Source organism: Vigna unguiculata, chromosome 6 (genome assembly GCF_004118075.2).
Source record: "Vigna unguiculata cultivar IT97K-499-35 chromosome 6, ASM411807v1, whole genome shotgun sequence".
Lineage (NCBI taxonomy): Eukaryota > Viridiplantae > Streptophyta > Magnoliopsida > Fabales > Fabaceae > Vigna > Vigna unguiculata.
Window position 1 is genome coordinate 12915476 of NC_040284.1, and position 130611 is coordinate 13046086.

Consider the following 130611-nt stretch of genomic DNA (forward strand, 5'->3'; position numbering starts at 1 on the left):
AGATAATTATCTCCATCGACATATGTACAAAGATTTTAATTTGATACATCATTGCTTGTTAAATAACTTGGATAAAGTAATACAGTAAAAAAGGAAAATTTAGAAAAGTTCAGTAAAAGAAACTGGGATTGAATTTCATCTATCTCCCTTGTCTGTAATCTGGATGAATATAATACATAACATCTGAAAATACCAATATTGATACAACACCCAAAAATCATTTATATCAATTCCTCGCGTATAAAATTCATAAGATTAGTTCCTTGAGTATGGATTCCTCACATATTCATCAAGCTATCCAACATTACGGTCGAGTGTTATAAGCAATTGATATATTGAGATCTATTCCTAGCATCAAAATATATCAAGTATCGTTGTTCAAATTAGATTTTCAGAAATACTTTCCAAACAGATCCAAAAATCAAAATCAGAACATATATTGATCAGATAGAATTAAGCATTAAGAACAGAACAATAATACCAATATTGAGTAGAAACAAAAATGTTATATATAAATATCAGCATATGACATCCAAGTTCAAGTCGATTACATTCAATCCCAAGAAAGGAGATTAGCCACTCATGGTAGCCATCAAAATCCTAAGAAGTACAATAGAAGAAGAAGAAGGAAATGAGAGTTTTGTGCTCTGCCTCATGGTCACTAAGCTTATATATGTCTAACCCCATTTCCTTCTAAACTCCAGGAATATATATTGCACGAGGTCTCACTTAAGCTAGCTTAATCTCACTTGGGCGAGATAGAGTACTTCATGCTGAAGAAAGAGTCTCGCTTGGGCGACCATATTCTCGCTTGGGCGAGAATTGCAAAACTGCTTGAGCTTCTTCACGAACTCTTGCTTAGGCAAGATCAAGTTCACTTGAGCGAGAATGGTGGAAAAAGATGATCTCCTCTGCACGAACTCTCGCTTATGCGAGATCCTTCTTCGTTTAAGCGAGATGGCTGCCTAAGTTCTCGCTTGGGTGAGATTTTTTTTGTTTTGAGCGAGCTTAGACGTAAGCCTTCTCTATTTTCTCTGTTTCTTGATTTCTCCACTCTTCTTAAGTTCTTTCCTCCTATTATAATTTACCTGAAAAATATACAAAATAGGGATCAAATGATTTCCTATAGGTAGAAACTTGGAAGCATGTAATTGAAGCTCATTTTTCCTAGATCAAGGAAGATCAACATGATATAAACACAAATTACAAACAGAAGTGCCAACATTCCATATGAAAATGATTGATTTTTGGTACTTATCAAGTGATTAGCAAGGGTAGCATCTTGGATGGCCACTACATTTTTCAAAATACCTTCAATAAACTTTGTAACAATATTTTTCCTTCTTCTATTAATATTGTTGACAATATGAATACTCATATAAATACTCTTAAATGGCAATATAGATTAGGCCATTTATCCGATGAAATTCTTAGATTGATTCATGTTGATAACAATCTACATTTGCTTAGTAATTTCTCTTGTAAAACTTATATTATATGTCCCTTAGCTAAGTAAAACTCCTTCCTTTTACATGTCATAATCACTTCTCTGATGCTTGGGGACCCTTTCATATTCCTACTTATGGCAACAATCATTTTTCTCTTTCAATAGTTGATTATCACATCCGATTCACTTGAATATTTTTATTGTAGTCTAAACAACAAGCCTCTATTTGTATTTTTCTTTTTCAAATTGTTAAAAATCAGCTTCACAAATCCTTCAAACGTAAGAAGTGATATTGGAAAGGAATTTTTCCTCACTAATTTTCTTGCTTTTGAAGGAACCTTGCATTAATTCTCATTACCTTGTACATCAAAATAAAATTTTGTTGTAGAAAGGAAACATCAACATTTATTAAATGTGGCTAGATCCTTATTATTTCAATCTAATGTTACCATTGTTTTTTGGGGTGATTGTATTTTAACAGCTACATGTATCATACATAGGATACCATATCGTATTTTAAATAATTGCATTCCTTATCAAATTCTTTACAATATTGCTCTTGACTATTCCAACTTTAAGATATTTGGCTCTTTATGTTATGGTGTTACTCAAAAACATGACAAACACAAGTTTAGTCCTAAGGCTGGACCCACTATTTTTATTGGTTATCCCACTGGGGTTAAGGGTTATATGTTGTATGGCCTTGAATCTGGAAAAACTATTATGTCCTTAAATGTAGTTTTTCATGAAATTATTATGCCTTTTACCATGCAGCATCATAACTCTACACCATAGTTAAATCAGATTGATGATCCATTTGTCCATATTGTTATCCATCGATCTGCTAATGATTTTTCCCCCACCACAAATATTTTTCAACCACCCATCACTGAAAAAAAATCCTCTTCCTCATAATGAACATAATCATAATGACTATAATGATTTGACTAATCAACCTACTATATCTCCTCCTAATATTCCTAGAAGATATTTTCGACACAATAATCATCCTCTTTATCCAAATGAATATGATATGTCACTCACATTCATATGTCATTCACATTCATATGATAAGCTTTCTACTTCATACCTTAATTTTGTTATGCAAATCACTAACATTTATGAACCAACAAATTATCATCAAGTTGTTTGATTCCTTGAATAGTGGGTTGCTATGGACAAAGAGCTTGAAGCAATGGACACCAACCACCCATGGGATATTGTTTCTCTACCTAAAGAGAAGAAGGCCATCAATAGAAAGTGGATTTATAAGGTAAAATATAGTGTTAAGGGTACCTTATCAAAAAGAAAGTTGGACTTGTAGCACGTGGGTTTACAAAAGAGACGAGTATTGATTTCCTTGACACTTTCTCTTCTGTTGCTACTATTACCATTGTACGTGACCAATTTGGCTCTCATTAAAAAAAGATTTTTTTTTCCAGCTAGATGTACCAAATGCTTTTCTAAATGGCTATCTACATGAAGAGGTCTACATGAACTTACCAAAAGGTTGCAAGACCCAACAAAATGATAATAGTAATCTTGTTTGTCAGTTGACTAGATCTTTATATGGCTTAAAACAAGCCTTCAGGCAATGGTTTAAACATTTCTCTACATCATTAAAATCTCATGGTTTTCTAGACAACAAAATATCCACTACGATTTTTTGTATCTTCAAGGGTTATTCTCTCTTTACCTAGAAATTAGAAAAAGAACCAACCGTTTCCAGATCTTCAACAAAAGTGGAGTACAGGGCTATTGCATCTATAACTTCAAAGTTACTTTGGCTCAAACAACTCCTGTGGTTCTTCGACCACCAACTGTTAATGGTTCTTCTATTGTGTGATAACGTTTCTACTATCCATCTGTCTCTAATCATGTTTCAAATCAAAGGTCTAAAGTTCTTTTTGTTAGAGAACACCTTGAATTTGCTTTCTTAAGACTTATCCACGTTAAATCACATTAGCAAGTTGCAATTCTCTTCACTAAAGTCTCACCACATCAAAAGTTTACAAAACTCAACAAGTTAGATCTCAAAACATTTTTGATCCAACTTGAGGAGGGCTTTTACCATTTATATCTATTTTGTTATTTAGTATTATTGAGTATTTAAACTAACCTTGTAACCTTGTAAAATACACTTTTGTTTCTTTATTTCTTTGTTTTAATAGTTGTTACAGGAATTATGGTATCTTCAAAAAAAATTTCTTACTTTCTAGTTAGAGTAAAATGGATCTAGATCTAAAAAATGAATCATTCAACTTAGAGAGTAAAATTAGTAAACTTAATAATTGATAGTGCATACATATACATACATTTCTCATCTGTGATTGAGATGATTTATTTTATTTTAATCATTGTAGATGAATCAAATTTTAGTAAAATATTTTGATACACTAAAATTGATGTAGTAATAAGTGGAATTGATTATCATACTATTAATATGAGTTGTCACCAATATGTTGTATACATTATAACTTTTGTGAGATTTATGCAAAAATCCTTTTCATGTTATTGTTGATAGTTGACAAATGCATGAATTATCCTTGATTCACGGAAAACTTTGTCAAGGATAAATATTCTTTAACAAGGGTAAGTGAAAAAAATTGCATGCTCTTTTTCTTCTGAAAGATAAAACTATTGTAATATTGAAACAGTAATAAGATAACACATAGACCAAAAAAAAGTAAATAAATAATAGGAGAGGAATATATGCATTATAGATAATATAATGTGATAAAAATAAAATATAAAAAGTGATATTATTAGTTAAATATTTAAAAATAATGAGAGTATCTAAAAAATAAAAAATGTTCTTTTTTCTCTTGAGCAAATTTATTGATGTAGAAAATAGTTTGAGAGTAGAAATGATTTTGTAGATGAAACTTTTATTTTTGTAGTATTAAAAAGTTAAGCTATCAATATATTTTTCTCTTACTTGAGTTTTCTTATATAAAACCATCATTTGTCCAAAACATTTACTCTAAATCTTTCTTTGCATTCTTTGTAAAATTTCGACCTCGTCCTTTATCCCTTTGAAGATTTGCACCCACCTATAGACTCCTAGTGTAGAGGGCAACACATTTGTCAATTCAAAAGTGTTATTATAGTCATTTTCTCCTCTTTTTCTTGAGTCAGTTATGTTCTATTTGCATGTGGCCTCTATAAGGTTTTCATGTGACCCCCAATACCCTAAACTAAATCTCTATTTTTTTATGGTCATAAGGGTATGTTCAGATCATTTATGTGTGTTTTCTTTGCATAGTTAAAGTTACTTGTGAGAGTTGTGTTATGTGGAGCATTAGTAGTGTTAGGAATTTACTAACAAGGTAATGAAAGCTAATATATTATAATAATACTTAAATTTTTAATTAAGGCATTGAGGCTGTAATTTGTTGTATTAAGTAAAATAGAGTAGCTTTGATAATTTAATTTGTATAATATGACTATTATAAATGTTGAAATTCATGTGAAGTTTTGGTTTATAATATGGTATTTGTGAGTTTGATATATCAATTAGATCAAGTGGTGTCATTTTAGGTGTTTTTGAACTAAAACGTAGGTATTTTAACATAAGGAATGGATAAAATTCTTGAATAGCCTCTTTGTGATCCAATATATGAGCTCTTCATCTACTGATTATGCAGACTCTCTCGGTGAGTGCTTTTGTCATTGGATAAAACTTGTTTTTTCAAAATATAAAGAGCAAGGGTGATCTTTGTTGGTGCAAGGTGGCTCTAGAAAGGGTGATGAATAGAGCATGTAAACATTTTACAATTATTTTGCGTAGACATAATAAAGGTGAACCAAAATTTTAAGGCAAAGAAGAATGCACTTTAGGATTTATACTGGTTTACCTCGCACGTTGAGGCTACGTTCAGTCTTTTAAGCAACTTGCTTAAGAAGTTCCACTAATCAAATCCCTTAACTTGCACGAGTATCAACCTCTTCAAATATTACTAGTATAAACCTCTCTAGGTTACAATGAGTTTAACCTCTCCAAGTATCTTTCTTAATCTCTCATTGAGATCAAGAACTTTCATTTACAATAAACAATAATGATATCTCATGCAGAAGAATACACTCACGCTCATAGGGTAACATTCAACCCAATATTACTCCACAAAATACACAATGCTAATAGTAATCTTACTTTGATTTCTCTTGAATATTTAACAATTTTACTCGTTCTTTATTTCATAATTCTTTCAGTATATTTGTCGCTTTTTTTTTCTTCTTTATCTTGGTCTTAATATTTATAATTAGTGTCATTTGACCGTTGATGCATATTCAATTGAGTATATGCTTTGTGTGTCACTTGGTGATTTATTTAACTTTTCGCGCCATTTGATCATCTGAACTTGATTTGTCTAATAGTTATGATACTTGTTTAAGACATACGTTAAATTCACTCGTCTAGTTAATCTTCCATTTGAGTCATCTAATGGAAGTAATTGTGTTAAGTGTCATATTAGACAAATTTTTTTTTTTCTTTTAGAGCACTTTTTTTGGGAGTTTTGTCTTCTTTGTTTTCTGTTTTTAGGGTGTTTTAGTATTTTCTAGTTTTATAGTGTTTTATTGTCTTTTTAGTATTTATAATTAGTGTCATTTGACCGTTGATGCATATTCAATTGAGTATATGCTTTGTATCTTCAAATATTTTGCTCCATATGAAAGTTCTTGATATATCAATCAAAGTGTATTGCTACTTGTGAATTATCAATTCTTTCCTTTTCATCCATTCATCAACTTGAATTTTAAACTTCATACCGTTATGGCTTTAATTTTATTGATATTCTCTTGCATTCTTTGATCTATAGAGTATTTTATTTGCTCATGATTGCTTTTTAATCATATGATAGTATTCATAATATTCAATCAAAGAGGTTTTCCTTTATATTTATATTCAATCAAATACTCAATCACCTTGATATTCTTTAGATATATCTTCAATCATAATATATTGAATCAACATTGAGCCTTGAGTGCTTGCTTGACAATATTAATCAAATAATTTGATATTCTCTTAATTGACCCGTTATCAATTTCAACCTTTGACTTAATCTTTATGTCACTTAGTGATTTTTTTAACTTTTCGCGCCATTTGATCATCTGAACTTGATTTGTCTAATAGTTATGATACTTGTCTAAGACATACTTTGACGTCATTCGTCTAGTTAATCTTCCATTTGAGTCATTTAATGGAAGTAATTGTGTTAAGTGTCATATTAGACACATTTTTTGTCTTTTAGAGCACTATTTTTGGGAGTTTTGTCTTCTTTATTTTCTATTTTTAGAGTGTTTTAGTATTTTCTGAAAGGGTTATAGGAGAAAGGGAAGAAGAGATGAAGCAAGGGTTAATGAGAGAAGAGAAAAAATATTATTGTATATTAGAAAACAAGAGTTACCGAGTTTATATAGGAATACATGCATAACAATCATGCATAACTATTTTTCACGTAATATTTTCTTCTAAAAATCTTAGTTTTAACAAAATGTAGTCAAAAGGCTGTTTTTAGAGTGATATTCTAGTTTAGTATGTTTTTGAGTTCCTAAGACTAGTCTAGCATAGTGTTTCCTTAATTCTAACTTTGATTAAATTCTCTTAAACTTGAATAACATGAATTTTAATTATGTTTTCCAAAAGGCTTTAGATTTAAATTTGAAGATTTGATGAGATCTACAAGTTGGTCGAACCATAAAGAAAAGTTGTCAAAGAAATCTCTTGTGAAAAGTCAACATCACCCATCCTAGGTGGAAACTAACTTAGAGAAGCATCTAAACAGCTAGACAAATTCATTGGATGTGCAAAGGGAAGTTAGAGGAGTTAAGAAGATTGGTCAAAGAGGAGCTGAATAGTTATACAATGTACAATGTGACCATTTAATTCAATATTTCACATTGGAGATATTGAAACAAAGATTAAGATCTATTCACCCAACATTTTTGGGTTTAAACCCATTTTTTCAGAGAGAGATTGTAATATCCTAGCCAGATATTACTAATTTAAGTAAAATAGAAATAATAATAGTAATAATATCACATTGAATAAAAACTCTCCCAAAACGCGAGAAAATTTCAACTTTATTAAAACCGCTAAAATCCAAAATTTGTACTTTAACTCAAAGTTTACATATCCAAAAATTGGTTATAAATCATGTACAAAAAATAGTAGATATAATCAATAAAACAAAACTGCCATGTTGCCCCTCTCTGATGCTATACCTCACTAGTTCCACCTATAACATCATCTACTCCCATGTAACGAATTACACGATAATCGCCAAACACAAGCAGATAGGGTGAGCTAACAACATAAATACATACATAACCAAAATAAAGTGCACACACACACACACACTTGGCCGGGAATCCTCCATACCCCGATTCCATAAAACATGATCACTACCATGTTCATCCACGCTCTACATCCTCAGATGGTGACCTTAAGATAATCCTTGCTACCACAAGCCACAACTCGTGGTTCCACCTCTACAAGTCACAACTTGTAGATACATTACGGGACTATCCTGTTACGGACCACCATCTGTAACGCTAGGTTGAGTTCCCAATATGAACCACAATTTGTATTTTCAACACAAGATTTACAACCTCACTAGCCACAACCCATTATTTTCCTAATCAAGTGGAACCCATCCATATGGGCCACAACTCGCATACTCAAACTGGTTTTCCAATATCACTAGGACACAACTCGAGATCACCGCGTGTTTACCCTCCATTTTGAGCCACAACTCAAGGAATGCCTTAGTAAGCTTCATCCTTAAGGTGTCATGTAAAGCATTGTAGAACACGCACCAATCCATTGGAACAACCCGTTGTCCCCTGCCTAAGCGCCGCCAAGCGAAGTTTGGTTGCAGACCGCTTAGCATAAGGCTTTCGCCGCCAGGCGCCACACGCTCTAAAAATCTTTGGATTTCCAGGTATCGCCTGAAAATCCTACACTTTAACGTGATGCATATTGCTCTTATGCCTATACATTTATAATGCACGCATACCATTCCCATTTGAAACCATATCCACCTTCAAACCCAATCACAAGTTAAACCTAAATTTATGAACTCCAATTCTAGTAACCAATAATGCATATCTCAACCACAATCAAGTCTTACTCACTGAATAACTACAATCACCCTTCCAACAACCCTCTTGCAATCCGATCATGAAACCTCAACACTTAGCCATGTAATTCCATCATACACAACATGTAGTGCCACTTTTCCCTGTGTTGGTGCTTGGCGGAAAGCCAGGTCCGCTAGGCGGTGCATACAATTCTAGGTAAAACCCAAAAATTTCTTTGCACCTATGACAACCCTCAATTCCCCATGTCTAGTTTCACAATCCAACAACTAATCATGCCTACAGTTGTACAAATACTCAACCTACATCATATCCACTAGCTTTTCAGTGCAATTCATACCGCAATTGATCCCCGAACATCAAAATCCCACTTTTCCCAAAATCCTAAAATGCACTTATGATCATACTCACAATGATTCAACCTATTCCTCGAACCACAACACAATTCAATAATTCTTAACAGTTCGCAATGTATCCAGTTGCTAAGAACCTTTTTCCCTCAATCTGAATAACCCAAAAACCACAAAACAATAAAAATGAGGCAATCTTGCTTGCGTCGCTTGGCGGGTATTCATCGCTGCCAAGCGCTTCATGTAAAAACCTAAAAAACTGGGTTACTCTAGTTGTGTCGCTTGGCGGCTAGTTCATGCCGCCAGGCAATTTCTGGCAGAAACCCAGAAACTAACAACAATACACATGGCTCGCCTGGCAGACCTTCAAGGCAGCAAAGTGGTTTTTGAAAATTTCTAGAAACACGAAAAGAATCCAGAAAATGGCAAGGACCAAAGATTCACATACAATACATACAACATCCAATCAATTAACAACAGATTAACGCCTAAAATTCCTTAGCCCATTTTTTCCTTAGCCCTTGTTTCCTTTCAAAAGTTGATTGCAACCCTCAATACTCTCTTTACTAGGTGCCCAAACTCTTTTTTCTCAATGCCAAATTCATTCCTCTAGTTAACTCTCTGAAGGCCTCTCCTTTCCTCCCATTTTCCACCCTAATTTAATTTAATTAATAATAAAAACAAAAATTATTATTATGAGGCGTTAATGGCAATGGCCATCAAATGCCATTAACAGGAGGTCCTCTTAGCCCTTCCATCCCTATGATGGCTAGGGTTTCTGAACATTTCCCTTCATGACCAAAAAGATTTTTCGCAAAAAGAAACCTATTTTTGCATAAGTTAAGGTTTGAACACACAATCACACACTTGCTAAGTGAATGCACAACCAACCAACCAATTCATGTTTCAAGATAATTCTTATACAACTAAGATTATATTATCATGCACCATGGTCAAGCCTATTTAAAACAATAAAACAATTAAATTAACACACAAATGACATCCACAAGACTCAAACCCAAGTCCTCTCTTAATAGCCAAGTACTCTCAACCACTTGAGCTAGTATTGTTCCCTATCACAACTCCCCACATTAAATTTCATAAAGATTCCATTATGGAAATTTATATTAAATAATTATTTATTTAATTATTTAATTTTCTCGGGTGTTACAAAGATGAGATCTTAATTCCTTAACCTTATATACTTCCTCAATTTGGCTAAGTACTTGTTTATTTGCAGTTGGAATGATGACTCTACTTCCTACTCCTAATAAATCATAATATTTTATCACTTTTTCTAGTTCTTCTGAGGTACCCGCATCATCCACCAAAACTTTCTTTTGCATTAAAGCTTTATAAAGATGGTTAGAGAAGTTCCTATGAGTGTCTACACCTCGAAATCTTAGAAAATGTCATATCTTTGTCTTTTAGACGAGTTAGAGGAATACACAACATCACTTATCATTTGTTGCTCAACCATTGTGCATTTCATGTGTTGAACCTACAAACTGCAATTATTATAATATAGAAAAGGTTTTATGTTTAAATGTTTTCTTCACATTTGTCCTTAACATTACGATTTGGGTGTCTAGAATGAGATAGTCAAAACTAATATGATTAACGTGTTGTGATCTTAGGAAATTTTACCTTTGAAAAGTTGTTTGTGCATTTGAACACAAAATATAGATCAGTAAATGATTAGAAATAAAAAGTCTAATAAACTTTAGATTACACTATGGCAGTGTGAAAGCATCAAAGGTTTACCAAAAGGAAACATAAACTAGACTAGCTTCAACTTTTTTGTTCCAAGATTAAAGACACTTCTCTCTAAATACTTGTCTGGCATAGATTTTTTTCGTTGTAGAAAGATTTTGCACATCCTCATATCCAATATGATTGTAAGTTTTAATGTTTCTGGATTTTAATCAATGAACAAAATTTACCTAATAAAATATAGAAACTACAAAAAAAAGTAACAAATAAAAACTCAATGTGAATACTATAATAAATTAACCTTCAACCTTAAAGACTGTGGGAAAACCTGAACTACATAAATAACACAACACTTAAGATCATAGATAAATATGAATAAACCTAAATTTCACAAACAAAACAAAACTTATGAATGGAATGTAGGGATCGCAAAAACTTAGGCCTCCTCTGCCACAAATTTTGACGTAGGCTCCACCACTTGGGCAGCCCTTAGAGCAACACACTTCCTAAGTGCAATGGATGTCACTGTCCTAAACAATGGCCCTTCTTGATCACCCATTAATCTCGTCCAAGTAAGTATGTTCCATAACCATCCATACTTTTCTTTTGTACCACAACCTCCACACTTCTCACTACTTTTTCAGTGATGTACTGAGTAAAACATATAGACAAAAGAACAAAAGGCTAAATAAACAATAAGAGAAGAATATATCTATTGTAGATAATATAATGTTATAAAAAAAATTAAAAGTGATATCATTAGTTAAATATTTAAAAATAATGAATATATCCCAAAAATATATTAATGTTCTTTTTGCTCTTGTATATATCGTTAAACAAATTCATATGACTATTTCAGTAACTAACTTAAAAGTTAAGTGTACATTTATTCAACCTGAACCTAAATTTTAATGATGTTGTCTATATTGATTACTTACATACAATAAATTCAAAACTGAGACGTCAACATAAATCTATATATAAAATCAGTAATAAATGAATCAAATGTTATTAAAAGACAATGACTTAGTAGTAAATTAATAATACATTTATTCCAATGCATATTTTTATTTCACTCAAATAGATTAGAAGATAGGACATTTATTTGAAATTCACACACCATATTTTATTTTCTCTATACATTGTGGCCAAAGTTCTTTTGAAATAGATAATATATAATATCTAGACATTATAATGTAAATTAAAGTGCATAGTAATATCACTTGCTTTAGCTTCTGTAGAAAATGTTGAGCTACAATAAAGGAGTTGCGCAAACACAAACTCCATTACCACAAATTATGGTGTAGGCTCTACCATTTTGGCATACCTTAAGGTAGCATACCCCAAGAGTGCAATGAAAGTCACTACCTTAGGCCACGAGCCTTCATGATCAACCATAGACCCCATCTAGGTAAGTATGTTGGACCTACACACACTTCTTTTTTATATCTCTTGATTTTCATTAATTAATATACCCTAAACAATATGGGACTTTACACTCTTGTATACTCTCCACCTGTACCAACTTGACCATTTTCTTATACATATGCTACTTTGCACAAGTACAAAGCACCTTCGATTTTTATAAAGAATTACAATTACAACAAAAATACATCAAGAAATTGTTATGGCCAAACAAATAATGAATGTTAGGTTGGTGAGAAATAACAAGTGCATACTACGTTATTCATAAGATAGGACGAAACAAGGTTATATAGTTACACACTTGTATACTCTCCGCCTATACCAACTTGACCATTTTCTTATACATATGTTACTTTGCACGAGTACAAAGCTCCTTTGATTTTTATAAAGAATTACAATTACAACCAAAATACATGGAGAAATTTTTATTGCCAAAAAAATAATCAATGTTGAGTTTGTGAGAAATAATAAGTGAATACTACATTATTAATAAGATGTAGGAGGAAAAAAGGTTATATAATTTCAAAATTTTGATATTGTAAGCTATTAAAATTGTCTCGCAACCAGATGGTAATCGGGTAGTGCATGTGAAAATTGATGCTTGCATGGTTTCACATATTTTTGAAAATCATAAGATTTTGAGAGGCTAAAAGCAAGGTACTAGTAGTGACTAGTTTCATAGACCTAAAGTTCTTATGACAAGAATTGTGGTATCTTCATAAATTTTACTTGCTTTCTACCTGTAGTAAAATAGATCTAGATCCTCTAAAATGAGTCATTCAACTTAGAGAGTAAAATCAATAATCTTAATAGTTGATATTGCATTCATATTCATATACATAAATTTTTCATTAGTGATTGAAATGGCTTATATCATTTTACTCACTCTAGATGAATCAAATCCTAGTAAAATAATTTGATACATTGAAACTAATGTATTAATAATTGGAATTCATTCTCATGCTAGTCCTATGGATTGTCTCCAATATGTTGTGTACATTATTATTTTTGTTGGATTTTTCAAATGCATGCATTATCCTTATTCATGAAAAACTTTGCCATGGATTAATATTCTTTAACAAGGGTAAGGGAAAAAACCGCATTTTCTTTTTCTTTTCTAAGCACTTATTTCACATCAATTTATTTTGGTTCAATTACTCTTTCGGTCCTTCTATTTGTCAAGTAATGTTAGTTTGGTCGTCATTTTCTAAAAAATGATTCAATTTAGTCATTACCGTTAGTTTGACTAGATGAAGTTAAAGTCAACATCAAGTGTCAATTTCTTGTTTTTTTGAATTTTTTTTTATTTTTTACACATGTCACTTCACGGTTGTGCCACGTGTCAAAATGATTCAATCTAGTCCCTATATATGTTTTTAGTATCAATTTAGTCCCAATTTTTGTAAAAATGAAACAATATTGCCCCTCCTTAAATTGACACTAAATTTACTTTTTTATAAATGTTATGGTGATATTCCTAATAAAATTAACGTTTTTATTAAATCTTTCTAGAAATATTTTAAATTAACTTTAAATTCTATATAAATCATTAAATTTTAGTTTTGTTTTGAACTTGAAATTTAGTTCCTAAACTTATGTGTGACAATAGTTATTTAATTTTTAATCTTCACTAAGTTTGTATAATATGATACTTTTATGATAAAATTGTTAATTGTTGAAATTAAGTTTGGGATTTAACTTTTTTTAATAATAAAACTAAAAAAACTTGTTTAAAAATATTTCTACAAATATTTAATAAAAATGTAAATTTTAGTAAGAATATCATCATAAGATTTATACAAAAAGTAAAATGAGTTTCAATTTAAAGAGAGACAATATTGCTTCATTTTTAAAAAAATTGGGACTAAATTAAAGCTAAAAACAAATATAGGTACCAAATTGAATCATTTTGACATGTGGCACAATTGTGAAGTGACACGTGTAAAAATAAAAAAAATTCAAAAATTCAAAAAATTGAAAAATTCAAAAAAACCAGAAATTGACATGTGGCGTTGACTTTAACACCGTTTGGTCAAAATTAACGGCAAGGATCAAATTGAATCATTTTTACAAAAACAAGGACCAAATTGAGACAATGAAAAGTTGGAGGACTGGTGTGACACTAAAGAAATACAAGGACTAAAAGAGTAATTTAACCATTTATTTTAGACAGATATTAGTTTTGCACATTTTGAAAATCATGTCAGAAAAAATGGAATTGTTTGGCAGATCGTTTCCTACTCATGGAACTTCAGTGAGGTGCACAAACTAATTCATAAGAAGGTATATAATAAAGGTGTTGTTTGTTGCCCCATAGAAGGCTAAAAAGATTATGGATTAAAGGATTTTTTTGTATTTATTGATGGTAAATTGCCACCATTGAATCTCAAATATAATTCCTAGTCCTTATGATAATCATATGTTACTTACCCTTTTATTTAGAAGTAATGCATCCATTAATAAAGCTATTAGCTTTTTTTTCCAATACAAAACTAAGAGACAAGATAAAATTAAGGTGATTTTTATTTTTTATTTACATTAAATATTTTTCTTTACATTTTGTATTATTGGTATATGTAAATCACAAGCATGGCTTTAGGTAAATTTTATATTTTATTTACTTTTAAACATAATAAAATAATTTGCACTTACTTTATTAAGGAAGAAAATGAAGAGATTATGAATAAATTAGATCATGTGATATTAAATGGAAATGTTTCTCACAATGGTGCAATTTAAATGAGATATTATCCAGATGGGCAAGTGTTGAAAAAATTATGTACATGACTAAGTCCTACTTGCATGGCAAACACATTGAGAAAGACATCTTTTGAAAAAAGAATGGAGTTGTCACCATAATTTATCAAGAAAAACTACAAAAAAAAAACCTACATAGGAAGTGGTATGCGAAACTAGATTTAGGTTTGTTCTAAGATGGTTCCTTTTAATTAAACTTGCAAAATTAATTTAGTTGTTAAAATATATTTTTTTCTCCAAAAATCAACAAAATTTTTTTATATTTTTTCAAACAAATATTTATGTGGATCCGATAATGATTGACTTTGCTCAACGTAATCTCATTACAATAAGAAATCAGGATTATGTAATTCTTTATTAAAAAAGTTATTTAATGGTTGTTGATATTTTTCAAATTTGAAGTTTTTCTATTTTTTGATATTTCAATATCTTTTTTATAATTGACGCTATTTAGAGTATAATGTAGTGTGAGCGACTATGCTTGATACTTTTACGAAATGCACAATATGAGATGATAATGTAAACTATATATCAATACTAGTGCATTAATTTTATTTCAGAGTAAAAGACTTATTTTATAAAATTATAAATGTAATTCCAATTTTAATAGAATCATTGTACTATATTAATGTTTTTGAAATTTTATATATAAGCAAAACAACTACATAGTATATGAATTGTGTATTATCATACTCCTCACAAGTTACACAATAAAGTTTTACACACAAAAAAAACATAAAAGTATTCTAAATTAGAGGAAATATGCAAAACATAAAAAAAAAAACTATACATATGCAACCCCTTTCTGTCTATATCACTCTTGAGCTATCTCATTGTTGAGGATCTTTACATGCACTATCATATGCTTACGTACAACATATGATCATTGCAAGTGGATAACCTATAACCCAACACAGGAAACAGGGTAAGTTAATAGTATTTTATATGGCCATCACGTAATATAAACTATTTTACATAACCAGAATTACTAGGCTTGAACATTTCACAATATATCATACATGATCAATTCATCAACTTTATAATTTTGACATAAACTATTCAACACTCAATTCTAGATTTATGCATTGAATGGGATACTCATGAAGTCCTACACTGTCATGTAATCATGAATTAAATTGTCACAACCGGCCCAAATTTACCATCTCTCAATCATACAACCGGCCTAAATAACAAAATAATTTGCACTTACTTTATTAAGGAAGAAAATGAAGAGATTATGAATAAATTAGACTAGGTGGAAGTAAATGGGATAAGTTTGTCATAGTGGTACAATTTTAATGGGATATTATCCAAATGGGCAAGTTTTGAAAACATTATGTACATGAGTAAGTCGTCGTTGAAATATAATCCAACTTATTTTCATTCACAATCAGAAATTAGGATTATGTAGTTATTTATTAAAGAAAAGCTATTTGTATGTTGATATTTTTAAAATTTGAAGTCCTTTTTATTTTTAAGATTTTAATATTTTTTTTATAATTCATGCCATTTAGAATATAATGTTGTGTGAGCGACTAGATGGATAGTTTTACAAAAAGCACAATATGAGATGATAATGTAAACATATATCAATACTATTGGGTTAATTTTATTTTCTAAGAAAAACACTTGTTTTATACAATTAGTATTTATTAAAGTAATTTTGAAATAAAAAGAGAAGATTATCAATACAAAAAACATTGATATTTGTGAAGGTTAAAATTACAAATTTTAGCGGTTAAAAATCGTTAAAAATGAAATTTCCGATGGTTAAAAAAAAAGTATCCATCACAATTACAAAAGTAAAAAATAGTTTGTGACAAAAATATTCTAACTACAGTTATTGTTGTCAGAAAAGAAAAAAAAATAACAACGATTAAAAATCAGTACAAAATGTAATCTAATTGATTATATTTTATCATGTTTTAATAGTTAAAAACGACCACAAAATATATCATATTTTAAAGGTTAAAAATTGACAAAAAATATATCATATTTTGACGGTAAAAAACCACCACAAATATATCATATTTTTACGGTTAAAAACCTACATATAATATGTCATATTTTTATAGTTAAAAACCGCCACAAAATATATCATATTTTCATACTTAAAAACCGCCAAAATTTATTTGAAATGTTTTTAAAATTTTTAAAATTCTAAAATATATTTATTAATTATTAGACTAACTCCATAATTATTTTTTTCTTTTCTATTACATTATTAGAAAAAATCAAGTTTTAATTAGTTATCTCATACATTTGGGCCTCTAATATACCATAATTGTAGAATTATATAAATAAATCATAAATAATCCAATTATGATATAATGACAAATTTTAACATGTCTCTCACATCCACCTTTGTGTTTCAAGAAATAACTAAAAAGGTAAGAAATTTTTTTATGCCAGATGTTTTATACATGAGTGTAATATATATATATATATATATATAATCAACTTAATTAACCTCCTTACTCAAACCCTAACTACAAACACAATTTAAATAACTAACCAACCTATTTGAGCACTAGGTTATTGTCATGCTAGATTACACCCAGGTATCCAAGAAAGACTAAACCTTGGAGATGGCTCTCCCTAGCTAACCAAATGCTTTCTTCAAGGCACCAACTCCAAGCCAACAAGTCTCCAAGGCTCCAAGAATCAATCACAAACAGCTGCAAGACTATGTAGTTCAAAAAGAACAAGTTTTCGAAAAGATTCACACATATTTCGCGCTCAAATTATGAAGTGTTACTGATCTCCCTTAAAAACTAGACTTTATAGTTTGTTTGTTTGTTAGCATATTCAACATGTTGATTTATCTGTTGAATCTGTTGATTTCGCTTGACTTAAGTGAAATCAACTAAGTAAATGATAATTTAGCTAATTAAATATCTTAATAACAAAACAATAACAATCAGTCAATTACCATGTTAAAAAACCTTTTAATAGACTAAAAGACACAAGTCAGTTATTCCATGTCAAAACGTCTTTAGGTTAAACTTAAATCTTCAAGTTTCAAGATCATCACATAATAGCAAAATAAAGCACACTTCATGCTTGATCAACACACCATTTCTTGAAGTCTTCATCATGTTATTGAGTCTTCATCAATATCCATCAATCCTTCATAACCTTATCAAGTCTTTATGCAATATCTTCATCAAATCTCTACACATCAAATTCATTTGTGCTAAAAGATTTTAGAGCCATTAGTTTTTGAACAATCACAACAAGTACAAAGATGACTCAAAAATTGTGTTCTCTTGTTTTTGAATAAAGATTGTGTTTTTAAGGTTGCATGTTGGCTTCGTAAATGGAGAACTGACTTGAAGTATATATATCATCCTTGAGTGTGCTTAAAATTCATGTTTTGATTCTTGATCATGTTATTTCTAAAAGTTTGGGGAATTAAAAGAGCATGGAAGTCGCATTTTATGAAACTATGAAGAAAATAGTGGATTGATTGTCGTGTATAAGGTGTGGATGTTCATAATTGTGATTCTTTTGTAGATGGCACCAAAGAGACAGACAACTTATGAGGTTCCTACCTCCAAGAAAGGGAAAGCTATTGCAGCTCCACCCAAAAAGAGAAGGGCACCCAACCTTATGGTTGTGGAAACTATAGAGGACTCCTCTTTCTCAACTCAAACGCCTTTTCCACGTTGTTGCATCAACGGGTAGGACAACCACAACTACAACTCCCACCTCAGCATCTTTTCTACCGCTTAGTCGCATCAGCCACAATTTTCTTCATTTTACATGCAAAAAACCATAAACATATCAATTTTAACTTTTTATAACTTCTTTACTCTTGATTCTATCATTAAAGGTAAAATGGGTTATTTTACTAAGATTTATGTTAAAATCATGCAAGATAAGTGTCTAAATGATATGCAATTTTACTAAAACTAGACATTTATCACGTACCCCAACTTTAGCTCTTTGCTTGTCCCAAGAAAAGCCTAAACACTTCTATAGAATGGTTTCCAAAAATTTGATCATGCTTGGCTTAAGAACTATAATTTTGACACTTTTTAATTTAACACAAAATGCTAAAATGAATGCAATCACAATATAGAGTCTCTCAATGGATTTTCAATTTTAAAGTGCAGAATTGTATCCTCTCAGGTGTTCAAAGTGTCTGCTCTGGCAACTTTGCAACTGTCCACTTAGCTTTGTATTTCATTTTTAACTACCATATACACACATTTGAAAAGATCACTAACGTCTTTTGGGCTTGTAACGTGGTTAGGCTATCAAAAGTTATTTGTTTTTCAAGATGTTCAAGACTCACTCCTAAAAAAGAAAACAAACAACATGCAAGTGCCATGAGTCTAAGTTTGTTCCAACCTTATTATTCTCTTGCATCTCATTTTCTTTTTCAATGACATTTCCTTTGAGCACACCTTTCATTGTATTGATTTAGTACATTCTTTTTCTGGTTGAGATGTCTCAATTTCAATTTGCTTTGATTACAATATGCATTTTTGGGTTTGGTTTTACATACCCCAACTTTGTTCCTTTTCATCCACTTTACAACTTACCATTTCCTTTCATGGCACACACACATTTGTTGAATATTTATCATCAGTAAGAAGGGTTAGATTACCTACATTTTAGACTTAGGGTGTATGTTTTAGGCCAACGTTCGAAAAGGGTATTTTTTATATTCAAAATCATGTTGGGCGGTTGTTTGGCTTTGGTTTATACAAAATATTTACAATAAAATTTTTCCTAGATCATTTCTATGTTGAACATGCTTAATGAACATAAAAAATTCAACACAAAACTAATGGCTCAATTACTTAGTTGTTTCTCTCAATCTCCCATGAACTATTTGGCTCACTCATCTCACAAGGCATGTTCACTTTTCTATGCTAACTCCTAGCCATTAATTGTCTTACAATGTGTCATATTCTCATTAAGCACTAATGGTTTTTCAATCTTTCCTTCCTTACACTCCCTAATTTTTCAAAATGGATTACAAAGAGTGTATTTAGTTTTGTGTTTTCTTAGTTCCTAGTCCAACCATGTTCCAAAAGTAACTCCTAAAAACATGTAGACTATGTATAAAAAAACTATTCTAAAAAAAGAATTTAAAATGTAGAAAATTTGAAAAGGAACTCTGTTTTTGGCTCATTCTTGCTCTCCATCAGATTCTTCCATTGCTTAACTACTAGAGTGAATATCTTTGTCAAAGAACTCTTCATCTTAAAATTTAGAGGCTTCAACATCCTCTTCTTCTAGTACGACTTTAGTTCTTTGACTATTTGTCCAGCTTCAATATTGGCCAATTATGTTTCTTTAACTACATGGCCAACTTCAGTACTAGTAAATTGTGTTTCTAGTTTAGATCCTTGACTTGGTTTGCCAACTTTAGTACTGGCTAATTGCGTCCTTTAAGTGCTAGTCAAGGATTCAAAATCCCCTTATTCCAATTCCCTTTGTTTGCGCAAACTTCATAAAATGTTTCAAGGTTAGCTAAGGGATATTCATGATCTTTACCTGAAAATAAATATGAAGAATTAGGTTAAGAAATGCAAGTTTAGTTTCTACTTTTCTTGTAGCAGGTGGAATGACAAATCTAGAAAATTTTCTAAGAGTTAGGTGCATGACACAATCACTTTAAAGTGTAAGGCCCTGCAACATAGCCCCAAATGATGATTTTGCCATCTCCTCTATCTGTTTGATCATCCATCTCACTTGTTGAAGAAGATATTTTATCTTTCTTCGCTCCATTCTTAGTTTTCCATTCTAGATTATTCAAAGATAAAATCTTTCGCACAATAAAACACATTAGAGAGAAAAATGTTTTCTTTTTAAAAGAAGTTCAAAACAAAATGATACACAAATATCAAGAACTCAAAAACCAAGAAAAAGGAAAACAGAAATAAGATTAATGAAACATTGGACTACATCCTAAGAGCGTTTGATTAATATCTTTAGCTCGACACCTATTACAATTATATCACAATCCCCATTCTCAGCCAAACCATCAACAATCCTTGAAGTTTTTGAATTGATTGATTGGCAAAATTCTTTGGCTTTGGTTTGTGTGTTTGGTAGAGAATTTGCTTCTCAACTGATTTGCAATTTGTTTAGCCAACTGTGCAACTTGTGATTTCAATTTTTTTATTGATGCTTCAGTGTTACTCTAGTCAGATATTGAGAATTGTATGAATTTGTCCAAAGTATCCTCCAGTTTGTTAGTTCTTTCATGTAATGAAGGATATTGTTTCCCTTGCTTTCATCCATATTCTTCTCTTTTATTTTTACAATCCTGTGAAAAATTGTAAGTATTTAATGGAGACGCTCTGTCACGGAATTCACCAAATGTCCACTCCAATCGGCGTTCCTCCGATCAATTCACGCAGAACACCTTCAAAACGCAGCAGAAGGCTCAACTCTCTTGTGTGGGGGAACCTCTCAGATTCTCACTAGTTTTGGAACCCTAGGAAGTAAAACCTCTACTAGGAATGGATACTAGGAATGGGAGCTATGAAAATATGGGTATAAACCTCTCAATTAATCAAAGCTGAAAATTACAAACAAATGGTTTGCCCTTTTTATCGATGAAAGGCAGCCAAGAAAGTAAACTAAAAGAAAAACATGAACAAGGTCTAAACATTATCCTAGTATCTAAGGGTGAGTAGCACGTGTAAACAAAAGCAAAACCCTAGCCAAGAAAGTGAGATCTGGAACCCTAAGTATGTGCGTTAAGGAAGAGACAAAATCCTAGCAGTTGGTGTGAAGGTGCGTGACGAGAGGAACCCTAGTAGAGGAGATTCATTCTTTGGGAAGCCCTCGTGAATGTGATACATACGCTGGAGTGTATTGGGCTACTGGTTTTAGGCCAAATATGAATTATGAAGCCTTTTGTGCGTTGCAGGTTGCATACGTTGGCTACGCGTAAAGAGGTTGCAGAGCTGTTAATTGGGCTATTGGAAAGCCCTCGGCCCAAACACTCATGAAGCTTGATGTGTCACAATGCAGGCCTAGTCCACTCATACACTTTCATATCAAGGTTGTTGTCTTGAAAATATTTCTGGTCCACTTAAAAAATAAACAAAACAATTAAAGATAGCACAAAATTATGGCCCAAGAAAAGTATAAGGCCAAAAACAAGTATTTATTTAATTCATACGGATAAAGAAAATGGGCTTAATCTATGGCCCAACCTATAATCCTCGGGGTGGATTCATCAGTATTGCTATAAGGTTTAGAAAAATTTAGCTTGCCTACACTAATTACTAAATTGTAGGACTAGTTTTGCTGAACCAAAGCTTTGACAGGTCATCAAAACTGCACCAACAAGTATCCTTGATCAGTTATGATTTTAACTTGCCAAGTTGAACTTTTAGTTGCCTACAACAAGTCTTTTATTTTCTATCCAACTTTCATTCAATTTTTTCCTTTAAGTTCAATGCTCAGAATTGGACTTAAATCACAACATCTAGTACCATAAGTTAAAAATCTTAAATCCACTTCAAACACAAATCAACACCTATGCAATTTGTTTGTTTGTTTCTTTTCAAAACCGCATCTTCCACAAATGTATAAAAGATATGTAATTATATTCAAATTAAAGATAATTGAATCAATAATGTAACACAAAAAGAATCAGCTCAATTGGATAAATGTGGAGAAAGTTATGCATCAAACAAGCACTATAGGTCAAAGTTATCCTATGCAATCTATCTGCTAATTTTGAAATTAATTTGCATCTTTCACAAAACTCCAAAAAATATGTTCTTATATTCAAATTAAAGATCATTGAGTAAAGAATATAATGAGAAAAAGGACTAGCTCAACTGGATAATTGTGGAGAAAGTTATGCATCAAATAAACAACAAAGGTCAAAGCTGCCATATTTCAATTTTACACTAAAAAACATATTTTTTGTAAAACAAAAAAGTCCCTTCAATAGCAGCAAATAGCCAAAATTTTCAAATAGTAATACAAATATGTATCATTTGAACTTACCTCTTGTTTGATATTTTTTGGAGAGTAAAATAGAAACATGAAAAAAGACACTTTAGAAAAGAAAAAAAATAAAACTGTGTAGATTTTACAAGTTTATTTTTAGAAGATATGAACAGATTTTCAAAGGAAATGTTAGTGAACTTTACAAGTATGCACATATTTACAAAAGTTTACAACAAACTCAAACTGATTACAAATTACTAGTTATATCAGCACAAATCCCCTAACAACGGCACCAAACACTTGTTGACTGCTGGTTAAAGGGCTAACTTATCCAGCAAGTGATTTGATTTGATTGTAGCATAACAAGGCCATATCCATAGGGATTTAGTTTGATAAATTAGTAATTTATAATCTATTCAATTTTGCAATAACAAAATGACAAATGTTTGATTGTTCGAAATAAAAGTTTGAATAGTAATAAAGATAGGTGATAAGTGATATGTGATAACTGATAAGTGATGTTCATTAAGATCTTGGGATTGAACTTGATTTCACTCACACGACTGCACTACCCTTGATCTATAAGTTATGTTTTTTGTCTTAGTAGTCATGGAAATACTCTTAAAAGTCATTATAACCTCATGTTTGTAGTATTAGAACCGAAGGGTGCCATACGCATGATGATTCCCATCCAAGTGGAGGAACCCATGCTTTAAGAACAAGACTCTTTAAACCAACTAAAATTGCATATCCATCTCTAGTATATCCCAAGCATTAGAAGATTTAATTGGATCTAAACATTAAACCAGTTCTCACTATTATCTAGTGTTGATGAAGTATGATGATTGGCCAAGTCATCAAAGCAATAAAAGCAAATCAAATAACCAACACATAAAACAAGAACATAATATATTGAATCAAGTGTAGTACAAAGAGTTTAGAGAACTACCTTTGTGGCGCTTAACACCATTTCTACCTCTCAGCCACACCAACCATAATTTCCTTCATTTTACATGCAAAAATCACACAAACATATTAATTTCAACTTTTTATAACTTCTCTACTCCTTATTCAGTAATTAAAGGTAAATGGGGTTGTTTTACTAAGATTTATATTAAAATCATGCAGGATAAATGTCTAAATGATATGTAAATTTACTAAAACTTGACACTTATCAAAGGTGCATTATGGTCGGTAGACTATAAGGAAGTATTTGTCGATTAATATGCTCATGGAAGATGAGAAAATAATTGAGTTCCATTGCACGATGAGAGATATAATTGTACAACAAATAATAGAGTTATAATGTGTGGCTGAATGCTCATTTGAGTTTGGAGAAGAATGGTCAACCCTAAAGGCGGAACAACGAAAATATGAAGACTATCACTCAGATTTGGGGTGACCTTTGTGTTTACCAGCATTCTTCCAAGTTCGCATGTGTCTGGCATAACTTTTGACAAAGCACAATTGCTTTATTGCATCATGAGAGGCTATATGGTGGACATTGTAGATATAATCACTGAAGAGATTTTCAAAATAGCCCTTTCACAACCCACAATTAGAAGAACAACAAGGCCATTAAGCTTCCCATGCTTAATCATGAGATTATGAAAGATGTAAGGAGTTTTTATATCAGATCACCCAAGAAAGAAATTAAGGCTCTCAATCCCTACAGTTTAATTAAGTGGTTATGTACTAAATTGTAAATATTAAGTGGTGATTATAATTTTGATTTAATAGGAGAATGCTCATTAAGTGAATATAAGGTAAGTGAGTCCAATGTTAAGAGGATTACAAGTGTAATGTATTTTTTTTCTCATTATTATTTGAACTCTGAAGGTTGTATCAATTTTAATGAATGAGGACAAAGAATTGGAACTTTTGAATATGGGAATGATTCTAGGCTCTATTCATTTGATGATGGGATGATCAAAATTTTTGTTGTGTATTCTAGAGACTTGGTTGTATTGAAACATGTTCATTTTAATATGCCAAAATGTTGTTTTCCGTATTCTGGCAAGTGTGTATTTTTCTAGTCTGCACAGTTTTGGTAAAATTGATTTTTTCGATCGGTAACACGTTGTTCTTTCATTTGACCGTTGTGATAGTGGATAGATATAAGAGAATGACATATTATATTGATAGTACTTGGTGGTAATATAATTTGATTGATATTACTTGGTGGTAATATGACTTGGTTAAATTTATGTAACACATTTGTGATCATGAGGTGAGTTGCATTGCATTGTTGTGTTTGTGCGATAATCATATAATATGAGTGTTATATAGGAGAAAATGTTGTCATAGATGTTGGTGCAAATGCATAGGTGTGAGGAGACATGCTGAGGAGAACTTTGGGAGTTTTTGAAAGCTTTTGAAAAAACATTTGGATTTCTTTTATGTTGGATTTTCCTTTGAATTTTCGTGGTTTAAAATAATTGTAATAGGAACCTTTTTAGATGTTTTTCGTATTTATGAGGTTTTATTTGAATGAACTTGGACAAGTATTTACGAAGTTCCTATTTATAGGATGGTATCATAGTATTTTTGTTGGTTTGAAAGGAGAAAAAAATTTACACGTGACAACTCGAAAGAGGTGTTACAACGCGAATTATAAAAAAGTATTAAAATTTCAAAAAATAGAAAAGACTTCAAATTTTAAAAATATCAACAACCACAAAATATTTGTTTTTTTAATAAAGAACTACATAACTCTTATTTCTTATTGTGAACAAGACTAAGTTGGAGCAAATTCAATCCTTGTCAGATCCATATAAATATTTTTTTAATAAAAAATATAAAAATTGTTTGTTTGATTTTTGCAGAAAAAAATATTTTAACAACTAAATTAATTTTTCAAGTTTAATTAAAAGGGACCATCTTAGAACAAACCTAAATCTATTTTCAGATACCATTTTTTATGTAGTTTTTCTTGATAAATTATGGTGACAACTCCATTCTTGTTTTCAAAAGATGTCTTTCTCAATGTTTTGTTGTGAACACGATGACAACACAATGGAGTTATGTTTGACTAAACATAAGTTCAATTTGAGGAGTCATCAGTCATGTCATGTAAGCAAGACTCAGTCATGCACATATTTTTTTTTCAAAACATGCCAATTTGGATAATATCTCACTTAAATTGCACCATTGTGACAAACTTATCCCATTTAATATCACGTGATCTAATTTATTCATAATATGTTCATTTTCTTCCTTAAAAAAGTGCAAATTAATTTGTTATGTTTAAAAGTAAATAAAATATAAAATTTACAAGCCCAATTGTCAATATTGAAGGATAATTTGGCTGAGTGGTTTACGGCACTAGATTTAGGTTCTAGTTTGAAAGGGTGTGGGTTCAAATCCCATAGCTGTCATGTTTTTTTTTTTCTTTTTGGGTAGGGAAAATTATTTTATTTTGAAAAATATTGGAAAAAGGATAATAGCTTCATTAATGGATGCATTACTTCTAAATAAAAGGGTAAGTAACATGATTATCATAAGGACTAGGAATTATATTTGAGATTCAACGGTGGCAATTTATCATCATTCAATAAAAAAAAATCCTATTAGTCCATAATCTTTTTAGCCTTCTATGGGGCAACAAACAACACATTTGTTATATACCTTCTTATCAATTAGTTTTTATACCTCACTGAAGTTCCATCAGTAGGAAACGATCTTCCTAACAATTCCATTTTTTCTGAGATGATTTTCAAAATGCACAAAACTAACATCTGTCTAAAATAAATTGAGGTGAAATAAGTGCTTAGAAAAGAAAAAGAAAATGCATTTTTTTCTCTTACTCTTGTTAAGAATATTTATCCTTGGTAGAGTTTTTCATGAATAAGGATAATGCATGCATTTGAAAAATCCAACAAAAATAATAATGTATACAACACATTGCAGACAACCCACATGACTAGCATAAGAATGAATTCCACTTATTACCACATTATTTTTAGTGTATCAAAATATTTTACTAGGATCTAATTTATCTAAAGTGAGTAAAATGATAAAAGCCATTTCAATCACTAATGAGAAATTTATGTATAAATGCAGTATCAATTATTAACGTTATTGATTTTACTCTCTAAGTTGAATGGATCATTTTAGAGGATCTACATCCATTTTACTACAAGTAGAAAGCACATGCAAGAACTTTATGTCTATGAAACTAGTCACTACTAGTACCTTGGTTTTAGCCTCTCAAAAACTTATGATTCTCAAAAATATGTGAAACCATGCAAGCATCAAAATACCTTGTTTCCTCCTACATCTTGTGAATAATGGAGTATTCAATTGTTATTTCTCACCAACTCATCATTCATTATTTTTTTGATAATAACAATTTCTTGATGTATTTTGGTTGTATTTGTAATTATTTATAAAAATCAAAGGAGCTTTGTACTCGTGCAAAGTAACATATGTATAAGAAAATGGTCAACTTGGTACAGGTGGAGAGTATACAAGTGTGTAATTATATAACCTTGTTTCCTCCTACATCTTATGAATAACGTAGTATTCACTTGTTATTTCTCATCAACTCATCATTCATTATTTTTTTGGCAATAACAATTTCTTGATGTATGTTGGTTTTATAATTCTTTATAAAAATCGAATGAGCTTTGTACTCGTGCAAAGTAACATATGTATAAGAAAATGGTGAAGTTGGTACAAGTGGAGAGTATACAAGTGTGTAAAGTCTCACATTGTTTAGGGTATATTAAGTAATGAAAATCAAGAGATATAAAAAAAGAAGTGTGTATGTAGGTCCAACATACTTACCTAGACTAAGGTAGTGACTTTCATTGCACTTTGAGGTATATTGCCTTAAGGTCTTCCAAAATGGTAGAACCTACATCATAATTTGTGGTAGTAGACTTTGCATTTGCGCAACTCCTTCATTATTGCTCAACATTTTCTACAAAAGCAAGTGACATTACTATGCATTTTAATTTACTAATTTATTATCTTTTAATACATTTTAATTCATTTATTACTGATTTTATATATAGATTTTTGTTGACCTCTCAGTTTCGAATTTATTTTATGCAAGTAATCAATATAGACAACATCATTAAAATTTAGGTTCAGGTTGAATAAAGGTCCACTTAACTTTTAAGTTAGTTACTAAAATTGTCGTTTGAATTTGTTTAATGGTATATAGAAGAGCAAAAAGAACATTAATATATTTTTGGGATATATTCATTATTTTTAAATATCTAACTAATGATATCACTTTTTTTATCACATTATATTATCTACAATAGATATATTTTTCTTTTATTGTTTATTTAGCCTTTTGCTTTTGTTCCTATATGTAATACTCGGTACATGTTCTTTCTGGTTTGATTGGTGGAGTACTAAACATTTTATATAGGACACTTATAAGTTTTGCAACAAAATGTCAAATCATAAGTTGAAATTCACAAGTTATGAAGATTTAAAAGCTTTATATTTATGTGTTTTCATTATTTAGCTTTTAGCTTTGAAATAGTTCTGATTCTTCAAAATTACTCTAGTTTATAGACAATGATTGCATTTAACGTGGAAAAAGTGTTTTCTTTATCTCATGTAGCACATGGAAAAAAATTAATCAAATCTGAAATAGTTATTTTGAATTTAATTAAAAAAATTAACCTTCAAAAACAGGAAAAAGAAGAAAGACATGCACTTGTTTTGTTGTCTATGTTGGATTCATATTCTCATTTCATAGATTGCCATGTTAAGTAATTAATTGTTTTACAACAAATTCAATCATTTCTCTTTGAAATATTTAATTTTGTAATCCCACCATAAGATTGCACTTTGCAGTTGATGTATCCTAAATGAAGAATCATTTAATCATTCTATGGTACAAGTGCAAGGTCAATTTTATCTATACTTTGTTGTTACAAGTTGGTATTTTCAAATAGTTTATTATCCTAACCAGGAAGCAAGGTATGTTAATGTATTTGGTGGCAGAGGTGATGAAGTTAATGAGAGGTTTGTTTTCAAAGATATTTGGAGTCCCACATCACTAAAAGAGTAGTGAGAAGTGCGGAGCTTGTGATACAAAAGAAAAGTGTGGTTGGTTATGCAACATACTTACCTGGACAGGGTCAATGGGTGATCAAGAAGGTCCATGGTCTAGGACAGTGACTTCCATTGCACTTGGGAAGGTTGTTGCTCTAAGGTCTGCCCAAATGGCAGAGCCTACGTCATAATTTGTGGTAGAGGGGGTCTGCGTTCGCGCGACCCCTACATTTCAGTCATAAGTTTTGTTTTTGAAATTTAGGTTTATTCAGATTTATCTATGATCCTAAGTGTTATGTTGTCTATGTAGTTCACATTTTCCAACAGTCTTTAAGTTCTTCTCTATTTTAGTATAAATCTCCGTTTGTGTTGGTTCAGTCTGTGTATATTGTTTTTTATTTTGTTTTTGATTGCTTATATGCTCTTCTAAGCGGGATTCTTATGTTTTGTAGTCACCAATTATGTCATTTGATAGTACTATCCAATTTAACTATTCATATTAAAGGTTGAAGGTTAATTTATTGTAGTATTCACATTGAGTTATTATTTTTTATTTTTTTTATAGTTTCTATATTTTATTAGGTAAATTTTGTTCAATTATTAAAATCCAAAAACATTAAACCTTACAATCAGAATGGATATGAGGAAATGCAAAATCTTTCTACAACAAAAAAAAATCTATGCCAGTTTAAGGAGAAGCTATTCTAGTTTATGTTTCGATTGCTAAACCGGTAAGGCCAGTCTAGTTTATGTTTTGTTTTGGTACAACACGAAAGTACTCAAACTGATACTAGAAAAATGAAAATATATAAGATTACAAGTAGTACACATTAAAAGAACTAATGTTTTGCTTGATGGTTACTTTCTTATAGCTGATTTACTTTTAATGCTCAAATACTGTATCAAAAACTCATTTTACTTTCGATTGCAAAAAATGAAAAAATAAATTTTACTTTTGATTTGATTTTGTTTAAGAGTTTAATGCTCACCATAGTGTACAATTATTCCACAGGTATATGAATGTACCACAAGTAATATAATTTTCTTTTTTCAGGTAATTGGCCATGCCGCTCCAAATAAGAGGGACTTTTGGACCTGGTATATCAACTAAGCAGCGAACCTCAATGCTGCTGATACGATAAAATAAGATAGGGGAAGGATAAACTTGAATAACATGCCCATGAGAGTTGACAATTCTCCAGAACTAAACCCACGAAAGAGGAGGGTACTTCAACCTGGCAAGTGGCTAATACCATATTAGGGGAGCCAAAACTTGTGCAAAACTGATGAATCAAATCCTCCAGATTTCATAACATCTACAAACTGTGTCTGAATTGATCATAAGCACGATATATGGTGTCACTAAAAGGAAAGTATTGTCACTCAACTATTTTGAAGACATTTCAACCTTGGGGTGGCAAAGAGACCGACGCGGATTTGAGAAACAGCCATCGCAAATAACTGTGAGGGGAGCATATGCTTTAAGTTGTTCACCACCTTTAGTTCTGTACTGGACCCCCACAACAGTTTTGTTATCCTGTTCAAGAAGAGATGTCACAGTGCCCTACTCCATTCGTACACTGAATAGTAAACAAACCAGACAATATTATCAGGCAAAAAAGAACACTTCAAACAATAATTTCAATTAAAAATTAGTAATTTTTTAGGCTTATTTTCTTGCCCTGTAAATAATTTTAATAATTAAATTCACAATCAAAATATATTAAGGACTACAATTGCAGAGCAACAACTTTTTCTCTCATCATCTGTATAAAACGTCCATCATGGAAGCTCCTGCCAGCCACTTCAGCATGAAACTTCTCCAAAGGATAAGGCAGCTTAGTTTTTTTCCCATCCATGAAAAGAACATATCCTAGCACCCTTTGTGTATCAATTTGATCAACACTGTTTGACAAAGGATATACACAGCACGTGGAAATATGAGAATTGTATCTCAACAAACTTAAATCCAAAACCTCTAAGCATGGCAACCTCACCATTCAATCCAAAAACGCAACTTTTCCCGTTATTCTCTCATCACACTATCATGCATACTTCCAACCAATCTATATTTGTACCACATTAATGCTAAAGCTACTTAGAAGTTTTAAACAAGTCAAGAAACTTTCAAAGTTCGTAATTAAATTTCTAAAGTTATAATCCTTTTAATTAGAATTTTACTAGTATTCCATAAATAAATGCACTTCACTACAAAATTCAACTATTTAGCAAATCACTCGGCAATATCGTTTATTCATTGAGTTAAAACTTTTTAGATAAATAATGATAAAAAGTAAAAATTGAAATAAATTAAATTAAATTTTTATATAAATTAGTTATGACATCCCATTTTAGAAAGATATTACTACTAAATAAAACGTCACAAGATCACAATAACGAGAAGCACTCAGAGAAATATAAAACGTAGGAAAGATAACTATTACAGTCATCCAGAATTACTTAAAAGGAAACTTAGGCATAGCACATAGTCCTAAGCAAAAGGAAATTTAAAAGGGTGCAACAGTTTTGCAAAAAGGTTGCCACTAAGGCAACTAATACAAAAGGCCTCATGGCCATGAAACTACTCCTAAGACATCCAGACAAGGAAATCTAGGCCGCACCGCTGCGTCTCCCGGATCCATCTCGTACCTCCCTCTCATCTGCTCCCACCCGAAGGTGATCATCGCAAAAGAGAAAACATAATAGAAACAACACAAAATGCAAGGGTAAGCTAGTGCAATATAAGACTTATCATGGTATAAAGGAAGAAGTGCATAAACATTCCCAGACATACAACACAGAGGCACATAATTCATGTTATGACAAGCAAGCAAAACACTATGACTCGATTATCCGGATACATAATTAAGATCGGATTCACTGGACGCTTGCACTTGTGGTGGCCTCTACTGCTCTGCAGAGCCATTGCCAATGGGTTTCACCCTACCACGCATAAGGTTAGCCTTTAAACGTCTAAGGCCATTATCCTGCCATAGACTAGGGCCTCCCGCTACTCTCACCACTTGGGTCAGTTTGCTCTACTTGAGACTCACTGACCCTTTCAGAGTTTCGGGATGCGGTCCTTACTTGAATCCTTATCTTAATATATACACTACACACCACCATGAAGTCTCCCCATGGGACTCATGGAATTACGCCTATCTCACATTCAGAATCATGTTTCTCATACAATTCCCAGCTCATTTTGGTCATTTATCCAATTCTCATGTCAAGTTACTACAAACCCACAATCCATGATAAACCACATACCAATCATGCCAATTAAACTCACAAAATTCAAACACCCAAGCATATTTATGTACATCTTATTTAGGAAGGATAACCTAACCAAGGCATGCAACAGACCATCCAAACAGCTAGGAAAACAGAGCACGCCTTCGCGAACTCGCTCAGGCGAGAAGCTGTCCTCACAGAAACAGCGAATTCTCGCCCAGGCGAGACGCGCGACAGTGGAGGTTTCACGAGATCTCGCTCAGGCGAGGCCTTTTCGCCTGAGCGAGACTAGGCGTCGGTCAAAAACGAAAATGGCCGCCTAGGCGAGTTCTCGAAGCAGAACCTTAAGCAAAAGCCCTGTTATTCTCGCCTAGGCGAGACGAGCTCGCTTGGGTGAGATTAACAGGTCTCACCACTGTCAGCACACATGCAGTAGCGAAAACAGCCCAGATCAACGCCCAAATACACATGCAACTTCATTTCATCCAATAAAGCATACTAGGCACGCACATAAATATAAAATCGACCTAAGCAGCCAAGAATACTTAGGACCGATGAGTCTAACTTCCCTTACCTGTTCTGGAGAACAACCAAAGCAACAAATTCGAAACTAAGGGCACCACAGCTCCCGGAGTTAGGAAAGAGCTGGAACCTGGGAAAAGGAAGGGTTTTGGTAGCTCGGAGACGTGCGGCTGGTGTGCCCTAGCAGAGAGCAGAGGTGTGGAGTTGCTGTTTCTGAAAAAATTAAAAACTGAGGAATGAGGAGAATGGAGGGGTTTGTAGCAAGGTAGGGTGTCCTTCAGAAGGGCTGCCCTTGGGCCTACGAAGGGCCAGGCCCACACCTCTGGGACAACAAAGGAAAGAAAAAAAAAAGGCTTACATTAGTTACCATAATCTTTATCTATCAACTCCTTCAAATATAATTTTTAACCTATGCATGGTGAGCATTTGGTGACATGTTCAAGTCTTGAAGTTTGTTTAGAACCATCCTCTCAAACTGGGAATATACAGGTCTAGTGTTCTTAGGAGGTTGATAGATCTCAATGGCCATGGATTGTGGATCAGAGACATCATCTTCTCCTAGGTTTGCTCCACCAGTTTCAGCCTCATGATCATTGGCTCCAACTTCAATGTTTGCAGCTTCTTCTCCTTCAACCAGCCATGTGTTACATATTTTTGTGAAACCCATCTTGTGCATATTGATTGTGGAAACATGGTTCAACAGGCCAGTGGACTCCTCAATCTTTTCTTCCACATCAACACCAAAATGCTCAATGAACTTGGAGATGAGAACCACATATGGTAGCTTGAAATCAGTGAGTCTCTTTGCTTTAAACATGTGACCATAGATGGTGTATATCCAATCAACCACCACACCATTTTGGATGCAATACATCACCACCAAGTCACCTTCATTCAAGGTTGAATGATTGCTCCCCCTAGGCATGATAATTTTAGTCAACACCATGGCTAGCAACCTTTCCTCCAAACAAACCCTTCCCACATGAAAATTGCGAGTTTGATTACTTTGATTTCGCACACATTAGTTGAAATATTGGACTTTATTGAATTCATCCATAATAGTTATTTCACCCTTGTGAATTTGCACACCCATTTGCCTTAGGCAAGCAACATCTTTCCATGTTTTCCTAGTGATCTGCATGTCAACACCTTTAACCCTTGATTTGAGGATGCCATTGCTGAACTTGGGGTTGTCATAGAAGACCTTCGCCAAGTCCAGATAGATCTAGCCCAAAAGTTCAACAAAAGCCTTAAATATTTTAGACTTGAAGTGTTGTTCTATAGTCCCAAAGTTCTTTGCCCTCAACCATGATAGACACAACACCTTAGGAATGATCATGTGCTTCCTAGTGATCTTAATCAAGAAGGTTTGGATCCTATCTTCATGGCCTTCGAACCAAACTTCAAGCTTTCCATGATTCAAGGCAACGGGAAAGGATAGAGTAGGTAGGATGGAGTTTTCTTCATTTGACGGGGTTGTTCTTTGTCTACGAGACATGGTAAATCTAGGTTTGGCTCTTACTAGCAGATATGAGTGCAAATGCATAATGTTTTTGCATGTATTTATAGAATCAACATGTTGATAATAAAATCAGTCAATTAATTTGCACAAATATTGTGGATTCAATGTAGTACAGGGAATCATAACCAATTAAATGTTCTGGAATCAGTATTAAAGCATAAAGTAAGATGTTTCCCAAGCATTTTTTATGCTATCAACTCAAAACAGTTCATAACAAATGCATACACATTGGGAATCATATAATTAAAGTGCTTTATGGTCAATGCAATATGCAAAATTGGTTTTTAGTTGATGCACTAGTTGTTATTGTTGCTACTACAGTCTAATCAATGTCATATGATGAGTAATTTGACTGGGTCTATCAATTGAATGCAATTCGAGCAAATCCACATCAGCATAAATGAAATCAACATATAAAAATTCAGAGTCAGTCAATTAAAAATGCACCAGGTCACATAATTTGAGTGTAGTGACAATTTGAAGTGAAATTTATGTGTTGTTTTTGCAAATTTAATAGACTAAAAGTTTCTGATCACATGAAATTCATGTTGCGACAGTTTACGTGAAATGTAACATCCTAAGGAATATTACGAATATTTAATAAATAATTCCAAATTAAAATTAAAGTCCACATTTAAGAAAACTATTTCCCCAAAACACGGGAAATTTACAACTTTAATATAACTGTGGTACACCAGGACTCCATAATAATAAAATGGAATTAAAATTCAATGGCTCCCGAAATGGTTACATAATTATCTCAAAACTAAAATAATAAATATATGTACAAAAATCCCAAGCTAGCCCACGCTCCGAGTCTAAGCGTCTCCTGGCTCACTTGCCAAATCGTCTGCTCCCGGATAACAAGGTATCCGATCATCGCCACACACACACAGATAGGGTGAGCTATGCACAATAAAGTATAAACAAATATATGAAATAAACATGTTTCCCCACCCAAAACAACATAAGTACAAAACTCATAATTTCCAAATCACCCAACCATGACCTCATAGTCCTTCATGAGTCATATGCATGAACTAGGTCTTGGGACTTCCCTGTGCTCCCACGAAACTAACTCATTCGTGGTCCAACCTTATGAGCCTATCCCGCTCATAGTCCTGCCCTACAGACTCCTCGTTTGTAGTAAAACATCCAAGTCTCATACTTGGACCCTGGCACGCACGCAATCACCATACTATGGACTCCTCGCCCAGTAGTAGCCGACGGGAACATATCAATTCCTTGCCCATCGTGCGCCCGACACATGCAATCACCATACTAAGGACTCCTAGCCCATTAGTAGCCGACGGGAACTCAACCAGTTCCATGCCCATCATGTGTCCAACCTCCGAGCACATCCCAGACTCCTAATGGACTTAGTCCTTCAAGCCCAAACACCACACCACATGCATATACAACCTAACCTTAGTATAAACAGCCAAAAGACATTCACAAGCACATAAAAACATAGTAAATCACATAAACTCGCTTAAGCTAGGGACCCTCGCCCAAGCTCTGCTTCGCTTAGGCTAGTTCGCCTCGCTTGGGCGAGCTTAGAACAACCACAATCTCACATTATCTCGCTTAGGCGAGATTCCCTCGCCTGGGCGAGCTGCACCATCGCTCAAAGTAACATCCACCCCTCGCCTAAACGAGGAACCTAAACAACGTCATTTCTCATCGCGACCTCGCTCAGGCGAATGTCTCTCGCCTGAGCGAGACAGAGTCGCTCAAAACACCAATACTTCTCGCCTAGGCGAGATATCGCGCTCAAAAAGCGTCTAAGTTTCCTCGCGACCTCGCTTAGGCGAGCTGTCCCTCGCCTGAGTGAGACTAAGTCGCTCAACACCAAACAAAGGTCGCCTGGGCGACAGCGCAACCCAAACCAGACGTGAGGTTTTGCAACTCTCGCCTAGACGAGATAAACTCGCTTGGGCGAGACTTGCAGAGTTCCCTCACTGTCACACACGCATTTTACCTAAAACCATGTTAAATCATACCCAAAAATTGTACCACAACCATTCAATCGATACCAATGTAATTATAATGACAAATGCCATTCAGAATCATCCATTCCAACCCAATATATCATCCAAATTAATGCGAAATTGCCACCATTCAGAATTTAATCAAGAAGCAATAATCCAATCACGGCACATAGAATGCGAAATTGCCACCATTCAGAATTTAATCAAGAAGCAATAATCCAACCCCCTTGATTATTTGGTAATTTTCCAACCCCCTTGACTACCCCATTCTGCTAGGCTTTTCTTTACCCCTTCACATTCATACCTCAACTATTAGTTAGCAAAAATAAAGTTTTTTCTTTGCCCACAAAGGTTTGAACCCATGACCTTCCACTCATAAGGCCAAAGCACAACCACTATGCCAATTCACATTTGATGATACACACAAATCACATAAGTTTACAATACTAATCACATACTCTTACATATCTTTTAAAATCAATAATAAAATATCTATACATAATTGGCATACATAAGACTCGAACCCAAGTCCTCTCACACAAACAAAGTACTCTCAACCACTTGAGCTAGTACTTTTCCACGTCACATTAAACAATAGTTAATGCCATAAAGGCGCTTTCTACCCACATTTATTAATTAATTAAATATTTAATTAATTAATTTTCACGGGTCTTACATGACATCTATGTGTTGTTTTGTGAAAAATAATAGATTAAAAACATGTCAGATCACACATTGTAAGACTAGAAAAAAATTAAATAGTTAATTAAATAATTATTTAATAAATGCGGGTAATAGAAGCCTTTAAGGCATTTAATGCGGAGTGCTATGATGTGGAGAAGTACTAACTCAAGTGGTTGAGAGTACTATGTGTTTTGTGTATATATATATATATATATATATATATATATATATATATATATATATATATGAATGTGAGACGTGATAATATAATCCTAAAATTATAGGAATTATAACAAATATGAATTTGTTGAATTGGTTATGAACTTGACTTAATAATTGATGGGTTGTGGGTTCTTGTTGGGGAAAAGGGACTAGAACTTTATATTTTGCTAATTTTTATTTTGGCATGGGAATGAAGAGGCATGAAAACCCTAGCGACTTATCCCCTACTGCCAAGCGGCACATCAGACATTGGCAATGTTCTTGATTTTGGCTTGAATTGCCTGGCGGCGATGAATTTCTGCCAAGCGGCGCAACACTGTTCATGTTCATTTTGGTGATTTCAATGTTGTTCGTACAGGAATCAATATGGTTTCTGGAATTGATGTGTGTAGCTTCTATTGGACACTTTGTTGGTCTAAAATCGATTAAAATTGGGGTTATGGCAAAGCTTGAGATATACTCGTGCATGAATTGAATTGGGTTTACTCAAGAGAATAAAGATAGAGATACCTTTATGAAATGAATTAAGAGTAGAAAGTTAGTCCATTATATATGTATTGTCGCGTCTTGGTGACTGTAAGTGGTAGGGATGAATACTGGAAAATGGGCTTAATCTGTCACAGGTATGAAGACGTCTGGTTTATGTGGGGTACTGACACACCGCCTGGCGACGCTTTGCTTGCCGCCAGGCGATGGCGAGGCCAGGTACTGTTTGCGATTTTAGGTAGTGAAAAATGAGGAGGAACCTTGGCGAGTGAGTGGTTTCAGAATTAAATGGGTAACATTGGAAGGGCAATATATTGTGGTAATTAAGTATGTGAATGGTAATGGGTTGAAAGTATGACTAGGGTATGTCGTGTTGGTAGGAATGTTAAGTAAAGAAAGGGAGAAGAGTAATTTTATTTAAAAGTTCAGGTTCTGGAAGCATAGTCTTTGCATATGTGTGATTGGATAATTGTTGATCATGACTTATTAGCTTTAGGTATCACTCGTGACTTAAATGCATTGATGGGCGATATTGGATTATGTAACATTGCATAGAAATACCAATTATATGTAGTGGAGGTGCTGGATGGAGCAATAATGGTGTTAAGTTAAAACAAATCTTTGGAGAGTGTGACATTATGTTTGCTAAAGGCCAAGTTATGACTAGAGTAACCTTGGAAGTGGATCATAGGTAATGGACCATGTGTAGTGTGACAATATTACACCAATTCGAGGTTGAAGAATAAACACACATGAGTATCTTGGTGTTGTTTAGTGGTATAAGTCCATGTACTCAGACCTGTGGGAGAAAATCAGACATTATGTAGGCCACTAGTGTAGAGCCTAGCGGCACGGGTGTGTGCGCAAGGCGATAGGACTAGCGTAAGAGGTCCCTGCACCGCGTGGTGCCTAGCGGCAGGGTGTGCTCCGTTAGGTAGTGTCTGTGAAACAATGGGTTTGGGAGCGCCCTGGCGACTAGTAGTAGGAAGGTACCGCCAGGCGGTCTAGACCTGTTTCGCCTGGCGGCACTTGGGGCTGCGTTGGGCAGAAATCCTGCAGACTTTGACTTGTTTATGTGTTGTGTGTTAAACAATGATGCTATACTTGGATCGGGAGATGTTGTGCCATGAATGGGTAGGTTCATGGATGGTGGTGAACATGTGATGATATGAGTGGGGAGGTTCATATCCAGTTACTCTTGCATGGGGATACGAGCGAGGTAGGTTCGTATATTCCGTTCTCACGCTTGAGAGATGTTGCATGCGTGGAGGTACGTGGCTGGTGGATCACATGTGTTGGACTACGGGCGGGTAGGTCCGTAGAGCAGGACTACGAGCGGGGAGGTTCGTAGAGGTAGGACCATGAGCGGGCAGGTTCGTGTGAGCATCATATACTCGAGTCAAAGGCTAACCATTTGTGTGATTTGAAGGCTAAAAAGCCTTGTGGTTAAGGTCCCTGCCAGGAACTGAGTAGGTTGAATAAGATGGGTGTATGATTTATCTTGCATATTATATATATGTGATTTTTATTTTCTCAGCTCACCCTTTCTATTTTGTGTATGGCGATGATCGTGTGATTCATTACACGGGAGCAAATGTTGATACAGGTGATGCTGAGGATGCTCAGGCGACGGAGTGAGGGATAGCTGGGATTAGAGCTAGGGATTTTATTTTGTTTTCATGACTTTCATTGGAACATTGGAACTTGTAATGATTTTGATTTAATTTCTTTTGGATTTTTGGCGCGATGTTTAAATATTTTAAAGTTTCCCGCATTTGGAAATAATGATATCGTGATGTTTTATTTTCCTTTCTTTCTTTATTTATTTAATTAAGTAATATTCCTTAGGTATGTTACATTTGGTATCAGAGTAAACATTTTGAATTTTTGGGGAACTTGGGAAGTGAGCTGACCGCGTATTGTTGTGAAATTGTGTGATGTGTGGTTGTTTGTTTGCAACTAATAATGTTTGTTTTAATTTAGGTGTTTAATGTTAACAGCTGAACTATGTGGCGTGCACAAGCAATGGCAAACTGGAGACGCAGGAACACCGTAGGTGCTGATGAGATTGCGAACGTGATCCACAGGATGGTGGATGCGATGCAGCCTGTGGCAGTGCAACCGAGAGCCATGATCCCACCTGTCAGGCCTGTGACGATGGAGAATTTCATGTGCCATAAACTAGCTAAGTTCACTGGAAAAGCCACCCCAGACGAGGCAGACACATGGATGCGAGAGTGCGAGAAAATCTTTTGAGTGATAGAGTGCACCGAGGCGTAGAAGCTCACCTTCGCCACCTTCCTGTTGGTGACCGAGGCAGAGTATTGATGGCTGGGGATGCAGAAGTAGATGCAGACCCGGGATGTGCAGGTGACTTGGACCATCTTCAGGAGGAGGTTCTTGGAGAATTTTTCCTTAATAGCGCTAAACATGAGCGTGAGGTTGAGTTCCTAAGTTTATGGCGAATTACAACTGCTGAGTTCAGCATCCAAGTTTTGCATCATCATTAAAATCCCTATCTCTTCCTCGTCGTCTTCCTTTGTTAGAAGATTTTTCTCCATTTCTTCAGTTCGACAAAACTTTACTATATGACCAGCCTTGCAATAGTTGTAACAGCTTGTCGACCTGCATTCTCTTGCGTAGTGGTCATGCTTGCCACACATGAAGCATTTCACTTTTGACTTGGACCGACCTCCTCGGCCCTTTTCTTGACCATGGCCACGTCAATTATGCAACTTGGTTTGATCCGTGTTATCTTTAACATCACCTTAATCACGTCCACCTCGTCCTTGGCTACCTCGTCCTCTACCTCAAGGAACTGAACCCTGAGTGTTACGAGTTCCATCTAAATCAAGGTGCACGTCATGTCTCGAAGCCTGACTCGTCCACCGTTAGAATTGTCAATTTGTAGCCCATGGACTAACCCTGAACAACTCTTCATTAAGCCCCATTTTAGAAGGCCCCCAAATGAGGGGCCAAACAAAAGCCCCAGCCCCCAAAGCCCCCTCTCTAGTGGGTTAGCACCATGGCTAAGGTGGGTTAGGCTCCCCTAAAAATACTACATTAGGCTAGAGTCAAAGATCAAGTCGAGTGACCCGGACAAGTCCAAAGACCAAGATAGGCCCAACGAGCCGGATGGACCCAAACAAGTTCGAAGAACTAGACGAGCCTAATGACCTGGACGAGTCTGACGACCTAGACAGATCAAACGATCCAGACAAGTTCGACGACCCGAGTAGCCCGACGTCTTGAATGACCTAACAACCCGAACAGACTCGAAGATCTGGATGGATCCAAAGACCCAAACTGGTCTGACGACTAGGACGAGGCCGATGATTAGGATGGGCCCGAAGACCTAGACCAACCTGAAAACTTGGACAAGGCTGACGAACCGAACGAGCCCGACTATTCGGAAGATCCAAATGTGCATGACGACCCGAAAAGGCCTGACGTGTTGGTCAGTGAGCCCAACCTGGTATTCGGGCTCGTCCTGGTCGTCGGGTTTGTCTGAGTCGTCGGGACTGCTCGACTCGTCGGGCTCGTCTCGATCTTTGGGACCATCTTGGTCATCAGGCTCGTCTTGGTTGTCGAAATTGTTTGAGTCATTGGGCCCATCCGAATTGTCAAGCCTATTCTGGTCATCAAGATCATCCGAGTCGTTAGGCCCGTCTGGGTCGTTGAACCCGTTCAGGTCGTTGGGCTTGTCTAAGTCGTTAGGCCCATTCAGGACGTCGAGCTCGTCTGGGTCGTTGAGTCCATCTGACACGTCAACTTGTTTGGGTCATTGGGCGCGTTCTAGTCGTTGGGCCCTAGCTCATCAGGGCCGCCCGACCCGTCCATGTTGTTGCGTTTTCTTGGCCAATCCGGGTCGTCGGGCATGTCTAGGTCGCCAGAAAGTTTAGTAATATATGTTAGAAAATAAGAGATTTTTCATGTTGAATAAGAAAGCCCATGGGTTAGCGTTGACTCACAGGGCTTTTGTGGAGTTTTTGGCCTTGTTGGGTTCTTTGAAGTGGTTTTTTTTTTCAATGTTGGCTTTTTTGGCCCTAGCCCACATGGGCTAGGGCTAAACTCTATGGCCTGGGCCAAATTGACACCTCTATACAGCGCATTGTACAAGAAGTACTAGGTCGATTTATCTTTCACTCATGTCTTTTTCAATGTGGTAATTTAGGCCACTGTCTGATTTGCGTCCTCCGCGGGTTCTTGGTACCCGCTCTCTACTATATCCCATATGTCTTGGATCTCAAAAGAGTCTTCATTTGTAAACACCAATTATGATAATTAGTTTTCTTCGACAATTGTTGTACAATCATAACATTAATGACTTTTGCTATCTCCTTTCCTTTTTAAAAAGCACTCAAGCGCACACTCTTTTTTTCACACTGTTTCACTCTCTCTTTTTCTCTCACTCGGCACTCAGAGCTTAAGAGCTCTGATACCATTTTGTTGAAGTAAACCTTTACGCACACTAGAAAAATAATAAGACGAGACATGACGTGTAACGCACAAAATAAAAGGCAATAATCTACTGTATAAAACAAATCTGGTAAAAATAATCTACTAATTAAAGATTTTCTAACAATAATCATATTAGTTTTGAACTCTTTAATATTAGACACACAAATAATAATGTTAAGGGCAAGTGTGAAGAAGACATTGAAACATAAAACCTTTTCTACGTTATAGTTATTGCAGTTTGGAGGTGCAACAATAATTGGAATGCGTAATGGTTGAGCAATGAATGATAAGTGATGTTACTTCTTCCTCTAACTCATCTAAAAGACATGACATTTTTCTAAGCTTTTGAGGTGAAGACACTTGTAGGAACTTCTCTAGCCATCGTTACGAAGTTTTGATGAAAAAGAAAGTTGAAACTACATTGATGAACATCTTGAAAAGGAAGATGAAATAATCTCACCAGCACTCATCAAAAGCATTGAAGATTCTCATGTTTCTATTGTTGTCTTCTTAGAAAAATATGCTTCCTCAAAGTGGTGGTTGCGAGAACTCATTAAGATTATGGAATGCAAGAAAGACAGAAGGCAGATTGAGTCATTGTTACAACTAGAAATAAGTATTTCTTACCTTCCAAAATCTAACCTGTTTGGTTTCATTTACTGTATCATTCTTTATATAGGATTATATCTTTTTGACAATGAAGTTTCATTTTATGTCTATCTAGATGGTATAAAGGTGGCTAAATTGAAAAATATAGGACCTAGGACACGACATGTATATACATATTATTTTCAAACTTTCAACTAACACATTGTCAACTAATATATAAATGAATCTAATTTATTTATCTAATATAAAAAAAATGAAAATTAGTGATCATATAATACTTTTTCCTTATTTTTATAATCATAATAGAAACTTATGTGATAAATTTACAAGTTTATGGATTTTTTATAAAATCATTGAATTTGTAGTTATTAATATTGTATGGAGTCATTTCAAAATCATCTTAAAGACAAAAAAAATGTCTTTCAAATTGGACATTTTACTGATACGTGTCGTACGAGTGTCATACGAGTGTCGGTGTCCGATACGTGTCGGACACGGACACACCCATTGATGAGGCGTGTTCGAGTTTCAAGAAGATAATTTTCACAAATTGAATTTAAGATCATGCGTTATTTTGGCATCATGACATCAGAAAATTTGACAACAATAAATGAATAGTATGATGATTTCAAGAACATAACATTTGTGTCTAAACATGAATTTGGCACTAAAGGATGATAAAAGAGTGTGAGGTGTTTCCAAATATGCCACAACAACAGGGTTGAAGCTGATTAGTAGCAATAGCAAAGAAATTATTGAATGGGAATGTAGAGAAATCAGAGTTGGAGGCTCTAATAATGAAAATGAAAGATGGGGAACAACTTCTCTCTACAACCAAAGAGATGAGAACTTCACCATAAGTGATAACCTTGTGAACCGCATGATTGAACCAAAACTTGCATCAACAACCACATTTTCAATACTCCAAGTGGAAAAATCAAATATTCTATAGGGCATGTAATACAATATTATCATGGTTAGGAACTGCTTTCATGCACAGTTTTTTACCACAAATACGGTCTTCTGTTGATGGTTGTATTGTCACAATATCACGGTATATGAAAACATACTCCAATCCAATACTCAAGAGTGTATTTTAGAATGACTTGCTTTTATTCTGCAGCCCCCTTTTCTTAAATAGGCACTATAGAATATATGTACATTAATATTCAATAAAGGGGTAGGAATTATAGGAGATTTTCTATTTACATGGAGTAATTGAGAATCACTAAGAGCTATGTATTAAAAGTATAAAAAGTATAGAATAATCTATTAAATACAGAATAAATTACATTTATACACACTAACATGTACAACTTTAACACACAACACACTATATGGGTATATCTTTCATGTTTTCACTACATGGGTATATTAATTGATTAATTGACAACAACTTCAGTCATTTTTCTTTTAGATATTTAAGTTTTTGAGTTTGTAATCCTACTATAGGACTGCACTTTGGTGATGATGTGTCTTGAATTAACAATCATTGTGTGCAAGCCATTATAGTAGTTAATTTTCTCTGTATGTTGCTATTATAAGTTGATATTTTCAAATAATTTATTATTCTGAGCTGAAAGCATTGTATGTTAATGTAACTGGTGGCAGAGGTGATTAAGTTATTGATGTTTGTTTTCAAAGATATTTCAAGTTCCACATGGGTGAAAGAGTAGTGAGTAGTGTGGAAGTTGTGCTACAAAACAAAAGTGTGTATGAATATGTAACATACTTACGTGGACAAGATCAATGGATAATCAAGAAGGCCCATGATCTAGGACAGTGGGGCCTACGCTCGCGTCCTACATTCCGGTCGTAAGTTGTTTGTCTGTATAGTTCTTGTTCAAGTGTAACTCTTCTAGTATTGTTATATTGTATAATTTAAGTTTGATTGCAGCCCATAATTGCACAGTCCTGTTTTCTTTGTGTAAGTTTAAGGTTTTATATGATGTTTCCATTCTATTTTTTATGATGTTTATTTTTTATTGTTCTATGCTCTTGTATTTGGAATTCTCATGTTTCTTTTATTGTGACTTTACATTAAGTGTTTTTATAGTATTTATTTAGTTTCTATAATTTATTTGGTAAAATTTATTCAATTATTAAAATCCAAAACTTATTAAACCTTACAATAATGTTGGAAGTGAGGATTGCAAAAAATTTCTACAAGGGAAAGAAATTGATGCCAGACAGTATTTTAGGAAGAAAATACAAATGTGTTGAATGTCTTGGAAGGGAAAAGTTGAAGCTCGTCTACTTTGTTACATACATTAAAAGTAATACTTGTGTAAAATTAATTATTATTTAAGAAGGGGTTTCTCAGCGCTAATAACAAGTTAGAGCTGTATAATAAAATTAAAAGGAGTTTATTATAGTAGATTGAATATTTGTACTGTTGTATAATATTTGTTAAAAAAAAATCAATATTTAATTGTTACATTAGATAATTTTATGTGATTAAATAAATAAAAATAATTTAGATAAAATATTAGTACATTATTTGTTAGAATTAATGTATTATCTTCTATTTCTTTATATAATTTAGATATAAAATAACCCTACATATAAACAATCCTAAATTTTAGAATTAGATATTGTCAAAATATTTGTCTGGCATCATTTTTGTTCGTTGTAGAAAGATTTTGCACAGTTAAATTAGAAAATACTGTCAAAAGTCATAATTGGCAACTACAGGAACAATAAGCAACTAAGAAGTAACAATAAAAACAAAAAACAAAACAAAACATCTAAACATGATGTAAGACTGTAATACATACAATAAACTACACTAGAACTTAAGACTGTAATACAGGGACAACATCTAAACATGAATTTCACATTTCACAGACAAAACAAAACTCAAGACTGAAATATAAGGGCTGCGTTCTGTACTAGACCATAGGACCTCATGACTTGACATTTTGTTTAAAACTTGTACGTGCCCTATATAAAGTCTTTGGTTCTCCACCCAATCAAACCAGAAATAAATTGTACCAATTAACATAGAGTAAAAGAAAGACTCTTCACAACTCTTGCTTACCATAGACTAAACACCTTCCTTAAACAAACCCCAATTAATGAGATCCTCACTACAGACTACATTGGTCTAACTAGTAAACATGTCTATGTTGTCGTAGGGGTGGTAAAGCAGGACGGGTTAGGTGGGCAGACCACAAGCCTATAGGGAGAAGCATTGGATGGGTTTAGATTTTGAGCTTGCAAACACGCCAAAGCTGCGCTCATAACCCTACTGATCACCCTTGTCAAACACCTTTGGGCCAATCATCGTGACCGATCACCTTGGCCGAACACACTTGGGGCATCACCTTGGTTGATCACCCTAGTTGAACACCCTTGGATCGATCATCCTGATCGATCACCCTAGTTGAACATCCTTAGGCTGATCACCCTGACTGAACTGAACACCATGACCGATCACCCTAGTTGAACATCCTTGGGCTGATCACCTTGACCGAACACCATGACCAATCACTCTGGCCGAACACCCTTGGGCCAATCATGAGTTTTAAAGAAAATGTCAAATCCAGAAGTTACGAAGATATTAAAGTATTATATTTATGTGTTTTCATTATTTAGCTTTGAGCTTTGAAATACTTCTTATTCTTCAAAATTAGTCTAGTTTAACGTGGAAAAAGTGTTTTGTTTATCTCATGTAGCTCATGGAAATCTAATTTTTTTGAACCAAATCTGAATTAGTTATTCTGAATTTAATTAAAAATTTAACCTTCGGATACAGGAAAAAGAAGAAAGACATTGCACTTTGTTTGTTGTCTATGTTGGTTTCATATTCTCATTTCACATAGTGTTGTGTTAAGTAATTAATTGTTTTACAACAAAGTGAGGGATTTCTCTTTCAAATATTGAAGTTTTTAAGTGTGTAATCCCACGATAAGATTTCACTTTGCACCTGATGTATCCTAAATGAATAATCATTCTATGTTACCAAGTGCAAGGTTAATTTTTTCTATATTTATTATTCCGATTAGAAAGCAACTTATGTTAATGTATTTGGTGGCAGAGGTTAAGTTATCAGAGACGTCTGTTTTCAAAGATATATAAGCCCCACATCTTTAAAAGAGTAGTTAGAAATGTGGAAGTTGTGGTACAAAATAAAAGTGTGACAGTTATAAAACATACTTACCTGAACAGGATCACTAGATGATCAAGAAGGCTTATGGTTTAGGACAGTGACTTTCATTGCACTTGAGGAGGTGCTGTTCTGAGGTCTGCCCAAGTGGCAGAGCCTACGTCATAATTTGTGGCAGAGGAAGCTGCGTTTGCGCGGCCCTTGCATTTCAGTCCTAAGTTTTGCTTTTGTCAGTCATTTGGGCTTTGTAGCCTATGCGTTTTTCCATTTATTTGAGATTATTTAGGTTTAGCAGAAGTTTCTGTTTAGGTACTTGTGATGTTAATTTATCTGGTTGGCAATTTTATTTTGCTGTATGCTTTTCCAATAGGGATGTTTTTGTAGTTGCCACTTTAAATTCATACCATAATTTGTTGAGATTAATATTGTAAAAGAATCGATTTTTACGAAAAAACATATCCAACGGGATAAAAAAAAGCATATACCCTAACCTTTTGCATGGTGAAAAGTTCAACAAGCATAATTACATGAAACTTGGATCACACTATCTAGGAAAACGTGTGAATTTCTGAAGACAAAAAACAGGAACACTACAATGGTTGTATAACTATTCTGTTTTGTGAAGTAAAGAATCATTGTCTTCCTTTGTTTCCCTTTTAATATGGTAGGACCGATCCTGAATTGCTTAGGGACATAACATTTGTGTTTGAACATGAATGCACTTTTGGCACCGAAAGGATGATAAAAGAGGGTGGGTGTGTTTCCACTATATTATGCCACAACACAACAACAACATGGTTGAAGGTGATTAATAGTAGTAGCAAAGAAATTGTTGAATGGGAATGTAAAGAAATCAGAGGCTCTGAAAGAGAGAGGGAACAACTTCTTTCTGCAACCAAAGAGATGAGAACTTCACCATAAGTGATAATGTTGTCGTGAACCTCGTGATTAAACCAAGATTTGCATCAAGAAGAACATTTTTTATGCTCCAAGTGTAGAAACAAATAGTGTAGTGCATGTAATACAATTTTATTGATGGTTAGGAACTGCTTTTCATGCACATTGTTTTAGTGCAACTACTGTCTTTTTTTTACGGTTGTACAACTCTACATAAAGCATAGTTATTGTTGGCTTTCTTGTACGAAGCAAACGGAAGAGATAAAGATAATGAAAAACAAGTATTTTATAATTTTAGTTCAATTTGTTCATGATTCTAAGATTATCATAAATTGAATAATAAGGAAATAAATCAATATTAATTGATTTCATTTGTTAATGTTACCTTGTATTATCAATGCAAAACATTTTACCGACTAAGAAGGCGTTTCACAGCGTTAATAACAAGTTTGAGCTCTATAATAAAATTAAGAGGAGTTTATTAGAGTAGAATGAATGAATTAAGAAAAATATTTACTGTTGTATAATTTTTGTTAAAAAAGTTAACATTTAATTATTACATTAGATATTTAATGTGATTAAATAAATAAATAAATAATTTAGATAAAATATTACTATACTATTTGTTAGAATAAATGTATCATCTTGTATTTTTTATATATAATTTAGATATAAATAGCTCTTCGTATAAACAGTCCTAAATTTTATTCACAGCAGGAATATTGCATACTCAAGCTTGTGCTGGTCAAAAGTGAAGAGACATGAAACACTTTCTCAAAGCAATGTTGAACCAATGGACCCCACTTGGAACCCTTTTACGGTACTTCTTAGAAATTTGCATCACATGGACATTTTATTTACATTCATTTTTCTAGTTCTTTAATTGTTGTAAAAGAGTCTAGTTATTCTCTCTTGCATCTCAGAATTTCTTGTGCTCAGGTAAATAATCTTTGTTTCATTCTCTCCCATAAGAACTGTGATCTGTTTTCAATTTTACCTCTGAATAGAAATAATGGATATGGTTAATTTGGTATCTTCTGGTTTTCTCTTCTATCTATGCTCATGTTGAGGAGAAGTGTCAAGAACAAAGGGAAATATAAAAACATTTTCTATCTCTTCAATTGTAGTGTTATACTCATTGCAGGTGCAAGATGGTTGAGCAGAGAATTATGAGTGTTGTTTCTTCTTCCTCTAACTCTTGTACAAAAAAATATGATGTTTTTATAAGCTATCGAGGTAAAGACAAACGCAGGAACTTCAGCACCCATCTTTATGAGGCTTTGGTGCAAAAGAAAGTGGAAACCTATGTAGATGAAGATATTGAAAAGGGTGATGAAATCTCAGCAGCACTGATGAAAGCCATTGAAGATTCTCGTGTATCTATTGTTGTGTTTTCAGAGAATTTTGCTTCCTCAAAGTGGTGCTTGAATGAACTCATAAAGATTATGGATTACAAGAAAGAGTTGGGACAAATTGTAATACCAGTGTTCTACAACACAGATCCATCCCATGTCAGGAACCAAACTGGGAGGTTTATGGAGAGCTTTGTAAAACATGAAGGAGAACCCAACTGCATAAAATGGAAAACTGCTCTCACTCAAGCAGCCAACTTAGCTGGATGGAGCTCTCAAAATTATAGGTAACAAAATGAATTGAGAGTGTGCAAATTAGTCGGACATTATTTTGTGTTGGATTATGTTTACCTAATTCCTTTCTAGATTAAGCATATTGTTGTGGTGCAACACCTTTCATGATAGTTGTGTAGTTATGTTTTCATGATGTAATTCTTTGTTTTCCTTTTTCATATGCTAGGACTGACTCTGAATTACTTAAGGACATTGTTAAAGATGTTTTGGAAAAATTGCCTCCTAGATGCAGAAACCAATGTAAAGGATGGGTAAGAATCGAGGAACACCATAAACAGATTGATGAAATCTCGTGTTCATTTATTTGTAGTGAGGCTGGTGAATTTTTTGTCTCCCTTCAGGTGGAAAACCTTACACGGAAAGCCCAACTTCAAGCAATTGCAATTGAAGAAAGTGCTAAATGCAAAGCAGTAGAGAAAGTGATCAAGTCACTTACTTCTCAGGTAGAAACTATATTCCTACAAGAGCTACAATCTCTCACGTACACAGATAGAGGATTGGTAACATTTATTTTTTTTTTTCATTTAAAATAACCTAACTATATCTAGTGAAAACCCTTATTCAAGTACATTTTATCCCTAGTGATGCTTTCTTTAGTTATTTCTTGAGTATATAGTGTGGATGTATGAGAACTGGTCTGGCTAATCTTACATGTCTTTGTTTCTTGCACTGAATAGTTGAAGGATATGGCCATGAGGTTACATGTTCTTGGTTCCGATGAGACTGAATGGATTGAGCAAGATGAACCTGGTGTACATATTTATCTGACCTCCCTAGTAGGTCTAATCTATCTTAAAAGACTATGCTTAAGGTATAGAATGCTCTATTATATTTTTACATTTTTTTTAGCAGGGGAATGCTAGGAATGCACTTTCCAATGCCTCTTTTCCATCAGATTCTCTATTTTAGTTGGAATTAATGGGGTCTCACCATTGTAGAAATAGAACTACTAGTAGAAATAGTTTGTAGTTGTTCAAACTTTGTTCTTGGTAGCACTTTCATAAATATTTCTGCAACTTGATCTTCTGTTGTGCAATACTAGAGTTGAATTTGTTGAGTTGCCTCTTCATCTCGAATGAAGGGATATTTAATGGTTATGTGTTTGTTTTTTGAAAATGGACTGAATTTTTAGCTATTGCTATTGTCATTTGTTGTTGCAATAGATAATAGTCGGTCCATCTTGTGGTTCACCCATTTCTTCAAGTATTCTTCGTAACCATATTGCTTGACTCGTGGTTTCAGTAGCTATTACATACTTACTCTGCTTCTGTTGTTGGTTGTGCCACAATTACTTGCTTCTTTGATGCTCGATATTGGCGTAGCCGATCATTCTTGAGTTAGTCATAGTTTTGTATCATATACCAAACTACTTTGTGCCTTACAGATATCTTAAACTTCTATTTCCTACTCCTAATGAATCTGACTTGGCTTTTGCATGAATCTTGACAGAGTTGTAGCATACATAATTTTTGGCCATATGGCTGAGATATAGGAGACTTCCAATTAAACTCATGTAGTGTGATGCATCTGCTTCTTGTGCTGCATCATCTTTGTGTAGCTTTTCATTTACTATCAATGGAGTAGTGTCAGGTTTACACAATCATACATCTTGAACTTTTTCAATAGAGCTTCAATATATTTCTTTTGAGAGATAAATATATCTTCTTTTTGTTGCTTCACCTCTATACTGAGGAAATAGTTTATCATGCTAAGGTCAGTCATCTCAAATGTCTTCACCATGTCTTCTTTAAACTCGTTCATCATTTCCTTTGTTGATGAAGCCTTGTGGTCGTTCAACATAAATCTCTTCTTCGAGCACTCCATTTAGAAAGACTGATTTGACATCCAGTTCATGTTCATCCTTTTTGTGTTATAAGAGCTATTAAAACTCTAATTGTATCTAAGTGAGAAATTAAAGAAAATGTCTCATTGTAGTCGATTTTTGGTTGTTATAAGTAGCCTTTAACGATTAATCTTTCCTTGTTCTTTTGTATAGGTCCATCAAGATTGAACATTTTTTTTCATATATCCATTTCACTCCAATAATGTCTTTTCCATGAGGACAATTTACGAACTCCTAAGTGTTATTCTTCTCAATTATTTTAATCTCTTATTCCATATCCTTAACCCATACATCTTGCTTTGATGCTAATTCACAACAGTTAGGTTTAATCATTACTATATTGCAAGTTTCGTATATGTCTACCAAAGATCTTAGAAGTCTTGGAGTGGACTCTAGTGAAGAATCTTGTTGTTGTTGTTGTTATGGAGGTGGAGAAAGTGTACCTAAATATTTAGTCTCTTCTTGAGTTTTTTTTTCTTAAGATTGTTGTACTCAAACTAAAATGTTGCTTTTAACAATTTTTTCTTCTTCCAATTCCAAGAAGAATTTTCATGAACCTCAACATCTCGACTAACCTTTTGACTGTGTACTATATCCCAAGAACATTCTTCATATAGTCTTAATTGTCTTCAAGCTTGTGGCTTCTTTAATTAGGAACATGTATGTAGCAAATTTTCTCCATCAGTTAGCCAATGCTAAGAGATTTTCTTTAAGCTTGGGTACTAGTATGACATCATTGATGAGTCTCGTTCCTTCCTTAGTCTCCACCATGATAGTGCCTTTGCCTTTTGACTCCACCATTGTGCCATTCCCCAATCATACGTGAACTCTGATAGAGTTATTAATTTCTTTATAGATGCCTGGATCATTAATCATGTGATTACTGCACCCACTATTCAAGAACCATCTCCCTTTTGATTGTTAGAGTATCGTGCATAAAAAAGATATTGCTAATTATCTTCTTATTTAGAAAAAATTGCTTGTTGATTTTTGTTGCAACAAATTTTCTCCATGTGTCCAAATTTCTTGTAGTGTTGACATTGAGGTGTCGACCATTTTTCCAAGTGACTTTTCTTTTGACAAATGCCACGTGGAGGATATTTTCCTTGACGGGTCATAGATAAGCTTCTAGAATTTTCTTTATTTCTAGAAATTTCTCCTCTAATTTTATTTCCTTCATATTTTTTTTCCGAGACGATAATTTTAGTTTTGATTGAAGGCATTTTCGGCTAAGTCTTCTTCGCAAATTTTCAATCTTTGTTCATAAGTTTCAAGATAGCCCATAAGTTGTGTTACTAACAGTGTAGCCAAATCTTCGTTTTGTTCAATTGCGGTTGCGGTTGCATTATATTTCTAGGAAATAGAAATTAAAATTTTCTTACCGATCTTTTTGTCAAGAATATTTTCTCCATAGGCTCTTATCTAACTACCTAGAATAGTAGTCTTTAATGGTCTAATATTCTTTCATTGCTATTAATTAAAAATCTTCTCTTATGAAGTTTAACATTATATATCTCATCACTATCTTGAAACTCCTCTTGTAGTGTATTCGAAGCTTATTTTGCAACATAACTTCAACAAACCCAACTTGGAGATTTGTGTAGTCAAAGATGGTGTGATATTCCACCAGGAAAACATCCCCAAGAATCTTGCATACACATACACACTACAAGCTTGTTTAAAAATATTTCTACAAATATTTAATAAAAATGTCAATTTTAGTAAGAATGTCATCATAAGATTTATACAAAAAGTAAATTGAGTGTCAATTTATGGAGAGACAATATTGCTTCATTTTTACAAAAATTGGAACTAAATTGAAACTAAAAACAAATATAGGGACCAAATTGAATCATTTTGACATGTGACACAATTGTGAAGTGACACGTGTAAAAACTAAAAAAATTAAAAAAAAATCAAAAAATTAAAAAGAAACAGAAATTGACATTTGGCATTGACTTTAACACCGTTTGGTCAAAATTAACGGCAACAACCAAATTGAATCATTTTTACAACAAAAGGACTAAATTGAGACAATAAAAAATTGAAGGACCAATTTGACATTACTTGACAAATACAAGGACTAAAAGAGTAATTTTACCATTTATTTTAGACAGGTGTTAGTTTTGCACATTTTGAAAATCATGCCAGAAAAAATGGAATTGTTTGGAAGATCGTTTCCTGCTTATGGAACTTCAGTGAGGTGTACAAACTAATTAATAAGAAGGTATATAATAAAGGTGTTGTTTGTTGCCCCATAGAAGGCTAAAAAGATTATGGACTAATGGATTTTTTTTTTTTTGTATTTAATGATGGTAAATTGCCACCATTGAATCTCAAATATAATTTCTAGTCCTTATGGTAATCATATGTTACTTACCCTTTTATCTAGAAGTAATGCATCCATTAATGAAGCTATTAGCTTTTTTCCAATACAAAACTAAGAGACAAGATAAAATTAAGGAGATTTTTATTTTTTATTTACATATTTTTCTTTAAATTTTGTATTCTTGGTAGATGTAAATCATAAGCATGACTTTAGGTAAATTTTATATTTTATTTTCTTTTAAACATAATAAAATAATTTGCACTTACTTTATTAAGGAAGAAAATGAAAAGATTATGAATAAATTAGACCACGTGATACTAAATGGAACAAGTTTGTCACAATGGTGCAATTTAAATGAGATATTATCCAAATGGGCAAGTGTTGAAAAAATTATGTACATGACTTAGTCCTGCTTGCATGGCAAGACTTATGACTCCCCAAAGTGAAGTTGTGTTTAGTCAAACACAACTCCCATATGTTGTCACCGTGTTCACGACAACACATTGAGAAAGACATCTTTTAAAAAAAGAATGGAGTTGTGACAATAATTTATCAAGAAAAACTACCAAAAAAACTACATAGGAAGTGGTATGCGAAATTAGATTTAGGTTTGTTCTAAGATGGTCCCTTTTAATTAAACTTGCAAAATTAATTTAGTTGTTAAAATATTTTTTTCTCCAAAAATCAACAAATTTTTTTTATATTTTTTGTTAAAAAAATATTTATGTGGATCCAACAATGATTGACCTTGCTCCAACGTAATCTCATTAACAATAAGAAATTAGGATTATGTAATTCTTTATTAAAAAAACTATTTGATGGTTGTTGATATTTTTCAAATTTGAAGTCTTTTCTATTTTTTGAGATTTCAATATCTTTTTTATAATTGACGCCATTTAGAGTATAACGTAGTGTGAACGACTATGCTTGAAACTTTTACGAAATTCACAATATGAGATGATAATGTAAACAATATATCAATACTAGTGCATTAATTTTATTTCAGTGTAAAAGAATTATTTTATAAAATTATAAAATCTTAAAACCATAAATGTAACACCCAGTTGAATAGAATCACTGTATTATATTAAAGTTTTTGAAATTTTATATATAAGCGAAACAACTACATAGTATATGAATTGTGTATTATCGTTCTCCTCACAAGTTACACAATAAAGTTTTATAGAGAAAAAAACATAAGAGTACTCTAAATTGGAGGAAATATGCAAAACATAAAAGTATTTTATATGGTCATCACGCAATATAAACTATTTTACATGACCAAAATTACTAGACTGGCACATTTCACAATATATCAGACATGATCAATTCATCAACTTTACAATTTTGACATAAACTATTCTACACTCAATTCTAGATTTATGCATTGAATTGGATACTCATGAAGTCTTGCATTGTCATGTAATCATGAATTAAATTGTCACAACCGGCCCAAATTTACCATCTCTCAATCATACAATCGGTCTAAATAACAAAATAATTTACACTTACTTTATTAAGGCAGAAAGCAAAGAGATTATGAATAAATTAGACTAGGTGATAGTAAATGGGATAAGTTTGTCATAGTGGTACAATTTTAATGGGATATTATCCAAATGGACCAGTTTTGAAAACATTATGTACATGAGTAAGTCGTTGTTGCATGACACGACTTATGACTCCCTAAGGTGAAGTTGTGTTTAGTCAACACAACTCCAGTGTGTCATCATTGTGTTCATGACACGACACTAAGAAATACAACTTTTGAAAAAAAAAGAATAAAGGAATTGTCATCATATTTTATCAAGAAAAGTTATGAAAAAACTAAATAAGAAATGTTCTATGAAACTAGATTTAGTTTTGTTTTAATATGACCCCTTTAATTAAACCTGCAAGATTAATTTAATTTTAAAAATATTTAATTTTCTTTAAAATTCAAACAAGCAATATAATTCAATGTGTTTTCATTCAATCGGAAATTAGGATTATGTAGTTATTTATTAAAAAAAAAGGTTATTTGTATGTAGATATTTTTAAAATTTGAAGTCCTTTTTATTTTTTAAGATTTTAGTATTTTTTTTTATAACTCATGCCATTTAGAATATAACGATGTGCGAGTGATTAGATGGATAGTTTTACAAAATGCACAATATGAGATGATAATGTAAACATATATCAATATTATTGCGTTAATTTAATTTTCTGAGAAAAACATTTGTTTTATACATCTTATCATATATAAAATTAGTATTTATTAAAATAATTTTGAAATAACAATAGAAGACTATCAATACAAAAAACAAATGAAATTTTTTATGGTCAAAATAAAAGTTATCCATCACAGTTACAAAAATAAAAAATAGTTTATGACAAAAATATTCTAACTACGGGTATTGTTGTCAGAAAAGGAAAAAAAAATAACAGCGGTTAAAAATTGCTACAAAATGTAGTCTAATTTGAATATATTTTATCATATTTTAACGGTTAAAAACCGCCACAAAATATATCATATTTTAAAGGTTAAAAATCGACAAAAAATATATCATATTTTGATAATAAAAAGCCACCACAAAATATGTCATATTTTTACGGTTAAAATCCTACATATAAAATGTCATATTTTTACTGTTAAAAATGGCCACAAAATATATCATATTTTCATAATCAAAAACCGCCAAAAATTATTTGAAATGTTATTTTAAATTTTTAAAATTCTAAAAAATATTTATTAATTATTCGACTAACTCCAGAATTCACTTTTTTCTTTTCTATAACATTATTAGAAAAAAATCAAGTTTTAAATAGTTATCTCCTACATTTGCACCTCTAATATACCATAATTGTAGGATTATATAAATAAATCATAAATAAGCCAATTATGATATAATGACAAATTTAACATGTCTCTCACATCCACCCTTGTGTTTCAAGAAATAACTAAAAAGGTAAGAATTCTTTATGCCACATGTTTATACATGAGTGTAATATATATATAATGCTTGTCTGGCATAGTTTTTTTTGTTGTAGAAAGATTATGCACTTCCTCGTATGCAGTATGATTGTAAGGTTTAATGATTTTGGATTTTAATAATTGAACAAAACTTACCTAATAAAATATAGAAACTATAAAAAAATAAAAAATAATAACTCAATGTGAATACTACAATAAATTAACCTTCAACCTTTAATATGAATAGTTAAATCGGATAGTACTATCAAATGAAATAATTGGCGACTACAGGAACATAAGAATCCCACTTAGAAGAGCATATAAGCAACAAAAAATGAGATAAAAAACAACATACATAGAGTGAACCAACACAAACAGAGATTTATGCTAAAATAGAGAAGAACTTAAAGACCGTGGGAAAACGTGAACTACACAAACAACGCAACACTTAAGATCATAGATAAACTGCAATAAACCTAAATTTCACAAACAAAACAAAACTTATGACTGGAATGTAGGGATCGCGCGAACGCAGACCCCCTCTACCACAAATTATGACGTAGGCTCTGCCATTTGAGCAGACCTTAGAGCAGCACCCTTCCCAAGTGCAATGGAAGTTACTGTCCTAGACCATGGGCCTTCTTGATCACCCATTGATCTCGTCCAGGTAAGTATGTTGTATAACCATTCACACTTTTCTTTTGTACCACAAGTTCCACACTTCTCACTACTCTTTCAGTGATGTAGGACTCCAAATATCTTTGAAAACAAACCTCTCATTAACTTAATCACCTCTGCCACCAAATACATTAACATACCTTACTTCCTGCTCATGATAATAAACTATTTGAAAACACCAACTTGTAACAACAAAATATAGAGAAAATTGACCTTGCACTTGTACCATAGAATGATTAAATGATTCTTCATTTATGATACATCAGCTGCAAAGTTCAATCTTATCGTGGGATTACAAACTTAAATATTTCAAAGAGAAATGACTGAATTTGTTGTAAAATAATTAATTACTTAACATGGCACTCTATGAAATGAGAATTTGAAACCAACATAGACAACAAACAAAGTGCATGTCTTTCTTCTTTTCCTGCTTTTGAAGGTTATTTTTTTAATTAAATTCATAATAACGATTTTAGATTTGATTAAAAAAAAGATTTTCATGATCTACATGAGAAAAAGAAAACACATTTTCCACGTTAAATGCAATCATTGTGTATAAACTAGACTAATTTTGAAGAATAAGAAATATTTCAGAGCTAAAAGCTAAATAATGAAAACACATAAATATACAAATTTTAAATCTTTATAACCTGTGGATTTCAACTCATGATTTGACATTTTGTTGCTAAACTTATAAGTGTCCTATATAAAATTTTCGGTATTCCACCAATCAAACCAGAAACAACATGTACCGAGTATAACATATAGACACAAGATCAAAAGGCTAAATAAACAATAAGAGAAGAATATATCAATTGTAGATAATATAATGTGATAAAAAAAAGTGATATCATGAGTTAGATATGTAAAAATAATGAATATATCCCAAAAATATATTAATGTTCTTTTTGCTCTTCTACGTACCATTAAACAAATTCATAGGACTACTTCGATAACTAACTTCAAAAAGTTAAGTGTACCTTTATTCAACCTGAACCTAAATTCTAATGATGTTATCTATATTGATTACTTGCATAAAATAAACTCGAAACTGAGAGGTCAACAAAAATTTATATATAAAATCAGTAATAAATGAATAAAAATCTATGTTATTAAAAGATAATCACTTAGTAGTATATTAATTATACATTTATTCCAATTTATACTTCCATTTCACTCTAATAGATTAGAAGATAAAACATTTATTTGAAATTCACACACTATATTTTATTTTATGTATTCATTGTGGCCAAAGTTCTTTTGAAATAGATAATACATAATATTTAGACATTATAATGTCAATTAAAGTGCATAGTAATCTCACTTGCTTTTGCTTTTGTAGAAAATGTTGAGCTACAATGAAGGAGTTGCGCAAATGCAAACTCCACTTCCACAAATTATGATGTAGGTTCTACCATTTTAGAAGACCTTAAGGGAATATACCTTAAGAGTGCAATGAAAGTCACTACCTTAGTCCAAGTAAGTATGTTGGACCTATGTACACACTTCTGTTTTTATATCTCTTGATTTTCATTACTTTATATACCTTAAACAATGTGGGACTTTACACACTTGTATACTCTCCACTTGTACCAACTTGACCATTTTTTTATACATATGTTACTTTGCACGAGTATAAAGCTCCTTCGATTTTTATAAATAATTACAATTACAACCAAAATACATCAAGAAATTGTTATTGCCAAAAAAATAATGAATGTTGAGTTGATGAGAAATAATAAGTGAATATTACATTATTCATAAGATGTAGGAGGAAACAAGGTATTTTGATGCCTGCATGGTTTCACATATTTTTAAAAATCATAACTTTTTGAGAGGTTAAAACCAAGGTACTAGTAGTGACTAGTTTCATAGTCGTAAAGTTCTTTTGACAAGAATTGTGGTATCTTCAAAACTTTTACTCGCTTTCTACTTGTAGAAAAATGGATCTAGATACTCTAAAATGATTCGTTCAACTTAGAGAGAAAAATCAATAATGTTAATAGTTGATACTGCATTCATATTCATATACATAAATTTCTCATTAGTGATTGAAATGGCTTATACCATTTTACTCACTTTAGATGAATTAGATCCTAGTAAAATATTTTGATACACTAAAACTAATGTAGTAATAAGTGGAATTCATTCTCATTCTAGTCCCATGGGTTGTCTCCAATGTGTTGTATACATTATTATTTTTGTTGGATTTGTCAAATGCATGCATTATCCTTATTCATGAAAAACTCTGCCAAGGATAAATATTCTTAACAAGGGGAAGGGAAAAAAACACATTTTCTTTTTCTTTTCTAAGCACTTATTTCACATCAATATATTTTAGAATGATATTAGTTTTGTGCAATTTGAAAATGATGTCAGAAAAAATGGAATTGTTTGGAAGATCGTTTCCTACTCATGGAACTTCAGTTAGGTGTAAAAACTAATTAATAGTATATAACAAAGGTGTTGTTTGTTGCCCCATAGAAGGCTAAAAAGATTATGGACTAATGGATTTTTTATTTCTTTAATGATGATAAATTGCCACCCTTGAATGTCAAATATAATTCCTAGTCCTTATGATAATCATGTTACTTACCCTTTTATTTAGAAGTAATGCATCCATTAATGAAGCTATTATACTTTTTCCAATACAAAACTAAGAGACAAGATAAATTAAGGTGATTTTTATTTATATTAAATATTTTTCTTTGCATTTTGTATTATTGGTAGATGTAAAAGAGAGAAAAAAAAGAGAACATAATATATATATATATATATATATGGAGGTGCATATAGGGTAATCAAAGAAAAAACAACCATGACAGTTGTGGGATTTGAACCCACGCCCTTTCGGACTAGAGCCTAAATCTAGCGCCTTAGACCACTCGGCCAAACTGTCCTTTGATATTGAAAATTGGGCTTGTAAATTTTATATTTTATTTACTTTTAAACATAACAAAATAATTTGCACTTACTTTATTAAGGAAGAAAATAAAGAGACTATGAATAAATTAGATTACATGATTTAGCTTTGTTCTAAGATGGGCCCTTTTAGTTGTTAAAATATTTTTTTCTCCAAAAATCAAACAATTTTTTTTTATATTTTTTATTAAAAAAAATATTTATGTGGATCTGACAAGGATTGAATTTGCTCCAACTTAGTCTTGTTCACAATAAGAAATAGGAGTTATGTAGTTCTTTATTAAAAAACAACTATTTTATGGTTATTGATATTTTTAAAATTTGAAGTCTTTTCTATTTTTTGAAATTTTAATATTTTTTTATAATTCGCGTTGTAATACCCCTTTCGAGTTGTCACGTGTAGAGATGGCAAATAAACCCGTCCCCGTGGGTATTGTCCGAACCAGTCCCCGTTTTGACGGGAAATCCTTGCACTGACTGGGTATGGGTATGGGTATAGGTATGGGGAATCCCCGACTTTTTAATTGGGTATGGGGATGGGTATGGGGATGTATATATCCCCGCCATAATACCCGTCCCCGCCATATCTCCGTCTCCGTTTAAATTATTAAAATATTCATAATTAATTAAGTAACCATATATATATATATATATATATATATATATACTTTCTATTTTTTATTTTTCTAATTATTTGGTTTGTCATGAAACTCATTCGCATCTCCCATACATTTTTCGTTATTGCTCAAACATTAAGTATGTATGTTGATATTTGAAAACTTTTCTTAGATCTCTAAGGTATTTTTTTTATCTTACCATACCCTTAATTGTACATTCATTTTCTTTTTTGTGATTTCTTTCAATAGTCTCTCAAATTATTTCTAAGACACACATTTGATATTTTTTTAATATTTTTATTTGTTGTTTATTTTCATCATCTACAATATCATTTCAATATATTTTATCTAATTATTTTTTATTTTTTAACTCATTATCAATCATACTGTAATTTTTCACTATAATTGTATAAATAACTTTTATCTACTACAATATAAAAATTTAATGTAATTGTCATGAATATTATTTTATCACCATCCAACATACATTGAAGTTCAAAAGATACAAGATCTATGTCAAAATTTTATTATTATGTTTATTATTTGTTCTTTGCATCATTTTGATCAAGATATGTATTATAACTTTTATTAGTGTATAAAAAATAGATTCATTAGAATTTTTATCAATTGAAGTAAACAAAAATTTAAAATATATTTTAATTTAAATATCTGTTTTCCTTTTATATTTTTAAATTTTATCAACTTTGTTTCATTAATGTTTGTAGTTTGCAAATTTAATAAATGTTTTGATCCTCATGAAATTTTATTTGATACTCTAATATAAAATGTAAACAATTATAATTTATTTAAAAGTATTTGATATTGAAGAAACAATCATCCTCTAATATTGAATATTTGATAATATTATTTTTCCATTACCATAATTTTTTATTATTTTATAAAAATTAATTAAAATTAATATTGGAGTAGCAAGAAAACGGGTACGGGTATGGGTACGAGATTATACCCGGTACCCGGTGGGGATGGGGATGGGACAAAAGTTTGATACCCGTTGGGTTTGGGGATTGGGATGGATATGAATGTTTTCTACGGGGATGGGTATGAGATAGCGAAACTCGTCCCTGCCCCGCCCTGTTGTCATCCCTAGTCAAGTGTAAATTATTTTCTGCTTTCAAACCAACGAAAATACTATGATACCATTCTATAAATAGGAACTTCATAAATACTTGTCCAAGTTCATTCAAATAAAACCTCACAAATACCAAAAAAGTCTATAAAGGTTCCTATTACAATTCTTTTAAAACACAAAAATTCAAAGGAAAATTCAACATAAAAGAAATCCAATTTTTTTTCAAAAGCTTTCAGAAAATCCCAAAGTTCTCCTCAACACGTCTCCTCACACCTATGCATTTGCACCAACATCTATGACAACATTTTCTCCCGTATAACACTCACATTATACGATCATCGCACAAACACAACAATGTAATGCAACTCACGTCATGATCACAAACGTGTTACATAAATTTAACCAAGTCATATTACTACCAAGTAATATCAATCAAATCATATTACCACCCACTAGTATCAATCTAGTATGTCATTCTCTTATATCTATCCACTATCGCAACGGTGGATTTTTGATGGATTTCTTATGAGGCATATTGTTTAAAAGTTTCACTTAGTAAAAAGTTAATACTTTCACAATTTTCTCAAAAAGAAACAACACGCATCAAATTGGTTCAGAAACATCTTCCTGTTTTTCGCGGAGCCATTGCGATCCAGTGCAACGCACAACGTTGGCCACCATAAACACCACCTACACGGAGAGCACAACAGTTCCACACCATTCCTACAACCTCACGGACCAACAATCACCATTGCAGTAGCAGCGCCTCCACACATCTGCATTTCAAAACTCCTTTCGCGTTCACAACACACCAACTAGCCGTAGCAGCCATTGCAGCAGCGAATGCATTATCTTTTCCATCGTAGCAACCATGGATGCAATTTCGTTAAACACCAGTGCAACACTCCAAAATGTAAATTGTAACATCCCAGTCGGATATTACTAATTTAAGTAATAAAAATTAAGAAATACGATGAAAACATAATTTATTATACTTCGCTTCCCAAAAACGCGGGAAATTTTAAAACATTTATTAATCGGATGTTATCCAAAAATCCATAATTTATGAAACTCCAATACAGTATCCAAATTCACAAATCAGTAAGACACTATTTACAAATTTCATAAAAATAATAACGGTAAAACTCCAGTAAAAGCTTTTCCCAGTTAACCCTCTCTCCGATGCTATGCCTCATCAGCACCACCTGCAACATCATCTGCTCCCGTGTAACGCATTACACGATCATCGCCAAACACAAGCAGATAGGGTGAGCTCATAAATAATTAACATATAAGTTAATAAAAAAAGTCAAGATACACCCATCTATTTTATTCTAGTTAATTCTTGGCCCAGACCTTAATCCCCAAGGCTTTTCAACCTTCACAACACATAAATAATTAGCCTCGAATTCAGGGTTTATGATGCTCACACGAACCTACCCGCTCGTGGTCCTACCTCTACGAACCTCCCCGCTCGCAGTGCTACTCTACGGACCTACCCGCCCGTAGTCCAACACACGTGATCCACTAGCTACGTACCTCCCCGCACGCAGCATCTCTCAAGTGTGAGCACGGAACATACGAACCTACCTTGCTCGTATCCCCACACGAGAGTAACATGATATGAACCTCCCCGCTCATATCATCACGTGTTCACCACCATCCATGAACCTAACCGCTCATGGCACAGCATCCCCTGATCCAAGTTTCACAACACGATAAAGAAAACAAGCAAAGCACACCACCCTACACAAGGTATATACTCAAGCTGGTCTTAGGGATTCCAATGCTTCCACGAACCTGCCCGCTCGTGGTCCAACTCTACGAACCTGTTCATCACCAGTCATGAACCTACCTGCTCATGACAACATCAAGCATATCCCAGACCAGGACCCACACCACAAACCATGCAAAACATATCACAATGCACCCTACCACTACACCATCGCCTAGCGTAGCCTAAGCACCGCTAGGCAAAATGGCAGTACAGACCGCCTGGCGATTCCACATCACCGTCGGGCGCCACAACTTATAAGACATTCCTGTTTCATACTATCGCCTGGCGGTTCAGTCTACACCGCTAGGCGCTACACCAGTAATGTGACACTACTGGTTTTAGGTACTCTAATTCATTTCCTAGAATTCAACCATTTAATTCTCAAACATCTAGAAATCAACATACACATTCATATATTCCAAATTACAACATCACAACATATATGCATCTTTCAAGTATAAGCACACATTCCTCTCTTTTATAATTCATATATACTTACCTCTTAAACCAATTCCAACACACACTTTATTTTCCCCTTCTCATTTTTCCCAACCCTTTGCATGCTTACAATTCCATTACATTTAAAGTATGATTATCATGTTCCCAAACTTTTCCAAAACCCGTCATGATCATGCAACACTCGGTCATAGTGATATCATCAATTGTGGCCTTATTCCCACACTTATAACATCTTACATTCGAGCTAACATATATAGGTTCATATATTCAACATGTCTCAACAAGCACTACCAAAAACATACTCATCAATCATGCATCAATATATTTATATATATATATATATATATATATATATATATATATATATATACATTCACCAATCAAGGCCATACCAGCACTTGATCACACTTAATCATCCATTAGTAATCATATTATTAGGGAATTCAACAACCAATCATGAGTGACATATATCTCCCTCTTCAGGCATACAATTTGAATCTCCACCGTTCAAAGTGAAGAACAACATGTTGTGAAACACCTTACAAAATTTCACCCAAATCGGACGGTTAACGAAGCGGGAAAGGCAATTTTACAAAAACTGCGCAGACCAGAAAAATCGGTGGCGCCTGGCGGCATGAACTAGCGCCGGGCGGTTCCTGCTCCACGAAAAGTACGGAAAACAGCGTTTTTCATGAATCAGACACCACGCTTCACTGATATGGCGCCTGGCGGTAACCAACGTGCCGCCAGGCGGTTCCTGCTGTTCCAGGAACCCCAACATTTTTCTTTGCACCTGCGAATCTCAACCCTTTCAGAACAACTCTGAGTTCAACCAATTTATGACTCTATAGGATACGATTCCATCTTTTAGGATTACAATTCATTCTCTAACACTTCCCATACCCGAATTCATTCACCCTTTCCATTTAGATTAGTGTCGTTTTTGAAATCCCCAATTCATCAACCCTAAGATAACCTTCATGCAATCTTCTTCTCAATTAAACCCCAATTCCACGAATTTCCAATGAAATACTATGTTTAATCATTCATAAATATTAGAAAGCAATTTCTCCTTGATTACAAACCTCCCAGAACCTGTGAAACATCAAAATCGAGCCAAAAGTGGCTTGCGTCGCCTAGCGGGTATTCGTCACCGCTAGGCCCTTCATAAAACCCAAAAAACTGGGTACTCTAACATGCACCGCCTGGCGATTAAGCCCGTGCCGTCAGGCGGTTTCGTCTCCAGAACCCCCAATTACCTAGAAATAAGATGAGTCGCCTGGCGGTGATTCATCACCCGCCAGGCGATTTCTGGAAAATTGCAGAAAATACGAAAATACATGAAATAGCAGAGTACATACATTCAAATTCTCATACATTTCATACAAATAAAAACAAGAAATAAAGGATTCGGTTCCAGCTCCCCTAACCTCTGATCCTCGCTCCAAACACGGATTGCACGTGACTTTTAATTCAAACTCACCCTTGCTCTTGCCTCACTCTTCCACAATGGTTTCCCACTCCAATTCTCCTCTATAATTCGTGCCAATCGCCCAGAAGTCTGTGATTCCGTATGCACTCCCCTGTCTCAGACCCTTAATCCCTTAATTATCCTCTCTCACTCTAATTTATTCCACCCTTAATTTCACTTAACCTTTTAAAACGAAAATTACAATAAAAGTGTGTGTTAATGTCTACTCAATATCCCTCACAGTGTATTTTTCCAGCACTCACGACTGCCTTCTTGGCTACTAGGTTTTCCAAACCTTTTCACATTCATGCCAAAGGAAAAATTGGCAAAAAGAAATTATTTAGTTCTCAACAAGGTTTGAACCCACACCCATGCACATACCAAACTAAGGCCAAACCATTCAACCAATCCAGATTTCATTATAACTCCTACAATTCTAGGAATTTATCATCACCCCATGCATTCAATATATAAACACACAAAAACGCATAATTTAAATAACACCCAAGTGGCACACATAGGACTCGAACCCAAGTCCTCACACACAATAAAGTACTCTCAACCACTTGAGCTAATACTTTTCCATGTCATAGTTCCTCACATTAATTACTTAAATGTTTCTAATACCCGCCATAATTAAATAATTATTTAAATAACTATTTAATTTTCTCGGCTCTTACATAAATCCAGTTTCGGGAACAACGACCATGATAGCCGTCGTCGACCTCCATTGATGAACCTTCGATAAAAACCCTAACTAACGAAATTGCATCTGCAGAAATTGCAACAGTCTATGAGCCGACCACCATAGGATATGCAACAGCTAGCAACACTGCTCTCTACTCCACCATCACAACCATGCACACCTTTGTTGGAGCAGAAAACGCGAAACCTGCATGAGCGCCTAGACCAGCACGCGAACACGAGATTAACACACGGAAATCGCACTGCAATAAACTGTGTAGTCCAAATTAGATCTGGAAAACGTGAACCAAGCTTCACGCACCTGCACCAGCGTTTTTGCATCGTTCCTCCAGTGCCTCCAAGCATGAACAATAACGATCATAATTCATTCTGCGGTAGAAACCCTAAGGGAGAAGAGAGAAAGAGAGGAATGCCACATGTCAGCTTCTCAATGGACAGTCAAAGAGTTAAATATGGTCAAACAGTCAACTTTGGGCAAATTCTGGTCAAAGTTCATCAAACAAGAGGGGTTTAACTACAAATGTTGATATTTTTGGATGTCTCTACAAATTTGGACTATCAGATCTCAAAATGGCTGATTTAGAAAACTAATACAAATATTAGTTGGTGATAATTTATCATATATCTTTAAGCAATTAATTTATTTAATTATATTAGATATTAATATCATCAACCAACTATATTTGTAAAATAGTCTATATCTCTCCATATATCTTTGAATATTTATCTTTATCTTTATTTTAAAATATATTTGAGAGATTTTAGCAACAGAAAAGCCTAGTCCAAGTCCTACATAAAGAGACCAAGGGGGAAGCAGAGAAAAAAAGCTCGGGACTTCGGAGTTTAGGAACCCTTAGGGGGGCCTAATTTCGTTTCCTTTCTCTCTTTTTCTCTCCATTCTTCTTCTATTTTTATTTTACTTTTGCATTCCATGGAATGCTAAACTTCTTGGGTTGATTCCATTGTAATTTCTTAATTGGATTCTGAGGTTAGATCAATTAATTTGTTTGTTCTTTTGATTCTTGTTGAGATTTATTTTCATCTATGTCTTTTGGTTCTTAATTTAGTAAAAGTAATGAATTTTACATTGTAGCAAGTTAGCATGGTGTTAAATCTACATAACATAACAATCGTATGAGTACAAGGGTTTTTAAATTTTAATTGAGAAGTTACTTTTATTAAAGGTGAAAACTTAGATTAGATATAAGAGGTAAAAGAATGGACATGATTAGGATTAGTAATATTTAATTGAGAAGTTACTTTGGTTAAATTTACTAAGATTAATCTACAAAGTTCTTGCTTTTGATTGAGAAGTTACTTTTGTTGAAAGTAAGGACGCCAACAAATTAATTGAGAAGTTACATTGATTAATGTGAAGTTTTCAACAAGAAATTAATAACAATAATCTTTAAGAAACCAGTGATGAATCCTATTTTGAAAAAGTAGTGGAATCAACCTATTTTTCTTTTCTATTATTTTCATCTTATTTTATCTTTTTATCTTTATCTCTCATATTTTTATTATTTTATTTGACTAACTCTTTTGTATAGTTTTATAAGAATTGATTTGTTAAAACTCAATTCTGTGTTCGTTGGGAGACGACTTTGGGTTACTTTACCCTTTCTATTTTGTTGACTACTTTCTTAACAATACTAAAGTTGTTATAGATAAGTAGTATTAATTTGATCGTTTGACGACTGCGTTATCAGTTGGGTGCATATTGGGTTCAGTTACAACATGAATGGTTCGTATTAAACCAAGTATTGGCAGGATATAAATGCATGAATCCTTGTGTAAAAGTATATGTGCTTGATTCTTATGACTTGTAGAATGTGCATGGAGTTTTGGTATATGTATCAACATGTTGTTGGTGTTCTAGATTGCGTGTAAGGTGAGTAGGTTCATTAGAACCTATTCTGAAGTGCCAAGAACCAATAACATTGACACTATTGGTGTGGCACCTGGCGGCACAGGGTAAGCCGCTAGGCGATAGTGGGTGCAAGTAAGCTTTGGGAGAAACATAATGCCCGAGTGATGTGCCAAGCAGTTTTGGGTGGAGAGTTGGATTGTGAGGAGGATTCTACACAAATTTAAATGGAGGTCTTGATGCGATGCTTTGTTGGGGGCCTAGTTACGAGTGCAACTTCTATTGGGGTAACATGTGGCCACTCGAGGTTGTAGCCTGGTGGTTTTGGAAGTCCAATGGAGTGTGCGAGATTGTGGCTTGTACGGATGGGTTTCGGAAGATTGCCCTCCTTAGTGTTAGCTGACGAGTTGGTAGTCATGGGACAAATACAAATTGTGGTTCGTATTGGGGAACTCCACTTCGTGTCGTGGATCGTGGTCGTGGTAAATTTATTCCCGCGTGTGGACTATTAGGTGGTGGTTTGTAGTCAGAGGGACGAGTAGACACTCGTGGTAGCAAAGATCGATCAATGTAATCATCAAAGGGTGTAGAATCAAGATGCGTCCGGGGGAAGTTTTTGAAGTTGAGGATTAAGGATTGTGGCTTGTGAGTCTTAGGAAAAGCAACACTCTTACCAGGTTTTGTGTGAACAGGGAAAGGTTATGCTCTTGCTGGGTTTTGGTGACAGGCAAGGGCGGTTGCTTGTAAGTCCTAAGGAAAGTAATACTTTTACTAGGGTTTTGGTGAACAGGTAAGGGTTGTTGCTTGTTTTTCCACGACGCGTTGGTTCGCAATGGGAGAAATTCTCTTCCAAGAGGTGTTAGGGCGTAGGAAAGGAAACTAGTTGGTTCTGAGGGAATGGTGTATTATGTTGTGAGACTTGGGAGTATTAGATGTATTTGGAATAGTGAATGATTATTTATTATATTGTGTAGTGTACTTTTATTCTGTTAAGCTCATCTTGTCTGCTTGTGTTTGGTGATGATCGTGTAATGTGTTAGACGGGAGTAGATGATGTTGCAGGTGTTGCTAGTGAAGCATAGATTCAAAGAGGGGCTAGCTTGGGGAAAAGCCTTTATGATGTTTTCTTGTTTTATGGATTTTAAACATTTTGTAAACCTTTATCTTACCAGACTTGGAATTTGTAATCAACAATTATAGTTTGTTAATTTTGGTTTATTGCGGTATAATAAATGTTTTAAACTTTCCCGCATTTTGGGAAAATGAGTTACCATAAATGCGATTTTATACTTATTTCCTATTTTAATTATTTAAATTAGTATATCCGACCGAGATGTTACTGTGGATGCAATGTATGTTTTCTATTGTTGTTCTTATTGGCTGATCGAAATGTTGATATTCTAAAGTGGTGGTGATGAACACTTTTTTTGTGGACTATTGTTGGGTGTAATGGAAGGAAATTTTGTGACGTGGTTTTGCACAGTTGGGTTTTGGGAAAAATAATGATAATGGGATTGTGAAATGGAATTTTAGTGAATGATGAGTTGTATTATTGGATAACGATTCTCAAGGGACGCTCAATGGTTGTGACGTTGGTTATATGGATTTTGCAATTTTTCTATTCATGATAAATACAGGAAATTATAATGCAAGATTAAATTTTGAGTTTTTGGATTAATGGTCAGTTTGGGTTTGGAGTTAATAATTATGAGTGGAATATCCAATGGAAATATAATTTTAGGTACTAAATTGTGACTATATGTTAATTATTGATGTTTTTTTATATGATCAATGGAATGATGTTATAAGGGTATAAGAAGTGGTTTCGGGTTGCTATTCTCTATGGAAAATTTATAGTTTTGTTGTTTAGGTTAAATAATTACGTGCTGAATTGTTAATATTAAGTGGTGAGTATAATTTTGATTTAATAGAAGAATGCTTATTAAGTGAATATAAGGTAAGTGAGTCCAATGTTAAGAGGATTACAAGTGCAGTGTATTTTTTTCTCCTTATTATTTGAACTCTGAAGGTTGTATCAATTTTAATGAATAAGCACATAGAATTGGAACTTTTGAATATGGGAATGATTTTATGCTCAATTAATTTGATGGTGGGATGATCAAAATTTTTGTTGTGTATTCTAGAGAATTGGTTGTATTGAAACATGTTCATTTTAATATGCCAAAACGTTGTTTTTTGTATTCGACGAGTGTTTATTTTTCTGGTCTGCTCAATTTTGGTAAAATTGAGTTTTTCGGATCGTTAACCATTGGATTGAGCTAAATTTGCGACATTTGATCGATAACACGTTGTTCTTTCGTTTGACCGTTGTGATAGTGGTAAGATATAAGAAAATGACATACTAAATCAATATTACTTGGTGCTAATATGATTTGATTGATATTACTTGGTGGTAATATGACTTGGTTAAATTTATGTAACACATTTGTGATCATGAGGTGAGTTGCATTACATTGTTGTGTTTGTGCGATGATCATATAATGTGAGTGTTATACGGGAGCAAATGTTGTCATAGATGTTGGTGCAAATGCATAGGTGTGAGGAGATGTGCTAAGGAGAACTTTGGGATTTTTGGAAAGCTTTTGAAAAAAAAAATGGTTTCTTTTATGTTGAATTTTTCTTTGAATGTTTGTGGTTTAAAAGAATTGTAATAGGAACCTTTATAGATGTTTTTGGTATTTGTGAGGTTTTATTTGAATGAACTTGGACAAGTATTTATGAAGTTCCTATTTATAGAATGGTATCATAGTATTTTCGTTGGTTAGAAAGGAGGAAAAAATTTACATGTGACAACACGAAAGGGGTATTACAGGGCGAATTATAAAAAGATATTAAAATTTCAAAAATAGTTGTTTTTTAATAAAGAACTACATAACTCCTATTTCTTATTGTGAACAACACTAAGTTGGAGCAAATTCAATCCTTGTCAGATCCACATAAATATTTTTTTTAATAAAAAATATAAAAAAATGTGTTTGATTTTTGGAGAAAAAATATTTTAACAACTAAAAGGGACCATCTTAGAACAAACCTAAATCTATTGTCGGATTCCACTTTTTATGTAGTTTTTTCGTAGTTTTTCTTGATAAATTATGGTGACAACTCCATTCTTGTTTTCAAAAGATGTATTTCTTAGTGTCTTGTCGTGAACACGATGACAACACACGGGAGTTATGTTTGACTAAACACAACTTCAATTTGAGGAGTTATAAGTCATGCCATGCAAGTAGGACTCAGTCATGTACATAATTTTTTTCAAAACTTGCCAATTTGGATAATATCTCACTTAAATTGCACCATTGCGAAAAACATGTCCCATTTAATATCATGTAATCTAATTTATTCATAGTCTCTTTATTTTCTTCCTTAATAAAGTAAGTGCAAATTATTTTGTTATGTTTAAAACTAAATAAAATATAAAATTTACAAGCCCAATTATTAATAACAAAGGACAGTTTGGTCGAGTGGTCTAAGGCGCTAGATTTAGGCTCTAGTCCGAAAGGGCGTGGGTTCAAATCCCACAGCTGTCATGGTTTTTTTTTTCTTTGATTACCCTATATGCACCTCCATTTCATATATTGTGGGTAGGGAAAATTATATTATTTTGAAAAATATTTAATATAAATAAAAAATAAAAATCACCTTAATTTATCTTGTCTCTTAGTTTTGTATTGGAAAAAGTATAATAGCTTCATTAATGGATGCATTACTTCTAAATAAAAGGGTAAGTAACATGATTATCATAAGGACTAGGAATTATATTTGAGATTCAAGGGTGGCAATTTATCATCATTAAATATAAAAAAAAATCCATTAGTCCATAATCTTTTTAGCCTTCTATGGGGCAACAAACAACACTTTTGTTATATACCTTCTTATTAATTAGTTTTTACACCTAACTGAAGTTCCATGAGTAGGAAACGATCTTCCAAAAACTTTTTCATGAATAAGGATAATGCATGCATTTGACAAATCTAACAAAAATAATAATGTATACAACACATTGGAGATAACCCATGGGACTAGAATGAGAATGAATTCCACTTATTACTACATTAGTTTCAATGTATCGAAATATTTTACTAGGATCTAATTCATCTAAAGTGAGTAAAATGGTATAAGCCATTTCAATCACTAATGAGAAATTTATGTATATGAATATGAATGCAGTATCAACTATTAACATTATTGATTTTACTCTCTAAGTTGAATGGATCATTTTAGAGGATCTAGATCCATTTTTCTACAAGTAGAAAGCAAAAGTTCTGAAGATACCACAATTCTTGTCACAAGAACTTTACGTCTATGAAACTAGTCACTACTAGTACCTTGGTTTTAGCCTCCCAAAACCTTATGATTTTCAAAAATTTGTGAAACCATGCAAGCATCAAAATACCTTGTTTCCTCCTACATCTTATGAATAATGTAGTATTCACTTGTTATTTTCACCAACTCGGCATTCATTTTTTTTTTGGCAATAACAATGTCTTGATGTATTTTTGTTGTAATTGTAATTATTTATAAAAATCAAAGGAGCTTTGTATTCATGCAAAGTAACATATGTATAAGAAAATTGTCAACTTGGTACAGGAGGAGAGTATACAAGTGTGTAATTATATAACCTTGTTTCCTCCTACATCTTATGAATAACGTAGTATTCACTTGTTATTTCTCACCAACTCAACATTTATTAGTTTTTTGGCAATAACAATTTCTTGATGTATTTTGGCTGTAATTGTAATTCTTTATAAAAATCGAAGGAGCTTTATACTCGTGCAAAGTAACATATGTATAAGACAATGGTCAAGTTGGTACAAGTGGAGAGTATACATGTTTGTAAAGGAATTATGTTATCTTCAAAAAAATTTCTTGCTTTCTAGTTAGAGTAAAATGGATCTAGATCTAAAAAATTAATCATTCAACTTAGAGAGTAAAATTAGTAAACTTAATAATTGATAGGGCATACATATGCATACATTTCTCATCTGTGATTGAGATGATTTATTTTATTTTACTCATTGTAGATGAATCAAATTCTAGTAAAATATTTTGATACACTAAAATTGATGTAGTAATAAGTGGAATTGATTATCATGATATTAATACGAGTTGTCTCCAATATGTTGTATACATTATAACTTTTGTGAGATATGTGCAAAAGTCCTTTTGATGTTATTGTTGATAGTTGACAAATGCATGAATTATCCTTGATTCACGGAAAACTTTGTCAAGGATAAATATTCTTTAACAAGGGTAAGTGAAAAAAATTGCATGCTCCTTTTCTTCTTAAAGATAAAACTATTGTAATATTGAAACAGTAATAAGATAACATATAGACCAAAAAAAAAGTAAATGAATAATAGGAGAGGAATATATGTATTATAGATAATATAATGTGATAAAAATAAAAGATAAAAAGTGATATTATTAGTTAAATATTTAAAAATAATGAGAGTATCTAAAAAATAAAAAATGTTCTTTTTTCTCTTGAGCAAATTTATTAATGTAGAAAATAGTTTAAGAGTAGAAATGATTTTGTAGATGAAACTTTTATTTTTGTAGTATTAAAAAGTTAAGCTATCAATATAATTTTTTATTAATCGAGTTTTCTTATATAAAACCATCATTTGTCTAAAACATTTACTCTAAATCTTTCTTTGCAATCTTTGTAAAATTTCGACCTCGTCTTTCATCCCTTTGAAGATTTGCACCCACCTATAGACTCCTAGTGTAGAGGGCAACACATTTGTTAATTCAAAAGTGTGATTACAGTCATTTTCTCCTTTTTTTTCTTGAGTCAGTTATGTTCTATTTGCATGTGGCCTCTATAAGGTTTTCATGTGACCCCCAATACCCTAAACTAAATCTCTATTTTTTTATGGTCATAAGGGTATGTTCAGATCATTTATGTGTGTTTTCTTTGCATAGTTAAAGTTACTTGTGAGAGTTGTGTTATGTGGAGCATTAATAGTGTTAGGAATTTACTAACAAGGTAATGAAAGCTAATATATTATAATAATACTTAAATTTTTAATTAAGGCATTGAGGCTGTAATTTGTTGTATTAATTAGAGTAGAGTAGCTTTGATAATTTAATTGGTATAATATGACTATTATAAATGTTGAAATTCATGTGAAGTTTTGGTTTGTAATATGGTATTTGTGAGTTTGATATATCAATTAGATAAGTGGTGTCATTTTAGGTGTTTTTGAACTAAAAGGTAGGTATTTTAACATGAGGAATGGATAAAATTCTTGAATAGCCTCTTTGTGATCCAATATATGAGCTCTTCATCTACTGATTATGCAGACTCTCTCGGTGAGTGCTCTGGTCATTGGATAAAACTTGTTTTTTCAAAATATAAAGAGCAAGGGTGATGTTTGTTAGTGCAAGGTGGCTCTAGAAAAGGGTGATGAATAAAGCATGTAAACATTTTACAATTATTTTGCGCAGACATAATATAAGTGAACCAAAATTTTAAGGATTTATACTGGTTTACCTCCCACATTGAGGCTACGTCTAGTCTTTTAAGCAACTTGCTTAAAAAGTTCCACTAATCAAATCCCTTAACTTTCACGAGTATCATCCTCTTCAAGTATTACTAGTATAAACCTCTCTAGGTTACAATGGGTTTAACCTCTCCAAGTATCTTTCTCAATCTCTCATTGAGATCAAGAACTTTCATTTACAATAAACAATAATGATATCTCATGCAGAAGAATACAATCACGCTCATAGGGTAAACTTCACAATGTGAAGGATATTACAATGTTTAACACTAAACCCAATATCACTCCACAATGGGAAGTTAGAAAAGTTAAGAAGATTGGTCAAAGAGGAGTTGAATTAGTTATACAATGTACAATGTGACCATTTAATTCAATATTTCAGATTAAAGGTATTGAAACAAAGATTAAGACCTATTCACCCAACACTTTTGGGTTTAAACCCATTTTTTCAGAGAGAGATTGTAATATCCTGGCCAGATATTACTAATTTAAGTAAAATAGAAATAATAATAGTAATAATATCACATTGAATAAAAACTCTTTCCCAAAACGCGAGAAAATTTCAATTTTATTAAAACCGCTAAAATCCAAAATTTGTACTTTAACTCAAAGTTTACATATCCAAATATTGGTTATAAATCCTGTTCAAAAAATAGTAGATATAATCAATAAAACAAAACTCTCATGTTGCCCCTCTTTGATGCTATACCTCACCAGCTCCACCTGTAACATCATCTACTCCCATGTAACGAATTACACGATCATCGCCAAACACAAGCAAATAGGGTGAGCTAACAACATAAATACATACATAACCAAAATAAAGTGCACACACACACACACTCGGTCGGGAATCCTCCATACCCCGATTCCATAAAACATGGTCACTACCATGTTCATCCACGCTCTACATCCTCAGATGGTGACCTTAAGATAATCCTTGCTACCACAAGCCACAACTCGTGGTTCCACCTCTACAAGTCAAAACTAGTAGATAGACTACGGGACTATCCTGTTACGGACCACCATCCGTAACGCTAGGTTGAGTTCCCAATATGAACCATAATTTGTATTCTCAACACAAGATTTACAACCCCACTGGCCACAACCCGTGATTTTCCTAATCAAGTGGAGCCCATCCATATGAGCCACAACTCGCATACTCACACCGGTTTTCCAATATCACTAGGACACAACTCGGGATCACTAGGTGTTTACCCTCCATTTTAAGCCACAACTCAAGGAATGCCTTAGTAAGCTTCATCCTTAAGGTGTCATCCAAAGCATTGTAGAACACGCACCAATCCATTAGAACAACCTGTTGTCCCCTGCCTAAGCGCTGCCAACCGAAGTTTGGTTGTAGACCGCTTAGCATAAGCCTTTTGCCACCAGGCGCCACACGCTCCAAAAATCTCTAGATTTCCAGGTATCGCCCGAAAATCCTACACTTTAACGTGATCCATATTTCTCTTATGCCTATGCATTTATAATGCACGTATACCATTCCCATTTGAAACCATATCCACCTTCAAACCCAATCACAAGTTAAACCTAAATTTATGAACTCCAAGTCTTACTCACTGAATAACTACAATCACCCTTCCAACAACCCTCTTATAATTCCATCATCAAACCTCGACACTTAGCCATGTAATTCCATCAAACACAACACGTAGTGCCACTTTTCCCTCCGCTGGTGCTTGGCGGCAAGCCAGGTCCACTAGGCGATGCATAGAATTCTAGGTAAAACCCAAAATTTCTTTGCACCTATGACAACCCTCAATTCCCATGTCCAGTTTCACAACCCAACAGCTAATCATGCCTACAATTGTACAAATACTCAACCTACATCATATCTAACAACTTTTTAGTGCAATTCATACTACAATTAATCCCCGAACATCAAAATCCCAATTTTCCCAAAACCCTAAAATGCACTTATGATCATACTCACAATGATTCAACCTATTGCTCGAACCACAACACAATTCAATAATTCTTGACAGTTCGCAATGTATCCAGTTGCTAAGAACCTTTTTCCCTCGATCTGAATAACCCAAAAACCACAAAACACTAAAAACGAGCCAATCTTGCTTGCGCCGCTTGGTGGGTATTCATCGCTGCTAGGCGCTTCATGTAAAAACCTAAGAAACTGGGTTACTCTAGTTGTGTCGCTTGGCGGCTAGTTCATAGCGCCAGGCAGTTTCTGGCAGAAACCCAAAAACTAACAACAATACACATGGCTTGCTTGGCAGACCTTCAAGGCAGCAAGGTGGTTTTTAAAATTTCTAGAAACACGAAAAGAATCTAGAAAATGGCAAGGACCAACGATTCACATACAATACATACAACATCCAATCAATTAACAACATATTAAAGCACGACAGATTAACGCCTAAAATTTCTTAGCCCATTTTTTCCTTAGCCCTTGTTTCCTCTCCAAAGTTGATTCCAGCCCTCAATACTCTCACTACTAGGTGCCCAAACTCTCTTTTCTCAATGCCAAATTCATTCCTCTAGTTAAATCTCTCAAGGCCTCTCTTTTCCTCCCATCTTCCACCATAATTTAATTTAATTAATAATAAAAACGAAAATTATTATTATGAGGCATTAATGGCAATGGCCATCAAATGCCATTAACAGGAGGTCTTCTTAGCCCTTCCACCTCCCTATGACGGCAAGGGTTTCTGAACATTTCCCTTCATGACCAAAAAGAGTTTTTGCAAAAAGAAACCTATTTTTGCATAAGTTAAGGTTTGAACACACAATCACACACTTGCCAAGCAAATGCACAACCAACCAACCAAATCATGTTTCAAGATAATTCTTATACAACTAAGGTTATATTATCACGCACTAGGGTCAAGCCTATTTAAAATAATAAAACAATCAAATTAACACACAAATGACATCCACATGACTCAAACCCAAGTCTTCTCCTAATAGCCAAGTACTCTCAACCACTTGAGCTAGTATTGTTCCCTATCACAACTCCCCACATTAAATTTCATAAAGATTCCATTACCGAAATTTATATTAAATAATTATTTATTTAATTATTTAATTTTCTCGGGTCTTACAGAGATGAGATCTTAATTCTTTAACCTTATATACTTCATCAATTTGGCTAAGTACTTGTTTATTTGTAGTTGGAACGATGACTCTACTTCCTACTCCTAATAAATCATAATATTTTATCACTTTTTCTAGTTCTTCTGAGGTACCCGCATCATCTAACAAAACTTTCTTTTGCATTAAAGATTTATAAAGATGGCTAGAGAAGTTCCTATGAGTGTCTTCACCTCGAAATCTTAGAAAACGTCATATCTTTGTCTTTTAGACGAGTTAGAGGAAGACACAACATCACTTATCATTTGTTGCTCAACCATTGTGCATTTCATGTGTTGAACCCACAAACTGCAATTATTATAATGTAAAAAAGGTTTTATGTTGAAATGTTTTCTTCACACTTGTCCTTAACATTATGATTTGGTGTCTAAAATGAGAGAGTCAAAACTAATATGATTAACGTGTTGTGATCTTAGGAAATTTTACCTTTGAAAAGTTGTTTGTGCATTTTAACATAAAATAGAGCTCAATAAATGATTAGAAATAAAAAGTCTGATAAACTTTAGATTACACTATGGCAGTGTGAAAGCATCAAAGGTTTACCGAAAGGAAACATAAACTAGACTAGCTTCAACTTTTTTGTTCCATGATTAAAGACATTTCTCTCTAAATACTTGTCTGGCATAGATTTTTTTCGTTGTAGAAAGATTTTGCACATCCTCATATCCAATATGATTGTAAGTTTTAATGTTTATGGATTTTAATAAATGAACAAAATTTACCTAACAAAATATAGAAACTACAAAAAAGTGAAAAATAAAAACTCAATGTGAATACTATAATAAATTAACCTTCAACCTTAAATATGAACAGTTAAATTTGATATTACTACCAAATGACATAATTGGCAACTACAGAAACATAAGAATCCCAATTAGAAGAGCATATAACCAACCAAAAACAAGATAAAAACAATGTACACAGACTGAACCAACACAAACAAAGATTTCTACTAAAACAAAGAAGAACTTAAAGACTGTGGGAAAACCTGAACTACAAAAACAACACAACACTTAAGATCATAGATAAATATGAATAAACCTAAATTTCACAAACAAAACAAAACTTATGAATGAAATGTAGGGGTCGTGCAAACTTATGAATATATCCCAAAAATATATTAATGTTCTTTTTGCTCTTGTATATACCGTTAAACAAATTGATATGACTATTTCAGTAACTAACTTAAAAGTTAAGTGTACATTTATTCAACTTGAACCTAAATTTTAATGATGTTGTCTATATTGATTACTTACATACAATAAACTTGAAACTAAGACGTCAACAAAAATCTATATATAAAAGCAGTAATAAATGAATCAAATGTTATTAAAAGACAATGACTTAGTAGTAAATTAATTATACATTTATTCCAATGCATATTTTTATTTCACTCTAATAGATTAGAAGATAGAACATTTATTTGAAATTCACACACCATATTTTATTTTCTCTATACATTGTGGCCAAAGTTCTTTTGAAATAGATAATAGATAATATCTAGACATTATAATGTAAATTAAAGTTCATAGTAATATCACTTGCTTTAGCTTTTGTAGAAAATGTAGAGCTACAATAAAGGAGTTGCGCGAACACAAACTCCACTACCACAAATTATGGTGTAGCCTCTACCATTTTGGCAGACCTTAAGGTAGCATACCTCAAGAGTGCAATGAAAGTCTACCTTAGGCCACAGGCCTTCATGATCAACCATAGACCCTATCTAGGTAAGTATGTTGGACCCCATCGGGTAGTGCATGTGAAAATTGATGCTTGCATGGTTTCACATATTTTTAAAAATCATAAGATTTTGAGAGGCTAAAAGCAAGGTACTAGTAGTGACTAGTTTCATAGACGTAAAGTTCTTATGACAAGATTTGTGGTATCTTCATAAATTTTTCTTGCTTTCTACCTGTAGTAAAATGGATCTAGATCCTCTAAAATGAGTCATTCAACTTAGAGAGTAAAATCAATAATCTTAATAGTTGATATTGCATTCATATTCATATACATAAATTTTTCATTAGTGATTGAAATGGCTTATATCAATTTACACACTCTAGATGAATCAAATCCTAGTAAAATATTTTGATACATTGAAACTACTGTAGTAATAATTGGAATTCATTCTCATGCTAGTCCTATGGGTTGTCTCCAATATGTTGTATACATTATTAATTTTGTTCGATTTTTCAAATGCTTGCATTATCCTTATTCATGAAAAACTTTGCCATGGATTAATATTCTTTAACAAGGGTAAGGGAAAAAAACCGCATTTTCTTTTTCTTTTCTAAGCACTTATTTCACATCAATTTATTTTGGTTCAAGTACTCTTTTGGTCGTTCTATTTGTCAAGTAATGTTAGTTTGGTCGTCATTTTCTAAAAAATGATTCAATTTAGTCATTACCGTTAGTTTGACCAGATAGTGTTAAAGTCAACATCAAGTGTCAATTTCTGGTTTTTTTGAATTTTTGAATTTTTTTTTACACGTGTCATTTCACAGTTGTGCTACGTGTCAAAATGATTCAATCTAGTCCCTATATATGTTTTTAGTATCAATCTAGTCCCATAATAAAATTAAAATGTAAATTTTAGTAAGAATATCATCATAACATTTATACAAAAAGTAAATTGAGTGTCAATTTAAAGAGGGACAATATTGCTTCATTTTTACAAAAATTGGGACTAAATTGAAACTAAAAGCAAATATAGGGACCAAATTGAATCATTTTGACATGTGGCACAATTGTGAAGTGACACGTGTAAAAAATAAAAAAATTCAAAAAATTCAAAAATTCAAAAAAACCAGAAACTGACACGTAGTGTTGACTTTAACATCGTTTGGTCAAAATTAACGGCAAGGACCAAATTGAATCATTTTTACAAAAACAAGGACCAAATTGAGACAACGAAAAATTGGAGGACCGGTGTGACACTAGATAAATACAAGGACTAAAAGAGTAATTTAACCATTTATTTTAGACAAATATTAGTTTTGCACATTTTGAAAATCATGTCAAAAAATGGAATTGTTTGGCCGATCGTTTCCTACTCATGGAACTTCAGTGAGGTGTACAAACTAATTAATAAGAAGGTATATAATAAAGTTGTTGTTTGTTGCCCCATAGAAGGCTAAAAAGATTATGGACTAAAGGATTTTTTTTTGTATTTAATGATGGTAAATTGCCACCATTGAATCTCAAATATAATTCCTAGTCCTTATGATAATCATATGTTACTTACCCTTTTATTTAGAAGTAATGCATCCATTAATGAAGCTATTAGCTTTTTTTCCAACACAAAACTAAGAGACAAGATAAAATTAAGGTGATTTTTATTTTTTATTTACATTAAATAGTTTTCTTTACATTTTGTATTATTGGTAGATGTAAATCATAAGCATAGCTTTAGGTAAATTTTATATTTTATTTACTTTTAAACATAATAAAATAATTTGCACTTGCTTTATTAAGGAAGAAAATGAAGAGATTATGAATAAATTAGATCATGTGATATTAAATGGAAATGTTTGTCACAATGGTGCAATTTAAATGAGATATTATCCAGATGGGCAAGTGTTGAAAAAATTATTTACATGACTAAGTCCTACTTCCATGGCAAACACATTGAGAAAGACATCTTTTGAAAAAAGAATGGAGTTGTCACCATAATTTATCAAGAAAAACTACAAAAAAAAAAACTACAAAAAAAAAACTACATAGGAAGTGGTATGCGAAACTAGATTTAGGTTTGTTCTAAGATGGTCCCTTTTAACTAAACTTGCAAAATTAATTTAGTTATTAAAATATTTTTTTTCTCCAAAAATCAACAAAATTTTTTTATATTTTTTCAAAAAAATATTTATATGGATCTGATAATGATTGACTTTGCTCCAACATAATCTCTTCACAATAAGAAATCAGGATTATGTAATTCTTTATTAAAAAAGCTATTTGATGGTTGTTGATATTTTTCAAATTTGTAGTCTTTTCTATTTGTTGATATTTCAATATCTTTTTTATAATTGACGCCATTTAGAGTATAATGTAGTGTGAGCGACTATGCTTGATACTTTTACGAAATGAACAATATGAGATGATAATATAAACTATATATCAATACTAGTGCATTAATTTTATTTCAGAGTAAGAGACTTATTTTATAAAATTATAAATTATAAAATCTTAAAATTATAAATGTAATACCCATTTTAATAGAATCATTGTACTATATTAAAGTTTTTGAAATTTATATATAAGCAAAAAAACTACATAGTATATGAATTGTGTATTATCATACTCCTCACAAGTTACACAATAAAGTTTTACAAACAAAAAAAACATAAAAGTATTCTAAATTAGAGGAAATATGCAAAACATAAAGGAAACTATACATATGCAACCCCTTTCTCTCTATATCACTGTTGAGCTATCTCATTATTGAGGATCTTTACTTGCACTATCATATGCTTACGTACAACATATGATCATTGCAAGTGGATAACCCATAACCCAACACAAGAAACATGGTAAGCTAATAGTATTTTATATGGCCATCATGTAATATAAACTATTTTACATAACCAGAATTACTAGACTTGAACATTTCACAATATATCAGACATGATCAATTCATCAACTTTATAATTTTGACATAAACTATTCAACACTCAATTCTAGATTTATGCATTGAATGGGATACTCATGAAGTCCTGCACTGTCATGTAATCATGAATTAAATTGTCACAACCGGCCCAAATTTACCATCTCTTAATCATACAACCGGCCTGAATAACAAAATATTTTGCACTTACTTTATTAAGGAAGAAAATGAAGAGATTATGAATAAATTAGACTAGGTGGAAGTAAATGGGATAAGTTTGTCATAGTGGTACAATTTTAATGGGATATTATCCAAATGGGCAAGTTTTGAAAACATTATGTACATGAGTAAGTCATTGTTGCATGACATGACTTATGACTCCCCAAAGTGAAGTTATGTTTAGTCAACACAACTCGGTGTGTCATCATTGTGTTCATGACAAGACACTAAGAAAGACAACTTTTGAAAAAAAAGAATAGTGGAATTGTCATCACAATTTATCAAGAAACATTATGAAAAAACTAAATAAGGAATGTTCTATGAAATTAGATTTAGTTTTGTTTTAATACGACCCCTTAAATTAAACTTGTAAGATTAATTTAATTTTAAAATATTTATTTTTCTCAAAAATTCAAACAAACAATATAATCCAACTTATTTTCATTCACAATAAAAAATTAGAATTATGTAGTTATTTATTAAAAAAAAAGCTATTTGTATGTTGATATTTTTAAAATTTGAAGTCCTTTTTATTTTTTAAGATTTTAATTTTTTTTATAATTCATGTCATTTAGAATATAACGTTGTGCGAGCGACTAGATGGATAGTTTTACAAAGTGCATAATATGATATGATAATGTAAACATATATCAATACTATTGCGTTAATTTTATCTTCTAAGAAAAACACTTGTTTTATACAATTAGTATTTATTAAAGTAATTTTGAAATAAAAAGAGAAGATTATCAATGCAAAAAACATTGATATTTGTGAGGGTTAAAATTACAAATTTTAGTGGTTAAAAATCGTTAAAAATGAAATTTCCGACGGTTACAATAAAAAGTATCCATCACAGTTACAAAAGTCAAAAATAATTTGTGACAAAAATATTCTAACTATGGGTATTGTTGTCAGAAAAGAAAAAAAATAACAACGGTTAAAAATCGATACAAATGTAATCTAATTGATTATATTTTATCATATTTTAATAGTTAAAAACTGCCACAAAATATATCATATTTTAAAGGTTAAAAATCGACAAAAAATATATCATATTTTGACGGTAAAAAAACCACCACAAATATATCATATTTTTACGGTTAAAAACCTACACATAATATGTCATATTTTTATGGTTAAAAACCGCTACAAAATATATCATATTTTCATAATTAAAAACCGCCAAAAATTATTTGAAATATTTTTAAAATTTTTAAAATTCTAAAAAATATTTATTAATTATTAGACTAACTCCATAGTTCACTTTTTTCTTTTCTATTACATTTGGGCCTCTAATATACCATAATTGTAGAATTATATAAATAAATCATAAATAATCCAATTATAATATAATGACAAATTTTAACATGTCTCTCACATCCACCTTTGTGATTCAAGAAATAACTAAAAAGGTAAGAATTTTTTTATGCCACATGTTTTATACATGAGTGTAATATATATATATATATATATATATATATATATATATATATATATATATATATATATATATATATATAATCAACTTAATTAACCTCCTTACTCAAACCCTAACTACAAACACAATTTAAATAACTAACCAACCTATTTGAGCACTGGGTTATTATCATGCTAGATTACACCCAGGTATCCAAGAAAGACTAAACCTTGGAGATGGCTCTCCCTAGCTAACCAAATGCTTTCTTCAAGGCACCAACTCCAAGCCAACAAGTCTCCAAGGCTCCAAGAATCAATCACAAACAGCTGCAAGACTATGTAGTTCAAAAAGAACAAGTTTTCGAAAAGATTCACACAGATTTCGCGCTCAAATTATGAAGTGTTACTGATCTCCCTTAAAAACTAGACTTTATAGTTTGTTTGTTTGTTAGCATATTCAACATGTTGATTTATCTGTTGAATCTGTTTTGGCTTGACTTAAGTGAAATCAACTAAGTAAATGATAATTTAGCTAATTAAATATCTTAATAACAAAACAATAACAATCAGTCAATTACCATGTTAAAAAACCTTTTAATAGACTAAAAGACACAAAACACTTATTCCATGTCAAAAAGTCTTTAGGTTAAGCTCCAATCTTCAAGTTTCAAGATCATCACATGATAGCAAAATAAAGCACACTTCAAGCTTGATCAACACACTATTTCTTGAAGTCTTCATCAATATCCATCAATCCTTCATAACCTTATCAAGTCTTTATGCAATATCTTCATCAAGTCTCTATACATCAAATTCATTTGTGATAAAACATTTTAGAGCCATTGATTTTTGAACAATCACAACAAGTACAAAGATGACTCAAAAATTGTGTTTTCTTGTTTTTGAGTAAAGATTGTGTTTTTAAGGTTGCATGTTGGCTTCGTAAATGGAGAACTGACTTGAAGTATATATATCATCCTTGAGTGTGCTTAAAATTCGTTTTGATTATTGATCATGTTATTTCTAAAAGTTTGCGAAATTAAAAGAGCATGGAAGTCGCATTTTACGAAACTCTAAAGAAAATAGTGGATTGATTGTCGTGTATAAGGTGTGGATGTTCATAATTATGATTCTTTTTTAAATGGCACCAAAGAGACAGACAACTTATGAGGTTCCTACCTCCAAGAAGGGGAAAGTTATTGCAGTGCAGCTCCACCCAAAAAGAGAAGGGCACCCAACCTTATGGTTGTGGAAACTATAGAGGACTCCTCTTTCTCAACTCAAACACCTTTTCCACGTTGTTGCATCAACTGGTAGGACAACCACAACTGCAACTCCCACCTCAACATCTTTTCTACCGCTTAGTCGCATCAGCCACAATTTTCTTCATTTTACATGCAAAAAACCATAAACATATCAATTTTAACTTTTTATAACTTCTTTACTCTTGATTCTATCATTAAAGGTAAAAGGGGTTATTTTACTAAGATTTATGTTAAAATCATGCAAGATAAGTGTCTAAATGATATACAATTTTACTAAAATTAGACATTTATCATGTACCCCAACTTTAGCTCTTTGCTTGTCCTAAGCAAAGCCTAAACACTTCTATAGAATGGTTTCCAAAAATTTGATCATGGTTGGCTTAAGAACTATAATTTTGACACTTTTTAATTTAAAACAAAATGCTAAAATGAATGCAATCACAATACAGAGTCTCTCAATGGATTTTTAATTTAAAGTGCAGAATTGTATCCTCTCAGGTGTTCAAAGTGTCTGCTCTATTTGCAACTTTGCAACTGTCCACTTAGCTTTGTATTTCATTTTCAACTACCATGTACACACATTAGAAACGATCACTAAGGTCTTTTGGGCTTGTAACATGGTTAGGCTATCAAAAGTTATTTGTTTTTAAAGATGTTCAAGACTCACTCCTAAAACAGAAAACAAACAACATGCAAGTGCCACGAGTCTAAGTTTGTTCCAACCTTATTCTTCTCTTGCATCTCATTTTCTTTTTCAATTACATTTCCTTTGAGCACGCCTTTCATTGTATTAATTTAGTACATTCTTTTTCTAGTTGAGATGTCCCAATTTCAATTTGCTTTGATTGCAATCTGCATTTTTGGGTTTGGTTTTACATACCCCAACTTTGTTCCTTTTCATCCAATTTACAACTTACCATTTCCTTTCATGGCACACACACATTTGTTGAATATTTCTCATTAGTAAGAAGGGTTGGATTACCTACATTTTAGACTTAGGGTGTGTGTTTTAGGCCAAGGTTTGAAAAGGGTATTTTTTTATATTCAAAATCATGTTGGGCGGTTGTTTGGCTTTGGTTTATACAAAATATTCACAATAAAATTTTTCCTAGATAATTTCTATGTTGAACATGCTTAATGAACATAAAAAATTCAACACAAAACCAGTGGCTCTATTACTTAGGTGCTTCTCTCAATCTCCCATGAACTATTTGGCTCATTCATCTCACAAGGCATGTTCACTTTTCTATGCTAACTCCTAGCCATTAATTGTCTTACAATGTATTAGATTCTCATTAAGCACTAATGGTTTTTGAATCTTTCCTTTCTTACACTCGCTAATTTTTCAAAATGGATTACAAATAGTGTATTTAGTTCTATGTTTTCTTAGTTCCTAGTCCAACCATGTTCCAAAAGTAACTCCTAAAAACATGTAGACTATGTATCAAAAAAACTATTCTAAAAAAATAATTTAAAGTGTAGAAAATTTGAAAAGGAACTTTATTTTTGGCTCATTCCTCCTCTGCATCAGATTCTTCCATTGCTTAACAACTAGAGTGAATATCTTTGTCAAAGAACTCTTCATCTTAAAATTTAGAGGCTTCAACATCCTCTTCTTCTAATACGACTTTAGTTCTTTGACTACTTGTCCAACTTCAATATTGGCCAATTATGTTTATTTAACTACATGGCCAACTTTAGTACTAGTAAATTGTGTTTCTAGTTTAGATCCTTTACCTTGGTTGGCCAACTTTAGTATTGGCTAATTGCGTCCTTTAAGTGCTAGTTAAGGATTCAAAATCCCCTTATTCCAATTCCCTTTATTTGCGCAAACTTCATAAAATGTTTCAAGGTTAGCTAAGGGATATTCATGATCTTTACTTGAAAATAAATGTGAAGAATTATGTTAAGAAATGCAAGTTTACTTTCTACTCTTCTTGTAGCAAGTGGAATGACAAATCTAGAAAATTTTCTAAGAGTTATCCATTCTTAGTTTTTAAATTTTTCTAAGTGTACCTGAAAACTTTTTATCTTTTTTCGCCTCATTCTTAGTTTTCCATTCTAGATTATTCAAAGATCAAATCTTCCGCACAATAAAACACATTAGAGAGAAAAATGTTTTCTTTTTAAAAGAAGTTCAAAACAAAATAAAACACAAATATCAAGAACTCAAAAACCAAGAAAAAGGAAAACAGAAATAAGATTAATGAAACAAGACTAAATGAAACATTGGACTGCATCCCAAGAGCGTTTGATTAATGTCTTTAGCTCGACACCTATTACAATTATGTCACAGCCCCCATTCTCAGCTAAAGCATCAACAATCCTTGAAGTTTTTGAATTGACTGATTGGCAAAATTCTTTGGCTTTGGTTTGTGTGTTTGGTAGAGAATTGGCTTCTCAACTGATTTGCAATTTGTTTAGCCAACTGTGCAACTTGTGTTTTTAATATTTTTATTGATGCTTCAATGTTACTCTAATCGGACAATGAGAATTGTATGAATTTTTCCAAAGTATCCTCAAGTTTGTTAGTTCTTTCATTTAATGAAGGATACTATTTCCCTTGCTTCCATCCATATTCTTCTCTTTTATTTTTACAATCCTGTGAAAAATTGTAAGTATTTGATGGAGACGCTCCATCACGGAATTCGCCAAATGTCCACTCCAATCAGTGTTCCTCTGATCAATTCACGCAGAACACCTTTAAAACGCAGCAGAAGGTTCGAATCTCTCTTGTGTGAGGAACCTCTCAAGTTTTCACTAGTTTTGGAACCCTAGGAGGTAAAACCTCTACTAGGAATGGATACTAGGAATGGGAGCTATGAAAATAGGGTATAAACCTCTCAATTAATCAAAGCTGAAAATTACAAACAAATGGTCTGCCCCTTTTATCGATGAAAGGCAACCACGAAAGTAAACTAAAAGAAAAACATGAACAAGGTTTGAACATTATCCTAGCATCTAAGGGTGAGGAGCGTGTGTAAACGAAAGCAAAACCCTAGCCAAGAAAGTGAGATCTGGAACCCTAAGTATGTGCGTGAAAGAGGAGACAATCCTAGGAGCTGGTGTGAAGGTGCGTGATGAGAGGAACCCTAGTAGAGGAGATTCATTCTTTGGGAAGCCTTCGTGAATGTGATACATATGCTGGAGTGTATTGGGCTGTTGGTTTTAGGCCAAATATGAATTATGAAGCCTTTTGTGCGTTGCAGGTTACATACATTGGAGAACACTGAAGATGCACGCGTGATGTATTGGCTACGGGTAAAGAGGTTACAGAGCTGTTAATTGGGCTGTTGGAAAGCCCTCGACCCAAACACTCATGAAGCTTGATGCGTCACAATGTAGGCCTGGTCCACTCATACACTTCCATATCAAGGCTGTTGGCTTGAAAATATTCCAGGTCCACTTAAAAAATAAACAAAACAATTAAAGGTTGCGCAAAATCATGGCCCAAGAAAAGCATAAGGCCCAAAACAAATATTTATTTAATTAATACGGATAAAGAAAATGGGCTTAATCTATGGCCCAAGCTATAATCCTTGGGGTGGATTCATCAGTATTGCTATAAGGTTTAGAAAAATTTAGCTTGCCTACACTAATTACTAAATTTTGGGACTTGTTTTACTGAACCAAAGCTTGGACAGGTCATCAAAACTGCACCAATAAGTATCCTTTATCAGTTATGATTTTAACTTACCAAGTTGAACTTTTAGTTGCCTACAATAAGTCTTTTAGTTTCTATCCAAATTCATTCAATTTTTTCCTTTAAGTTCAATGCTCAGAATTGGACTTAAATCACAACATCTAGTACCATAAGTTAAAAATCTTAAATCCACTTAAAACACAAATCAACACCTATGCAATTTGTTTGGTTTTTTTTTTCAAAATCGCATCTTCCACAAAAATACAAAAAATATGTAATTATATTCAAATTAAAGATAATTGAATCAATAATGTAACACAAAAAGAATCCGCTAAATTGGATAAATGTGGAGAAAGTTATGCATCAAACAAGCACTATAGGTCAAAGTTATCTTATGCAATCTATATGCTAATTTTGAAATTAAGATGCATCTTTCACAAAAATCCAAAAAAATATGTTCTTATATTCAAATTAAAGATCATTGAGTAAAGAATGTAATGATAAAAAGGACCAGCTCAACTGGATAATTGCAGAGAAAGTTATGCTTCAAACAAACAACAAAGGTTAAAGCTGCCAGATTTCAATTTTACACTAAAAAACCATATTTTTTGCAAAAAAAAAAAATCCCTCCAATAGCATCAAATAGCCAAAATTTTCAAATAGTAATACAAATATGTATCATTTGAACTTACCTCTTGTTTGATATTTGTGTGAGAGTAAAATAGAAACCTGAAAAAAGACACTTTAGAAAAGAAAAAAAAACAAAACGTGTAGATTTTACAAGTATATTTTTTAGAAGATATGAACATATTTACAAAGGAAATGTTAGTGAACTACACAAGTGTGCACATATTTACAAAAGTTTACAACAAACACAAACTGATTACAAATTACTAGTTATATCAGCACAAATCCCCTAACAACGACACCAAACACTTGTTGACTATCGGTTAATGGGCTAACTCATCTGTCGGAACCGAGATCGCAGCGGGACGGCGAAAATAATTAAAAAAACAGAGGAGTCACCACCATAGTTTATTATGGAAAATTATAGAAAAACATTAAAAGAATGGTCTTTGAAACCAAATTTGGATTCAAGAGTTAGTTACGTGTGGGGAAGGTATTAGCACCCCACAACGCCCGTCTTAAGACGGTTCCCTCTTTAATTAAGTGTGCAAAGTAGAATTTGATGCTTAAAATATTTGTTATTCCCCAAAAAATCAAACAAAATAAAAACACAATACAAAATATTAAAGATTAAAATTATTTTTTTATTTTTTGGGCTCGACGAGGATTGTACCTCGCTCCTACGTATTTTCATTTGGAAAATCAAGGATAACGCAGTTCTTTGTACAAATATTTATTTTTTGATATTATTATTTTTTTTAATTTTAGATTTTTCTATATATATATATATATATATATATATTATTAATATCAAGAGAACCCGAGATTCTACATGATAAAAGATTTAGTTACCAAGTAAATCTGAGATTTGACATGATATTAAAAATAATTTTATAATTTTATATTTTTATTTTTTTTATTGTTATTAATTTCCTTTTAAGAACAAAAAAACCTACGAAGAAGTGTTTTGATTACCAAGCAAGTCCGAGACTTGACATGGTATGCAATACTTATATAAAAAAAATATAAATTTTTTTATTTTTTATTTTATTTTTTATTTTTTTGTTTTGAGAGAATTAAAGCCTATGAAAGAAACCTTTTTATTTATCAAGATTAAAATAGAGGGAAAGAGAGAAGTTGAGCACATCAATGACAAACCCAAAATTATCTAACATGAGAACCCCAAACACATTTAATCATACAACAGTCTAAAAACATAAAATTATGAAACGTCCTTTTCTGACATGTCATGTGAAGAGTGTAAATAGCAAACAGTGGGGGTGAAAATATGTAAAACATTTGGGCTCATGAAAAGAGTGTGATAATTAAAAATAAATTAGATTCTCCTCTCTTGGTTCTTTTTCTTTTTTTTTTTTCTTTTTTTTCCCATGGTAGAATTAAAGTTAAAAAACCTACCATCAATCAAAACATATTTTTTTATTTTATTTTATTATTTATTATTATTATTATATTATATATTATGATTATTATTATTATTATTATTATTATTATTATTATTATTATTATTTTTACCAAACAAATGCATTTACCCGGACGAAATTGGGTGTTGACATTATCCAGCAAGTGATTTGATTCAATTATAGCAAAACAAGGATGTATCCATAGGGATTTGGTTTGATAAAATAGTAATTTATAATCTATTCAATTTTGCAATAACAAAATGATAAATGTTTGATTATTCGAAATAAAAAGTTTGAATAGTAATAAAGATAGGTGATATGTGATAACTAATAAGTGATGTTCATTAAGATCTTGGGATTGAACTTGATTTCACTCACACGAATGCACTACCCTTGATCTATAAGTTATGTTCTTAATCTTAGTAGTCATGGAAGTACTTTTAAAAGTCATTCTAACCTCATGTTTGTAGTATTGGAACTTAAGGGTGCCAGACGCATGATGATTCCCATTCAAGTGGAGGAACCCTTGCTTTAAGAACAAGACTCTTTAAACCAACTAAAATTGCATATCCATCTCTGGTATATCCCAAGCATTAGAAGATTTAATTGGATCTAAACATTAAACCAGTATTTGCATATCAAATAACCAACACATAAAACAAGAACATAATATATTGAATCAAGTGCAGTACAAAGAGTTTAGAGAACTGCCTTTGTGGCGCTTAACACCGTTTCTACCGCTCAGCCGCACCAACCACAATTTCCTTCATTTTACATGCAAAAACAACACAAACATATTAATTTCAACTTTTTATAACTTCTCTACTCCTCATTCAGTAATTAAAGGTAAACATGGTTGTTTTACTAAGATTTATATTAAAATCATGCATGATAAATGTCTAAACGATATGTAAATTACTAAAACTCGACACTTATCAAAGGTGCATTATGGTCGGTAGACTATAAGGAAGTATTTGCATATTAATATGCTCATGGAAGATGAGGAAATAATTGAGTTTCATTGCTCCTAATAAAGAGGTGTTACACCACGAATTATAAAAAAATATTAAAATTTCAAGAAATAGAAAAGACTTCAAATTTTAAAAATATCAACAACCATAAAATAGTTGTTTTTTAATAAAGAACTACACAACTCTTATTTTTTATTGTGAACAAGACTAAGTTGGAGCAAATTCAATCCTTGTCAAATCCACATAAATATTTTTTTAATAAAAAATATAAAATTGTTTGTTTGATTTTAGCAGAAAAAATATTTTAACAACTAAATTAATTTTGCAAGTTTAATTAAAAGGGACCATCTTAGAACAAACCTAAATCCATTGTCAGATACCACTTTTTATGTAGTTTTTTCGTAGTTTTTCTTGATAAATTATGGTGACAACTTCATTATTGTTTTCAAAAGATGTCTTTCTTAGTGTTTTGTCATGAACAAGATGACAACACATTAGAGTTATGTTTGACTAAACATAACTTCAATTTGAGGAGTCATAAGTCATGTCATGTAAGCAGGACTCAGTCATGTACATAATATTTTCAAAACTTGCCAATTTGGATAATATCACACTTAAATTGCACCATTGTGACAAACTTGTCCCATTTAATATCACGTGATCTAATTTATTCATAATCTATTCATTTTCTTCGTTAATAAAGTAAGTGCAAATTATTTTGTTATGTTTAAAAGTAAATAACATATAAACTTTACAAGCCCAATTGTTAATATCAGAGGACAGTTTGGCCGAGTGGTCTAAGGCATTATATACCTTCTTATTAATTAGTTTTTATACGTCACTGAAGTTCCATGAGTAGGAAACGATCTTCAAAACAATTCCATTTTTCTGACATGATTTTCAAAATGCGCAAAACTAACATCTGTCTAAAATAAATTGAGGTGAAATAAGTGCTTAGAAAAGAAAAAGAAAATGCATTTTTTCCTTTACCCTTGTTAAGAATATTTATCCTTGGTAGAGCTTTTCATGAATATGGATAATGCATGCATTTGACAAATCCAACAAAAATAATAATATATACAACACATTGGAGACAACCCACAGGACTAGCATGAGAATGCATTCCACTTATTACTACATTAGTTTCAGTGTTCAAAATATTTTACTAGGATCTAATTCATCTAAAGTGAGTAAAATGTATAAGCCATTTCAATCACTAATGAGAAATTTATGTATATGAATATGAATGCAGTATCAACTATTAACGTTATTGATTTTACTCTCTAAGTGGACTGGATAATTTTAGAGGATCTAGATCCCTTTTACTACAAGTAGAAAGCAAGTAAAATTTCTGAAGATACCACAATTCTTGTCACATAAACTTTACGTCTATTAAACTAGTCACTACTAGTACCTTGGTTTTAGCCTCTTAAAAACTTATAATTTTCAAAAATATGTGAAACCAAGCAAGCATCAAAATACCTTGTTTCCTCTAACATCTTATGAATAATGTAGTATTCACTTGTTATTTCTCACCAACTCATTCATTATTTTTTTTGGCAATAACAATTTCTTGATGTATTTTGGTTGTAATTCTAATTATTTATAAAAATCAAAGGAGCTTTGTACTCGTGCAAAGTAACATATGTATAAGAAAATGGTCAAGTTGGTGCAAGTGGAGAGTACAAGTGTGTAATTATATAACCTTGTTTCCTCCTACATCTTATGAATAATGTAGTATTCACTTGTTATTTCTCATTAACTCAACATTCATTATTTTTTTGGCAATAACAATTTCTTGATGTATTTTGGTTGTAATTGTAATTCTTTATAAAAATCAAAGGAGCTTTGTACTCGTGCAAAGTAACATATGTATAAGAAAATGGTTAAGTTGGTACAAGTGGAGAGTATACAAGTGTGTAAAGTCCCACATTGTTTAGGGTATATTAAGTAATGAAAATCAAGAGATATAGAAAAAAGAAATGTGTACGTAGGTCGAACATACTTACCTGGACTAAAGTAGTGACTTTCATTGCACTCTATGAACTTTAATTTACTAAGTGATTATCTTTTAATACATAGATTTTGATTCATTTATTACTGATTTTATATATAGATTTTTGTTGACCTCTCAGTTTCGAGTTTATTTTATGCAAGTAATCGATATAAACAACATCATTAAAATTTAGGTTCAGGTTGAATAAAGGTCCCCTTAAGTTTTAAGTTAGTTACTAAAATAGTCATGTGAATTTGTTTAAGCAAAAAGAATATATTTTTGGGATATATTCATTATTTTTAAATATCTAACTAATGATATCACTTTTTTTATCACATTATATTATCTACAATAGATATATTCTTCTTTTATTGTTTATTTATCTGTTTGCTCTTGTGTCTATATGTTATACTCGATACATGTTCTTTCTGATTTGATTGGTGGAGTACTAAACATTTTATATGGACATTTATAAGTTTTGCAACAAAATGTGAAATCATGAGTTGAAATCCACAAGTTATGAAGATTTAAAAGTTTTATATTTATGTGTTTTCATTTTTTAGCTTTTAGCTTTGAAATAGTTATGATTCTTCAAAATTACTCTAGTTTATACATAATGATTGCATTTAACGTGGAAAAGTGTTTTCTTTATCTCATGTAGCACATGGAATTTTTTTTTTTAATCAAATCTGAAATAGTTATTCTGAATTTAATTAAAAAATTAACCTTCAAAAGTAGGAAAAAGAAGAAAGACATGCACTTTGTTTGTTGTCTATGTTGGTTTTAAGTTCTCATTTCATAGAGTGCCATGTTAAGTAATTAATTGTTTGACAACAAATTCAATCATTTCTATTTGAAATATTTAAGTTTGTAATCCCACGATAGGGTTGCACTTTGCAGTTGATGTATCCTAAATGAAGAATCATTTAATCATTCTATGGTACAAGTGCAAGGTCAATTTTATCTATATTTTGTTATATTTTGTTGTTACAAGTTGGTATTTTCAAATAGTTTATTATCCTAAGCAGGAAGCAAGGTATGTTAATGTATTTGGTGGCAGAGGTGATGAAGTTAATGAGAGGTTTGTTTTCAAAGATATTTGGAGTCCCACATCACTAAAAGAGTAGTGAGAAGTGTGGAGCTTGTGGTACAAAAGAAAAGTGTGGATGGTTATGCAACATACTTACCTGGATGGGATCAATGGGTGATCAAGAAGGCCCATGGTTTAGGACAGTGACTTCCATTGCACTTGGGAAGGGTGCTGCTTTAAGGTCTGCCCAAGTGGCAGAGCCTACGTCATAATTTGTGGTAGAGGGGGTTTGCGTTCGCGCGACTCCTACATTCTAGTCATAAGTTTTGTTTTTGAAATTTAGGTTTATTAAGATTTACCTATGATCCTAAGTGTTGTGTAGTTCACTATCTGCCTTCGCGCGACTCGTACATTCTAGTCATAAATTTTGTTTTTGAAATTTAGGTTTATTAAGATTTACCTATGATCCTAAGTGTTGTGTAGTTCACGTTTTCCCACAGTCTTTAAGTTCTTCTCTGTTTTAGCATAAATTTCTGTATGTGTTGGTTTAGTTTGTGTATATTGTTTTTGATTTCTTATATGTTCTAAGCGAGATTCTTATGTAATTATGTCATTTAATAGTACTATCCAATATAACTGTTTATATTAAAGGTTGAAGGTTAATTTATTGTAGTATTCACATTGAGTTATTATTTTTTATTTTTTTTGTAGTTTCTATATTTTATTAGGTAAATTTTGTTCAATTATTAAAATCCAAAAACATTAAACCTTGCAATCAGAATGGATGAGGAAGTGCAAAATCTTTCTACAACAAACTAGTTTATGTTTCGATTGCTAAACCGGTGAGGCCAATCTAGTTTATGTTTTTTTACGAAAGTACTCAAACTGATACTAGAAAAATGAAAATATATAAGATTACAAGTAATACACGTTAAAAGAACTAATGTTTTGCTTAATGGTTACTTTCTTATAACTGATTTACTTTTAATGCTCAAATACCGTATCAAAAACTCATTTTACTTTCGATTGCAAAAAATGAAAAAAAAATTTACTTTTGAATTGATTTTGGAGTTTAATGCTCACCATAGTGTACAATTTCACAGGTATATGAATGTACCACAAGTAATATAATTTTCTTTCCACACTATTCTTCGACGTATGTATTGTTTCCTTTTGGTTACAAGTACGCAATGATTCTGTCTAATTCTGAGTTAAGAACCAGAATGTATGTATCCTTCTTTGGTTCAAGGAAAATATAATAGAATTTATGGTACATGCTCACAATGCCTCTGTTTCTTTTGGTACAATGACAACCAAGCGAATTGATGAATTAAATGCTACAACCCATCGAAACTCCTCATCCAAGTGGCATAACAGATGTCTTTGCCTCCATCAAAATTCCTCTTAATTTGAAGTTGAAAATGCATAGTAGAGAGAGGAGTGTGAGTATTCCTTAATCCTCAATGCATCACCTGTGAGGAGGAGCTCTATAAAAAGCTGCTATGGATGTGGGGAAAAACATTTGTCTTATTCCTTCAGCCTTGATGATTGGAAATATTATGCCAAACGCACACTGAAAGATATATCACTGTTAACATACAGTACTAAGATAATGATTATGGACACTACAGAAGAAACCCCCATTCTGTAAATATGGAATAAACTTTATCAATTCAGATAGGAAAGCATCCTGAAGCTCAGGTGGAATCTGTAAATTACACTAGATACAAAGAAGATAAAGTAGGAATAAACTTTTTTGCTTCTTTGAAACAAGTAAAATTGGCTACTTGTATACTACAAGTAATGATTGATAAATCACAGCTGGACTACACACATGCCAAGCACATGCAGGATCATAACAGATACCTGGGAAGCAACATATGATGCCCAAATACAGATACGGACACGACGCGGACACGGATACAGAGATACGGAAAAATTCAAAAAGTATAAGACACGGATACGACAATATAAATATTAAAATCTAATAATTATATTTCATCATAAAAAAAAGAAACATTTAAAATATCATAATGTTTGAGTCTTATATATGTTAATAGGCTAACAATATTAAGAATTCCATTATCATCCAATGAAAAATCATCTCCAGCAATATCCCACAGGCTAGTTTCCTTTTCCTTGTATTTTGAGGAGTTTATTGAAAGAAGACGAAGATTACTATGGACAAATACTAAATCTTCCGCCCTTTTAGGTATCATCTTATTTTTTTTTAAAGAATGTATAAAAGATAGGTACTCCAATTTCTTTCATAGCAAGAAGAAGAACATGGTTGACCAAGTAGCTTAAGAGCTATATTTTGAAGTATTGGTGCATGAGATCCATGAATAATCCACCATGACTTTGCATCCATTTTGCCTCTATCCCTTAAAGAATCCTCATCTGCAAAATCTCCCAATTTACCTAAAAAGTTTGCGAACTCTAGATTCACTTCTCTCCTCACATCAGCGTCATCAAAGTACCTCTTAAAACAGTTTTTTTCCTTTCTTGAGTAAGTTCCAAATCTTTATGTGGGGCACGTCTTTGTGGTTCTTCACTTAATCATTCAGAACCTATGTTGCCCGGATACGGAAACAGGTACGGATATGACACAGATACGGACACGAAGATACAACTAAATTGGAAAAATATAAGACACGAGACACGACGTGTATATACATGTAAGTTTGAAACAATCAACTAACACATTGTCAATTAACACCAAAATGAATCTAATCTATCTATCTAATATCCAATATGAAAAAATAATGATAATATAAGATTTGTTCCTTATTTTAATTGTCAAAATCACATGAAAGATAAAAAAAATATCTTTCAAATTGGACATAGTGTATCCTACAAATATCATACGAGTGTTGGTGTCTGATACGTATCTACAATATTAAAAATACATAAAGATATATTAACATAATATTATAAATTTTAATAAAATATAGTCATAAAGTAATTTAACTACATAATTACCTTGGATTTAAAGAATGAGCAAGGCAATGAAGAGATGTGTTACTTTTAGTCCAACGATCAATCAATATTGAATTTACTACCTCAAAAAAGGATGATTGTTCAACTTTTGTCTTCCTTTCATGTTGGTATATGATCTTTCTAACATTTTCAATCATTGAGTCTCACATTTCATATACTAAGTGAAAAGTAACAATATTTGTATCTGTGTTTTTGAGAACATCATAAATAAGAGCAGTAAAAGCAAGTATGTAGTCAACCTTCATCCACCAATTATCATTCAATAAAGTTTCTTTCACAAATTGTGCACGGTTCACATTGTCCTCTTTATAAGAAGACCAATCATCACTAATAACCGTCTCTTGGAGTCTTTCTTCAAACGTTGAGACCTTTTGAGCATGATAATGGTTGAAGCAACAAAAAACAACTTGAATGAGTTGAAGGTATTGAACATTGACAATCTCATAGAGTGCCCCACAATAAAGTGTTTTATAAATGTAGCATCATCAGCAATTTGTGTGATCCAAAAACACTCTTTATAAGTATCATTATTTCTTTCACATTTTTTTGCCGCACAAATATTTTTCAATGCAAGATTCAATGTATGCACTACACAAAGAGTCCAGTAGATCGAAGGAAATTTTGCTTCTATAAGCATACCTCTGCCTTACATACAACTGCAATATCAGTTATAATTTGTACCACATTTTTTGGTCCAACCTCTATAATTACATCTCTCATGTGTTTAGCAATAAAATCTTTGTCCTTTATCTCACCAGATCCATCTATTGACCTCAAAAACATTAGACCACTCTCATTGACAACCATAAAATTTATAAGTGGTCTTCTTTGAGGATCAGTCCACCCATCAATAACAATTGTCACACCTTTATCATTCCATTAATCTCTTATGGGTTGCAAAAGATTTTCTACGTGACTTCTTTCTTTTGCAAGTAAAGGACCTCTCAATTTATTATATGTTGGTAGTACATATCCATTGAGATTAGAAGTATTGGCAGCATAAGAAAATGCACTCCTGTAGTGAGGATGTTTTGCTCGATGAAATGGTAGTCCTGAAGAATAAAACATCCTTGTAATTTCATAATCAAGAGTATCTCTGGCTTGGATATTGAAAGAAGCTTCTAAAGGACCTTTGTGTTTTGGATTAACACCACTATTCGTCTGCTTTTCTTCATTAGATAATACAGATGGTAGAGAGACCTTTTTCTTCTTTGAATTTTCTATTTTCAATGCTGCTTCATTGTCTAATCTTCTAAACTAAGTAAGTTTTGATGTAGTCAAGTTTGGACAAATTCTAACTCCTACTCCCATAATTTTTAGCAAATGAGATATTACTCAAGTGTAAGATCCATTGAATGATAAATCACACAAACTGCATTTAATCATATTATTTCCACCACCAGGAGTTTTTCTTAACTTTGTAACATATCTCCATAAAAGCTTTGTTTCATCTTCTTTTTCGATGGCGTGACTAGGTATACTCATCTTAATTTCCTATAATAAAATAAAATTTCTACTAAATTAATTTTTTGGGGTATAAAAAATAATAAATTAAAAAGAAATTATATAATTCAAATGGGACAAATATTAAAACAATAAAAAGATATAATTCAAATAAAAAATAAAAATTTAAATAAAAAAATATGTTTTTCTTAACATTATATAAAGGTGTTTTAAATAATAAAAATATAGCAATAAAAAACTTGAAAACATAAAAATGTTGTTTTCCTTCTAGTTAATTTGATTTGATAAAATTTCAATAATAGATATATTGTTCAATTTAAGGTGCAATTATACAATTAAATTACATAATTTTAAATTTAATATAATAAATAAATTATAAAATACAATAAAACATTATTTAATAAATACTAACAACGTTAAAAAAATTGTTCACAAATACAAATATACACTATATAAGAAAAACTACAATAAATTATTTTTACATAAAAAAAACTACGAAGGATATTTATTTAAATTATAAAAAAGAAAGTTTATAAAGTTACCCTTTCAGAATCTTTTCTAGACTTTCTTTCTCCTTCCCTTGGTTCTGCAACTGTAAAGCAACAACTTTCCTTCGTTCTACAACTGCAAAGCAACAACTTCCTTTTGTTCTGCAATTGCTAACAAGTTTCTCAATTGTATTTCCTCTCAACTCAAGAGCTCCCAATCTCGATTCTTTCTTCTGTTTTTGTTACTTGTCATTATAGCATCTCATATTACTCTAATTATAGAATAATTTGTTCTTATTAATTTTATTTTTGGTCATCATCTTGATTTTATTTTATTTTAATAGAAGGTATGGAAGATTATTTTTTATCCTTTTATTTCATTTTTTATTTTAAATTGTTTGGGTTTATTTTGATACAATGTATGGAAGATTATTTTTTATCCTTTTATTTCCATTTTTATTTTAAATTTTTTGGGTTTATTTTAATAGGAGTATGAAAGATTATTTTTTATTATTTTTATTTCATTTTTTATTTTAAATTTTTTGGATTTATTTTAATAAAAAGTATGAAAGATTATATTTTATTCTTTTATTTTAAAATTTTTAGGTTTCCCTTCATTCTCTAAAAAATAGCAAGCAAAAATACCATGCCAATCAAATCCAATATCTAAGAACGAGATTAGCAAAACGTGAACAAACGCATCTTCATCGGATACGCGACAAATTCTCTCAATTTCGTTTTCGTATCAAAGTTGTGCATCCAAACAAACAAAGATGTCCTCCCGCACGTGTCATAGAGCGGCCGCGTCTGATCCATGGAGAAGTTCCCAACACCGCGTCGTGCAGGTGTCTGTTGCGCATCTGCCTCCGTGTTCGCTTCGGGAGCAGGAAGCATCATCCAAGCACCGTGTCGGAGCATCACAAGTATTAATCACATTCAACCATGTTGTTGTAGCATAATATAGTGGAAACACACCCACACTTTTGTCATCCCTTCGGTGCCAAAATGCATTCATGTTCAAACACAAATGTTATGTCCCTAAGCAATTTAGGATCGGTCATACCATATTAAAAGGGAAAAAAGGAAGACAATGATTCTTTACTTCACCACAAAACAGAATAACTATACAATAATTGTAGTGTTCCTGTTTTTTGTCTTCAGAAATTCACACGTTTTCCTAGATAGTGTGATCCAACAGGTTTAATGTAACTATGCTCGTCGAACTTTTGACCATGTAAAAGGTTAAAGTATATTCTTTTTATTTTTATTCTGTTGTATATGGTTTTTTGTAAAAATCTTCTCTACAATATTTAATCTCAACAATTAAGGAATGAAGAGTTAAATTGGAAATTACTGTCATAATTGGCAACTACAAAAACATCCTTATTAGAAAAGTAAAATAACATAGCCAACCAGATAAACTAACATCACAAGACCTAAACAGAAACTTATGCTAAACCTAAATGACCTCAAATACATGGAGAAAACGCAGGGGCTACAAATAGATCCAAATGACAAAGACAAAAACAAAACCTAGGACTGAAATGTAGGGGTCGTGCCACTTGGATGGACCTTAGAACAGACCCTTCCCAAGTGGAATCAAAGTCATTGTATCTTCCCAAGTGTAATGAAAGTCATTGTCCTAGACCATGGCCTTCTTGATCACCCATTGACAACCACTACAAGAAATTAGCTTATTATCTACGCCAAATTTTCGAAGGTAATGTGCTTTTTTCGTAGGTAGTGTGTTGTTATCTACGAATTACCTACGAAGCAAATTTCGTAGGTATTGGACAATGTGGGGCTTATGTATCTTTGAAAACATGCCTATCTGATCACCCCTGTCACCAAATACATTAACATAAGTTGCTCAAAATAATAAATTATTTGAAAACAACAACTTGTAACAACAAAATATAGAGAAAATTAACCTTGCACTTGGTATCATAGAATGATTGTTCATTTAGGATACATCAGGTGAAAAGTGCAATCTTATCGTGGGATTACACACTTAAAAACTTCAATATTTAAAAGAGAAATGACCGACTTTGTAATTAATTAGTTAACATAACACTCTTTGTGAAATGTGAATATGAAACCAACATAGACAACAAACAAAGTGCATTATCTTTCTTCTTTTTCCTGCTTTTGAAGGTTAAATTTTTAATTAAATTCAGAATAACTAATTCAGATTTGGTTCAGAAAAAAAATAGATTTCCTTGTGCTACATGAGATAAAGAAAACATTTTTCAACGTTAAACTAGACTTATTTTGAAGAATAAGAAATATTTCAAAGCTTACTAATTTTGAAGAATAAGAAATATTTCAAAGCTTAGAGCTAAATAATGAAAACACAATTATAATACTTTAACACCTTTATAACTTTTGGATTTGATATTTTATTTAAAACTCATGATCGACCAACGATGTTCGGCTAAAGTGATCAATTCAAGGATGTTCGGCCAGGGATGATCGACCCAAGGATGATCGACCCAAGGGTGATCGACCAGGGATGATCGACCCAAGGGTGTTAGACTAGGTGATCAACCAGGGTATTTGCGAGGGTGATGTCCTAAGTGTGTTCAGCTAGGGTGATTGGTTAGGATGATTGGCCCAAAGATGTTTGATTAGGGTGATCAGTTAATGTTATGCAAGCTGAGCTTCAACATGTTTGTAGGCTCAAAATCTCAATTTATCCTATACTTTTCACTACAGGCTTGCGGGCTACTCGCCTGGCCCATCCTGCTTTGTCACTCCTATGACAACGGGCACATGTTTACTAGTTAGACCATCGTAGTCTGTAGTGAGGATGTCATTAATTGGAATGTGTTTAAGGAGGTGTTTAGTCTATGGTAAGCAAGAGTTGTGAAGAGTCTTTCTTTTACTTATGTTACTTGGTACAATTTATTTCTTGGTTGATTAGGTGGAGCACCAAAGACTTTATATAGGACACATATAAGTTTTAAACAAAATGTCAAGTCATGAGTTGAAATCCACAAGTTATGAAGATATTAAAGTGTTTTCATTCTTTTAGCTTTGAGCTTTGACACAATTCTTATTCTTCAAAATTGGTGAAGTTTTTACATAATGATTGCATTTAATGTGGAAAAATTGTTTTCTTTTTCTCGTGTAGCACATGGAAATCTAAGTTTCTTGAGTTTTGTTTTATCAGTGAAATGTGAAATTCTTATTTAGATGCAGTCCTTGTATTACAATCTTTTGAATTGATTTTATTTAAGAATTTAATGCCCACCATAATGTACAATTCCACAGGTATATGAATGTACGACAAGTAATATAATTTTCTTTCCACACAATATTTTTAACATATGGTATTGTTTCCTTTTGTTCTTACAAGTACGTAATGATGGTCCTATTTAATTCTTAGTTAAGAACCAAAATATATGTATCTAATTCTCCATATTTTCTACTTGTTAATGTGTGGTGAGAGTACTAGAAGATTCTTCCTTTATTTTTCCTTACTTCTTTTTGCTTTTGCCTTTGTTTCTTCTAGCTGTCTTTTCTATCTTTGGGTCAAATGCTAATTGATCTTTAGGAACCTGACCTCGTAAGAACATAAATCAAAATAGCTCAAGCAAGGATTAGTACAAAGGAGAAAATTGAATAACTATTTAATTAAGAAAAATATTCACAAAGCTCGATGAGATAAATAAAAATTTCAAAAGAACATCGTTCCCTGGCAATGGCGCCAAAAAATACTTGTTGATCTTTTGGCAAGCGTACCAAAACTCAAATGTAGTATAATGATTTTTAAATAAGAGTGTCGAACCCACGAGGAATGGATTCAGTTGAAATAGATAATTATCTCCATCGACATATGTACAAAGATTTTAATTTGATACATCATTGCTTGTTAAATAACTTGGATAAAGTAATACAGTAAAAAAGGAAAATTTAGAAAAGTTCAGTAAAAGAAACTGGGATTGAATTTCATCTATCTCCCTTGTCTGTAATCTGGATGAATATAATACATAACATCTGAAAATACCAATATTGATACAACACCCAAAAATCATTTATATCGATTCCTCGCGTATAAAATTCATAAGATTAGTTCCTGAGTATGGATTCCTCACATATTCATCAAGCTATCCACATTACGGTCGAGTGTTATAAGCAATTGATATATTGAGATCTATTCCTAGCATCAAAATATATCAAGTATCGTTGTTCAAATTAGATTTTCAGAAATACTTTCCAAATAGATCCAAAAATCAAAATCAGAACATATATTGATCAGATAGAATTAAGCATTAAGAACAGAACAATAATACCAATATTGAGTAGAAACAAAAATGTTATATATAAATATCAGCATATACATCCAAGTTCAAGTCGATTACATTCAATCCCAAGAAAGGAGATTAGCCACTCATGGTAGCCATCAAAATCCTAAGAAGTACAATAGAAGAAGAAGAAGGAAATGAGAGTTTTGTGCTCTGCCTCATGGTCACTAAGCTTATATATGTCTAACCCCATTTCCTTCTAAACTCCAGGAATATATACTGCACGAGGTCTCACTTAAGCTAGCTTAATCTCACTTGGGTGAGATAGAGTACTTCATGCTGAAGAAAGAGTCTCGCTTGGGCGACCATATTCTCGCTTGGGCGAGAATTGCAAAACTGCTTGAGCTTCTTCACGAACTCTTGCTTAGGCAAGATCAAGTTCACTTGAGCGAGAATGGTGGAAAAAGATGATCTCCTCTGCACGAACTCTCGCTTATGCGAGATCCTTCTTCGTTTAAGCGAGATGGCTGCCTAAGTTCTCGCTTGGGTGAGATTTTTTTTGTTTTGAGCGAGCTTAGACGTAAGCCTTCTCTATTTTCTCTGTTTCTTGATTTCTCCACTCTTCTTAAGTTCTTTCCTCCTATTATAATTTACCTGAAAAATATACAAAATAGGGATAAATGATTTCCTATAGGTAGAAACTTGGAAGCATGTAATTGAAGCTCATTTTTCCTAGATTAAGGAAGATCAACATGATATAAACACAAATTACAAACAGAAGTGCCAACATTCCATATGAAAATGATTGATTTTTGGTACTTATCAAGTGATTGGCAAGGGTAGCATCTTGGATGGCCACTACATTTTTCAAAATACCTTCAATAAACTTTGTAACAATATTTTTCCTTCTTCTATTAATATTGTTGACAATATGAATACTCATATAAATACTCTTAAATGGCAATATAGATTAGGCCATTTATCCGATGAAATTCTTAGATTGATTCATGTTGATAACAATCTACATTTGCTTAGTAATTTCTCTTGTAAAACTTGTATTATATGTCCCTTAGCTAAGTAAAACTCCTTCCTTTTACATGTCATAATCACTTCTCTGATGCTTGGGGACCCTTTCATATTCCTACTTATGGCAACAATCATTTTTCTCTTTCAATAGTTGATTATCACATCCGATTCACTTGAATATTTTTATTGTAGTCTAAACAACAAGCCTCTATTTGTATTTTTCTTTTTCAAATTGTTAAAAATCAGCTTCACAAATCCTTCAAACGTAAGAAGTGATATTGGAAAGGAATTTTTCCTCACTAATTTTCTTGCTTTTGAAGGAACCTTGCATTAATTCTCATTACCTTGTACATCAAAATAAAATTTTGTTGTAGAAAGGAAACATCAACATTTCTTAAATGTGGCTAGATCCTTATTATTTCAATCTAATGTTACCATTGTTTTTTGGGGTGATTGTATTTTAACAGCTACATGTATCATACATAGGATACCATATCGTATTTTAAATAATTGCATTCCTTATCAAATTCTTTACAATATTGCTCTTGACTATTCCAACTTTAAGATATTTGGCTCTTTATGTTATGGTGTTACTCAAAAACATGACAAACACAAGTTTATCCCAAGGCTGGACCCACTATTTTTATTGGTTATCCCACTGGGGTTAAGGGTTATATGTTGTATGGCCTTGAATCTGGAAAAACTATTATGTCCTTAAATGTAGTTTTTCATGAAATTATTATGCCTTTTACCATGCAGCATCATAACTCTACACCATAGTTAAATCAGATTGATGATCCATTTGTCCATATTGTTATCCATCGATCTGCTAATGATTTTTCCCCCACCACAAATATTTTTCAACCACCCATCACTGAAAAAAAATCCTCTTCCTCATAATGAACATAATCATAATGACTATAATGATTTGACTAATCAACCTACTATATCTCCTCCTAATATTCCTAGAAGATATTTTCGACACAATAATCATCCTCTTTATCCAAATGAATATGATGTTTTTATATGTCATCACATTCATATGATAAGCTTTCTACTTCATACCTTAATTTTGTTATGCAAATCACTAACATTTATGAACCAACAAATTATCATCAAGTTGTTTGATTCCTTGAATAGTGGGTTGCTATGGACAAAGAGCTTGAAGCAATGGACACCAACCACCCATGGGATATTGTTTCTCTACCTAAAGAGAAGAAGGCCATCAATAGAAAGTGGATTTATAAGGTAAAATATAGTGTTAAGGGTACCTTATCAAAAAGAAAGTTGGACTTGTAGCACGTGGGTTTACAAAAGAGACGAGTATTGATTTCCTTGACACTTTCTCTTCTGTTGCTACTATTACCATTGTACGTGACCAATTTGGCTCTCATTAAAAAAAGATTTTTTTTTCCAGCTAGATGTACAAATGCTTTTCTAAATGGCTATCTACATGAAGAGGTCTACATGAACTTACCAAAAGGTTGCAAGACCCAACAAAATGATAATAGTAATCTTGTTTGTCAGTTGACTAGATCTTTATATGGCTTAAAGCAAGCCTTCAGGCAGTGGTTTAAACATTTCTCTACATCATTAAAATCTCATGGTTTTCTAGACAACAAATATCCACTACGATTTTTTGTATCTTCAAGGGTTATTCTCTCTTTACCTAGAAATTACAAAAAGAACCAACCGTTTCCAGATCTTCAACAAAAGTGGAGTACAGGGCTATTGCATCTATAACTTCAAAGTTACTTTGGCTCAAACAACTCCTGTGGTTCTTCGACCACCAACTGTTAATGGTTCTTCTATTGTGTGATAACGTTTCTACTATCCATCTGTCTCTAATCATGTTTCAAATCAAAGGTCTAAAGTTCTTTTTGTTAGAGAACACCTTGAATTTGCTTTCTTAAGACTTATCCACGTTAAATCACATTAGCAAGTTGCAATTCTCTTCACTAAAGTCTCACCACATCAAAAGTTTGCAAAACTCAACAAGTTAGATCTCAAAACATTTTTGATCCAACTTGAGGAGGGCTTTTACCATTTATATCTATTTTGTTATTTAGTATTATTGAGTATTTAAACTAACCTTGTAACCTTGTAAAATACACTTTTGTTTCTTTATTTCTTTGTTTTAATAGTTGTTACAGGAATTATGGTATCTTCAAAAAAAATTTCTTACTTTCTAGTTAGAGTAAAATGGATCTAGATCTAAAAAATGAATCATTCAACTTAGAGAGTAAAATTAGTAAACTTAATAATTGACAGTGCATACATATACATACATTTCTCATCTGTGATTGAGATGATTTATTTTATTTTAATCATTGTAGATGAATCAAATTTTAGTAAAATATTTTGATACACTAAAATTGATGTAGTAATAAGTGGAATTGATTATCATACTATTAATATGAGTTGTCTCCAATATGTTGTATACATTATAACTTTTGTGAGATTTATGCAAAAATCCTTTTCATGTTATTGTTGATAGTTGACAAATGCATGAATTATCCTTGATTCACGGAAAACTTTGTCAAGGATAAATATTCTTTAACAAGGGTAAGTGAAAAAAATTGCATGCTCTTTTTCTTCTGAAAGATAAAACTATTGTAATATTGAAACAGTAATAAGATAACACATAGACCAAAAAAAAGTAAATAAATAATAGGAGAGGAATATATGCATTATAGATAATATAATGTGATAAAAATAAAATATAAAAAGTGATATTATTAGTTAAATATTTAAAAATAATAAGAGTATCTAAAAAATAAAAAATGTTCTTTTCTCTCTTGAGCAAATTTATTGATGTAGAAAATAGTTTAAGAGTAGAAATGATTTTGTAGATGAAACTTTTATTTTTGTAGTATTAAAAAGTTAAGCTATCAATATATTTTTCTCTTACTTGAGTTTTCTTATATAAAACCATCATTTGTCCAAAACATTTACTCTAAATCTTTCTTTGCAATCTTTGTAAAATTTCGACCTCATCTTTCATCCCTTTGAAGATTTGCACCCACCTATAGACTCCTAGTGTAGAGGGCAACACATTTGTCAATTCAAAAGTGTTATTATAGTCATTTTCTCCTCTTTTTCTTGAGTCAGTTATGTTCTATTTGCATGTGGCCTCTATAAGGTTTTCATGTGACCCCCAATACCCTAAACTAAATCTCTATTTTTTTATGGTCATAAGGGTATGTTCAGATCATTTATGTGTGTTTTCTTTGCATAGTTAAAGTTACTTGTGAGAGTTGTGTTATGTGGAGCATTAGTAGTGTTAGGAATTTACTAACAAGGTAATGAAAGCTAATATATTATAATAATACTTAAATTTTTAATTAAGGCATTGAGGCTGTAATTTGTTGTATTAAGTAAAATAGAGTAGCTTTGATAATTTAATTTGTATAATATGACTATTACAAATGTTGAAATTCATGTGAAGTTTTGGTTTATAATATGGTATTTGTGAGTTTGATATATCAATTAGATCAAGTGGTGTCATTTTAGGTGTTTTTGAACTAAAACGTAGGTATTTTAACATAAGGAATGGATAAAATTCTTGAATAGCCTCTTTGTGATCCAATATATGAGCTCTTCATCTACTGATTATGCAGACTCTCTCGGTGAGTGCTTTTGTCATTGGATAAAACTTGTTTTTTCAAAATATAAAGAGCAAGGGTGATCTTTGTTGGTGCAAGGTGGCTCTAGAAAGGGTGATGAATAGAGCATGTAAACATTTTACAATTATTTTGCGCAACATAATATAGGTGAACCAAAATTTTAAGGCAAAGAAGAATGCACTTTAGGATTTATACTGGTTTACCTCGCACGTTGAGGCTACGTACAGTCTTTTAAGCAACTTGCTTAAGAAGTTCCACTAATCAAATCCCTTAACTTGCACGAGTATCAACCTCTTCAAATATTACTAGTATAAACCTCTCTAGGTTACAATAAGTTTAACCTCTCCAAGTATCTTTCTTAATCTCTCATTGAGATCAAGAACTTTCATTTACAATAAACAATAATGATATCTCATGCAGAAGAATACAATCACGCTTATAGGGTAACATTCAACCCAATATTACTCCACAAAATACAAATGCTAATAGTAATCTTACTTTGATTTCTCTTGAATATTTAACAATTTTACTCGTTCTTTATTTCATAATTCTTTTAGTATATTTCTCGCTTTTTTTTTCTTCTTTATCTTGGTCTTAATATTTATAATTAGTGTCATTTGACCGTTGATGCATATTCAATTGAGTATATGCTTTGTGTGTCACTTGGTGATTTATTTAACTTTTCGCGCCATTTGATCATTTGAACTTGATTTGTCTAATAGTTATGATACTTGTTTAAGACATACGTTAAATTCACTCGTCTAGTTAATCTTCCATTTGAGTCATCTAATGGAAGTAATTGTGTTAAGTGTCATATTAGACAATTTTTTTTTTCTTTTAGAGCACTTTTTTTGGGAGTTTTGTCTTCTTTGTTTTCTGTTTTTAGGGTGTTTTAGTATTTTCTAGTTTTATAGTGTTTTATTGTCTTTTTAGTATTTATAATTAGTGTCATTTGACCGTTGATGCATATTCAATTGAGTATATGCTTTGTATCTTCAAATATTTTGCTCCATATGAAAGTTCTTGATATATCAATCAAAGTGTATTGCTACTTGTGAATTATCAAATCTTTCCTTTTCATCCATTCATCAACTTGAATTTTAAACTTCATACCGTTATGGCTTTAATTTTATTGATATTCTCTTGCATTCTTTGATCTATAGAGTATTTTATTTGCTCATGATTGCTTTTTAATCATATGATAGTATTCATAATATTCAATCAAAGAGGTTTTCCTTTATATTTATATTCAATCAAATACTCAATCACCTTGATATTCTTTAGATATATCTTCAATCATAATATATTGAATCAACATTGAGCCTTGAGTGCTTGCTTGACAATATTAATCAAATAATTTGATATTCTCTTAATTGACCCGTTATCAATTTCAACCTTTGACTTAATCTTTATGTCACTTAGTGATTTTTTTAACTTTTCGCGCCATTTGATCATCTGAACTTGATTTGTCTAATAGTTATGATACTTGTCTAAGACATACTTTGACGTCATTCGTCTAGTCATTTGAGTCATTTAATGGAAGTAATTGTGTTAAGTGTCATATTAGACACATTTTTTGTCTTTTAGAGCACTATTTTTGGGAGTTTTGTCTTCTTTATTTTCTATTTTTAGAGTGTTTTAGTATTTTCTGAAAGGGTTATAGGAGAAAGGGAAGAAGAGATGAAGCAAGGGTTAATGAGAGAAGAGAAAGAATATTATTGTATATTAGAAAACAAGAGTTACCGAGTTTATATAGGAATACATGCATAACAATCATGCATAACTATTTTTCACGTAATATTTTCTTCTAAAAATCTTAGTTTTAACAAAATGTAGTCAAAAGGCTGTTTTTAGAGTGATATTCTAGTTTAGTATGTTTTTGAGTTCCTAAGACTAGTCTAGCATATTGTTTCCTTAATTCTAACTTTGATTAAATTCTCTTAAACTTGAATAACATGAATTTTAATTATGTTTTCCAAAAGGCTTTAGATTTAAATTTGAAGATTTGATGAGATCTACAAGTTGGTTGAACCATAAAGAAAAGTTGTCAAAGAAATCTCTTGTGAAAAGTCAACATCACCCATCCTAGGTGGAAACTAACTTAGAGAAGCATCTAAACAGCTAGACAAATTCATTGGATGTGCAAAGGGAAGTTAGAGGAGTTAAGAAGATTGGTCAAAGAGGAGCTGTATAGTTATACAATGTACAATGTGACCATTTAATTCAATATTTCACATTGGAGATATTGAAACAAAGATTAAGATCTATTCACCCAACATTTTTGGGTTTAAACCCATTTTTTCAGAGAGAGATTGTAATATCCTGGCCAGATATTACTAATTTAAGTAAAATAGAAATAATAATAGTAATAATATCACATTGAATAAAAACTCTCCCAAAACGCGAGAAAATTTCAACTTTATTAAAACCGCTAAAATCCAAAATTTGTACTTTAACTCAAAGTTTACATATCCAAAAATTGGTTATAAATCATGTACAAAAAATAGTAGATATAATCAATAAAACAAAACTCCCATGTTGCCCCTCTCTGATGCTATACCTCACTAGTTCCACCTATAACATCATCTACTCCCATGTAACGAATTACACGATAATCGCCAAACACAAGCAGATAGGGTGAGCTAACAACATAAATACATACATAACCAAAATAAAGTGCACACACACACACTTGGCCGGGAATCCTCCATACCCCGATTCCATAAAACATGATCACTACCATGTTCATCCACGCTCTACATCCTCAGATGGTGACCTTAAGATAATCCTTGCTACCACAAGCCACAACTCGTGGTTCCACCTCTACAAGTCACAACTTGTAGATACATTACGGGACTATCCTGTTACGGACCACCATCCGTAACGCTAGGTTGAGTTCCCAATATGAACCACAATTTGTATTTTCAACACAAGATTTACAACCTCACTAGCCACAACCCATTATTTTCCTAATCAAGTGGAACCCATCCATATGAGCCACAACTCGCATACTCAAACTGGTTTTCCAATATCACTAGGACACAACTCATGATCACCACGTGTTTACCCTCCATTTTGAGCCATAACTCAAGGAATGCCTCAGTAAGCTTCATCCTTAAGGTGTCATGTAAAGCATTGTAGAACACGCACCAATCCATTGGAACAACCCGTTGTCCCCTGCCTAAGCGCCGCCAAGCGAAGTTTGGTTGCAGACCGCTTAGCATAAGGCTTTCGCCGCCAGGCGCCACACGCTCTAAAAATCTCTGGATTTCCAGGTATCGCCTGAAAATCCTACACTTTAACGTGATGCATATTGCTCTTATGCCTATACATTTATAATGCACGCATACCATTCCCATTTGAAACCATATCCACCTTCAAACCCAATCACAAGTTAAACCTAAATTTATGAACTCCAATTCTAGTAACCAATAATGCATATCTCAACCACAATCAAGTCTTACTCACTGAATAACTACAATCACCCTTCCAACAACCCTCTTACAATCCCATCATGAAACCTCAACACTTAGCCATGTAATTCCATCATACACAACACGTAGTGCCACTTTTCCCTGTGTTGGTGCTTGGCGGAAAGCCAGGTCCGCTAGGCGGTGCATACAATTCTAGGTAAAACCCAAAAATTTCTTTGCACCTATGACAACCCTCAATTCCCCATGTCTAGTTTCACAATCCAACAGCTAATCATGCCTACAATTGTACAAATACTCAACCTACATCATATCCACCAGCTTTTCAGTGCAATTCATACCGCAATTAATCGCCGAACATCAAAATCCCACTTTTCCCAAAATCCTAAAATGCACTTATGATCATACTCACAATGATTCAACCTATTCCTCGAACCACAACACAATTCAATAATTCTGGACAGTTCGCAATGTATCCAGTTGCTAAGAACCTTTTTCCCTCAATCTGAATAACCCAAAAACCACAAGACAATAAAAATGAGCCAATCTTGCTTGCTTCGCTTGGCGGGTATTCATCGTTGCCAAGCGCTTCATGTAAAAACCTAAAAAACTGGGTTACTCTAGTTGTGTCGCTTGGCGGCTAGTTCATGCCGCCAGGCAATTTCTGGCAGAAACCCAGAAACTAACAACAATACACATGGCTCGCCTGGCAGACCTTCAAGGCAGCAAAGTGGTTTTTGAAAATTTCTAGAAACACGAAAAGAATCCAAAAAATGGCAAGGACCAAAGATTCACATACAATACATACAACATCCAATCAATTAACAACAGATTAAGGCACAACAGATTAACGCCTAAAATTCCTTAGCCCATTTTTTCCTTAGCCCTTGTTTCCTTTCAAAAGTTGATTGCAACCCTCAATACTCTCTTTACTAGGTGCCCAAACTCTTTTTTCTCAATGCCAAATTCATTCCTCTAGTTAACTCTCTGAAGGCCTCTCCTTTCCTCCCATTTTCCACCCTAATTTAATTTAATTAATAATAAAAACAAAAATTATTATTATGAGGCGTTAATGGCAATGGCCATCAAATGCCATTAACAAGAGGTCCTCTTAGCCCTTCCATCCCTATGATGGCTAGGGTTTCTGAACATTTCCCTTCATGACCAAAAAGATTTTTCGCAAAAAGAAACCTATTTTTGCATAAGTTAAGGTTTGAACACACAATCACACACTTGCTAAGCGAATGCACAACCAACCAACCAATTCATGTTTCAAGATAATTCTTATACAACTAAGATTATATTATCATGCACCATGGTCAAGCCTATTTAAAACAATAAAACAATTAAATTAACACACAAATGACATCCACAAGACTCAAACCCAAGTCCTCTCTTAATAGCCAAGTACTCTCAACCACTTGAGCTAGTATTGTTCCCTATCACAACTCCCCACATTAAATTTCATAAAGATTCCATTATGGAAATTTATATTAAATAATTATTTATTTAATTATTTAATTTTCTCGGGTGTTACAAAGATGAGATCTTAATTCCTTAACCTTATATACTTCCTCAATTTGGCTAAGTACTTGTTTATTTGCAGTTGGAATGATGACTCTACTTCCTACTCCTAATAAATCATAATATTTTATCACTTTTTCTAGTTCTTCTGAGGTACCCGCATCATCCACCAAAACTTTCTTTTGCATTAAAGCTTTATAAAGATGGTTAGAGAAGTTCCTATGAGTGTCTATACCTCGAAATCTTAGAAAATGTCATATCTTTGTCTTTTAGACGAGTTAGAGGAATACACAACATCACTTATCATTTGTTGCTCAACCATTGTGCATTTCATGTGTTGAACCTACAAACTGCAATTATTATAATATAGAAAAGGTTTTATGTTTAATTTTTTCTTCATATTTGTCCTTAACATTACGATTTGGGTGTCTAGAATGAGATAGTCAAAACTAATATGATTAACGTGTTGTGATCTTAGGAAATTTTACCTTTGAAAAGTTGTTTGTGCATTTGAACACAAAATATAGATCAGTAAATGATTAGAAATAAAAAGTCTAATAAACTTTAGATTACACTATGGCAGTGTGAAAGCATCAAAGGTTTACCAAAAGGAAACATAAACTAGACTAGCTTCAACTTTTTTGTTCCAAGATTAAAGACATTTCTCTCTAAATACTTGTCTGGCATAGATTTTTTTCGTTGTAGAAAGATTTTGCACATCCTCATATCCAATATGATTGTAAGTTTTAATGTTTCTGGATTTTAATAAATGAACAAAATTTACCTAATAAAATATAGAAACTACAAAAAAAAGTAAAAAATAAAAACTCAATGTGAATACTATAATAAATTAACCTTCAACCTTAAATATGAACAGTTAAATTGGATATTACTACCAAATGACATAATTGGCAACTACAGAAACATAAGAATCCCAATTAGAAGAGCATATAACCAACCAAAAACAAAATAAAAACAATATACACAGACTGAACCAACACAAACAAAGATTTCTACTAAAACAAAGAAGAACTTAAAGACTGTGGGAAAACCTAAACTACATAAATAACACAACACTTAAGATCATAGATAAATATGAATAAACCTAAATTTCACAAACAAAACAAAACTTATGAATGGAATGTAGGGATCGCAAAAACTTAGGCCTCCTCTGCCACAAATTTTGACGTAGGCTCCACCACTTGGGCAGCCCTTTGAGCAGCACACTTCCTAAGTGCAATGGATGTCACTGTCCTAAACAATGGCCCTTCTTGATCACCTATTAATCTCGTCCAAGTAAGTATGTTCCATAACCATCCACACTTTTCTTTTGTACCACAACCTCCACACTTCTCACTACTTTTTCAGTGATGTACTGAGTAAAACATATAGACAAAAGAACAAAAGGCTAAATAAACAATAAGAGAAGAATATATTTATTGTAGATAATATAATGTTATAAAAAAAAATTAAAAGTGATATCATTAGTTAAATATTTAAAAATAATGAATATATCCCAAAAATATATTAATGTTCTTTTTGCTCTTGTATATATCATTAAACAAATTCATATGACTATTTCAGTAACTAACTTAAAAGTTAAGTGTACATTTATTCAACCTGAACCTAAATTTTAATGTTGTTGTCTATATTGATTACTTACATACAATAAATTCAAAACTGAGACGTCAACATAAATCTATATATAAAATCAGTAATAAATGAATCAAATGTTATTAAAAGACAATGACTTAGTAGTAAATTAATAATACATTTATTCCAATGCATATTTTTATTTCACTCGAATAGATTAGAAGATAGGACATTTATTTGAAATTCACACACGATATTTTATTTTCTCTATACATTGTGGCCAAAGTTCTTTTGAAATAGATAATATATAATATCTAGACATTATAATGTAAATTAAAGTGCATAGTAATATCACTTGCTTTAGCTTCTGTAGAAAATGTTGAGCTACAATAAAGGAGTTGCGCAAACACAAACTCCATTACCACAAATTATGGTGTAGGCTCTACTATTTTGGCATACCTTAAGGTAGCATACCTCAAGAGTGCAATGAAAGTCACTACCTTAGGCCACGAGCCTTCATGATCAACCATAGACCCCATCTAGGTAAGTATGTTGGACCTACACACACTTCTTTTTTATATCTCTTGATTTTCATTAATTAATATACCCTAAACAATATGGGACTTTACACTCTTGTATACTCTCCACCTGTACCAACTTGACCATTTTCTTATACATATGCTACTTTGCACAAGTACAAAGCACCTTTGATTTTTATAAAGAATTACAATTACAACAAAAATACATCAAGAAATTGTTATGGCCAAACAAATAATGAATGTTAGGTTGGTGAGAAATAACAAGTGCATACTACGTTATTCATAAGATAGGACGAAACAAGGTTATATAGTTACACACTTGTATATTCTCCGCCTATACCAACTTGACCATTTTCTTATACATATGTTACTTTGCACGAGTACAAAGCTCCTTTGATTTTTATAAAGAATTACAATTACAACCAAAATACATGGAGAAATTTTTATTGCCAAAAAAATAATCAATGTTGAGTTGGTGAGAAATAATAAGTGAATACTACATTATTAATAAGATGTAGGAGGAAAAAAGGTTATATAATTTCAAAATTTTGATATTGTAAGCTATTAAAATTGTCTCGCAACCAGATGGTAATCGGGTAGTGCATGTGAAAATTGATGCTTGCATGGTTTCACATATTTTTGAAAATCATAAGATTTTGAGAGGCTAAAAGCAAGGTACTAGTAGTGACTAGTTTCATAGACGTAAAGTTCTTATGACAAGAATTGTGGTATCTTCATAAATTTTACTTGCTTTCTACCTGTAGTAAAATAGATCTAGATCCTCTAAAATGAGTCATTCAACATAGAGAGTAAAATCAATAATCTTAATAGTTGATATTGCATTCATATTCATATACATAAATTTTTCATTAGTGATTGAAATGGCTTATATCATTTTACTCACTCTAGATGAATCAAATCCTAGTAAAATAATTTGATACATTGAAACTAATGTATTAATAATTGGAATTCATTCTCATGCTAGTCCTATGGATTGTCTCCAATATGTTGTGTACATTATTATTTTTGTTGGATTTTTCAAATGCATGCATTATCCTTATTCATGAAAAACTTTGACATGGATTAATATTCTTTAACAAGGGTAAGGGAAAAAACCGCATTTTCTTTTTCTTTTCTAAGCACTTATTTCACATCAATTTATTTTGGTTCAATTACTCTTTCGGTCCTTCTATTTGTCAAGTAATGTTAGTTTGGTCGTCATTTTCTAAAAAAATGATTCAATTTAGTTATTACCGTTAGTTTGACTAGATGAAGTTAAAGTCAACATCAAGTGTCAATTTCTTGTTTTTTTGAATTTTTTTTTATTTTTTACACATGTCACTTCACGGTTGTGCCACGTGTCAAAATGATTCAATCTAGTCCCTATATATGTTTTTAGTATCAATTTAGTCCCAATTTTTGTAAAAATGAAACAATATTGCCCCTCCTTAAATTGACACTAAATTTACTTTTTTATAAATGTTATGGTGATATTCCTAATAAAATTAACGTTTTTATTAAATCTTTCTAGAAATATTTTAAATTAACTTTAAATTCTATATAAATCATTAAATTTTAGTTTTGTTTTGAACTTGAAATTTAGTTCCTAAACTTATTATTTAATTTTTAATCTTCACTAAGTTTGTATAATATGATACTTTGATGATAAAATTGTTAATTGTTGAAATTAAGTTTGGGATTTAACTTTGTTTAATAATAAAACTAAAAAAAACTTGTTTAAAAATATTTCTACAAATATTTAATAAAAATGTAAATTTTAGTAAGAATATCATCATAAGATTTATACAAAAAGTAAAATGAGTTTCAATTTAAAGAGAGACAATATTGCTTCATTTTTAAAAAAATTGGGACTAAATTAAAGCTAAAAACAAATATAGGTACCAAATTGAATCATTTTGACATTGGCACAATTGTGAAGTGACACGTGTAAAAATAAAAAAAAATTCAAAAAATTCAAAAAATTCAAAAATTCAAAAAAACCAGAAATTGACATGTGGCGTTGACTTTAACACCGTTTGGTCAAAATTAACGGCAAGGACCAAATTGAATCATTTTTACAAAAACAAGGACCAAATTGAGACAATGAAAAGTTGGAGGACTAGTGTGACACTAGAGAAATACAAGGACTAAAAGAGTAATTTAACCATTTATTTTAGACAGATATTAGTTTTGCACATTTTGAAAATCATGTCAGAAAAAATGGAATTGTTTGGCAGATCGTTTCCTACTCATGGAACTTCAGTGAGGTGCACAAACTAATTCATAAGAAGGTATATAATAAAGGTGTTGTTTGTTGCCCCATAGAAGGCTAAAAAGATTATGGATTAAAGGATTTTTTTGTATTTATTGATGGTAAATTGCCACCATTGAATCTCAAATATAATTCCTAGTCCTTATGATAATCATACGTTACTTACCCTTTTATTTAGAAGTAATGCATCCATTAATAAAGCTATTAGCTTCTTTTTCCAATACAAAACTAAGAGACAAGATAAAATTAAGGTGATTTTTATTTTTTATTTACATTAAATATTTTTCTTTACATTTTGTATTATTGGTATATGTAAATCACAAGCATGGCTTTAGGTAAATTTTATATTTTATTTACTTTTAAACATAATAAAATAATTTGCACTTACTTTATTAAGGAAGAAAATGAAGAGATTATGAATAAATTAGATCATGTGATATTAAATGGAAATGTTTCTCACAATGGTGCAATTTAAATGAGATATTATCCAGATGGGCAAGTGTTGAAAAAATTATGTACATGACTAAGTCCTACTTGCATGGCAAACACATTGAGAAAGACATCTTTTGAAAAAATAATGGAGTTGTCACCATAATTTATCAAGAAAAACTACAAAAAAAAAACCTACATAGGAAGTGGTATGCGAAACTAGATTTAGGTTTGTTCTAAGATGGTTCCTTTTAATTAAACTTGCAAAATTAATTTAGTTGTTAAAATATATTTTTTTCTCCAAAAATCAACAAAATTTTTTATATTTTTTCAAACAAATATTTATGTGGATCCGATAATGATTGACTTTGCTCCAACGTAATCTCATTACAATAAGAAATCAGGATTATGTAATTCTTTATTAAAAAAGTTATTTAATGGTTGTTGATATTTTTCAAATTTGAAGTCTTTTCTATTTTTTGATATTTCAATATCTTTTTTATAATTGACGCTATTTAGAGTATAATGTAGTGTGAGTGACTATGCTTGATACTTTTACGAAATGCACAATATGAGATGATAATGTAAACTATATATCAATACTAGTGCATTAATTTTATTTCAGAGTAAAAGACTTATTTTATAAAATTATAAATGTAATTCCAATTTTAATAGAATCATTGTACTATATTAATGTTTTTGAAATTTTATATATAAGCAAAACAACTACATAGTATATGAATTGTGTATTATCATACTCCTCACAAGTTACACAATAAAGTTTTACACACACTAACACAAAAAAGCCTTTTAACGTCCGACATTTTCGACCTTTGACGTCTGCCCAAACACCGACGTCGTATCGGGTGACGTCAAAATAACGTCGGCAAAATAGCAGACGTCACTTGACGTCGGTCCTTTTGGGAGTCCGACGTTATCCAACGTCGGGGCCAGTAATAGCAGACGTCAATTTTTGCACCAGAAAGAGGGAAAAAACTGAGCAATTTAACGTCTGTCAGAGACTGTCAGACGTTAAATAACGTCGGCCCTGCAACAGTCAGACGTTAAATTACGTCGGCCCTGGTACAGTCTGACGTTAAATTACGTCTGTCAGGGCACACTAGACGTCAAACTGCACCATTTTTTTTAAAAAATTTGACTGTTTTTACAATATCCACACACCTGAAAATCAGAAAATTCCCAGAACAATTTCATAAAACTTTCAGCACAATTTTAGAGTTACAGTTATATATAATAGAACTAAAGTTTCAACATATATTCTAAACTAATATAAATAACAACAAACTAAAAGTTTCAACATGAAATTCTTGTACAATAAAGTTTTTAAAACGAGTTCTAATTCATGTGGTATCAACTCCATCTCTCCAATAGATATGCTGCCCATTCTTGTCTTAGTGTGTGGATAATGTCATCTGGTAGAGGTGATGGATTCTTGAATCGCTGAAAAAGTAATACAATTTCATTATGTATGAATATCATTCTTTAAAGTTTGATATGATTTATAATATGTGAAAGATATATATAATTACCTCTATCCATTCATCTTTAACTGCAGCTCGAATGATTGTTCTTATCCAAGACATGACATAATATCCACATTCCCATGAATCTTCTTGCTTGTTACACTGAACATTACAAATAAAATAAACACATCAAAGTCATAAGTTGACATACAGAAATTAATAACTTTAAAATGAATGAGTTCTAACCTTTGGATATATGACTTTAAGTTGTTGGCCTCTAGGTTTACCCAAAATTCTAATGAAATTTTGGAAACATAAAACATATATAAGTTTTTATAACTAAGTAGATACATAGGTTAGGATTGAAAAAAAAAATAATACTTACTCTTGTAACATGTTTTTAAAAGCTGGTGGAATCTTCCTATGGCATGAACAAAACCATACAACTAGGCATTGTCTTGGAATGATGAGACAAAGTTGCCAATGATACCTACCATCAATCAAAAGTACTTAGCCAAAATAATTAATAATACTTCACAAAATATTATTAGCAAAAACACTTACGAATCAATGTATGGCGCAAAGTAGATCTCTCTATTTGACTCAACCATCCATGTTTGCAAATAAAGTTTGATTTGGTCAGGTGAGTTTCCCGAAGGTTGAATTGTTTGAGGTTCAATGAATCCATAGACGGAAGATCGACCTTGGTCCACAATGACTTTGTCCATGTACCTACAAGAAGACAGTTAGGTATAATATTAAAAGGTACCAATCTTAGCAGGTGGACCATCTTTGTCTTCATCGCCACAATTTCCATCAATTTTCTTTTTAAACCGCGATAAACCACATGTTGGACACGCCTTCAGTGAAGCAAACTCGTCTCTTTATAAAACATAATCATTTGGGCATGCATGTATCTTTTGATATTCCAAACCCATTGGACATAAAACTTTCTTCGCTTCGTAATTACGGATAGGTAACGTGTTATTTTCTAGAAGCATCTCCTTTAACAACTCCAACAATTCTGTGAAACTTGTATCCGTCCATCCATGCCTTGCTTTTAAACTGAATAATTTCAAAGTTGCTGACAGTCGCGTAAAGTTAGTGCATCCTGGGTACAATTGTTCCTCTGAATCGGACTTAAGAGAATCATATAAATGAACTTTTCCAAAATTCTCCTCCCCAACATCACGTACCATATCTTCTAAATGATCATTCATCCAGTCATCTACATAATCTGTTCCTCGTGACGTTGTAGGCTTGTCTAATACTTCTCCATGCCAAGTCTAAAGTGTATAACTTCTCATTATACCAAAGATGAATAGATGATCACGCATTGTTCCTAAGTCATGACGTATTTGATTAAGACAACGAACACAAGGACAAAAATATGTCCCGTTACTTGAGATTGCGTGTTCTTGAACATATTACAAAAACTCAGAAACCCCCTTTTCATACTCTTCACTTATGCGACGCTCATTCATCCAGCTTCGATCCATACTATATGTTCGTAAAAAACTCAATCAATCTCAAACTTTTAACTCTCACAAGGTGAGGCCTTACCCATTCGAAAAAATTATTTTTCATAATTTGCTAACACATGTACAAATAAGTCAAACATCATAAATTTCACAAAATTTCGACAGCATTTCGCATTGGTCTCTGAAGTACACGAAATGAAAGTGATTAATCATGATCACAATCAAGTATGCATCTAGAGAATAACACAAATTAGCCTCAATCGAAATTTTATGAAATTTATGCGTAAACCTCAATGTACACATTGTAGCAAATTATGAAAAATAATTTTTTCAAACTGTCCAATCGGACAATTCAAGATTTAATACAAACGATTAAAAATTTAATCATTTGTATTAAATCTCAAACGGGAACTAAGTTTCGCTCACTGTATACTATAATATCTAATAATAATATTCAAAAATAAAATGTAATGAGAATTATTTAAAATGCATATATCTAATAATAAATATAATTTTATTTACTAATTTTACAAATATTATTATAAAATTTTAAATAAAATATAAAAATAGGCCAAAAAAATTAACAAAAAATAGTCTAAGACTAAAACTATAATGACATTTATAAATTAATACAAGTAATTCTATACATACAATGAACAAATATATACATACAATGAAAAACTAACCTCCTCTAATTGAAAGACGAACTTTGAGAGGAAGTCTAGGGTCTCCGCACACTGCTGGCCAAATGGGAACGAAGAGCAAGTGGGACGAATCTCAAAATGCTGCAAATGGGGATGAAAACGGAAAATAATCGGTTCAAAACGCGTAAAATCAACCCATAATTAAACCCCAACAAGTTTGATGGCCAAAACCTTTCGAAACTCACCTGGAGGGGGTCGGAAATGGCGTCGCCGGCGGGAACTCTCGCGAAAACGATGAACAGCGCGAGGGTTCTGCGTTTCGCGCAGAGATAAAGCAAAACTTAACGTCGGGGGCGTTATGCCCGACGTTAAGTGACGTCGGGGGTGGGGGGGCCGACGTTAAGTGACGTCTGGCGCGCGCTGGTCCGACGTCCCTTGACGTCTGTCGAGCTGGGGGCCGACGTCCTTTTTTGAGTGACATCGGGGCGTTTTTGAACAGACATTAAGTAACGTCTGACGTGGAGCGGGCAGACGTTAAAAATGTCTCATTATTTACAAAAATGCCACCGCGCATTTTTAACGTTGGGCTTTTTTTAGGCAGACGTTATTGGAGTGACGTTAAAGGCCTTTTTTGTGTTAGTGACACAAAAAAAACATAAAAGTATTCTAAATTAGAGGAAATATGCAAAACATAAAAAAAAAAAAACTATACATATGCAACCCCTTTCTGTCTATATCACTCTTGAGCTATCTCATTGTTGAGGATCTTTACATGCACTATCATATGCTTACGTACAACATATGATCATTGCAAGTGGATAACCTATAACCCAACACAGGAAACAGGGTAAGTTAATAGTATTTTATATGGCCATCACGTAATATAAACTATTTTACATAACCAGAATTACTAGGCTTGAACATTTCACAATATATCAGACATGATCAATTCATCAACTTTATAATTTTGACATAAACTATTCAACACTCAATTCTAGATTTATGCATTGAATGGGATACTCATGAAGTCCTACACTGTCATGTAATCATGAATTAAATTGTCACAACCGGCCCAAATTTACCATCTCTCAATCATACAACCGGCCTAAATAACAAAATAATTTGCACTTACTTTATTAAGGAAGAAAATGAAGAGATTATGAATAAATTAGACTAGGTGGAAGTAAATGGGATAAGTTTGTCATAGTGGTACAATTTTAATGGGATATTATCCAAATGGGCAAGTTTTGAAAACATTATATACATGAGTAAGTCGTTGTTGCATGACACGACTTATGACTCCCTAAAGTGAAGTTATGTTTAGTCAACACAACTCCAGTGTGTCATCACTGTGTTCATGACAAGACACTAAGAAAGACAACTTTTGAAAAAAAAAAAAGAATAGAGGAATTGTCATCACAATTTATCAAGAAAAATTATGAACAAACTAAATAAGGAGTGTTCTATGAAATTAGATTTAGTTTTGTTTTAATACGACCCCTTAAATTAAACTTACAAGATTAATTTAATTTTAAAATTTGAAGTCCTTTTTATTTTTAAGATTTTAATATTTTTTTTATAATTCATGCCATTTAGAATATAATGTTGTGTGAGCGACTAGATGGATAGTTTTACAAAGTGCACAATATGAGATGATAATGTAAACATATATCAATACTATTGGGTTAATTTTATTTTCTAAGAAAAACACTTGTTTTATACAATTAGTATTTATTAAAGTAATTTTGAAATATAATCCAACTTATTTTCATTCACAATCAGAAATTAGGATTATGTAGTTATTTATTAAAGAAAAGCTATTTGTATGTTGATATTTTTAAAATTTGAAGTCCTTTTTATTTTTAAGATTTTAATATTTTTTTTATAATTCATGCCATTTAGAATATAATGTTGTGTGAGCGACTAGATGGATAGTTTTACAAAATGCACAATATGAGATGATAATGTAAACATATATCAATACTATTGGGTTAATTTTATTTTCTAAGAAAAACACTTGTTTTATACAATTAGTATTTATTAAAGTAATTTTGAAATAAAAAGAGAAGATTATCAATACAAAAAACATTGATATTTGTGAAGGTTAAAATTACAAATTTTAGCGGTTAAAAATCGTTAAAAATGAAATTTCCGATGGTTAAAAAAAAAGTATCCATCACAGTTACAAAAGTCAAAAATAGTTTGTGACAAAAATATTCTAACTACAATTACTATTGTCAGAAAAGAAAAAAAAATAACAACGATTAAAAATCAGTACAAAATGTAATCTAATTGATTATATTTTATCATGTTTTAATAGTTAAAAAACGACCACAAAATATATCATATTTTAAAGGTTAAAAATTGACAAAAATATATCATATTTTGACGGTAAAAAACCACCACAAATATATCATATTTTTACGGTTAAAAACCTACATATAATATGTCATATTTTTACAGTTAAAAACCGCCACAAAATATATCATATTTTCATACTTAAAAACCGCCAAAATTTATTTGAAATGTTTTTAAAATTTTTAAAATTCTAAAATATATTTATTAATTATTAGACTAACTCCATAATTATTTTTTTCTTTTCTATTACATTATTAGAAAAAATCAAGTTTTAATTAGTTATCTCATACAATTGGGCCTCTAATATACCATAATTGTAGAATTATATAAATAAATGATAAATAATCCAATTATGATATAATGACAAATTTTAACATGTCTCTCACATCCACCTTTGTGTTTCAAGAAATAACTAAAAAGGTAAGAATTTTTTTATGCCACATGTTTTATATATGAGTGTAATATATATATATATATATATATATATATATATATATATATATATATATATAATCAACTTAATTAACCTTCTTACTCAAACCCTAACTACAAACACAATTTAAATAACTAACCAACCTATTTGAGCACTAGGTTATTGTCATGCTAGATTACACCCAGGTATCCAAGAAAGACTAAACCTTGGAGATGGCTCTCCCTAGCTAACCAAATGCTTTCTTCAAGGCACCAACTCCAAGCCAACAAGTCTCCAAGGCTCCAAGAATCAATCACAAACAGCTGCAAGACTATGTAGTTCAAAAAGAACAAGTTTTCGAAAAGATTCACACAGATTTCGCGCTCAAATTATGAAATGTTACTGATCTCCCTTAAAAACTAGACTTTATAGTTTGTTTGTTTGTTAGCATATTCAACATGTTGATTTATTTGTTGAATCTGTTGATTTCGCTTGACTTAAGTGAAATCAACTAAGTAAATGATAATTTAGCTAATTAAATATCTTAATAACAAAACAATAACAATCAGTCAATTACCATGTTAAAAAACCTTTTAATAGACTAAAAGACACAAGTCACTTATTCCATGTCAAAACGTCTTTAGGTTAAACTCAAATCTTCAAGTTTCAAGATCATCACATAATAGCAAAATAAAGCACATCAAGTCTTTGTGCAATATCTTCATCAAATCTCTACACATCAAATTCATTTGTGCTAAAAGATTTTAGAGCCATTAGTTTTTGAACAATCACAACAAGTACAAAGATGACTCAAAAATTGTGTTCTCTTGTTTTTGAATAAAGATTGTGTTTTTAAGGTTGCATGTTGGCTTCGTAAATGGAGAACTGACTTGAAGTATATATATCATCCTTGAGTGTGCTTAAAATTCGTGTTTTGATTCTTGATCATGTTATTTCTAAAAGTTTGGGGAATTAAAAGAGCATGGAAGTCGCATTTTACGAAACTCTGAAGAAAATAGTGGATTGATTGTCGTGTATAAGGTGTGGATGTTCATAATTGTGATTCTTTTGTAGATGGCACCAAAGAGACAGACAACTTATGAGGTTCCTACCTCCAAGAAAGGGAAAGCTATTGCAGCTCCACCCAAAAAGAGAAGGGCACCCAACCTTATGGTTGTGGAAACTATAGAGGACTCCTCTTTCTCAACTCAAACGCCTTTTCCACGTTGTTGCATCAACGGGTAGGACAACCACAACTACAACTCCCACCTCAGCATCTTTTCTACCGCTTAGTTGCATCAGCCACAATTTTCTTCATTTTACATGCAAAAAACCATAAACATATCAATTTTAACTTTTTATAACTTCTTTACTCTTGATTCTATCATTAAAGGTAAAATGGGTTATTTTACTAAGATTTATGTTAAAATCATGCAAGATAACTGTCTAAATGATATGCAATTTTACTAAAACTAGACATTTATCACGTACCCCAACTTTAGCTCTTTGCTTGTCCCAAGAAAAGCCTAAACACTTCTATAGAATGGTTTCCAAAAATTTGATCATGCTTGGCTTAAGAACTATAATTTTGACACTTTTTAATTTAACACAAAATGCTAAAATGAATGCAATCACAATATAGAGTCTCTCAATGGATTTTCAATTTTAAAGTGCAGAATTGTATCCTCTCAGGTGTTCAAAGTGTCTGCTCTGGCAACTTTGCAACTGTCCACTTAGCTTTGTATTTCATTTTTAACTACCATATACACACATTAGAAAAGATCACTAACGTCTTTTGGGCTTGTAACGTGGTTAGGCTATCAAAAGTTATTTGTTTTTCAAGATGTTCAAGACTCACTCCTAAAAAAGAAAACAAACAACATGCAAGTTCCAACCTTATTCTTCTCTTGCATCTCATTTTCTTTTTCAATGACATTTCCTTTGAGCACACCTTTCATTGTATTAATTTAGTACATTCTTTTTCTGGTTGAGATGTCTCAATTTCAATTTGCTTTGATTACAATATGCATTTTTGGGTTTGGTTTTACATACCCCAACTTTGTTCCTTTTCATCCACTTTACAACTTACCATTTCCTTTCATGGCACACACACATTTGTTGAATATTTATATCAGTAAGAAGGGTTAGATTACCTACATTTTAGACTTAGGGTGTATGTTTTAGGACAACGTTCGAAAAGGGTATTTTTTTATATTCAAAATCATGTTGGGCGGTTGTTTGGCTTTGGTTTATACAAAATATTTACAATAAAATTTTTCCTAGATCATTTCTATGTTGAACATGCTTAATGAACATAAAAAATTCAACACAAAACTAATGGCTCAATTACTTAGTTGTTTCTCTCAATCTCCCATGAACTATTTGGCTCACTCATCTCACAAGGCATGTTCACTTTTCTATGCTAACTCCTAGCCATTAATTGTCTTACAATGTGTCAAATTCTCATTAAGCACTAATGGTTTTTCAATCTTTCCTTCCTTACACTCCCTAATTTTTCAAAATGGATTACAAAGAGTGTATTTAGTTTTGTGTTTTCTTAGTTCCTAGTCCAACCATGTTCCAAAAGTAACTCCTAAAAACATGTAGACTATGTATAAAAAAAACTATTCTAAAAAAAGAATTTAAAATGTAGAAAATTTGAAAAGGAACTCTGTTTTTGGCTCATTCTTGCTCTCCAGCAGATTCTTCCATTGCTTAACTACTAGAGTGAATATCTTTGTCAAAGAACTCTTCATCTTAAAATTTAGAGGCTTCAACATCCTCTTCTTCTAGTACGACTTTAGTTCTTTGACTACTTGTCCAGCTTCAATATTGGCCAATTATGTTTCTTTAACTACATGGCCAACTTCAGTACTAGTAAATTGTGTTTCTAGTTTAGATCCTTGACTTGGTTGGCCAACTTTAGTACTGGCTAATTGCGTCCTTTAAGTGCTAGTCAAGGATTCAAAATCCCCTTATTCCAATTCCCTTTGTTTGCGCAAACTTCATAAAATGTTTCAAGGTTAGCTAAGGGATATTCATGATCTTTACCTGAAAATAAATATGAAGAATTAGGTTAAGAAATGCAAGTTTAGTTTCTACTTTTCTTGTAGCTGGTGGAATGACAAATCTAGAAAATTTTCTAAGAGTTAGGTGCATGACACAATCACCTTAAAGTGTAAGGCCCTGCAACATAGCCCCAAATGATGATTTTGCCATCTCCTCTATCTGTTTGAGCATCCATCTCACTTGTTGAAGAAGATATTTTATCTTTCTTCGCTCCATTCTTAGTTTTCCATTCTAGATTATTCAAAGATAAAATCTTTCGCACAATAAAACACATTAGAGAGAAAAATGTTTTCTTTTTAAAAGAAGTTCAAAACAAAATGATACACAAATATCAAGAACTCAAAAACCAAGAAAAAGGAAAACAGAAATAAGATTAATGAAACAAGACTAAATGAAACATTGGACTACATCCCAAGAGCGTTTGATTAATATCTTTAGCTCGACACCTATTACAATTATATCACAATCCCCATTCTCAGCCAAACCATCAACAATCCTTGAAGTTTTTGAATTGATTGATTGGCAAAATTCTTTGGCTTTGGTTTGTGTGTTTGGTAGAGAATTTGCTTCTCAACTGATTTGCAATTTGTTTAGCCAACTGTGCAACTTGTGATTTCAATTTTTTTATTGATGCTTCAGTGTTACTCTAGTCAGATATTGAGAATTGTATGAATTTGTCCAAAGTATCCTCAAGTTTGTTAGTTCTTTCATGTAATGAAGGATATTGTTTCCCTTGCTTCCATCCATATTCTTCTCTTTTATTTTTACAATCCTGTGAAAAATTGTAAGTATTTAATGGAGACGCTCTGTCACGGAATTCACCAAATGTCCACTCCAATCGGCGTTCCTCCGATCAATTCACGCAGAACACCTTCAAAACGCAACAGAAGGCTCAACTCTCTTGTGTGGGGGAACCTCTCAGATTCTCACTAGTTTTGGAACCCTAGGAAGTAAAACCTCTACTAGGAATGGATACTAGGAATGGGAGCTATGAAAATATGGGTATAAACCTCTCAATTAATCAAAGCTGAAAATTACAAACAAATGCTTTGCCCTTTTTATCGATGAAAGGCAGCCAAGAAAGTAAACTAAAAGAAAAACATGAACAAGGTCTAAACATTAACCTAGTATCTAAGGGTGAGTAGCACGTGTAAACGAAAGCAAAACCCTAGCCAAGAAAGTGAGATCTGGAACCCTAAGTATGTGCGTTAAGGAAGAGACAAAATCCTAGCAGTTGGTGTGAAGGTGCGTGACGAGAGGAACCCTAGTAGAGGAGATTCATTCTTTGGGAAGCCCTCGTGAATGTGATACATACGCTGGAGTGTATTGGGCTGCTGGTTTTAGGCCAAATATGAATTATGAAGCCTTTTGTGCGTTGCAGGTTGCATACGTTGGCTACGCGTAAAGAGGTTGTAGAGCTGTTAATTGGGCTGTTGGAAAGCCGTCGGCCCAAACACTCATGAAGCTTGATGTGTCACAATGCAAGCCTAGTCCACTCATACACTTCCATATCAAGGTTGTTGTCTTGAAAATATTCCTGGTCCACTTAAAAAATAAACAAAACAATTAAAGATAGCACAAAATTATGGCCCAAGAAAAGTATAAGGCCAAAAACAAGTATTTATTTAATTCATACGGATAAAGAAAATGGGCTTAATCTATGGCCCAACCTATAATCCTTGGGGTGAATTCATCAGTATTGCTATAAGGTTTAGAAAAATTTAGCTTGCCTACACTAATTACTAAATTGTAAGACTAGTTTTGCTGAACCAAAGCTTTGACAGGTCATCAAAACTGCACCAACAAGTATCCTTGATCAATTATGATTTTAACTTACCAAGTTGAACTTTTAGTTGCCTACAATAAGTCTTTTAGTTTCTATCCAACTTTCATTCAATTTTTTCCTTTAAGTTCAATGCTCAGAATTGGACTTAAATCACAACATCTAGTACCATAAGTTAAAAATCTTAAATCCACTTCAAACACAAATCAACACCTATGCAATTTGTTTGTTTGTTTTTTTTCAAAACCGCATCTTCCACAAATGTATAAAAGATATGTAATTATATTCAAATTAAAGATAATTGAATCAATAATGTAACACAAAAAGAATCAGCTCAATTGGATAAATGTGGAGAAAGTTATGCATCAAACAAGCACTATAGGTCAAAGTTATCCTATGCAATCTATCTGCTAATTTTGAAATTAATTTGCATCTTTCACAAAACTCCAAAAAATATGTTCTTATATTCAAATTAAAGATCATTGAGTAAAGAATATAATGAGAAAAAGGACTAGCTCAACTGGATAATTGTGGAGAAAGTTATGCATCAAATAAACAACAAAGGTCAAAGCTGCCATATTTCAATTTTACACTAAAAAACATATTTTTTGTAAAACAAAAAAGTCCCTTCAATAGCCGCAAATAGCTAAAATTTTCAAATAGTAATACAAATATGTATCATTTGAACTTACCTCTTGTTTGATATTTTTTGGAGAGTAAAATAGAAACATGAAAAAAGACACTTTAGAAAAGAAAAAAAAATAAAACTGTGTAGATTTTACAAGTTTATTTTTAGAAGATATGAACAGATTTTCAAAGGAAATGTTAGTGAACTTTACAAGTATGCACATATTTACAAAAGTTTACAACAAACTCAAACTGATTACAAATTACTAGTTATATCAGCACAAATCCCCTAACAACGGCACCAAACACTTGTTGACTGCTGGTTAAAGGGCTAACTTATCCAGCAAGTGATTTGATTTGATTGTAGCATAACAAGGCCATATCCATAGGGATTTAGTTTGATAAATTAGTAATTTATAATCTATTCAATT

The 130611-nt window shown here is 32.2% G+C and overlaps 1 protein-coding gene, 11 non-coding genes and 3 pseudogenes across 14 annotated transcripts; 6 read left to right on the plus strand and 9 right to left on the minus strand.

Moving 5' to 3' along the window:
- Positions 1-11031: 11031 nt before the first annotated feature.
- On the minus strand, positions 11032-11191 carry LOC114189269. Its single transcript, XR_003605587.1, has one exon. It is a non-coding gene; the product is annotated as a U1 spliceosomal RNA (small nuclear RNA).
- A 679-nt stretch (positions 11192-11870) lies between these two features.
- Positions 11871-12030, minus strand: LOC114189372. The gene has a single exon (XR_003605675.1). It is a non-coding gene; the product is annotated as a U1 spliceosomal RNA (small nuclear RNA).
- A 15475-nt stretch (positions 12031-27505) lies between these two features.
- LOC114189278 lies at positions 27506-27631 on the plus strand (annotated as a pseudogene).
- Positions 27632-28811: 1180 nt separating this feature from the next.
- LOC114189344 lies at positions 28812-28972 on the plus strand. The gene has a single exon (XR_003605647.1). It is a non-coding gene; the product is annotated as a U1 spliceosomal RNA (small nuclear RNA).
- A 756-nt stretch (positions 28973-29728) lies between these two features.
- LOC114188426 lies at positions 29729-30506 on the minus strand (annotated as a pseudogene).
- Positions 30507-46628: 16122 nt separating this feature from the next.
- On the plus strand, positions 46629-46787 carry LOC114189367. Its single transcript, XR_003605670.1, has one exon. It is a non-coding gene; the product is annotated as a U1 spliceosomal RNA (small nuclear RNA).
- A 1528-nt stretch (positions 46788-48315) lies between these two features.
- LOC114188973 (disease resistance protein RLM3-like) lies at positions 48316-50218 on the plus strand. 3 transcript variants are annotated; one of them, XM_028077661.1, is made up of 5 exons: positions 48316-48418; positions 48624-49118; positions 49292-49376; positions 49467-49568; positions 49803-50218. In XM_028077661.1, exons 2-5 carry the CDS (start codon positions 48631-48633, stop codon positions 49986-49988), a joined length of 861 nt encoding a protein of 286 aa, XP_027933462.1. In that variant the 5' UTR covers positions 48316-48418; positions 48624-48630; the 3' UTR covers positions 49989-50218. The 3 variants fall into 3 exon arrangements, with proteins under 3 accessions (XP_027933462.1, XP_027933464.1, XP_027933463.1); XM_028077663.1 differs by having other exon boundaries at positions 48708-49118; XM_028077662.1 differs by lacking the exon at positions 48316-48418 and having other exon boundaries at positions 48427-48808; positions 48980-49118.
- Positions 50219-56761: 6543 nt separating this feature from the next.
- Positions 56762-56922, minus strand: LOC114189331. The gene has a single exon (XR_003605635.1). It is a non-coding gene; the product is annotated as a U1 spliceosomal RNA (small nuclear RNA).
- Positions 56923-58285: 1363 nt separating this feature from the next.
- Positions 58286-58412, minus strand: LOC114189281 (annotated as a pseudogene).
- Positions 58413-59744: 1332 nt separating this feature from the next.
- Positions 59745-59824, minus strand: TRNAL-UAG. Its single transcript has one exon. It is a non-coding gene; the product is annotated as a tRNA-Leu (tRNA).
- Positions 59825-71304: 11480 nt separating this feature from the next.
- TRNAL-UAG lies at positions 71305-71384 on the plus strand. Its single transcript has one exon. It is a non-coding gene; the product is annotated as a tRNA-Leu (tRNA).
- A 7686-nt stretch (positions 71385-79070) lies between these two features.
- On the minus strand, positions 79071-79227 carry LOC114189271. Its single transcript, XR_003605588.1, has one exon. It is a non-coding gene; the product is annotated as a U1 spliceosomal RNA (small nuclear RNA).
- A 15605-nt stretch (positions 79228-94832) lies between these two features.
- LOC114189334 lies at positions 94833-94993 on the plus strand. The gene has a single exon (XR_003605637.1). It is a non-coding gene; the product is annotated as a U1 spliceosomal RNA (small nuclear RNA).
- A 19640-nt stretch (positions 94994-114633) lies between these two features.
- On the minus strand, positions 114634-114793 carry LOC114189273. Its single transcript, XR_003605589.1, has one exon. It is a non-coding gene; the product is annotated as a U1 spliceosomal RNA (small nuclear RNA).
- Positions 114794-115473: 680 nt separating this feature from the next.
- On the minus strand, positions 115474-115633 carry LOC114189374. Its single transcript, XR_003605676.1, has one exon. It is a non-coding gene; the product is annotated as a U1 spliceosomal RNA (small nuclear RNA).
- Positions 115634-130611: the final 14978 nt, after the last annotated feature.

Coding starts and splice junctions, on each gene's coding strand:
- LOC114188973 (XM_028077661.1), top strand. CDS start 48,631: ATGGTTGAGCAGAGAATTATGAGTGTTGTTTCTTCTTCCTCTAACTCT. Junction 49,119..49,291: donor TGGAGCTCTCAAAATTATAG/GTAACAAAATGA, acceptor TTCATATGCTAG/GACTGACTCTGAATTACTTA. Junction 49,377..49,466: donor GAAACCAATGTAAAGGATGG/GTAAGAATCGAG, acceptor GTCTCCCTTCAG/GTGGAAAACCTTACACGGAA.